This window comes from Amblyomma americanum, chromosome 2, assembly GCF_052857255.1.
Source record: "Amblyomma americanum isolate KBUSLIRL-KWMA chromosome 2, ASM5285725v1, whole genome shotgun sequence".
Lineage (NCBI taxonomy): Eukaryota > Metazoa > Arthropoda > Arachnida > Ixodida > Ixodidae > Amblyomma > Amblyomma americanum.
In genome coordinates, this window is record NC_135498.1 from 45,838,247 (window position 1) to 45,963,267 (window position 125,021).

At 46.8% G+C, this 125,021-nt stretch overlaps 5 protein-coding genes across 9 annotated transcripts; all 5 read left to right on the forward strand.

The window, feature by feature from the left end:
* The first annotated feature begins 7,193 nt into the window (after nucleotides 1–7,193).
* On the forward strand, nucleotides 7,194–13,473 carry LOC144118537 (nucleoside hydrolase-like). Its single transcript, XM_077651453.1, has 4 exons — nucleotides 7,194–7,722; nucleotides 8,815–9,112; nucleotides 11,242–11,378; nucleotides 13,072–13,473. The coding sequence occupies exons 1-4, from the start codon at nucleotides 7,378–7,380 to the stop codon at nucleotides 13,417–13,419; spliced, it is 1,128 nt and encodes a 375-aa protein (XP_077507579.1). The 5' UTR covers nucleotides 7,194–7,377; the 3' UTR covers nucleotides 13,420–13,473.
* A 16,742-nt stretch (nucleotides 13,474–30,215) lies between these two features.
* LOC144119674 (uncharacterized) lies at nucleotides 30,216–32,074 on the forward strand. The gene is made up of 3 exons (XM_077652241.1): nucleotides 30,216–30,234; nucleotides 30,994–31,127; nucleotides 31,820–32,074. Exons 1-3 carry the CDS (start codon nucleotides 30,216–30,218, stop codon nucleotides 32,072–32,074), a joined length of 408 nt encoding a protein of 135 aa, XP_077508367.1.
* Nucleotides 32,075–35,200: 3,126 nt separating this feature from the next.
* On the forward strand, nucleotides 35,201–49,470 carry LOC144118538 (uncharacterized). Of its 2 annotated transcripts, none has more exons than XM_077651455.1 (6): nucleotides 35,201–35,403; nucleotides 37,824–37,956; nucleotides 41,762–41,861; nucleotides 43,723–44,023; nucleotides 45,586–45,722; nucleotides 49,003–49,470. In XM_077651455.1, the coding sequence occupies exons 2-6, from the start codon at nucleotides 37,865–37,867 to the stop codon at nucleotides 49,333–49,335; spliced, it is 963 nt and encodes a 320-aa protein (XP_077507581.1). In that variant the 5' UTR covers nucleotides 35,201–35,403; nucleotides 37,824–37,864; the 3' UTR covers nucleotides 49,336–49,470. The 2 variants fall into 2 exon arrangements, with proteins under 2 accessions (XP_077507581.1, XP_077507580.1); XM_077651454.1 differs by lacking the exon at nucleotides 35,201–35,403 and adding an exon at nucleotides 35,639–35,738.
* Nucleotides 49,471–54,499: 5,029 nt separating this feature from the next.
* Polr2B (RNA polymerase II subunit RpII140) lies at nucleotides 54,500–77,141 on the forward strand. Its single transcript, XM_077654153.1, has 14 exons — nucleotides 54,500–54,620; nucleotides 56,248–56,471; nucleotides 58,114–58,226; nucleotides 58,854–59,073; nucleotides 59,526–59,684; nucleotides 59,961–60,322; nucleotides 60,752–62,074; nucleotides 64,612–64,706; nucleotides 64,798–64,919; nucleotides 65,460–65,678; nucleotides 67,080–67,301; nucleotides 69,825–69,985; nucleotides 72,268–72,463; nucleotides 77,016–77,141. Exons 1-14 carry the CDS (start codon nucleotides 54,602–54,604, stop codon nucleotides 77,103–77,105), a joined length of 3,525 nt encoding a protein of 1,174 aa, XP_077510279.1. The 5' UTR covers nucleotides 54,500–54,601; the 3' UTR covers nucleotides 77,106–77,141.
* Nucleotides 77,142–80,809: 3,668 nt separating this feature from the next.
* Nucleotides 80,810–114,256, forward strand: LOC144121157 (inosine-uridine preferring nucleoside hydrolase-like). Of its 4 annotated transcripts, none has more exons than XM_077654156.1 (8): nucleotides 80,812–81,025; nucleotides 87,764–87,818; nucleotides 88,092–88,298; nucleotides 91,209–91,506; nucleotides 93,116–93,252; nucleotides 96,366–96,604; nucleotides 108,176–108,298; nucleotides 112,109–112,929. In XM_077654156.1, the coding sequence occupies exons 3-7, from the start codon at nucleotides 88,113–88,115 to the stop codon at nucleotides 108,276–108,278; spliced, it is 963 nt and encodes a 320-aa protein (XP_077510282.1). In that variant the 5' UTR covers nucleotides 80,812–81,025; nucleotides 87,764–87,818; nucleotides 88,092–88,112; the 3' UTR covers nucleotides 108,279–108,298; nucleotides 112,109–112,929. The 4 variants fall into 4 exon arrangements, with proteins under 4 accessions (XP_077510283.1, XP_077510282.1, XP_077510281.1 ...); XM_077654155.1 differs by lacking the exons at nucleotides 80,812–81,025; nucleotides 112,109–112,929 and adding exons at nucleotides 87,543–87,619; nucleotides 114,046–114,256; XM_077654154.1 differs by lacking the exon at nucleotides 80,812–81,025 and adding an exon at nucleotides 87,544–87,619.
* The last annotated feature ends 10,765 nt before the right edge of the window (nucleotides 114,257–125,021 follow it).

Genomic DNA, 125,021 nt, shown 5'->3' on the forward strand with positions numbered 1-125,021 from the left:
GTCACGTGGTTGGTCACGTGACCAGTCGCGTGGTTGATCACGTGGTGCGGTGCGACCACGGTGGTAATGCGATCACGACGAAACTGCGAGTTCGTGGCCAATGTAGCGAAAGCTACATTGTAGCGAAAGCTACATTGGCCACGTAGTGACATTGGCCACGTAGCGACATTGGCCATGTAGCGAAAGCTACATTGGCGGTTTCGGAACGACATCTGGTGGCTTGTTGACTATTCTACGGATTGGACTTCTTGGTTGTTCAGTTTCGTTTCCATGGATGCTTTGTGGTTATCCAGCTACGCACGCAGTCCATTTCAGATCCGAAGCATCCGAAGGCTGCAATAACTGCAGAGTGCAGTAACTGCGCAGGTGCAGCAAATGTGCCTCTGTGTGGTAAAATTCACAGACGTACTCTGCTTTCGCTGTGAAGAGCGTCGATCATTTCACGTCAAATCGCGCATGAGTTTACCCGCCTAGCTGTGTTGTATTTCTCGCTGTACGATCGAGAAACGGAAGTAACATCTTTTGTTCTCCTTTGGTGCGCGCTTCCATGAGAGGGTAGTGACGGTGACCAAACATTGCATTGCTTACGTCGTAACTAATGACGGCTGATGGAAAAACTACTAGTCTCATTTTATTTATTTATTTATTTATTTATTTATTTATTTTTTTATTTCATAATACTGCAGGCCACTGCTTGGCCCAAGCAGGAGTGAACATATAATGTTCATAACCAAAAGAATAAAGTTATTCAATATTAGCAGCACACGGAAACCAAAAGAATAAAACCAAAAGAATAAACTTATACAATGTTAGCAGCGCACGGATACCAAAAGAATAAACCAAACGAATAAACTTATACAATATCAGCAGCACACGTATACAAAACATACATATAATCAATATTAGCAGGTAAATAGACGATTTAACGCATCAGAAAAATTTTGCGAGGAAAAAACAGATTCTGGTAACGAATTCCAATCTTGCACTGTTCTAGGGAAAAAACTGTATTTAAAACTGTTAGTTTTGGCGAAAAGGGGAGTAAGTGAATGTTCAAGAACGTTCCGAGTCCTTCTCACCAGAGGACGCTTAATGCACTCCGGAAGCTTCAGTTTATTTTTACCTGTTAAACTATTAAACAAGAATACCAATCTATTAATCTTTCGGCGGACTTCTAGTGTAGGAATGTTATTTCACATCATTAACTGCGATGGAGAGTCTTCCCTTTTGTATTTTTCGTATATAAACCTAACCGCTTTCCTATTTACTTTTTCAAGGACCATTATGTCCTTTTTCGTGTACGGGTCCCAAACGATTGAAGCATATTCAAGTAAAGACCGCACACAAGTTTCGTAAGACAATTTTTTCATGTGTGCTGGGGCAGTTTTTAGCTTTCTTCGTAAAACCCATAGCTTTCTCAATGCGGCTGTAGAAATATTAGTAATGTGTGACGACCATTTTAACTTACTGTCAAGTGTTACACCTAAATATTTATATTGCTCAACTTCCAAAATGCTATTACCGCGAATAAGGTAAGGCAGCAAACTTGGAGACTTTTTTCTAGTTATACGTAAGACAACAGTTTTTTCACTATTAAGTTCCATAGCACATTTAAGACACCATTCTTCAATGGCAAAAACTGCTTTTTGTACAGAGCTGTGGTCATATTCGGATGAAATTTGTTTAAACGCAACACAGTCGTCTGCGAATAACTTAACAGAAACATGTTCAGGTACGACCGCAACTAAATCATTAACATATATTAAAAACAACAATGGCCCAAGCACACTTCCTTGGGGGACTCCTGATTGAACATTAACAACACTTGAAGCGGTCTTATTAATTTCTACATATTGCCGTCTGTCTGTAAGGTATGCTTGAACCCACCGAATGATAAAAAAGGCACACCCATACATTCCATCTTATAGAGAAGTTTACCATGTGGCACCTTATCAAAGGCCTTGCTAAAATCAAAGAAAACCACGTCCGTTTGCTCGGACATATCAAGCACCCGCGCAAAGTCGTGCACAGCCAGAACAGTCTGAGTAACTGTAGATAAACCCTGCCTAAACCCGTGTTGACAATCAGACAGAAGATTATGATCGCTCAGGAACTTTCGCAGGTAGCCGGCTACCATGTGCTCCAACATCTTACAGCAACTGCATGTTATGGAAACAGGCCGATAATTTGAAACTGACAGTCGATCACCTTTTTTATACACAGGAACCACACGTGCTATTTTCCAATCTGAAGGAAGTTTTCCGCATGCTAATGATAGTTTAAAAATGTCTGTTAGGCAACCTGATATTTGTTCTGCGTATCGCCTCAAAAATACATTCGGAAGACCATCGGGTCCAGCGGATTTTTTAGTGTCCAGTTTCAAGAGCATCACCAGGACACCCTCACGAGTCACTTCAATGCCCTCCTCTGGTGCAGCCACTGTTTTTATTTCATATTCATCTAATTCTGAAAACACCTCGTAGAAATACTGGTTAAAATTCTCAGCTATTTCGGCAGCGTCCGTGATAATCTTGTCTCTAACTTTTATTTTGGTAAGTGCATCTTTGGGTCTTCTCAAGTGCCGCCAAAATTTCTGCGGATCAGACTTTAGAAACTCTGCTAAAGTGTGCGAAAAATACTTAGTCCTGGCGCTGTGTCCAATGAACACGGTCGTCACATACTTGTGGTAGAACAGATTTCCGCTTCCTATAACTATGTTTCCCTCCGCAAAATCCGTACCCACAGCGGCAGCGCCAGGACATAGTAAGAGGGGACACTTAGCTTATGCAACAAGTTACTCATTTAAGGGTGGGGGTTCGGGCAAATTTCACATGGCACGAGCCATAGCCTCTGCACAAACATGGGCCGCAAACCCGCAGTAGCAGATTACACCAATGAAACATTCCTATTTTTCACAATGCGAAAACGGAAGGTTCTAAGGTGTGCTATTTATAGCGCTAACAATTTTTGTGAGACTATTTGGTCTGCGAAATGTGTCTCTTAAGCGCGAAAAATTGTTTTAGATGGTTTGCTATATTTGGCGACATGAAGAGACAGCCCGCCCTCACCATGGGCAAACTTGGTAAACTCGATCAGTGCATCAGTGTATCTGTCCCTATCTTCTTTTCTGTTAATTTATTGCAATGTACAGTAAGTGTTTTTTATTTCAGGACATACTGAGTGTATAACAATGTTTGTTTGCAATATTTTTGTGAACATTTGTACTTTTGCAGTCGTACCTATGTTTTAGGGCTAATACTAACCAAGCCAAGTAAGGTACCTCGTCTTCCAGGCATTCCCAAGTGGATGAAGTGCCCTTTTAAGAAAATCCCATAAATGGTGGAACCAGCTTTCCCTCAGGGCAATATTTAGGAACTATATAGACGCTTTACAGCGCGACAGCATAAGCGCCGCAATGAATTCGTCACATGACCCTTCTTCCATCAGCGGCCTTCCGGCCTTCTGGTTTTAGCGCTGCCACGGGGCCGATCAGGAAGTTGAACTGTGAACCCAGTCGGATATTCCCTGTTCTTGTAGAGGGCAAAGAGAAGCAGCAATCCCTTACGAAAATTTATTTAGACAGTCTATAGACTATCCATAGACTTCTGCCTATAAAGTCTATAGACTCTTTATAGACAAACCCTAAAGAACAGTCTATAGGCAATACAAATCCTATAGACAGTCTGTAGACAATCTATAGATTTATGGCCATACACTTTTAGTAGACATTTCTCAACAGAAAATCTATAGACTATGAATAGACAAAAAGATATATCTATAGGAAGGCAATAGAGTCAATCAGAAGTCCATAGACTGTCTGTAGACCATTTTTATAGTGGATGGGATTACAAGCGTTTTCTTAGTAAACCCTGTCGCCCCGATCACCTCAGCCTTAGGATCCACGCCCACGTGGCCATCATTTTTAATAACAGGTGATAACGCCGCGTCTTTAAGTTACTGCATATTACAACGCCAAAGCCGTTAATGCCGGAGAACTCCCCCAATACTCCGTAGCTATAGCCACAGAATGTCAGCCGGTAGGTACCGTAAATATTTCCGCCAACGACGCACAGAGTACTGAGGTTCTGAGTAAGATTAAACTGCACGAGAAGGGTTATGGCGAGGTTCATCAGAAACCCCTACAGCATCAACGTGAAATATTATCACATACACTGAAGTCGAAAAGAAACAAATACAACACTGCAATATACAACAGAACGAAAATTCATGTAACGTCCAAAGTGTACATAAAACTGTCTAGTAACCGAATGAGGGATGTCTTGACAGTTGATAGCTTTTGCAGTGACCTTAGGCTCAGCAAAAAACGCTGAACCAGCAAGGATTGTAACGGGTATGCATAGCATTCAAGGACATTTTAAGTCAAGCACAATTTCACACACAAAAAAATAGAAACGCAAGGCAGTTTTACAAAGTCCTGGCTTACGAAGTGTTCTACAAAACCGGCACAAAGCCAGGCTTCCACTCATGCGACAGAAGCAGGTGTTCTTCTCCATTGTATGGCTGAGAGAAGAAAAAACATAAATATGAAAACGTAATAAATTAAGAGTCGGACGGCACGTTTGCTTATGTATACGTATATAGGCTGCGCGTGGGCGTCACAAATGCATTCTGAATTCGACCCGTGCCAAGGACGACACACATGTCGGCCGGAAGCCGCTTCCGCTTTAAAAATATGTATTAACAACTAAATCATTTTAAAAAATGCAGCATCTAGAATAGCCCACCCAGTATGATATTCCCCGTAGAAAGCTTGCAGCTTCGTGGAAAGTTGTAGAGCCGCAGCGTACACCAATCACGAGCCGGGATCATCGAGCTCTCCACAGTGCACGAATTGGACGGCACATTAATTGGCTTGCTTGTTGCTTTTTATCTCTTTTCCTCTCTTTCCCTCTAAATTTCCGCACATGGCAGTGGTTGTGAAAGCGATAGCTACTATAGCGTAGCTAGGCCCGTGAATATTTCTATTTTCCTTCGTACAGTCTTCGCTCTTCTTACTGTTACCACACGACTTTCAGTAGAACACGTTCTTGGGCAAGTTGGCTCATAGTTTGAGTAGACGAAGCGCACAAAAAAACAGCACACAGGAAAGGAAGACACGAGACAGGCGCTTCTTGCAACTGTTTATTACAGTCAAGAATGGCTTATTTATAGCCAAGAAGAAGCCGTGGAGGAAAGGGGACAAAAACAATATAACAAACAACAGGCAAATGACTAGTGCGAGGGGAAGGCTACTACAGAGGGGTGAACAAAAGTGATTCAAATCTTTCTAAACCCTTTTCTGGAATGTCCTGTGGGGGTAGTCTATAGCATCTCGCTGACTTGTGGAAAGGTGTACATCGGCCAGACAGGCCAATGTTTTATTGAATGCCTAACGGAGAATAAACGCTCGCTAAGAACCGGCACCGGATCACACTTGCCGCATCACTACAAGGACTGCGGCAAAGAGCAAAAAAAAAATTTGCGAAGCGAAGCTCCAAGAAACTCAGATATTATGTAGGAGTAAAGATAAGACTGCCCGTGAACTGCTAGAAGCCCACAGGATTAAAAAAAGCTGGAGTTCTTGTGTCAGCACCCATCGCTGGTCATTCATAAGAATGAAAGTATATTTTTAGATAAATTTAGAAAGATTTGAATCACTTTTGTTCCCCCCTCTGCAGTATCCTTCCCCTCGCACTAGTCATTTGCCTGTTGTTTGTTATATTGTTTTTGTCCCCTTTCCTCCACGCCTTCTTCTTGGCTATAAATAAGCCATTCTTGACTTAAATAAACAGTGGCAAGAAGCGCCGGTCTCGTGTCTTCCTTTCCTGTGAGCTGTGTTTTTGTGCGCTTCATCTACTCAAGCACACCACATGACTTGCTTGTTAGCTTGGCTGTTGTAATTATAAGCGTTCAATCTTCTGGCAGCCGTCATCGTCACTATCACCATCATTATCGTCAGATTAAATTAGTCTGCAGCAGATCAAGGGCACCTTCCAGTAAGCCGGGTTGACGAAATTTTAAAGAGGAATCCTTAATTGCAGTGATTCTGCTCAGCGCTGCAGTGCAATGAATTCTCGCCCTTCATACGCGCCGATTCTAAACCTGAGAGCTGAGCAGCTCACGTAGCCACACTTACGTGACACGTGCGTCGTCCAGTGAAGTGTCCCCGTAGCCTTGACTGTGCGCGCTCAGGCCGCATTGTTTCGTTTGGGCGTATATGGAGGGCCAGCATTCATTCCGCTACAGCTCTGAGCAGAATCACGTTTTTGAAATTATCACAATATTTTATGGACGTTACCAACGGCCTGCTACAAATCTCTAATTACAACCGGGAGCCTGGCTCTAGTATTAAAATTTCTATCTTAAGTACTATATCATTTGGTAATTTATGTCACAAAAAGCACATTTCAAAATATTTCAGGGGAGAACATCCCGAACCCATGCACTCAACTCCACTCGCCATCTTCATTATAATACCGGGTATACAACGTTGTCAAACAGGTGCTGCCCGACCGTGAACCATATATATATACTATGCGCGAGCTTGGCCAGCTCGACAGCAAGCTCTTAGGGTGCTGCATGAGTTTTGGTGCAGCCGTGTGCATGAATTAGCGGACTGCTTATCAGTCTATGCCATGTGCTGAGAGAGTAGTCGCTTTAGGTATTTGCCACTTTCATTCCGTACTGCTGCTATTTAAAGCACCTATCTATACTATTTACGCGTCCCGCGTTATACTCAGTACTACTACTTTTAGGAGGTTAGGTCGTTAGCTTCGCATAAACGGCAGCGAGTCTGCACCTGCCGCGCTTGCTCAGTGGAATCCATGGCGTTCGGCTGCTGATCCCGAGGTTACGCTGCATTGGCAGTATTTCGATGAAGGGGAAACACTAAAACGCCCGTATGATGTGCGATATCAGCGCACATTAAAGGAGGCCAGGTGCTTAAATGAACCCGGAGCTCTTCACAGAGCCGAAGAGCGTAATAACATATTTTTCATGAGCTCCCTCCGCATCGGCGCCGGATGTGAGCCTGGAAGCCGCAGTCAACATCATTCACACTGTAAGTGGGACAATAAGGGGAGGAAACACGCTTACAGGTGCAATGTGTATACGTGCGCACCACTTAAATATTGGAAAAAATAAAAACGGACGCGAAAAGCAGGTGAAAATAGACGCTCAGCGTTGCTCAGTGTCATACCAATCGAACCCAGGCGCAGACGACTGTTTTGCAACGATGCACGCCTCACCGCGCGCGCATATCTGCAGTGAGTGAAAAGGCATCTTCCGAAAATTTGTCGCATAGCGATACAGCTAACCCTGAGGGCTCCTTCCAGCAATTAACGCTCTTACGTTGACTGTCGTCTGCGAAACTGTGCCTGAATGGTCGCTCCAATGGGGAAGGCGAGTGTAAAGCGGGAGTCATCTGCAAAAATTGACTGTCGCCTCGTCATCATGCAGACTCTTCGGCGCAGTGTCACTCTGGCTCTTCTGCTTCTTAGTCTAGAGGCGGCGGCTGCTTCCTCAGCTGGGTGTGACGCGCAAAAACGGTGTTTGAGGATCGTGATGGACGTAGACACAGGTGTGGACGACGCCTTGGCTCTGGCGCTGGCGGTGAGCCTGCCGAAGGTGTCCCTGGACGCCATCACAGTGGCGGCGGGAAACACCGACTTGTCCAACGCCTACGACAACACCTTGAGGACCCTGAACGTCCTAAACCGGACGGACGTGAGTACGCGGCTTTGTGAAGTAGTATTTGAAAGCTTTCAGTTCGCGTAGCCTGCCTGGCCTGCCAGGGGCAGTCACCGATCCTCGTGATGTTGGAGCGAGTCTCTGGTTGTCCTGTCGGTCAGCCTAGACTATGTAGTGAGAGGAACAGTTCCTCGCTGTGTTCAAGAGGAGAAGTGGAATTAAGGACCTCCTGAGAGTGTAAAACTGTACAACTTTCACAAATATTCATAGTGAAAAAAAATGGTACGGTTTTAACGTAACAAAACAGAGTCGACGTGCGAAAGCATGTGTTCAGCCTGGTTGGCTCATGTTTTTGCTTTGCCGGGTCGTCGGCACATCTGGCGAAGAAATTAGGCTCAGGTTCAGTTCTGATCGAGATTAAGCTGATCTTATCTGTTCGCGCCGCAGATGGAAGTTGATGAAGACGACGATGTGCAACGCACAGCGCGAGAGTGTGTTTCAGTTTGACACGAGGCGTGATTGGCTGCGGCGATATCGCTTAGTGCTTTCGTGCAGTGGCTGCAGCGAAGCTGATCTGTTCGCGTCGCCGCGGGTTCGAAACCAAGTCGCGGCAATGTTTATTTTATTTCTACATGGGATGTTTCTATGCTAGGTTTCGCCAAGCTCACCTTCAGGGTCAAGCTTCAAACAAACCCGGTGAGCCAGTTGTAGCTCGTGAAATAGTGACTTCGTGATAAAACAAAAATGTGCTCTAATCCTGGACTCATGGCCTCGATCTAATTAATACAGTTTTATTTCCAAGTTAGGCGACCAGGATGTTTTCCAAAAGGCTCGGAGAGGCCAAATCGATGGTAACGGGGTTAATTCATTGCGCTTTGAAGAGTTCTTTGAAAGTGCAGGAAGTTTTATTGAAGCCTTAGGTTTGGTTACTTTGACTGGCAGTTGCATTAAGTCCTCCAAAGCACACTTCGCACTCTGTCAACTAAGTTGGTGATGTAACAGCTGCCGTTGCCATGGCAACAGAGCAGGATACCTTCTGTGCGGATGCAATCACGGTACGCTCCGCGCGAAGGGAAGCCGTGCGTACGAACGGCTACCGCTGTGAAAGCCTGCAAAATCTCTTCGCAGGTACCAGTCTACGTGGGCGCAGACAGACCCATCGACGGCAGCTTGGAGTACGAGGACACATACTTCGGGCCCGATAACTTCGGAGGCGCTAGTTCGTTGTACGCGACGGGTGAAAACTCGGCTGCCGATCCCGACACCCCCGCGTACCTCAAGATGATCGAGCTGGCCAAGAAGAAACCAGGCCGGCGGACGATGGTGCTCACCGCCCCGCTGACAAACGTGGCGATCGCGCTGCTCGTGAACCCCGACTTCTTGGAGGACGTGGAGCACATCTACATCTTGGGTGGAACGCTTTACGGTGAGAAACTGCACGCTGGTTTCCTCGCCGCCTGGCGGCGAGCACAGCCAAGCACAGTTAAGGGCCATGAGGAGAGAAAATGGATAGCGGTTTAGCATTGCTAAGCACGAAATATCGTTCGAAAGCACGGTTTTTAGTGCGAATGCACTTCTAGCCGTACTCTCCGGCTCCTTGCGTCAGTGGACTTTACAATCGCGCTTTGAGGTACGTCGCGGTCGTGTCCACCTGCAAAGAACCGTGCCTTCGTACGATATTCCTTACTTAGCGATCCTAAACCGCCAGCCATTTTTAAAAAGAAACCTTTGCTACTGCATGTTCCGCGAGTTTCGCCGACCACGCAGATTTGGCCTTCAGCGACCTTAAGCGCGAAACCGATGACGTTGCGACTGAAGGAAGAATGAAAAGGAAAGTGCACGGGCCTGCCCACTGGCTCAAGCTGAGCCAAAATCGCTGACACGTGCAGGCATTATAAAAGTTGAAGGAGATGTGAGAGTAAAGATTGAAAGACAAGACGCGCGTCGCAACAACCGCGTCATCTGAAGCAACGACGACGCTTCGGCAACAGATACACCCCTCCGAAACCGATGAAGAGCGGGAGCTTCGACAGCAAAGGAAAGCAGCACAACTGGACCCCAGGGAAAGTGGACACATTAGTCGCGCTTTAAGCTACGTGGCGGTATTATAGTGCCTAGCATGTCTTGCACTATAGCGATAGCGACAGACGTCCGCTGCAATCGTTGGCATTGACAACGTTGTGGAAGAAACGCTATTCCCTGCCACTTCCAGCATCTTGCTGTTCCCTTCCGAGACTGTTGAGCATTAATTTGGTTTTGCACGTGGTAATTTTTAGACCCATCGTTCTGCTTTATAAAAAAAGCGTTTCCTGTGCGTCCGATTACAAGTACAATAAAGAAATGGCAGTGGCTTAGCTTGGCTATGCCAGGATATACGCAGGGAGAGGTACGTTTCCCTGGCTGAGCTTGTTGTGGTCTCTGTATGTTTAGCAATGAGAGACATTGGGTATACACATCTTTTATTTATTTTGATCGACAGAGACGAAGACTGCCTAATGATCTGTGAAGTAGCATGCAGTGGTCTCAATTTTGTCGATACACTATTTCGATTTGGTAGAGCCTGTTTAGTATACAAGCTCTATAGTAGTTCCCCATTGTGTAGTCTTGACGTGAGGGTCCGAAGCTAAATTAAAGTCAAACTTTTCTTTCGTACACTGACTACGAGAGCCCTGTTTCCTGTTGAAATCACCCAAAGTCGCACACAAGTGTGAAACCGCGCCGTAGTCTGGTATACACGTGACAACCACATCAATCGTCAGCTTGACAGATGTTCCCAGTGCCACGTAGACTCCTTGGATGATAATGCTGCTTACCAGAAGCCGAACAGAGCAGGCTTCACCATTACTCACCGCGATCGAAGGGAGATGTCTGACAGCGGTGATACCTTGTCTCACGTACACACAGACTCCAGCATTCTTATTTGGTTCAAGCCAACTGCCAGAAGCCAACCTCAGGATGGGAAGAGTTAATCTTCTCTTGTCTATACCGCCGTTTAGCAGCGGCTGGACTCTCCTTCTCTGCATGCATGTCAAACGTAGTGATACAGACGCCCACTATTTACATCTCCGCCTTTTATACGCAATCCTGCGCATGCCACGCGCGGTTCGGGTGATAGGTGGCGTGCGGCGTGGCGGCGACGAAGAACGCGGCGCAGCTGTGGGGTCTCTCTGGTTACCACGGTATCGGCGCATGCGCACAACTGCTCATCCGCGTGACGTAACGCTCGGCTTTGACGGTGGAGCGGACGAGCGGACGCGGCGACGGCGAAGCGCACGCCGCACTTCGCTCCTCTTCGGTTGCCATGGTAACGGCGCATGCGCACAACTGGCCTCTCCCATGCACCGCGAAATGCTCGACTGGTAGCCCCAGTGTAGCTCTCGCTACAGAAACCGAAACTTCTGGAACTTATGCCAGACTTCTTCAAAAGCGCGCCGGATTTGCCGGGGAAGGTAGTGTACACCACTCTTTTTGCGTGACACACTCAGTGGCTTATAGTTCATCATGGTTAGGTAATATTCTTCCTCTTGCCTTCCTTTTTATTTTTTCTTTCAACAGGCAAAGGAAACGCTCTTCCTGCGGTCGACTTCAACTTTTTCTCGGACCCCGAGGCCGCTCTGGCTGTTATTCAAAGGGCAGCTTGCCCGGTTACCATCATTCCTTGGGAAGCTGTTCTTCATGCCACAGTGCCATGGGTTAGTATAGACCTTTTCACGACCCTCGCAGGAACCGACGTTTTGGACGGCGGGGAGCGCGTGGGGGAGCCCAATCCTCAGTTCTTTCCTTTTCTTCGAGCAGAGTAGAGTGTCCAATATGCCGGCACCCTTCGACCTGTTTATGAAAAGTTCTATAGGGCCGAGTAAATTCACAGAGGTCATTTACCAAAACACGTCGACGATCACGAGCGTGCATAACGGGTCCCCATATTTGAGTGTACCATATTTGAGTGTCCCCGTGTTTGAGTGTACCAGTAATGCATGTACCAAAGTATATGTTGGTACTAAAAATCCTGAAAGAAAAGATCCCCTGAGTGCCCACATTCACCACTTTCTTCCTAACTTGCTCGGTCGGAGATGCGTGCTCACATTCATACACGCTAATTACTGCGTGACGCTTGCTTGTTCTTGTTGCGGAATGCATAAAAACGGGTCTGCGAATAGCATTAGGAGAACATTCTGCCAAGAAACTGCAGACGATGCATGCACCGTCTCTTCTCCGCAAGCTGCGTTTCAATCTTCGCTGGCCAGACGTTCGCTACATCTACACTAACACCTCTACTGTCGCATTAACGACAAATCCCCTGTACACTCTAAACAGGAATACGCCTATGTGGGAGTAAAAAAGGGAGTAAGTTGTCCTATAACGCACTCCCTTTTATGAAAGGGGGTGCGCTATAGAGGACAGATTACTCGCTATTTACTCCTTTCTTTCTACAGTGTAGGGAACGCCGCGCTTTTCCTGAAGTAGAATATGTGCTCGCTATACAAATAACTTTTCCTTTTTCATACTTCCTTCGTAACCTTACCCGAGGAAGACATTTGCTTTAGACGGTGTCGCGGACATGGAGGCCTAGACTAAGGATGAGAGGGCTAGGAAACAGAGAACTTCAAGATAAAAAAAAATTTTTCGTCTTTTTTTATTTCACGAGGCATAAAATCTAAAAAAAGAAAAAAGCATGGTCTAGCGGCCCTTAACAAATATATAAAGAATTGTTCCGTTCAACTTTGAGAGTGTGATATGGACAGCCTGGCAAAAAAAAAAAGTCCGCTTCATATAGTATTATGCTTCAAATGTAAAATATTCTGAGTGTAGGCATGACATCGTACTTACTCGTCCGTTCATTGGAGAGCCGTGAACGAATGCGGCATCAAGTACTGGCGTGTGGTATTCTCGTACTGTGCTCTTTCTTTTCTGCTCTAACCGAGCTGCAGCCAAGACAATATCAGAAATATTGGGCCATCTGTTCTGCGTGAAAACGAGGCCACACGAGAATTAAACCTTTAAAGTGGATTTTTAAATTACTGTTTGGCCATAGAAGCCGCAATCAGTATCACAAAGAAAGCGTTTGTGTAAATAATGTTAAGCACGAAGTGGATTGCAATCAGGTAATCCTATTATACATTTACTTTTCTCGTAAACAAGGTGCAATTTAGATAAAATTACTTCCTTATCGCAGTGTTTTTGCACAAGTTAAACAGGATAAACAGCCGTCGGTGACCTCTGAAGCCATGTGTGTATAGCTGATTGGGGCTGGACTGCCTGCAGTTAGAATTCTGTGCCGTCCGATCGAAGAGGTGTCGCATCGCGGTATTTCCGAGTGGCGTGCCAAATTTCCATTAGCGTAACGCGGAAGTTGTGACGCGCATTCCATTCGTTCCCCGCTTGCAGAGCACCTACTACGGCATAGCGAACAAGACGGGCCCGCTTCAGACGTTTCTGCGAGACATCACCACTCACACCGTGCGGTGCTGTCTGAGCGGGGGCCAGAGCCCTGGGTTCAACGTGGGCGACTTCCTCGCCGTCCTGGCCGCCGCGGTTCCGGAGAGTGTCGCCAGCGTGTTGGTCCAGCGAGTGGACGTCGAGCTGGCCGGCGCCTACACCAGGGGGCAGCTCGTGCACGCCTGGCAGCCCGACATGCTGCCCCACGTGAAACGAAACGTGACCTTAGTGCGGAGATTCGACGTCGACTTCGTCGAAAAGTATTTCAAGCGCGCGTTCGACCCCTCGTCGGGCTAGAGATGTGAAGGTCGGAAAAAAAAACACGTAAATTTTTTTTTGGAAAAAAAAACGGCATTTTCGAAACGAAAGCTTCACTACGGGTCCTCGAGCTTCGATCGCCGTGTGCCTAGTTTTCACATTTAGCTGAGTTAGAGGTCAAACCATGAAGAAGAGAAATAGAAATTGAATCAATATTCATTACCGGAAGTCGAACCCGCGGCTGCGCGAACAATCTCCATTAAGTGCCGCTCAGCGAGACCAGTAGGCTATCGCAGCAGCTAACACGCCTCGTGTTAAACTGCACCGCACTCTCGCGCTGTGCTTTGGAGAGAGTCGTCTCCATCAACTTGTTGTTGTTGTTGCCTCTGAAGCGATGGCACATACGCACGGTGGGGGATTGGCCAGGGTGGGTAGAATATTCGTTGTTGTTGTTGTTGTTACCCTCATACAATGGCACATGCCCACAAAGGGAGATTGGCCAAGAATTGGGGGCACAGAGAGTTTTTCAGGTAAATATTTCCTGGACGAAAATGAATGCTGAGGAAGGAAGAAGTAAACAAAAAGGAACAGCGAAATGAAACGGGAAATTCATACGCACTAAGGAGATCGACACTGAAGCTTATAGACGAGGGGTTAAATGATAATGATAATTGTAAGAATAAAAATAACATTGGAAAAATAAAAGTACCAAGGTCGCTGATTTGATTTCATTAAAAATTTTGGACGGCGGTAAAAACAGACTTGTGGCTGTACCCAAGTATGGTGGCTCCAAACGACAATATGACTGGGCTGCTCAAACAAAGGCCAAGCTGTTGTACTGGCTTCTTTAAAACATTCTTCTCATCATGGTGTAGCGGCGACAAAACAGCAAAAAGTGGTCTATGGTTTCGTGCTCACCACAGAATACGCAGACGGGATTAAGCGCCAACCCAGTCCTGTGCAAATAAAAATTAAATGATTGGATCCGGCAGCGGAGCCTTGATAGAGATACCTCAAGCTGCCGTGAATGGCATGATTGCCTGCTCCACGAATACGTCAGGTGCAGGTAATCATCAGATCTCAAAAGAGATCCAGTTGTCATTTTTAACAAATTCTGTCTTCGAAACCTCGCTGCTGTGATGTACGCTGTAGCCGGAACGATATGTACACGGGTACATTGAGGGACGCCTTTTCCAGGCAGTCCGCAACTTCAGAGGCTGTCGCACCGCTATGACCTGGCATCCATATCATGTGAACAAGGCTTAAATGCGGAGGGAGTAATGAATGGAAGGTGTTTAGGATTGGTGAATCCACAGCCGAAGCAAGGTACGAACACAGAGAAAAAGTCTAACGACAGCCACTGAAGAGAAAGCTGACTCTAGTTTTCGAAGAGCAAGCACCATCTCTAGAAACTCCGCTTGGAAAATTGGGGTGTAGTCGGGAAGCCGCACAGAAAAAGACCAATCTAGAAGCGGGCAATATATTCCCGCCCCTGCCTTTTCATCACATTGGAAGGCGTCAGTAGCTATCGTTAAGCTAGTAGGTATGCTTTGTAAATGGTCTTCTAATAATCCATTTAAAATGCGGGGTGGTAAAAGCTTAACGTTTTTCGGGAAAATGTCATCATAGACAATTTGTATTTTGTCAGAAGGATGTTATACAAAAGAACATTTAAAGGATCAAGCAAATTTTGTATCATAACTACCTGCGGGGTATGAAATCGAGGCCAGTGTACTCCAAATAAGGAAGTCGGCTGGCAACAAAAAACAGACAAGGAGCGGTGTAAATCTTATTCATATATCCTCAGGTACGTCAGAACAGTTAGGAATTGAAATCTAGAAGATAAATGAGGAATACGGGCTTCAAGATAAAGCACGTTATTGGCCACAAATTTGGTGAGGCCAAGGCACAACCGAAGCGCTTCAAGCTCCAAAAGAACGAGCGAGCGAATTTTGTACGCAGCCGTGCCAGAAAACAGCACAGTTCAACATTCTAAAATTGGTCGGACATACAAAACATAAATCAGCAAAAGTGCATCTCTCCGCATTCCAGACCGGGGATTACTTAATCTACGCAACACGTCCACAGCACGAGCCCCTTTCGCTGCAACATGGTCAATGTGAGAGCGCCGTGTGAGGCTGTCATCATAAATGACACCAAGATATTTTAATGGCATAACTTGAGGAATATTTTGTCGCTGGTTAATGAGAGACAGATGAACAGGATCTTTCATTTGATAAACAAGTACAGCGCACTTGTTTACATTTAAGGTGAGAAGTAAGTCACACAACCAACTTTCAAGCAAATTCAGGTACGATTTCAGGCGCACATAGAAAGATTGAATGTCAGCTGCAGCAGTGAAAAATGCAATGTCGTCCGCATAGACGTACATGCGAATGTGTCGATGGCTGGGAATAGAGCTCATTAGAATATTAAAGAGCACAGGCGACAAGACTGCCCCTTGTGGAACACCTCTGGATTGCTTATATCTACCAGAATTCACACCATTTAGTATACAAAAAAACTGTCTGTTTTCAAGGAACGCAGATATCCACGCAATAAGTAATTCGGAAACTGCAGAGTATGTAATGTTTGCAATAATATGTAGTGTTCTACGCTGTCATAAGCTCTGGCTACATCTAATGTCACCAACGCAGCATGCATTTTTTGGTGCCGCGCAAGAATAATACGACTCTCTAGCTCGGTGTGAGCATTCCATATAGAACATTTTTGACGGAAACCAATTTGGTAGGGACTAAGGATATTATTGCGGTCCACAAACTCCGAAACACGTAGGAGTATGACCCATTCAATTACCTTAAGCACGTTTGATGTCAATGAAATGGGTCTAATACTATCCAGAGAATAGCCACCACCATTGTTTTTATGTAAAGCGATCACTTTGGCGATTTTCCACTCAGGAGGAATCCATGCATGTTTGATTGAAAAATTAACCAGCTGCAATAAGGAGGTACGGGACTCCTCAAAGAGGATCCTTAACATTTTTGATGCTACCCTATCAGGGCCAGGAGCAGCAGTTGGTAACCTCAACACTATCGGGGAAAGCTCTGGAAGGGTAATAGGGGGGACATGCTGAAACTGGTCCACTGACGCCACAAACGCGGAGCGCAAAGGAAGTACTGACGAGAAATGCTGCTCTAATCCTTTGGCAATTGTCTTAACTGTTTCTATTGCTTCTTGCGGGGTCAAAACACATGAGGGTGAATTTTTTGAAACCGGAATCTTTTTCCGCGATCTTGAGAACCCGAAAAATGCGCGACGATTTCCTGATTTTGTTAGGAAATCAAAATGCTCGGATTCATAATTTTATTTGGCTTGTGAGATTGTGCGTTTAAAATTAGCCGCAATGAACTTATATTCATGCCAATTTTTCGGGCACTGATTGTGTAGGAGCTTCTTCCATGCAGCCTTTCTGCGTCTGTAATCCCGTGAGCAATCTGCATTCCACCATCTAGCTGAAGTGTTCATTCTTGATGCGCGTACCAAAAATTCGGACTTCTTTCAGCATTCCTCAATAGCCAAGCATATGTCTTTTGTTGTATGCTCTTCAGCAGAATTAACCGCTGAAGCAAGAGTGGAGCACAAAGTGGACTGAAACTGGTCATGGTTTATATATGACCTCAACTGAGAGCACGCCAGAGTTAAGCGGCAATTAACATCATAAACGATAGGTATGTGATCGCTAGATGTTCCACAATCCACAGTCGACCAACTGAGTACAGGAACACAAGGACTGATGAAAGTTAAATCTAACACAGATCGAATTTGTGCGCGGAGAAATGTGGCCGCAGCCGAATTCATACAATAAAGGTTGTTATCAGTAACCCAATCCCAAAGGTGCGAACCACAGAAATATGTCTTAAAGCTCTACGACACATGATGAGAATTAAAGTCACCGGCCAAGAGAACTGACTTCTGACAATTAAGTAGCAGTAGATCTAGCAGCCTGGTATCCTGCACACCGCAAGGAAAATAAATATTTGCTAATGAAAAGGGATAACACCCTGGCATTTTAATGCCTAAAGCCAATAACTCACAGTCTATAGTAGAGAACTGAAAAGTAATCTTAGCCCTGGGACAAAATTTAGAAGAAACTAGTGTGAGTAAGCCTCCTCCTCTTGACGGTCGATCTTGTCGAAATGAAGAATAATTTTGCAAATGCAAGTGTTTTTCAGATGAAAGCCAAGTTTCTTGTAAAATAATTGTCTGGATTATGTTGAGATATAAGGTACAGTAAGTCTGTTGAAGCTGAAAGAAGTGACCGACAGTCCCACTGGAGAACTCTTAACACCCCTATGGTTGAGGAATCTGGGCAGCAGCAACTGCAGCCTACCCTAACATAGTTTCTTTTGGCTTAGAGCCAATCTGTTGCTTCTTTGATTTCGGATGAGGATGTGGAGAAGAAGGGTTAGACGTGGGGGATCCACTGCGTTTGAGGATTCGCGTATCCAAATTCAGCATCTCTGCATTATGAATAATTTGAGCATTATCTGAATTAGTGGACCGAGGAAGTGGAGCAACAGCAGTAACTTGTTTCTGGGGCTGAGACTGCTCAGGCAAGGAATTTTGGGTCATTACCGAAGGCAATGCTAACTTGGCAGAAGTCATTCCAATTTGCATGGCCTGGGTATTCTGCGTTGCCAGAGCATTAGATATGCACTCTGTGACAGTGGACACTACCCTGTCAACCATCTTAGCCACAGAGGATTCCACAGCAGTCACTATTGCCTGAGAAATAGACGAATCTAGTGTCACTCCTGAACGCGCTAACACACCTGCATAGCCGTGAGCTCTCTTTTTAATTTCTGATATTGCCCCCGCCGCGAACAGCGTTTGTGGTTGATTATGTCTAGAATTTGCAATTCATGATCCCGAGTAGGACAATCCATGGAATTTGCAGCGTGAGATCCCCCACGAAGGCAACTCTTCTCGTTTTGGTCAGAGCATAAATTTGATGGATGGGGGAGGGGGGGGGGGGGGGGTCATTGCTGCATTTGCAACAGCACAAGGTGGACTTGCAGCCACGAGCACTATGGCCATATATCGCCAGCAATTGTTGCACTGCAGTGGCTTAGACGGAAGGGGATCTACACGGAAGATTAGGGGCCATGCTTTTATTTCTGAGGGGAAGGCAGTATACCCGCAGAAGTGGCAATAACCGTTTACATTGGCGCCCGCACATTGTTCACCTCCCGGCTACAGCGATATACTGCAACAGCACCCGCTGCAGAGAGAAGGTCTAGGGTCTCAACTGGAGACCAGCAAGAGTCCACACCGCGAACCAAACCTTTTGTGCAGGCTAGATGAGACGGAATGAAGCTGTTTACCGGAAGAGACCAAAAAAAAAAGAGCAGTTTAAAAGGTCCTTTACGCACGACAGGTCTGGTGAACGGCACAGAATCCCTCCACGTTCAAACTGCCTTACCTCAGTGATTGAATCATAAAGGGAAGTGGCCGTCTGGAGAGCAGCTCGAACAGGCCCTGGATTGTTAATTTTGATAGCGTCACCATCCTTTGGCACCAGCGCCACAGGAATGCTGCGGACGCCGGAGCGTTGAAAAGCTTCCACAGACATCTCATGAGGCGGTAGGGAAGCCGACCAGGGGGAGCTGCCCTGGCCGGGGGACTGCGTAGACATTACCTCAGATTTACAAACTCAACGCGTGCGTTATCCATACAAGAAAAAAAAAGGTGTAATGGCACAGGGGGAAAAGGAAAACAGGACCAGCCGCCCGATACTTAGCCAATCAAAGCCATCTGCCATCCCGCCGTCTGCTCCGTCCCGCGGCACTGCCTGCTCACCGTCGTTTTCTACGTAGCACAAACCCGTGCTTTCGCTCGGATTCAAATGTGGTAAACATTCTCTGTAGTTTTTAGGTTTTTTTTCAGCGGTGAAAAACGCGAAAAAACTTCGAAAATACCCGAATGAGATTTCAGAGTTTCAAGAATTTGTGCTGTCAGTTTTGCTTCATTTATTTGTTGTTTTAGGAACAACTGCAGCGTACAACGATGAACGATTGGAGAGCAATCGTCATTCCCTGTGTCAGATAGCGTTTTTGAAACGTTCGAGCTTCGCTATTGTGGGTGGAAGGCGCCGTCACATGGATGCGCCGTACTGAACGTATACCAACAAATATTTCATATTCGAACTCTGGTCTGCAGCAGAACAAAATCGCTGGGCACGCCGCCGCGGGACGCACACAGCGCAAAGCGACAAAGGTTTCTGCACACGTTAGCGGTGTTTTCTCCGAACGGTTTCCTCTCGTCTTCTTAGCGAGCAAAGTCCCTCTATAATTTATAGGCTTCTTACGAGAAGGCAACCTAAACGCGTAGTGCCGCATCCAGTGAGTCACTCCGGAGTCCGACACGGAGTTGTTATAGGTCAGTTTTCATGTTCATTTTCTCCGGTGCAATAGAACGAGAAGTTCGTTCCCCAATTATGACATATCTCGTAACCTGCAATGGCCAGGCGGCGCAACTTGAACACAGCGCTCAGCGCCACCAACGCCGGCGCTGGCTAGCTTGGGTCAGCTCCATGTAGCACCGAAGCATTACGACAATGTTACATTTTTGTTTAGGTGAAATGTTATTTCGTTGTGCTTATTGTTCTTTTTTTCTGACTTTTTTGTAATGTTACATACAAATTTTTGAATAACCTTCCTCGGACATAAATTAAATATGCCAACAACATAAATGCAAGATACCCAAGTAGCACACAATGAGGAGGCCTCGTGGGTCTCACAAGGGTAATTGGGGCTGGGGAACCCTTATTATACCTACGTCGGCCCCATGTGGGGAATATGTGAGCCGGGCCAAATAGGGCTCGCCCCTGTCGATTCTACATGGGTGCCATATCAGTTTTGCTAGTACTACCCCATGCCGCATTCGTATACACCTAGCCAACATCGGTCCCTGGTTGGTTACATGAGGGCAGATGGAACGTCAGTGTGGGCTCTGGGCTCGAAAACCCTCTGCTAGCCCAAGTGGGGCTGCCCATGCGAAACCGCTGTAGGGTCAATGTCATAGTCCGTGGAGGGGCTGGAAAAAAGGCGTGCCCAAATGCTGCCCACATCGGTCCCTTGTAAGGTAATTGAGGGCAGAGGGAACGTCAATGTGCGCTTTATGCAGAAAAAGCTTTGCTAGCCCAAATGGGGCTGCCCACACGAAACTTTTGTAGGTGCTGTTACGTTCTTCTGGTGATAACACCCATTTTCGCACTGAACATATTGCTGATTTCTTGTTCATCATGACGCGTATGAAAAACGCTGATATCACGGGCTAGATAAGCGCCACGGCAGAGAGCTGCGTCGCTGCTTCCTGCCCGGCTACCGAGATGGAATAAAGGCATTCCTGACAACCTTCGGTGTCGCCGATTGCTCGTCGTTCGTCGAGTCGCCCAGAAACGTAACAGTACCACATTGGCCGTGGTGGGGCTAGAAAAAGGACGCGCCCACATACTCCCCACATTGGTCCCTTGTAGGGTACTTGAGGGCAGGTGGAACTTAAGTGTGGGCTCTGTGCGGGAAAAGCCTCGTTAATCCTCATTGGTACTGCACACGTTTAACCGCTTAGATCACGCATCGGCCATGCCGTGACTAGAAAGGGGGCGTGTCACAAGCTGCGCACATCGGTCCCCTGTAGGGGTCTTCTGGCTGATGAAGTACAAATGCGGGCGCTTTACGCAAAAAATGATGCAAGCCCAAAATGGGCAGCCGATATTGGCGCAGGCAGTCCTATATCGGCTACAGCGGGCTGACTCACCGTCGTGGCTCCATCTTATGCATGTATTTTAATTCACAAATTAATAAATTATACGCACCCATAACTTATTCTTACATGTAGTTTGTAATATAATTCTCAGCATCTTTACTCGATTACTCCAGATGATATGATTTGGGCTCTCGCACTCGACCAAATTGTGCAAAATAATCAGATTATGCGCAGGAAGGATTATGCAGGAATGCGCCCACTTATCAGGACTCACTGGGCTACCTGAGACTTGCCAAACGTCTTTGCTCTCCTATCCTTTAACTCCGGGCTCCTACTTTCAGCACGCGGCAGCGAGCGTGGCTCGGACTGAGCCAGTAGGCAGGCCCATGCACTTTCCTTTTCTTTCTTCCTATCAGCAACAGTAGCAGTAGTAGTAGTATACAGTCATTATAGTTCGGAACCCAAGCATGGGCGGTCCGCGCAGCGCCTAACAATAAGGTGCGCTATGTGCACAAGGTGTAACATGAGCTCATTGTGGGCAGCCCACATAGCCAATGGGCCCTCATGCGTACAGTGCAAATTTCGGTTAGCGGCTTAGGTCAGGCTGACATTGAGAAAAAAAATAATGCACGACATTGTGCCTTTAGGGTACAATGGGGACGTTTGGGGCCGGTCTGCCCCTAAAGCACCCACATCGCCCCACTGTGGGGACCATGTAGGCAGGCCCCAATTGGGCTTGCCCCTTTAGAACCCGCATCGGTCCTATGCTGAATTTTGAGCGGCTAACTGAGATGAAAACCTAACGTTCGTCCTCGGGGGCTACCCACATCTCACGAAAATAGAACCGATGGGGTAGCTGGGTGGGCTACCTACATCAGGCAATGCGGGCCGAATGCGGGCTGCCCCCATGAGCTACCTGCATCGATCACAAATGGGACCTACTGGGGCGTTTGTTGGCTGCCCACTGGGTTACCATTGGTTGCGCCTGTGAGTAGAGTGGCAGCCAGAAGTGAGAGATGGGAACTCAATCACAATACGAGCCGTTATGCAAGTGAATTATTAAACCGTTGTATATGAAAGGATAACAAGGCACAGACCATGAGGGTACGCAAAGAACGTTCGTTAGATGCGAGATTATAAGGGCATACACCGAGGGATGAGCGCAGTAACAATGAATGCCTACTAATTATTGTTACTGATTGATAATGCATTCAATCGAAGCTATCTTCTTCTCATTCGCTTACTAACTTCTTTCTCTTCATCTTCTTCTGAGCCTAATTTAATAACATTGGGTTTTATCATCTTGCAGTGTGCTCGGGCACAAAGCCGTTGACTTCAAGGACTGCCGCGCCTTTCTTCCCTTGTTACAGGAACTGCCACCGAAGCGCTCTTTATTCAAGCCCATTTTGATAACATGAATAACTTGTACTCCTGCGCGCAGCCTTGTATTTGGTAATTTCGATGGAGGTGAAATTCTAGAGACCCGTGTGCTGTGCGATATCAGTGCACGTTAAAGAACCCCAGGGGGTCGAAATTTCAAGAGCCCTTCACTATGGCGTCCCTCATAGCCTGTGTCGCTATGGGACGATAAGCTCTCGTAAGGCCATAAGCATGCAGTTTGCGCTTATAAATACACTCTTCACTCGATTCATTCCGATTTCTCTTTATTCGATGTCAGTCTGGATCCGTAAGTACCCCACTATACTGCTCAAAAGCGGACCCTGTGGCCTAAGGACTTTCGACCAATCCGGTGCCTGCGCATCATTCTTTGTGGCCCCATCACATGCACTCCTCCCCAAAGCTCCTCTCATCCCCTCCGTCACGGCATGGCTCTGGACTCCATCCAGAATTGAACACTTAACGTGTCTCCCCCGTTCATCGTAACCTAACATACCCTCCTGTTACTAGTACGGACATCTTTACCAAGGCAATACCGAACATCTACCAGGAAAATGCTTAGTTTTGCCCACGTAAGTGCTAAGCACTTGAAAAAAATTTACAGACGATTACGATAGCCGGTAATGCGAAATTTGTGCACATCTCTATCACGGCTTGCGCTTGGTGGCGCGTTACAATGCTAGCCACCCTCCGGCATCTTCCCGTTCGCAGCCACCTCCCAGGTGGCGCTTTCGCTCCGCTACTTGGACAACCGGTCCCGTCGACTACGCCGACGACTATACGACGCGAAAGCCAGTGACGGGCGCCCAAGAGCCGTGGTCTAAAACTGGCGGAAATAAGCCTAGCGCCACCTGTGCAACAGACGATTCGAGAACTCCTAAATGATTACCGCCCAGGTGAAACTGCTCGCTGGCAACACTTGTGCGTACATGTTGCTTTGCCGCTAATGAGGTGATCGGTGCTTGAATGTTGGTGTGGCCGCCCCTGGCAGCTGTAAACGTTCCACTCGAACGGATGTGAAAACGGCAGAGCAATAAAAGGAAGAAACAGCCGCGTTTTATGCGTCAGCAAAGCGAACCTTAATCGCCGAAAGTCTAGAAGATGCTTAATGTGCAACGTCCCGCTCATAGGGCGTTGAAATCAGCCAGCACCAAGCTCTACTTCTCTTCTTTGCGGACGCTTATGTCGCGCACTTCTACACGTACAGTCAGGCCGGGATGAAAGGCGAACAACGCCTGTGAACAAAGCAAAACATTTTACCTGTGTATTTTAGGCAGCAGTGTACAAGTAGCCCGATTCATGTTCCTGTAAAAGGTGTCTACCGAAGTACTTGTTCACAAAGCGGTCGTGAAGTCATATCTCGCTATGTTGCAAAGTACGACATGTATGTGTTCGCTCTTTATTCCGGTCTGACTGTACTTCGTAGCGGCTTGTAAATCCACATATCGCCTAAAGTATGCCTGGAAATTCTTCTTTGTGCTGGATGTTGACATGCAGCTCTCCTGAGTTTCCGGCAACACCGCTCATTTGCTGCGTCGTGAGTTGTCGAAAACACTCGTACATTTTGACAGATGAAGATTTAGTCGCCGGAAGCGTTTTGGAGTGACACGGAGGCTAGCGATGCTAGCAATGTTGAGAGCGTTGTCCGTACTGCTGGCTTCACTTTTTGAGTCAAGGTTGACCGCCGCCTGTCCAGCCTCTGATCGTAATGGGCAAGAAGACGGCTTGGGAGTGCTGATGGACGTAGACACAGGCGTGGACGACGCCATGGCGCTCGGGCTGGCCGCGAGCTTATGCAACGTGTGCTTAGAAGCCATTACCATGTGTGAGGATAGCACCGCCCTTCCTGATGCCTACAACAACACCAAGGACGTCCGCAGAATTTTTTGCAGGGGGGGGGGGGGGGGGTCGTTGGTTGTTGGCGCCGGAGGGGGGCGGGTGGGGGGGGCAGCGGTATGTTCGCAGCAAAAAGTCACTATTTGAGGAGCAAATTTATTTATTTATAAATAAATAAGAAAATACAAATCTTAAGAAAACTACAAACAGCAAATTAATGCGTGGCTTGGAGAAATACATGGGAGTTTATTAACGTACAAGCAATTAAAATTAATTAAAAATGCAAAAAGATGCTATCACTTCGTGGAGAAGAATGCTCAGTCTTGCTGCATGCGGGTTCTAGACTCTTCCGAATTGATGACCAGCACACAGCACAATATGTTCAAAAACACGCAACTACGTTCACTCAGTCAGTCTTCCTTGAACAGCAACTTTATTTATTTATTTATTTATTTATTTTATTTATTTATTTACTTATTTGTTTATTTATTATAGATACCTCAAGAGCCCTTGAGTGAGGGCTTTACATGAGACGCCTCGGATTTTTCTGGGCGAATTGCGTGATGACACGGGTGACAGTCATTTCTGTGCTTCATTACATGCCCTCGGTGCACACTCATCATACAAAGGCCGTCCAGCCTGTCGTTTGTCATCGTTGAGCGTAGCCAGGGTTTCACTCTCCTCATTGTACTGAAGGCCGTTCAGGTAGTAACTGGCAAAACCAGAGCCACCTCACTGGCTTTTGCAACACCGGGGAAGAATGTCTTGGCCTGATGTAGAAGCTCGCAGTAAGTTATTTCTGATGGTTCCCTAGTTTTGTTGCACCAGATCTCGTACCAAGAGATGGCCTCTTCCTTGAAGTTGTCGATGCCGTAAAAGCATTGGAGTTCTTCGGCGAGGGCAGCGAACTCAACTCGGCTCAAGTGCTTTAGTTTTGATGGATGCAGCTGGAGAAGTTTGAAGCTCCTCTCATCGCTTTCAGAAAAGCGGGGAGCTAAAGAAGCAGCGAGAGTGTCCAAGTACGGCACATATATTGCCACACGGTAGTATTCCTCCGGCGACTGAATCACGTAGCTGTCTCGGTGGGCCTGACGAGAGACTTGTCTTGGTAGAGATATCACCACATTTAAGTGATTGGCTGCCTCCCTTGCTGCATTCATGATGTCAGAGAACTCCTCTACAGCGTTTGTCCGGTGGCCGCGAAAAATGCATTGCAGCTCAGTGCTATGGTCATGCACAGAATGGAAGCCCATGGATACACCTTGCAGAACGTTCGTAACTGGTTCGAGCCGAGCGCTGTACTTCGGTACAATGTGCAAGCAGACGATGAAAGATGAGCTTGTTATTGCGCAATAGAGGATGTGAGCTCGGCCTTCGGGAACTGTTTCTGCATTACTTTGTTCACTCCAGCTTCTTTTCCAGCCATTGTAGAGCATCCATCGTACCCCTGTCCAATGAGGTTCGAAAGAATCGGCCCGGAATTCGTCAGAAGCTTCAAGATTGCAGCGGCGATGCAAGCGGAGTTTAATTGCTCCAGCTCTACAAATCCCAAAAACTTCTCTCGAACGCACACTTCGGCTCCCGCCTTGTCAATAAAGTCAATAAAGCGAACGCCTATAGACATCTGCTCTTTTCCTGAAATATATGCAGTTTCGTCAGCAAGAACGGAAAAAGCAAACGCTGCGTTAGCTTCGGCAGCTATCTGCTCTCTCAGTATGTCGCCACAGATTGTGATGATCTCGTTCTGGACGCGTACAGAAGTGTGCTTAGCATTGCCAGCAGAAGAAGCGAAGTGCTCTTGAAGTCGAGTATCTCCAGCTTCTACCCGAAAGTCAAGGAGATCATTGAAGACTCCACTATCGGAATGCTTGCCGTGAATTGACAAGTCATGCGTCGCGCAAAAGGCAAGGATGGAAACTATTGGAAATAGTTTCTCACGATTCTTTCAAATTGTTCGTGCAATGCTCTGCACAGCTGCTGAACAACGGGTAGCTGCTTGCCTTTCAGCACATCCATAAAGTTCTGTGAGGCCGTCATTGCTTCCTGGTGCCATTGGGATTTTACGTGATCCCGGCACGCCTCGTGTATTTTTCTGTAGTTACTGAAAGCGCGCACGATAAAACTTCCTTGAGTGCCCCGGTGAACACGCGGAGGAAAAGTGACGCAAAAACGACAAAGGGCGTCCTTCGCAGTTGCTGAGTACGCAAGCCAAGGGCAAGGCGTCTTTCCAGGTGTTGCTTCCTTCTAAAAGTCGTATGTTACATTTGGCGACCATGGCTTAGTAAGGAGACTTAACTTCAAAAAGTCCGGGATGCCAGTGAGTTTAGCTTTGCCTAGAAACTCTCCTAAATCATTTTCTTGAGGAAAGTTAGTCGTTTTCTTGCTGTTGTCTCCGGACTTCAATCCCAAGCAAGGAGAAAGGAAATCGTCTCGGCTTACTGCGTCACTGGAGCTCGCTGTTGGTGGAGTTCCTTCAATGTAGCCGACGACATCGGCTACTGTCCGGTGATGAAAGCTTGCATCACTCTGGTCAAATGCTACACCGTTGTCACATGCCACACCAGAATCTTCAGGGGCGCAGTAGTTGGATACGCTTCGTGAGACAACCGCTGACGCTTGAAGAAGCGTCGGATGTCCATCATTCGGGACCGCGCGAGACAAAGCTGGCTATGAAGTTCCTCGTGGTTGATAGTGTTAGAAAATATATACACATTGATTGGAAAAACAGTTGAACGCGTACGTTGAAAACAAAAATGGCTGTATATACAACGAAAACTTATTTACAGGATAAATGCACGCTCGCAGCTTCCTACACCTCGCTCGATCTTGCTCGCGCATCCGCACAGTCGAGCAACCGCGCAGACACTGCTCGCCGCTCGTTGCTCTCTCGTCCGCTGTCTTGGTTGTTCTCAGCTCCGGTGACAACCTGCCACTTAAAAACACCGAATAACAAACAAACACAGAGGCGCGCACACGTGCAAGGGCTTACTTGCCGCAATGTCCCCGAGTGCGCACTTTGGGGGTGAAAGGAACGCCGCACGACTTCCGAGGGGAAGGGACACTCCTCACCTCGGTCGTAAAATTTGTTTTGTGTGTTTTTACGGGGTTTAGAGTCCCAGAACGACTCGGGCTATGAGGGACGCAGTAGTTGAGAGCTCCGGATAATGTCGACCACCTGAATCTATTTACTGTGCACTGACATCGCACCGTACATGGGCGCCTTCTGCATTTTATCCTCCATCAAAACGCGGCCGCATCGGCCGGCAGCGAACTCGCGTACTCGGGCTCAGCAGTCGAGGGCACTGCCCGCTGAACCACCGCGCCGAGTCTTCTCCGGTCGCAAAATGTAGAGGCGGCGCTCACAGAAACAAACATATACGCACGGAAAGGACGCCATGTAAAGGACGCTCGATTACAATAGCGTTCATACGAGGTGGATGGGTAGCGGGTCACACCGAGCATTAAAATAATGGCAGTAACGTTAAATGCCGCATTGGAATGTTACATTAATGTTGAACATTATTAAATAACATTATGCGTTATAAAGAAGGCATTAGTTCAACACTGACAGTAAACATTATTTTGATATGGTGACTTTGTAATGTTAATATATTGTAAAAAATTACCATACAATCTTATATGTTGTGCAAAAACATTAGTTTAATGTCCCAAATGAACATTGTTTTAATATAGTCCTCTAAACTTTATTACAATGTTGGAATCATAAATATAAACAAAAGTGCAATATGGTTGTCCCCGACCTTTTATCACTGTTCCTACAGTGTATATAATATTCCATCCGGACGCCCATGAACACCACCTTGATGGTCCTTAACGCTTTCAACCGAACAGACATGAGTTCTACCGGTTTTATGCACCCTTATCTTACCTCACTGCATTATTTTATCGAATTGCAAAGCAAGGTCAATGACCTAGACAGTCAAAGCCCTGCGGCGGATAAGAAAAGGAAATTAATATGCAGAAAACTAAGTTCACGTTGAACAGTTTCGGAAAAGAACAGCAGTTTACAATAGATAGGATGGAAATAACTAGAAGAATAAAAATAATGTGGGGCGCATTTGGCAGGTTCTCTCAGATCATGAATCGCACTTTAGCCATATCGCTAAACCCCGCCGCGGTGGCTCAGTGGTTAGCGCGCTCGGCTACTGATCCGGAGTTCCCGGGTTCGAACCCGACCGCGGCGGCTGCGTTTTTATGGAGGAAAAACGCCAAGGCGCCCGTGTGCTGTGCGATGTCAGTGCAAGTTAAAGATCCCCAGGTGGTCGAAATTATTCCGGAGCCCTCCACTACGGCACCTCTTTCTTCCTTTCGTCTTTCACTCCCTCCTTATCCCTTCCCTTACGGCGCGGTTCACCTGTCCACCGATATATGAGACAGATATTGCGCCATTTCTTTTCCCCCAAAACCAATTATTATTATTATCAATATCGCTAAAAAAGAGGTATACAACATCTGTAGCTTACCGGTACTCACCTATTGGGCAGAAATATGGAGATTCAGCTTAAATTGAGGACAGCGCAGCGAGCTATGGAAAAGAAACTTTGATAGGTGAAGTCGAGATTTGTTGATAGGTGATAGGGGTAATGATAGGTGTAACATTGAGAGACAGGATGAGGTCAGAGTGGGTCAGGGAAGAAATACGAGGTAATGGCATCCTTGTCGAAATAGAGGAGAAGAATGGGCATGGACGGATCATGTAATCGATGTAACCGATGTTCGTTAAGGCTAGAGAACTGAATTCCCAGAGAAAGCAAGCGTAGCAGAGGGCGGGCGGCAGAAAGTTAATGGGGGGGATGAGATTATGAAGAATTGCGGGGATAACGTGGCCGCAGCTGGCACAAAACAGGGTTAATTGGAGAGATGCGGGAGAGGCCTTTGTCCTGCAGTGGGCGCAGTCAGGCTGATGATGATAATTTTACAGGAGCGGCTTCATGTGGAAGCTTCTCCAAGGTTTCAAGTGTGATTGTGTTTTGGTGGTATAAATGTCTGCGTGATAATTTTTGACTGCAAACTGCCGCCTTCGCCTGCTAGGCTTTGAGAATTTTGGATCTGGGCAACATGGGCCGCCAATGTCGGACAGGAAATGCTTCGCCTGTGTATGGAGTTCAGAGAGGCCTATAACATGTGAGCTTGGGAGAATGACTGGTTCTGTAGATTCCGCTGCTTCACCCACCTGTGAAGGGCGAACAGTCGGGCAGCTTTGGAGTTAAAATACACGCCGAGAGAAGAAGGAAAGTGAAAGATATGAAAGAGGGAGGGATTGAATAAGCGAGAGAGTGCATGATGGGAGGAAGGGAAGAGAGAGAGGGCAAACATTTACCATTACGTGAAAACTTTTTGGTGTACGCGGTACATTATACACCTAGGTAAGATACAGCACAAGTGAAAGGGAGGAGAATGCCTCAGAGTGCTTGCAGCCTGTGGCTCACCCCTCCCTTGTTCACTGTTTTTCACTTTGTGCTGTCAAGAAGCCCATATATATGCCTTCTATCTACCATGCACTCCAGATACGATACAGCACATTTTATTTTTTTCCTGACGCTGTTGTATATTGGCTAGGACCAGCAGCCTGCTTTAATTAACGGATTGCACGTCGCTCCAGGTACCCGTCTACAGGGGAGTGGATATACCACTCTAGTCACTTTTCGCGCAAATTATTCCGAAATTGGCCGCTAGGTACCCGGTGGGAGAAAATTCAGCCACCGATCCGCACACTTCCGGGTTCCTCAAGATGATCGAGCTCGTCAGAAACGGTCAGTTTCGACAACAGATTGTCGCAACTGACTAACCTGGCCACTGCGCTCCTCGTCGATGGATACTTTTTAAAGGGAGTGGAGCACCTCTACGTCATGGGTGGAAACCTTTATGGTAAGAGGAAACAACTTATATCGCTAGGCTCACTTGAGCAAGGACATTTTAGGGATGTAGTTGAACGAGGCATTTTCTCTGGATCGATAGGTTCCGGCATTGATGTAATATGCTGAAACAGGCGCTTTCCTGCCGGTGAAATAGAATGGAGCGTTCTAGCATAACGCTACCGTGTACTGATACTGTATACCGCTACCGTCAGTCACCGGCAACGCATGCGCAGATGGCCGCTATGGTTCAAGTGCGGATAAGGTTAGGACACAAGGTCTAGCGATATCGATACGCGATACCGCTTTGCTAGTACTCTCTAATGCTATCTTGATTGGTCTGAGAGAGCGAGGAGGAGATGCCGAGTACTTCAACAGAGGCCAATAACAACAGCTCATTCGTGTGCGCGAGTTTTTATACAGGCGTATATATTGCTATGCATAGCGGTCCTAAACCCATGCTGTCACCGAGTAAAGGTAGCCGAGGAGGCGCTAGGAACACACGTAAAAAGAATCAGCAGCTAACAAAAAATTCCTCTTCCATCATTCACCATATTTAAACTTTTTTTTATGCGCAACGTATTCGATCCGTCTCTTCGCTGCAGCTTCTTAATTGGAGAATTAATTACAACGTTCACCGTGTATATAATCGAAAAACCAGGGTGCTCCCTGTCTCCAATTCTTTCTATGTATCTGCCGAGATAAACAGGTTGTACAGAATAGTAAAAAGGGTAAATTCGATTTTCTTTTTCTTGCCTTTTTGTTCATGCAGGCGGGGGCAACACTGTGGCGGTTGCAGAATTCAACTTCTTCACAGACCTCGAAGCCGCGACGGTGGTTCTGCAAAAGGCCGTCTGTCCCATGACGATCATCCTGGAGGCAGTCCTTCAGGGGACAGTGTCATGTGTCAGTAGCGCGAAATTTTTTTTTTCGCGCTCAACTTTGCAGACAGCCTTCTAGGACCCATAAAGGAGCTTACAAATGTTTATTTTTCAGTGTATTTCAGTGTGGTTTTGCTTATCAGTGCACTTCTTTCCTTGTGTCTCTGTATCCATGCATCCTTAATCCAATATTTGGCTATTACGGGGCCTCAGGACAGACGAGTACGTGAAATATTAACAGGGAAGCCTCTTTCCATTATGTATTCGCAATGCGAAAGGATTATCAGCTATTAATGCGTTTACCAGAAGTAACGTCACTTCCTGTCTGGTGACATCACTCCCCTCCTGCCATTAGAAATGCTTTTGTTTGGCGACGTCACTTCCTCCAGCCAATGGGAATGTTCCGGTCTGCTGACGTCACTTCTCTTTACCCAATAGGAATGCTCCAGTCCGGTATCGTCACTTCCTTCCAGCCACTGGGTGAATTTTATGACCGACGACGCAATTTGGCCCCATGGGCTTCTATTGTTAACTTATTAATACCCCGGAGAAAGTCGCTTGGTAATAATAAGCATAACAATATCAATAATTAGTAGTGTCAGGCAATGAGAGTTATTTAATGTGCAGCTCGCGCCTGAATGAAACGTAACGGCAATGGTGCGCGGCTGCAACGGTGCTTAGAGAGACGTGTTTCGTGCATCTTCCTCTTATCTGCAGGAGGCCTACTGTAGCGTCGGTAGCAAAACTGGTCGTATCAGGAATTTTCTGCGCGACATCACCCCCCATGAGACACGAAGCTGCCCGAACGGAGTCGAAGGCCCTGGAGTCGTCGTGGGGGACTTCGTAGCAGTTCTCGCCGCAGCTGTTCCCGAGAGCATCGTGGAGGTGCACCGGGTGGAAGTCGCGCTGGCCGGCCAGTACACCCTGAGACAGCTGGTGCACACGTGGGAGCCCAAATGCTTCCCCACGTGAAGCGAAACGTGACTGTCGTGGTGAAGTTCGACGTCAGCATCGTCGACGGGTACTTCAAGAAGAAGTTTGATTCTCCAGCTGAGCCAGGAGATAAAAATGCACACTCGGTGGCCACTTAAAACGAGACTCCAGGAAAGATCCACTCGATTGTGACTGTACACGCCGCAGTGCTTATTAAGTTTGATCAGATATTTAGGGGTAGTAGTAGTAGAAAACATTTATTCCAAAAAGGTAGGATAGAGAGGCGAAAATACAGATTTTGGACGGAGTCCTTATTTCAGGACCCCAATGTCCACCGCAGTTGCTCTTGCTTGGGATATCAGCTTTCGCTGCGTCGCCAAGTCAGAGCTGAGCAGGGCAGACTCCCACTGTTCCTCGGAGTGATGTTTGTCTAGTTCGGGGGGGGATCAATAACTTCGATAACTCGAAGCTATTGATCAATTCGCTCTTGCTCTACCATAAGCTTGCTGTCCCGGTTAACTTTAACTCCGAAGTTTTTGAGAAAGCTGTATAACTTTCCTTTGTAGCCGTATGGCTGACCTTGGGTGGATGCCAACGAATAATTACTCCCTCACTGCTTATTAAGTTTCGTGTGAAGTACCCGCCCAACTTAGCACGGGTATACGTTTGTTAGGCATCTACTATTCCAGGTGCTTCAGGGGAGCCTGCCACTAATTTTAAAACGTTTTTTGATGCAAAGAAAAGCTTTTTGCGGCGTTATAACACCAGTGCAGGCGGATGTAAAAAAAAAAAAACAGGCGAATCATGTTAACTAGTTAAGCGGTTACTGAATTATAATAGTTAACTTCATACTATTACCGACAGGCGAGTGAGTGCAATTAGAGATTTGTAGCCGGCCGTTAGTAATAGCCATATTAATTTTTAGAATTTCGAAGACGAGATTACTCTCGCCGCTGTGGGTCATCAAATTTGGGCCATTTCTCGCGCTGTTCGAAAGCTGCGTGCCCACGTGGAGCGCACAGCGACGTTACAGTGCTATAGCGACGTCGATCAAATCGTGACATCCAATGGCGACTTGCCACGTGACAATCGCTGCCCCGCCCACATTGGAGCAGCAAAGTGGAGAGAAGCGCGGAGCACCATGGTGCGGGCGGGCAGCTATACGTCGTGAACGAGCTGTGAAGCCAGCTGGCTGTACTGGATGCATTTGGCGAATACGTTCCTGAGACATCGCTCATGAGCGAGATGCGGCCTCACACGTCTTTATGGCATCTACACTCCAGGCCGGGCAATGGTCCTGGATAGCGACCCTCCCCCATTCCAAGACCTGAGAGCGCAGCTAAACAGCCGACTTCTTTTTTTTTTATGCATGCCTCGCAGTTATGGAAACATGGAGGAAGGAAAGCTCAGGAGCATGGAGAAAGTAAAAACTAGGAGGGAGCATGACGTCACGCGCTCAGCCTCTGCAAGCCATCTTCCTCTGACGCCGCTGCCGAGGGCCCTTTTGCGCACCGACTCTTGGGAAATAGGCCCTCCACAGTTGCTAGACTGCCAACCAGCGCTTGGATTATGGTGCTTTTTAGTCTGAGGCAACACAGCGAGAGTGCGAAACCGAAACCGAAATCCGGCTAAGGGCTACCGCTGCTGTGTCACGTGAGGGCCTATTTCCCATGATGCTTTCCAATATATTTTTTATGACTAGGCTTCAAGATTATGACGTCACGCTCCCTCCTAGTTTTTTTTTCCTCCATGCTGAGGAGAGGCAATCGCTATCCGAACTTTACACGCCAAAAAGCGCGCCGGAAGTCACGCGCTTTCGCAAGGACCACTGGGTGTCTTTAGCCGAAGGCGCAACCAATGGTAACGCTAGGCGTAGCGACGTCGTCTGCTACATTGCCTGCCCGCTGCGTATGCGCAAGCGCGCCGAGACAGCGGCCAAGTGGGGGGGGGGGGGGGGGGGGGGGGAGCAGGGGGAGCGGCTTCAAAAAATGTGACGTGACCGCTTGTCCTGAGTTCTTTCCTACCTCCATGTGGAACCCGCAGCCACACTTCCGCCATTTGATGGTCGGTCGCTGCTGAATGAACACGACCCTTCGCCCGGGTCAGCTTAAATAAAGCTCACACCCAATAGAAAGTAGTGACGAGGCAGGCAATGAGCGCTCCGCCCGTTTCCTTATGCAGCATCGCGAAAGGGCGGAGTCAGAACGGCGACAAGCGTTGCGAATACGTGGCGGCAGCCAACCTGTCCTCCCGCGTGTGAGAGTGAAGATTTTCTGTGATGGAAAAAGAGCAGTCCCGATTGAACGTTCACTCAGAAAATTCTGCATCATTTATTTTCATAACTGAAAATTAAACCGTTCTGAAAGAATATAATCTATTCATGGTTAATGCACGCCTAGCTGCACTATAAACATCACCTCGTTTTGAGGACTTGCAGCTTCGACGAGCGAGAAATTTGCAGGTGAGCTCACATCTCCCTGATGCCAAGCACTAAGCACGTACTGGTGGGGGAGTTGGTTCAGCATTATTGCAAAAAAAAAAAAGGCGCCATTATATATACACGGCAGACAGAGCAGAGCACAGGGGACATGCACGTAGGCGCACTAACAACAGATTAAAATCAGTTGCTGGGCGAGTTGGTACTTCATGCTTACATTCACAGCGCAGAGACGAACACAGACACGAGAGGAGACACCACAAATCGTCGACTTCAACAACGTTTATTGCTCCTCGCAGCAATAAACGTTGCGCTGTAAATGTAAGCATGAAGTAACATCAGATTGTTTATTTCTTCTCGCACGGAATAAATGCATGCGGGCAAGTGATAAGCACCCAGAAACTGACTCATCATGCATAGCATGCAAAAAAACAAGATCGATGCACTGATGTCATAAAAAAAAGACAATAATAAGCTCGGTACGCTCACCGCCGTCACTTCTTCGCGCGGACATAGGCCAAGAGTTCTGCAGTTTTTTTTTTTATTGGTCTTTGATCATCATCATCGTACCGTGTTTCAACTCCTACTGCGTACCCCCTACTCGGGCGTTTTCGACAGGTGGAAAAATACTTCGCGAGACGTGTCTGGTAAGCCCCTGAAAGCGCTTGCGAAACTCCAGTAATCGGCCCATTCAAGCTCGGCGCAAGGCAAGAAAGCCACTGTCATCGACATCAATAGTGCGCCGAATTTCACACCGCGAGCAGTCTCGCAGCTGCTCTGGTGCCTGTGCATGGCTGGCCCGGGCAAGGCGACGGGGTCAACGTGCGCCGTGTCGACCACCACGGACACGTCTTGAAGGCAGCCCAGGAACAATGGCGCCAAGGACGAAACGACCGTGGGTCAGGGGGCACGCCCCCTGACCTGGATAGAGGTAATTAAGCCACGGCCCTGCTGAGGGCAACGACAGCATTGTTTCCCAGTATCTCGGCTGGCTGTTGCGTGATCGTTCGCATCCGCTTCACGCCTGGAGCGTATCACAGTATAGCGAGATGCCGTGAAACATTGCCAGATAGGAACTGTTACGTAATCACACTGGATACACTGCGATTACGTCGCATGTGCGTCACAAGCGCGTCCTGTATAGGCAGTGCCCGATAGCGGAGCCAGTTTGTCGTCGCTACACATAGTGTACGTACAGCCCCTTAGATTTTGTGCCCCAGATGGGATACCTACAACAAAGCCAAGACGAGAGCAATGGAGAGCACTGTGAGTTTCTTCGGCGCAAGCTTACGGGATGATTAACTCCCGTAATACGTTTGAGGTCGTCCGCGGTACCTTAGGTATTCATTTGATGCACAAGCCGAATAAGGGTGCCTCAAAAGTTCCCAGTCCATAAAGGCGGCTTTTTGACAGTATGTTTTGGCCTGCTGTTGATTTATTATTTATTTGAGGCACCTCAAGGGCCCTTTAGCTGAAGGTCTTTACGCTTGTAGGGGGCTTACAACATTGTGTCAATAGAAGAGCGACATCACAGGTTTTTCAAGCTAACTGCAGACGAGGCGCCGAATGGTCGAAAAAAAATATTTGCAGACGGTTTAGTATGGCTAAGCACGGAATATCGTGCAGTAGCGCTAGTTATGGTGGGCATTTAAGGTCCTTACGTGCTGTGAATGCGAAAGCATCCTTTGACCTGAAGGTCTTTACTCTAAAGGCCTTAACCATAAAGATCTTTGACCTAAGAGATTTGACTTAAAGGTGTTTGCCATAAACGCTTTTGGCATAAAGGTCTTCACCTAAAGGCATTTGACCTAAAGGTATTTGCCTTAAAGGCCTTCACCGAGCTACACCTTTCACCCAAGTGAAGGCCTGTCAGTTGTACACCTGCAGATTGCCTACAACTTGGTTGGCACGTGAGGCGCCTGCCACAAAACAGGCTTCAAGGGCGTACTATCTACGTACGTATGGCCGAAATCGGAAAATGCGCCGAGTATCGCTACCGCACTAAAATGGCGATGGCTCGCAAATGTATTGAAGCAACGGATACATCGATATTATTTAAGTGGCAACACTTCAAAAATGCGCGCCACATCATCGACTGCAGCAAAGCCTCCGACGAGTTAACGCACGCAGTCTTCCATGCAGCAGCGGTCGCCGTCATCGCCGCTCCACCGCTGCTACGAGTTTCGCGCTGCCCAGTTCTGTGCCCGTTTTACCTTATATCCGCTCCCTATTCCACTCCACTCCTTCTCAACAGCCCTCGCCGTTCATAACCGCACACTATTTTCACGGCGCGCACTGCTCGAGCTCAAGGTCATCCAAAAGTGCTTCTCCTAACTACTTGTGAGTCTAGTGGTTAAGGCCATTGTAGTTATATTGAGAAGCAGTGAGAAAAAATGTGTTGTGTTCATACCTTGGTTCCGAATGTAATGCGAGATGCATAGGCGTGCGCAGTGGAGGACAAAGGGAAGAAGTAGCCCCCCACCCCAATAGACATGAAGAAGGGAGGCGCAAATTTTCTACCATTGTTCCCTATTATCCAGAAGACATGCAAGGGCGCTACCATGAACTTCGGCCCCCCGTATGGAGAAACCTATGCACGCCTATGGCGAGATGCGGTCTGAAACCAACGAAGTCAGAAAAAAAAACTCGTTATATTTGTGTAAATACGGTATACAGCTGCTCCCCGTAGCATCGGGATATCAGCGCATACGTATCAGTGTCACATTCGTACTATTTGGTTCGCGCGCCCCTACACGCGTACGGACGGTGAGATTTAGGCAGGGAGTAGTTAAAAACACTTGTGTTAAATCGTGCAGCACAACTTCAGTACAATCTTAAAACGTGACGTGTAGCACAGCTTGTTTGCTGAGCTGACTGAAATCTTGGTTAACTTACGTGCGTGAAACGCGATGCACTGCTCGTAAAGAACCGTGGTTCCCGAATTCACTGACGACTCGCTGTTGGAGACATCGCGCACTGAAATGTTCTGAATTTTTTCCCGGCCGTGACACTTACAAATGCTGCTCGCGCTTACACCTCAAGCGTGGTTTCTCACTTAACTTTTTTTTTTCCAAAAAGAAGCACTGCATTGCCCGCGTATTCAAACAATAACTAGTAATAATAATAATAATAATAATAATAATAATAATAATAATAATAATAATAATAATAATAATAATAATAATAATAATAATAATAATAATAATGATGATAATAATAATAATGATGATGATGATGATGATGATGATGATGGACTTTAATAATGATAATAATTGTGAACACACGTCACTCATTAGCACTGAGCGAGCCTGCAGGCATTCCCCGTGACGTAATGACGCACGCATGTTTCAGGCTTCGGGCGCAGCTGCAGCGGTGGCGATGCAGAAGCGGACATGCCCTGCAGCGAGGAACAGCCAGTCTTGCTCATTGACACAGACGTTGGCGTGGACGATGCGCTCGCACTCATGCTGGCCCTCTCAACCCCGTGCGTATCCCAAGTATTCCCTCCCTCCCTTTCTTTATTTGCTTCTTTCTTTCCTTCCTTCCTTCTTTCTCTTTTTAAGTGCGTTAGCACTAGAGCTTCCACTCAGCCGCTAAGCCGTTGTCTTCGAGGTGATACTGCGTGCCCACCAGGCTGTGGGCAACCTGCCTTAAGTGGGCCACCTAGGTCACGTGATCTTGTGACGTCACAACCTGCCCACCGGACTGTGAGCAAGCTGTCCACGGTGGCAGGCAATGGTTCGATAAATGACTAGTCGCGAGAGGTTGTTCGGCAAGAGCAACCTGGGTGTCACAAGTCCCACCGGTGGCAGCACCTGCCATCGCAGGGCAGTGGCACATCGCTTAACCGCTGCGCCAGCAGTGGTATGAGAACTCCTGGGAACATATGAACGTAAAGTAGAAAATGCCCAATTCCGCATGTATAGGCATTAACACATAAACGCTGTCGCGTCATACCCTTAAGGCGGAGCTTAAGTGTCATTTCAAGTTTTTTTTAGATGAAATAGCGTCCTGAATATGCACCCTCAAAGAACCGTCATAAACATGTGCAAAGACACACTGAAAAATTGCCTAGCGCCTAAGATGGCAATCATTTACGTAACCTGTCTTGTGCATGTCATGTAGATATCTATTAGGACGTCATCTTCGCACACTATAGAAATTACATTTCGGGGACTTCATGTGTACACCAAACGGTAAAAAGTTTATTTCTATTGTCACCAAGACATCTAGTTTAAGATGCCCTGCGGGTCGTTTCAGTTAAATTCCTGTAGACTTCTTACGTACAGCAAGAACTCCCAGCGATCTATGAATGTGGAGTATAGAATCACCCAAATCCGCATATATGGGCGTTAACCCATTATCGGAGCGTAAGTCCGATTTCGCCGATCTTTGTGTGAAGCCTGCTTGACCTTGAAAACCGAGCCTCAAAATCGAGAACGAAGCGCTCGCGCACCAAATTCGCTTTTGGCCTAACCACGCTAAATATAGTCCGCATTATATTTTTACTTGCATATCCGTTGCGTTGTTCATGCCATGCATAGTATACACACAACCCCCCGTGGCATTAGAACTCGCTGGTTACGCCTGTTTAGACCGCTAAGCACAGGGCCGGATTTATGCAACTCTTTTAGGGCACGACTGACGGTGACAGTCACGATGTATTGCTTGACCTCAGTCGTAAAAATAGGGACATTGAAATTTTCCCACAAATTTCTCGCTTATTACAAATGAGAGAGTGGGGGGGGGGGGGGGGGGAAGGTGAGGCTCAGCACCTGGCTCTGCTCCTGGCTAGGCACATCAGAGGCCTGAATGTCCACACATGCCACGGAAAAACGGTAAGTATACGGTGCAATGAATGGTTGAGATCAGTCAAGTTTAATTTTTTTTTAAGTGGCCCTAATCCCACGTATCAAGACACTCCGGAGGGATAAATTCGTTTCGAAAAATGCGCAACATCCAGATTTCACCATTAAAGTAGAACGTTACTGAAAGGTGAAATCGCACAACGTTCACTCACCACACACACTCTCCCGCACTAAGGGTGATGGTGAGTTTACGGAGAGCATATATATTGAATGGCGGCGCCGGATATCTCGCTGTTTCCTGAGATGAATGAACATGCTTGTTTGGAAAACTCAGATCGTAACAAGACGCAGACGAAAAGCAAGAACACACGCACGAGCGCTTGTGTGTGTTGTATCGCCCATTTCAGCATCCTCGTGCAGTTCCATGAATGAACTTCCCAGTGACACTTGCTTTGCGTTCGATTAAATTGTCCCCGACGCAGCGCGCCGCTGGCTTCATCAACAGGCGCGTTTATTCTTTTATTAAGGTTGCCGAAGTGTCCAGCCTGCGGTAGGTTAAAAACTCTATCTGGAGAGACGCAATGTACTCCTTTGAAATACGGCATTCTAAACTTTCATTTGAATGAAACATATTTCGATGTCACATGTTTTGATTACTCAGCTCGACGGAGACAGTTTAAGCAGCTTAAGTTCGGGAAATGCATGTTCAATTCAATTCAATTCCATTTATTTCCCAGAAAATTCTGGCTGGCTGCCTGGACTAAAAGCTATGGGTATACAGCTTGACGAGTCCCAGGCAGCCGTCACAAGGAACAGGGGCAGACTCAGTTCAAAATCGTTACATGCACAGAAAAAAAGGAGCAGATTCAGTTGAAAATCTTTACATACACGAAATTTAAAAAAACGCGAGAGGCGCCGGGGACTATGAGACTATGCTCCCTGTAGATTCTGTTGGCTTCTTTCATACGTAAGTGATAACGAGTCCCTCGAATCCATACCCTTGTCTGCTCAAAAGCACAACGAGGTCTTCGGTTCTAGCTAGCTGTATTGATGGCAAGCCCGTTGTGCTCTACGCGGTGCGGGCTGGGCAATTTTATTTTCATCTCTTTTTCTGCCCGCACTGATTTATGTCTTGATGCAACAGGTGGCACAAGAGGGTTCTCGCACAGTTGCCTGCCTCGCCGGTAGATCGCGTTCCGCGTAGTATTTGCGGTATTACAGGACGTTCTCGCGTCTGCCGCTGAAGTCGAGGGTGGAATTGCTAAACACACTCAAGGTTAGGTTACGCGCAACACGAATACACACGTACTACCTCCATGGAAAGAAACGCGAACAACCCGGCGCCAACACGCTCCGCTGTTGGTATTTATTTTCATCGCGCTTTTACCTGGGTGGTTCGAAAAAGACGTTAGAGTCGTCTTATGCACCATGGACGAATCTATAGGGTCTTTTTGCTATCACCGAAGTAAATGCGCGGTGAAATGAAATTGAAACAGCGGGCCGTGTTGGCGCTGGGTTGTTCGCGTTTCTTTCCATCGAGGTAGTAAGTAGAATGTTGCATTATAGACCCCGTAGCTCAGTTGGTAAAGCACCGTACGAGACATGTGGCCGTGGTCGGTTGGGATTCAACCGGTGGAATGCGGTTGTCTTTTTTTTTTTCTCTTCCTAATCACTTAACTCCCAGGTAAAAAATGTTTATTACATTAATCAATTTTTCGCTGATTAGCACCCCAAATTAAACAAAGAAACATTTCCTCATTATTTCCTTGCACTCAATGACTGGCTTTCTGCATAGAGAGAGGTACGTTATTTCTTCAAGTATGCGTAAAGCATCTGAGATTACTGGAAACAACGAACTAAATTTCCTCAAAAACACATTTTGATTTTGTTGCAAGAAACGGGGCTTCTTATCATTCCTTGTAAAAGTAGATTGCAGAGCGCCATCCTGTAAATCGTTCAAAATTTTGTGCATTTGTTCCTGATGTCTACGATAGTCTTTTTCTTTTTCCCTGGCCGTGAGATCTTCGCTTCATTTATCAGAACATGACACCTCCATCCTGAAGAGCCTGCGATTTCCTAATAAATGATATGCTCTTAAGACGTTGGGCAACTTTCATTCGCATGTCAGCCGCAGCGGTGGCTCAGTGGCTATGGCGCTCTGCTGCTGACCCGAAAGATACGGGTTCGATCCCGGCCGCGGCGGTCGAATTTCTATGAAGGCGAAATTTTAGAGGCGGCCCGGGTGTTGAGCGATGTCAGTAGATGTTAAAGAACCCCAGGTGGTCGAAATTTCCGGAGCCCTCCACTACGACGTCCCTCATAGCCTGAGTCGCTTTGGGACGTTAAACCCTCATAAACCATAAACCATCATTGGCATGCAGCACAGACTCTGCCAACATGGGAACCCACTGATGTCATCATCCGAAGCTGCCACAGAAGCTCCCTTTCTTCTCATAGCCATTTATTCGCTCTCTCTTGAAGGTGTAAGATACTGGCCATCACCTGCGTGTCTGGAAACGTGGAACTGCCATACGTCTACTCCAATGTTCTCCGGTTACTCCACCTCTGCGGTAGACTCGAGGTAAGCATAAGTACCCTCTAGAGAAATGCACGAGCCGGCAGGGACTAATGTAAAGATTTTACTTTCTTTTATTTTTCGTTTTGTGCTTACTTCTTTCAAACGCAAGCAAAAGACGTGAGCTTGAGTGGACCTCGCCCCCCTAAAATACAGACAGCACTACACATCTTCCGTGTATATAAAAACGCAAATAAGCAGAAATGAAATACTACATCGTGCAACATTTATGCAAGACTGCAGACAACATTAAACAAAACGCAGCAACACAGTCATACTTGTTTGCTCATAGAAATGAAACAATAAATATGCATAAATAATTTAAACCTCATGCTACAAACATTGGAGTTTACAGATGTGATCACAAATTAACATCTTCGGCCCAACTTATACGAAGTTACCTTGCTGACCGTTTTCAAATAGTCAAGTTTGCCGACATTTTTTTCTCAGGCAGTGGTGATCAACCGAGGTCTGCTGCACAATTCTAAGTCCACTTCTTTTCTTGATATTCATTAATGATTTGCCTAGTTACTTTACCAAACCTAACTGCATTTTATAGCTGACGACACCACGCTAGCTACAGAAACATAAAATTCCTAATTACAACCTTGAATGTTGAACTCGACATTCTAGTTGCTTGGTGTCAAAATAAACAGATTGAAATGATTACTGAAAAGCATTTTATAGTTTTTCATTCCCATCATAGACAACTTATTCATTTTAGCTTTATTTGGATACCTGCATCAACCCTATTTCTAGACGTACTAAATCTATTAGCATTATACGAGTCGAACATCTGATATTTAACGTACACGCTATACAGGTCATTACTTTCAGCAACCTAATATTCGTGCACTGTTTTGAATTTATACACAGTCACGTTGCTTACTGCTTATCTTCGTGGGGAGATATGCGTATGCTACGTATACCACAAGCATCCCCCCATCTACGAAATCATTTCGAATGCTTACCGTTTCGCCATACAGTATTTCAGTTGCTGCCTTACAGCGAAATTTAATATTCTTCCTTTATTTAAAATTCGCTTCGTTCATCTTCATTGCACTTAATGAAGACATTGCTGCTTCCAAAAGTTAACAGTAATTACTGAAAATAAACCCTTTTGTTTTAGCTGACACAATTTGGAACTTACTACCTGCATGCATTAAAATTGTTCAGTCATTCGGGCTTTTCATTTTCAGCATCCAAATATTTTTGCAAGAAAAGTTGTAACATTGTTGTGCTGTACATTTTTTTTATCAATTTGAATGAGTTGTTATGATTGCTGTAACAAATGTTTGATTTTTTTCATGGATTACAACATAAATATAACGTTGCCTTTCTGCCAGTTTGTTGTATTTGTATTAAGCTTCGCTTTGGGACCTCCTGTAACAACTTGCCCAATCACTCAATTCTGCAACGCATTTTTGCAAATAAAAAACGTGAAATAAATGTTGTTTTACATAGGTTTTATTTTCCACGGGAGAACCACTCAGACCCATCTTCTTCCTGCGATTGAAGTTTTAAAAACCACAGGGCCATTGCCAATGTGTAATGCGAGATTCAGCGACACCTGTTTGCAATGGTGAATGTAATATCGTTTATTCATTATCACCTGTCTTCTTCACTGGCAGAACGCGCTTTATGGCACTGCTATCAATTGTGACGTCCCACTCAGCATGGTGTCTTGCCATCACGCATTAATATGACGTCACGCGTGGCGTCGCGACATGCTGACCAATCACTGCGACACAGCTACGCCAGAGCCAACGGCTTTCGCTGTAAAATGCATGTCGTAATATATAGATAATTAGGATGGCTAGTGTCGCCGTATGCATGTTGGCACGTCTGGCGCCACCGTGCACTGCAGGTTCCGGTGTACCAAGGCTGCCAGCGGCCTCTGGTGGCGGCGCCGATGAACGCGGCCATCATCCACGGCCAGGACGGCCTGGGCGGCGTGGCCGACCGCTTCCCGCTGCCCGACGACAAGGCGTTCGAGCGACGCAGCGAGCACGCTTCGCAGGCGCTCGTCACGCTAGCGCGCAAGCACGCCGGCGCCGTCACGCTCGTGGCGTTGGGTCCGCTCACCAACCTGGCCGTGGCCGCGCGCCTGGACCCCGACTTCTTCTCCAACTTCAAGCAAATCGTCATCATGGGTGGCACGTGCGACGGCAAGCGAGCACTTCATTTATCTCCCTCACCCGGCCGCCTCATGGTTTCGCCGTCTAAGAGCATGACAACTAGGTCATTGTGAGTTAAAGCAGCGCCGCAATATTATTCTAAATGTTTCGGCTGTCTGGACCATGACATCGCCCAATACGGCTGCCAGGCTCGGAATTCCTATTTCGTGTAGAAATTCATTAGCTTCATGTCTGCACCAGAGCTCTACGCAATCCTAGTGATACAAATTTAAATTTGATCTCGACCAAACTGTGGTCTCCGCCATCCTGAGCAGTGGCTCTGGCAAGGAGGTGCCCTGCTCCGGACGAAGCTTTATACAGCGTGTTTCCTCTTGAGATAAACAGCATATGGCTTTGAGGATCCGTCCTAATGCGTTTGCACTAGAATCCCCGTTAGTGGAATAAATGCCTGGCATTGGCGTCCGGCGTTTGAAGCCTCGGGGAGAGGAGGCAAAGTGGAGAGAAGAAGAGTCAGGGGGAAGAGACGGGCGGTGAGAGAGAAACCACGGTCGCCAAACAGAGTCGAGGGGTGGAGAGGGTGTGGCGCACTGGGAATCCTGGATTGGATAGTGGCGAAACGCAATAGGCGCCCGTGTGCTATGCGATGTCAGCGATCCCCAGGTGGTCAAAACTCTCTCTTTTTCTCTACCTCTTTCTTTTTCCACTCCCCACCTTTCTCCATTCCGTCAAGGTGCGGTTGAGGTGTCCACCGAGAAGTGAGACAGTTGCTGCGCCATTTTGTTTCCTAAAAAAGCATTTTACTTTTTTTTTAATTGGATCAGGTGTGTGGAGATGGGGTGCGGCGCGTCACATGGTGATTGACGCACTGGACCACGCCACCCGCCACCGTCAAGTGGGGAACGCATACTCTTCCGCACGAATGGCATTGATCATCTGTGACTTTTTTTCTCGTGAGATATCAGCTGTTAAAGTATTTGATTCCTTCACACTAACTTTCGTGGAGTGACAAACTCATAGTGAAAATAAAGTTGAAGTGCATTTCGCTTCACCGCAATGGGGTTTTGGAATCTGCTGAAACCTTTAAATGCCTTTCAAATAATGTAATACGGAAGGAAATTGCGACCGTCACCAAGCATTAACCACGAATTCCTAACGGGACCATGTTGCTGTATCTGGGATGATTTCATCAAACCAAAGTGCTAATATATCTCAGTATTCATGTCTTGCACCTTGGGGCGACGGGGCTTAAAATGTAGGGCTGGAACTGAGCCTTCACGACGAAGGGCATTATTTTATTGGAATTCTAATCCCGTTCGTTTCTTTTTCCTCTTCGCCATTAGTGAAGCTTCGCCTTTGACAAAGGCGCTGGCGAATGGATTGCTAGCTGGCTGTCAACCGAGACGTCGCATACGACAGGTTCCAATCATAAAGAAACAACTGATTGAACCTAGGTGTTACAGAGTATCGCCCGAAAAAGGACGTCCAACGCAAGGAAGTGCACTAAATCTGGGAAATGTTACGCAGTTATCGCTAGAGGCCGCTTCCACAGCTAGTGCTTGTGTTGTTGTTGTTGTTTTCGGCGTCACTCGCAGGCATCGGCAACGTGACCGCATCTGGCGAGTTCAACTTTGTGTGCGACCCCGAGGCCACCAGAGTGGTGCTGACCGAAGCCAGTGACAAGATCCAGCTCGTACCATACGAAACCTGCATCAGGCACTCTCTCGACTGGGTAACGAATCCGTCTCTTTTGGTACTTCAGGTCGTCGATATTTTTTCTTGTAATCCTTTTCTTGTTTGCCCAAAAGGCTGGGCTACATTGGAGCGAAAACATACAAAAAGACTGCCTATCTCATAGTCATCATCATCATTATGGTGAATAATTACGTCCAGTGCAGCGCAAAAGCGTTTCCCATTACAGCGACGAAAAACGCCAATCCTTTCTTTTCTTTTTTACCCGCCGCGGTGGCTCAGTGGTTAGGGCGCTCGACTACTGATCCGGAGTTCCCGGGTTCGAACACGACCGCGGCGGCTGCGTTTTTATGGAGGAAAAAACGCTATGGCGCCCGTGTGCTGTGCGATGTCAGTGCACGTTAAAGATCCCCAGGTGGTCGAAATTTTTCCGGAGCCCTCCACTACGGCACCTCTTTCTTCCTTTCTTCTTTCACTTCCTCCTTTATCCCTTGCCTTACGGCGCGGTTCAGGTGTCCAACGATATATGAGACAGATACTGCGCCATTTCCTTTCCACACAAAAACCAATTATTATTATTATTATTATTATTATTATTATTATTATTATTATTATTATTATTATTATTATTATTATTATTATTATTATTTCTTCTCTTTTTCTTCGACTGGCGCCCTATGTTTTTCATCGTTGTCATGGTTCCCCTCGCGAGACGGGTTTCCGTCAAACAATCGAGTATATATACGACCTCCCACTGGTTTCCGATTAGTCATGTACCGCCTTGGCTGCCTGTTCGCCAAATGCAACCGGTGCTCCTGTACTACATTATCGCCAACGTGTAGCGGAGTGATGAAAAGAATGCCAAGTTTTAGTGCCCGCGTATTGCATTGGAAACCATTGAGGTCGACATCTCGAATGGTCGAAACTGCTTTCTTTTACATAGGATTCTTCGCTTCAGGGCAGGGCTTAGGAAGCGTAGCGTTTTATTCTGTCCAACTTTCCACTCGTATTCTACTCATTGTCCGGACTCCAAAGTGGAATAATCCATGCCGCATTTCTTAGCCCTCGCACCTCAATAGTTTGCGACCGCTCTAGCAATTCCGCTGTCGAGGCAATATCAGAAAGAAAAAAAAACGAATTTCAACGGCCTCTTCACTTGGCCGATAAGGCGTAACCTCTCAGCCTCAGACACTTTGCCCTTTACGTGGCACAAGTTCAAGTTCATTTCAGCAGAGTTTCTCCAATGCTGAAAAATTAAGAAAGCGCTGGGACGCATTCGTGCTTAGAGCGTTTCCATCGTGCAATGACAGTGTCACTCTGAAAAACAAAATTGATTTCGAGGAGAAAAAAACGGGAAGGGAAACTAAAGCTCTGCCTTAAGGTCATGGCGTGATATCGTTATGCCCATATATGCGGACTTGATCTTTCTCTTTTTACAGTCCTCATACCACTGCTGGCGCAGTGGGGCAGAGGTTAAGCGATGCACCACTGCCATGCGATGGCAAGTGCTGCCATCAGTGGAGCTTGTGAGAACCAGGTTTCTCTTCTCGAGCAACCTTTCGCGACCAATCGTTAATTTAACTGCCATGTGCTACTGTGGGAAGTTTGCTCACAATCCGGTTGTGATGACGCCACAAGGCGATGTGACATGTAGGATGACGTGACAAGGTCACGTGACTGGCCGATTTTTCGACCGTGGCCTGTTGCGCGAAGTCGAGCAGAATCTTGTGCCCCTGGTTGGGTTCAGGGTGACCACCCTGGGCGGATAGGGTGGCCATCTGGGTCACCCTACCCCAACTAACTTTCGCCGCCGACGACGACGACGGATTTTCCGCAGGACGGGATACCTTGACGCTACCGCGTCAAGAGGAAAGCGCAGTAACTATCGCACTCTGGGTAAACACCTCAACCGCGATGTAAGGGAAGGGTCACAGGATGGAGCGAAAGATGAAAGAGGCGCCGTAGTATAGCCGGCTCCAAGCCTCCACTACGAAAGGGCCACCATTTATGATGAGTTGAATCGTTATGAGCGAATTAAAGGATCGCAGAGCACACGGGTGCCCTTTCACCAACATCGAAATGCCTCGGCCCCGGTGTGCCGCTACGCGCCGCGATAAATGAGTGGTTGGGGCGCTCGGCTGTTGAGCCGCAGTACCTGAGTTGCAACCTGGCCGCAGCGGCCGCATTTCGATGGAAGCGAAACGCAGAAGGCGCCCGTGTGCTGTGCGATGTCAGCGCACGCTAAAGATTACCAGGTGGTAGAAATTATTCCGGAGCCCTCCACTACGGCACCTCTTTTTCTCTTCCTCCTTTCCCTCACGGTGCAGTTGAGCTGTACACCGAAAAGTGAGTTACTGCGCCATTTTCTTTCTTCAAAAACCAATTCTACTGCGAAGGCGTTAGAGACCCCGTTCACGAGAAAAGCCGCCGTCCGTTCGTCCGTGTCTCCAAAAGCAGGTGACCCAGCTCCAACCATGGTCGGTGGCAATGAAACTAAATCAAATAAATTCAGTTGCAATTGCTACCTGCCCACCGTCACACGCGCGTCATCTCATTGATCTAGAAATAGACAGCCTCCCAAAAAAACATTTGTGGAAAAAATCTGTAGAAAATGTTTTTTTTAACTGCATACGAATCAGTGCGAAAGCACGGATTTGCGCTACGTATAGAAGGCGACGATGAGCAGGCAGTGCCGCTGGAAGGAGTGCTCGCGCTATGCCAGCGTCTCGGACATGCACTAGACGATTTTGAACCTCCGGATTTTAGTGCGTTTTCACTAAAATGAACCTTACGGGAGATCGGGAAGGGCATCGTTGGCCTCACAACCCAATGGGCATTTAAATTCCCTTAGACGTCCCGTGGACGTCCTAAATGTCCACAGGACATCCATGAGAGTTTCAGTGCTATTGAGAAGCCCACCGGTTCTCAATAGCACCAAACATACACTAGACGATTTTGAACCTCCGGATTTTAGTGCGTTTTCACTGAAATGAACCTTACGGGAGATCGGGAAGGGCATCGTTGGTCTCACAACCCAATGAGCATCTAAATTCCCTTAGACGTCCCGTGGACGTCCTAAATGTCCACAGGACGTTCATGAATTTTCAGTGCTATTGAGAACCCCACCGGTGGCTGTGTTTGAAAGAGCCACCTGGGCAGTGGCGCATCGCTTAACCGCTGCAGCTCTGCTCCAGTAGCGGTATGAGGACTCCCCGCCATCTCTGAATATATGAATAACGAGGAGCACTTGCGCGGGAGGGATCTCTAATGCTATCGCATTGTATTCTTAAAAGCGTTGCCGATTTTTCGATGTTCCGTAGACGTGGTACTCCAGTTGGCTGGCCATTGACACCCCCAAGAGCCGGATGGTGCGCGACATCTGTGGGGACGTGAGTCGGCGCATGCGCGATGTACTCAAGCTGCCCGGCTTCTACTCCTGCGACCTGCTGGCCATGGCCACCGTCCTGAACCCGGCCGTGGTGCTCAAGACCGAGATGTACCCGGCCTGGCTCGAGCTGCACGGCACGAGCACGCGAGGCACTCTGATCGTCGACAAGAGGCCCGGCCTGAAGGGAAACAAGCCCAGCATCCTGTTCGTACTGCAACTGGACACCGACGCGCTCAAGGAGATGTACACCAGGATGCTGCGCTGAGGGCTCCTGCGCCGGGGGCTATAGTTGCGAACGAGACTGCAGCCGCAAGCGTGAATAATCTGATCCCACTGCCAGTTTTTCCTGTTTCAATTTAGTCACATTTTCGAATAAAACAGAGCCATTTGTTATGAAATACCACTGCATCTTTGCGGTGCTGTGCCTCCAATTGTTCTAGTCCGAACTTCGATACTGGAGTTGGTGAATTACACTGCTGCCTATGAGCTCCGAAGTTTCAGGCGGTAGACGGCAATTACAGAGGGACAAATGAAGCAATCAGTAAAATATTAGTTACAGAGTAGGTGCTTTGGTCAGAATTTTAAGAGAAAGCTCCTTGGGAAAAAGTCTTTTGCGCGTATACGTCGGACGTATACGCCCGATGCCATGCATATCCGGCATTGGACTGTGGAAGGCACGTGCTCTGAGAGGGGCCGAAGCACGAAACGGTCATACGCACTTGCCGCATTACTGGATAGCCGTGCAAAGCTGTACACGCTTGAAAGTAATTCAGAAAAATGCATTGAAAACGCAGTGAAATTGCAGCCTATAGCTCTGCCTGTGTGCCGTCATTTATATATATTGTTTGTCTACAGCTAACTGATTCTCGCTGTTTCACCTGAAGTCACCAACAAACAACGCCCTTCAAAGTCCAAAGTTCTGAGCTGCATCGAAGATTGTCTGTAATGTGTAACGAAGCTTGAATCTATACCTGCTTAAGTGTACCAAGGTAACAATAAAGCTACATAGAACAATCAAGCTGCTTGCGTCATCTACGTAATAGCGCAAAATGTCAGAAAATAAACTTTAAACTCTTGAGTGAAGCCTCTTCCGAAGATTTGTACTATTCGGGTTCCACATTTGCCCTCTGTGCATAAGAACACGGTGCGCAACTATAGATTGCGAAGCAAGCGAGTAATTCTTGCAGTGAGAGACAGCGAAATATCCTAAAGCGGTTAGTGTGGGCCCTGCATGAACAGAAGACTACTTGATAAAGAAGATCGACGAGGGTCCTAAGGCCCTGAAGAAGTTGAAGTTGAAGCGGTGTGGCGGTGTGTAGCGGTGTGGGAGGTTAGGACTCTCGTTATCTCTGCCAGTGTTATTGTCGTTCGGTGCGAGCGCCAAAGGATTTTCATTGGGTTCAGTTTGTGGGATTCTCCATGATTACATAATTGCAACTGGTAAGTTCATTTGCTAATTCTTTTAAAATTTTTCGAGCTCTTCTTTTTTCACCAAGATGCTGTTTGTTATTTTACTTTAAATATTCTTCTGTCGTTTTTATTGATACATTTTCAAAATTCACGCTTGGTGCTAAAGTTTTGTCGTAATCTCCTATGGAAATTTCCTTGTTAATGCCACTACACCTTGGCCAATCCCCCCATGTGAGTATGTGCCATGTTTTAAGAGGAAGAAGAAGCGGTCGGCTTTTTCAGGCGGAGGCCGAGGGAAGAACAGTCCTCCGGTCACCTTTCCCGGGCGCTACTATGGTTGATTCATCCGGAGCCGAGGCAACTCACAGCTTCAGCAAGACCAGATCGCCCACTCCGTGGGCCTTCGCGTGGGGCGCGGCCGCGGTTCTGGGGACCACGATGGCCATAATCGTGCTGCTCTCCATATACGAGAAGTCTCCGCAGCATCGCGTCGAGACGGCGCACTTCTGCTGCCCGGACGTGCTGAACCACATCCTCAGCGGAGCCAATCTGAGCATCGACCCGTGCCGCAGCATCTTTGGTCGCACCTGTTACGCGTACGTCTCGACGCCAGATGTCTACATCGAGCCGTCCATTCCCAGCACGGACCCCGTCGACGGCGTACCAATCACCGAGGCCGGCAGGGCGATCGCTGCCTATTACCGCGCCTGCGTCATGTCTCCCAATGAAGCCGATGTGTCCCTCGGGAAAATATCGGCGAAAGCCCTTGTCAAGGTCATCGACCCTCCTGGGACTTCTACCCTCACTGCCCACAGCCTTGTCGCTGTGCTCGTCAATCTCTCGCTCGAATTCGGACTGCCCTCCGTGATCGAGTTCGGGATAAGCGGTGGCATGGGCTCGGCACCGTACTTAAGCGTATCGGTTCCGTCCCTGCATGACGATCCGGCCACAAGCCGCACGCAGAGTTCCCTCGAGACGTTGAAAGTCTCAGCTCTTGAAGCGGTGAATGAAGCCTTGTCGTCGAAGATCAGTATGCAGGAAGTGGACGCCTTGACGCGAGACGTAGGGAAAGCGAAGACAAACTGGGCCGAGAAGCACCCCTTCGAGTTTTTGGGCAACATCACTCTCGAAATCACAGCTGTACAGTGGAAAGAACTTATGGCGAAATATAATCCAAATGACGGTGCCGGCGTCTCTGAGGTTTCATTTCAATTGACGAAAGAAAATTTCGCAGACCTCTTGAAGCCTAAGAATCAGCAGCAGACCTTAGTGTCAGCCCTGGTGGTCGCGTCCGTGAAACTAGCTTTGGTGCTGGACATAGAAGCCAACAACAGCGAAGCGAGGGCGCAGACATGCCGCAGCCGGGCTAAGGAACTGCGTACACTCATAATCCTTGACCGCATCGGGAACTTGCATTCAGGCTACCACGACGACGCCATCCGAAATGCTTACGATATCATTGCCGACGCCGTGCTCCGCAAGGTGCTCAGCGGAATGGAGAAAGAAGACTTCAGCAAGCTCAAGGAGGCGCTCAAAGGAATGAGGGTGCTCCTGCCGTCCGAGATCGTTCCCGCGCTCCTGGCCATCCCCACTATGACGTCAGAGTACGCTCACGCGGAGTTGATGGCTCGTGCCTACGTGATCAAAGCCCAGAGACACCAGGCATTTGTTCTAAGCATTTCGAACGATTCCCTAGACGACTTTCAGAAGAACCACGTGACCATAGACGGGGGCAGGGTGACCGTGCCCACTCAGGTCTACACAATCGTCATGTTTGGCAGCGTGACAGAGCCTCTGCTGATGATGCCGACGGTAGGCGTTTACCTGGCGGACGCCCTGTGGCAGTTCATCTTCACAAGCAACTGGAGCACAGCCAGCAACGCTACCTTGGGAACCTACCGCGGATGCATAGAGAAGAACAGCCGCTCGCTGATCGAGTGGCCTTCTCAGCTGCTCTGGCTCAGCGTCCAGTCAAGCTTGGAAGCGACGAAGGACGCCCAGTGGGACGTCGCGGTAGACACGGCTGGCACGTGGAACACGACCCGCGGCCAACTCTTCTACATCACTTTCGTGCACTACCTGCTGTGTCACGCGCCGCACAGCAAGTACCCGACGTTTGGGACAGACGTGGATGTATTCATGTCTGCCTTCGAAGACTTCTACCGTTCTTTTAAGTGCAACGCTACGGTGTCCAAGATTACGGGGGCCGTGTGCTCGCTACACCTGTGACCAGCCTGTGGGCCCACGCTCTGCAAAGACGCAGCTCTATTTGATTTCTTTTCGAGGTCACGCAAACAAGATCTATGGTAATATGCAATAAACGTTGAAGAATCATCATCGTTTCGCAAATATCCAATGCGTCCTTGTCGGCATCGTCGCATATATCTTCATTTACAACACACATCGCCCATCAAACACATAAGCGATTAAAGTAGTTTTTTTATCAGCATGTATATACGACAGCATAAGGAACAGGTCACTCATCTCTAAACCGGCGGCCATAGAGATATGGTTGGAACTTGTTGATGGCCCAGATTACCACAAGGCATTCCTTTTTCTGTGGTAGTGTAGTTTTCCTCTGGTTTCTAAAGAGGTTAGCTAGCGTACGCTGTAACTTCCTCATTTCGTTGCCGTCTTGCAACTGAACGAAAACAGAGCCGAGACCAAGGCTTCTTGTGGTATTAATTTACGTTTCACATCTTTAATCACATTGGGCGAGTATCGGGACTGTCCGCCTGCGTAGCTCGTGGAAAGCGTCCTCTTGATCGTCTTTCCACGCAGAAGACACATCGTCTCTAGTAAGTAGCGTAAGGGGCTCGGTAACTGTTGGAAAGTTTTCAACAAAACGTCTGTACTATAGCACAGAGGCTACTTTTTGTCGCTCGGTCGCGGGAACTCTGCCACAGCAGCAGACTTCTGGGGTTCGGACGGACACCTTCAGCACTTCAGACTTGTCCCAGAAAACGGAGCTGCTGGTAACCGAAGTGGCATTGGCGAGTTTTCTCGTCAATTGTGCGGAGCAGGTGGCCCGTGCCATTTCCAGTCTATCGAGATGTCGCTCGAAACTAGCAGCAAAAATGACATCGTTCACGTACCTGCCATTTCAGTTCAAAGAGAACGATGTCTATCAGAAATGTTATCCAAAAGTTTACTTTCATCACCACGCTTGAAAGCTCGAGGCACATCGATGTTGTATGAAAGTTGAGCAACGCCATCGCTCTTTATTCATAGTCATTTCGCTTTGGAAGGACCAGGGCTTAAAGTCAGGGGGGTGGATCTCGGAACTGATAATTGCAGGGCCGCGGTGCAGTAGTGGAGCGGTTCGGGTGCATGCATTTCTTAAGCTTGCAGGACTGACAGCAAAAGATGCGCTCTACCCGCCTCTTCGAACTCTGACATGATCAACCCGCCAAGAGGGCAAGTTATACATCGGCGTAACTCAAGAAGCTTCGTACACAAGCAGCACAGCGAAGAGAGTTGGCAGCCTTCACGTATTTTTGCTGAAATATGGGTGCATTGACTGTCGTGTTAAATATGTACATCGAAAACGTACTTCGCAGATTGCGGATAAAGTTGCTTGGAAAGCTCATTTGTTGAGCCTAGCCGCCACCATGAATTGACGACTTATTCGAAAGGAAATTACGAAGTAGCAGCACCGACCATTGCCAAATGGGGCCAACGTCCAGACAGCTTTCAACGGTAATTTTACAAAGCTGGAATGAATCATGCGAGTCTTTTGATTCCTGCAGCATGGCTGCTACAGTGAGCAGCGAACTGTTTGCTTCAATGCAAGGACGTTTAAGCAGTTCAGCTAGTAATCAACAAAGAAATGGCGTAAATCTGTGACGTTGAATCTTGAGCCGCTTGGGCGACTGAACAAATTTAGCGCCTAAACCATGGAGCTCTAGGGAGCGCCACTGAAGGTTCGCTAATGAGCCTTGGCTGAACGCATGGATGGACGGCTCTTGGCAAAAGGTGGCGACCTCTAGCGACCTTTATTTAGAATGAGCAATCTATGCCAAAGTAGTGAACAAGCCTGTTGCCAGCACTTGCCGCGGCAGTGGCGTAATGGTGGAGTTGCGCTGTTGAGCTGCACGCATTAAAAGTGTTGCGGCGTCATAATGTATGAGGCAGAAGAAGGTGAGCTCTGTTTAATTAAATATATTGAAGTCCTTGCGACTCAGACGGGCTCGGGTGGCTATGGACTGTGAGGTTGTATGAGAACAACTTGTTCCTTCGGACGAAGTTTATGTGGAGTCTACGTAATCGGATTCTACTTGCTGTCACTTTTAAAAACTAATATGTTTGTATGACTGCTCAATATAACTGTAATTTAACACTGATGTCCTCTAAACATCACACGAGTTATCTGTTATGTTCACACACTGAGTAAATGCGGTGAGTTGTGTGAATACCGATGTGCAAAAACACCGCTTACATAGAAATATTCCTGTACCTCAGCACACATTTAGCTACTGGCAGTCAGTTTTTTTTTCCTACATTTAGGGATTGTACTGTATACAGACTCAAACCTGGCTTGACAGCCGCTTGATTCCCACTTCTGAGCGGCTCGATTCTTGTCCTGTGCTGCTTGCTCCGTCAGTGGCGGCTGATTGACCGAGTCGAGTCAGCCTGACTGGTGTCCAGAGAAAAAAAAAAAATGCTATGCGCGCTTGGCAAAGTGTTTTCAACGTGGACACAGGTCAGGTGCTCGGCAGTGGGCTCGCTTATGTTACGAATAACTTTTCGCTGGAAGACGCAGCGCGCGGAAAGTTGACAAGAACTGCTGGAATGCTTCTTTCTACATGGGTTACGGCATCATGTCATGAGGATGTGCGCATTTGTTGCTGAAGGCACCAAAGAGCTTCCGAAAATTACGGGGAAGAAGATCAAGTGTCCACGGAGAACTTCGAATCCTCTTTTTCATAGAGAATTCTTTGTGGATTGACCTCATTGTCATGTCACTGTGCGTATTCATAAAGGTCAGTAAAATTATCATTTTGCAGCAACTTTCCTTAATCTTCAATCCCTGCTTCACTATCCTTATTTGATGAAATAAAATGTTATTTCATGATGAGAGTTATTACTGAAGAACGTGGAGGTCCTGCGCGGCGGTTGGTGCGCAGCTGCAAAGTTGGTGTTAATACAAAATGGTGCTAGCACACCTCTACATCTTCAATGTAGCCGAGATTTCAGGTTTATTGAAAATTGGCTTTTATGTGCACATTAAGAATTCTTTCATCATTTGCGTATGCGCCCCCTCAGAGTCTCCTGTGTCAAATAGCTGTGCATGTTTTCCAGCATCATTACATGAAATAGCCTGATAACAAGTTTCTGCTAAGTCAACCAGACATTGCATATTACAAACCGTATGCCATACCAGCTTGCATCACCTCTCTGTCTTTCACTGAGCTTGCCTGTTGTGGTAGCCTTGTATGCCATACTTTAAGGCAGTGGCACATTTCCAGTCACAGGTGCTGGCGCGTATTTAGAAGAGGAAACTGGAGAATTTACCTCTTCATTTGTTTTATGGTTTGCATTGAAAAGGCACTGAATTACATTGATATTTGCCAAGTTATTTGCAGCAGCATTCCTTGTTGCTCTTGCGTAGCTCTGGCTGGAGGGCTGTCCTCTTGTCTCTGTCTTGTTTTTGCCGTCAGGCTTTCAATTTGGGAATAAGCTTTGTCCAAGCAAAGCTGCATACCCCCTTGGGGTATGTGACTGCTGAAATGGAGCCCTACGCCGTTCTTCCTTTCCCTTTTTCTAGATGGATTTGGCGAGGATGAGTCAGAGGAGATCACTCCGGACCTGTGGCAGGAGGCCTGCTGGATTGTCATCAGTGCCTACTTTGACGAGAAGGGCCTGGTGCGGCAACAGTTGGACTCATTTGACGAGTTCATCCAGATGTCAGTGCAGCGCATTGTGGAGGACACTCCCCAGATCGACCTGCAGGCTGAGGCCCAGCACACTTCGGGCGAGGTTGAGAATCCGGTACGCCACCACTTCTGCCTTGCTCTGTTGCGACCGTAATAGCTACTACCTGGAGAAACAGCACTTCTTTCTTGCCCTTTCACGCAGTTTTGTGTGTCTCACTAAGGCATTAATAAGTAAATTTGCTAAGCATCTTATTCTGTGCATGTGTGTGAACTGTCACGAATCTTTTTCCAGAAGGTGTTATAGCATAGAAGAGCTGTAGTTGTACCTGCGTGCATATGTTTCAGGAGCCAACGCTATTCAGAGGACCAGTATGAGAGTACTATGCTGTTATGCATGGGAAAATTGCCCAGCATGTTGCTTCAGGAATAAGTTTCTTCATTAAATAAATAAAAAAAAAATAATCATGAAAGCTCTTGGTATGTCATTTGGCATAGAGGACTAAGTACATAGTCTCTTTGTGTGCTTCTGTCATTGTGATTTGCTCTTTATAAATTGTTTTTTATTTATCATGATGCCAGCCATTGTGGCTTAGCGAATAGGGCGTTCAGCTGCTGCGCCAATGTATGTGACCCGGCTGCAGCAGCCGCATTTTGACCTAGCAAAATAAGAAAATGCCCATGTGTTGCGCGATGTCAGCATACTTTAAAGAACGTCAAGTGTTCAAAATAAATCTGCAGCCCTCCACTACAACATCTTTGGTAGTCCATGTACTGCACTGGGAATTTAAACCCAGATTTTTTTGCCAGATGTGACTTTTTTGTTGCTGATGCTGGCATTTAAATTGTGAATACTATCGTGTGCTTGCATATAAACTGACCGCAGACAGAGGGGAATTTGTAACAAGTGGAAGTGTTATAAAAAACTGCAAGACATGTCCACCGAAAACCAAAATCAAACTTAACCATACTAGTAATTCTGTCGAAATGTTTAGTTTTAGAGGTGGAAATCACATTCGATGGATTGGTGGAGTGTGATGTGGCTGGACTAGGACAGAGTGGAAGGACGAATTCCTCGACATCCTTCATATTGGTCCCATCAGTTATACTGAAGGGCATGGAACTGAAAACGCTGTAGTCTTGCTTTTCTCCTTTACATACTAGCCACTTGTTGGGAGCTGTTTTCTGTTGACTCTCATTGATACAGAGAGTTGAAGAATCCGGCATTGGGAGTGATATTAGCATGGTACTTTAGAACATGAAATATTATGAGCTCTAACTTCCAACTATTCTTTGTACCGATTTTATTCTAAACGTTATTTTTATATGCCTTTTTACGTTTAAAAAGTTGGCACTTGTGCCTTTTCTGTCTTCATTCTTCTCTCTTTGTGCTTGCTTGTTCTCAGATTTGCGCCACCTATTATTCAGACAGTTGGTCCTCTTGAAAAAAGTAAATTAATGATGCCACAAAGTGAGTTCATGGGAACATCAGCTTTAAGAGTAACATTTTTTTCTGATTCACCCACCATCAGATTGACAGATAAAGGGGGCCATTTTCTTTACTCATTCCTTTCATCTATAGGTGACATGGAAAGTTGCATTAATTATATATGGTTATCGTTTAGTGTATAAGCATTTTGTCAATATGAGGATAAGATAGCTCAGTGTTTCATTTCCGCAAACCCAAGTTTCTGAATAAGTTGTTTGGAGAACTCACTGAACTGACCATGCTGGTTTTTATTTTGTTTTGCTGATGGCAGCCTCGCTACCTCCTGAAGTTTGAGCAAATCTACTTGTCCAAGCCAACTCATTGGGAAAAGGATGGAGCACCCAGTCCTATGATGCCAAATGAGGCCCGGCTGAGAAACCTGACGTAAGCAATGCTGTTCTCGCTTTGACATCTTGATTTTTAACCACATATTTATCCAGTAGTGATAAACCGAACTGTTTACGTTGGTAGCATAGTTATAGATGTTATTTGAGCTCTGGAGGTTGCTCTCACTGTGAGCATTGCCTACATTTTACCACCTTCTGATTACAATTTAATGAGCTGATGTTTTGATTGTCACCATTTGATGCACACTCTTGCTTTGAGAGTTCTTGACCGGTTTAGCGTACCAGCACCATGCAATGTACTAGCTGAAACTATAATCGTAATTACTTTTTGCAAGTGAAACAAATTTTCTTCTTAAGTATGAAAGGTTTTACACTTCAAATGGCCTTGCATGTTTTGTTTTCATGTGAATGTCTAATTACCTGCACCATGCAATGTACTAGCTGAAACTATAATCGTAATTACTTTTTGCAAGTGCAACAAATTTTCTTCTTAAGTATGAAATACTTTACACTTCAAATGGCCTTGCATGTTTTGTTTTCATGTGAATGTCTATTTACCTGCAGAACCTAGTTCCACCTGCATGATTACGCAATTTCGAATCACTTTATTGTGCACCTTGTGCCTCTCTTATTTTTCTCACCACAAGGGATGTTTGCATTGCAGGTACTCTGCCCCACTTTACGTGGACATCACCAAGACAGTGCTAAAGGAAAACGAGGAAGCTGTAGAGACACAGCACCAAAAGACATTCATTGGCAAGATTCCCATCATGCTTCGCTCCACCTACTGCCTTCTCAACAACCTTACTGACCGTGACTTGAGTGAATTGAACGAGTGCCCCTTGGATCCCGGTGGATACTTCATCATCAACGGTTCAGAGAAGGTGAGCCTAAGAAGAGGACCTCTGCCAGGTTTCACTCTGGTGGCAGATGAACATTGTGATCCATATCTTTATTTCATATTTCTTACGAAGAAAAAGAAGTCATAAGTCGCCTTCAGTTCGTATGAATTTTTTCGTGTACAATTGGTGAAAAAACTGGATTTAAAAATATGAATGTAGGCATTGATCATGGGGTATCAGTCATGTACCTTTTTCCTAGCAGCTTCTATTATTTTATCTTGTTTAAGTTGTTTTCTAGTTTTTAATCAGGAAGTCAATGAATTTACTGTGTTATTTAGTTGTTCAAGATCTTGGCCTTTTGTTGTAGTTCCTGTTAATAATTTTTTGCATACATGAATAGGGTTCTGGACCCTTTTTTTCCTGTGGGTCCAAGGTTTCTTATGCCTGATGCTCAACAGTGGTATTCATATCCTTGTGGCCATTTGTATTTGCAGGTTCTCATTGCTCAGGAGAAGATGGCAACTAACACTGTGTATGTGTTCCAAATGAAGGACTCCAAATACGCCTATAAGGCTGAGTGCCGCTCATGCCTTGAACACTCGTCACGACCTACCAGTACACTTTGGGTCAACATGTTGGCTAGGGGAGGCCAGGTGAGAATGACCTTCAACTTGGAAGGCTCGTAATTTATTGTTCTGATACACATTGCCTTTTATAAATGACTGTATACAGCTGTTTCTGTCAGAAGATTAAAAAAAAAATGAGAATGCAGACTTGTAGTTGACTTCGCATGGCAAGCTCAATAGCAGGTGACAGGGCAACAATTTCTTGGAATAGTTGTACAATCAATAGTTGTACATTTATTAAGGGGCTTGCCATTAAAATGCTTTGATTGAATTGCTCAAACATGTGTTCTTGTCTTTGTGCAGGGTGTTCGCAAGAGTGCCATTGGCCAAAGAATCATCGCCATTTTGCCGTACATCAAGCAAGAGATCCCTATCATGATTGTGTTTCGAGCACTGGGCTTTGTGGCCGACCGCGACATTTTAGAGCACATTATTTATGACTTCGAAGACCCTGAGATGATGGAGATGGTCAAGCCTTCCTTGGATGAAGCCTTTGTAATTCAGGAGCAAAACGTAGCGCTGAACTTCATTGGCTCCCGTGGAGCACGACCAGGTGTCACGAAGGAGAAGCGTATCAAGTACTCCAAGGAAATCCTGCAGAAAGAAATGCTTCCACACGTTGGTGTGAGCGACTTTTGCGAGACGAAGAAAGCTTACTACCTTGGGTGAGTCAGATGTGGCTTTTGTGGAACTTCAAGTGTGTCCTGCCTTGTGTTCTCTTAGAGCTGAGTGGACTTCGAGTATGCTGCAGCTTTTAAAAGGGCCGGGATTTTTAAAGAGAGCAAGTGACGTGAAAATTTTAAGACATGCAGAAGCTTGAATGCCAAAAAGCATAATTGTTAACCAGAACAGTGTTTTTGGAGAAAGCATCTGCCTGCAGTGCATTTACCATAACCATCCCACACAATATGAACGCTGTTTTTCAGGAAGACAGCCTTGGTTTGAAATTCTTATTATCCAAACAACCTCTCTCGCTTCCTCGACTGCAAATATTAGCCAACATTGCTTACTGTAGTTCATCTTATGTCACTGAGACAGTAAAATGAGTGCTAGCAGTAGAGCATTAGTATTATGTATTCTATGAATGACTGCAGGTACATGGTCCATCGACTGCTGCTTGCTGCTCTGGGGCGGAGGGAGCTTGACGATCGTGATCACTACGGCAACAAGCGTCTGGACTTGGCTGGTCCGTTGATGGCGTTCCTGTTCCGTGGACTTTTCCGTAACCTCACCAAGGAAGTGCGCATGTACGCTCAGAAGTTCATTGACCGTGGCAAAGATTTCAACTTGGAACTGGCCATCAAGACCCGCATCATCACCGATGGCCTTCGCTACTCCCTGGCAACAGGAAACTGGGGTGACCAGAAGAAGGCCCACCAGGCACGTGCCGGAGTGTCTCAGGTGCTCAACCGGCTCACCTACGCCTCAACGCTGTCCCACCTTCGACGCGTCAACTCACCCATCGGTAGAGACGGCAAGCTGGCAAAGCCCCGCCAGCTCCACAACACGCTGTGGGGCATGATCTGTCCAGCCGAGACACCAGAGGGCCACGCTGTCGGCCTGGTGAAGAACTTGGCACTCATGTCTTACATTTCAGTCGGTTCACAACCTTCGCCCATTCTAGAGTTCTTGGAGGAATGGAGCATGGAGAATCTGGAAGAGATTGCTCCATCGGCCATCGCGGAGGCCACAAAGATCTTCGTCAATGGATGCTGGGTGGGCATCCACAGGGACCCGGACCAGTTGATGAACACTCTCCGCAAACTTCGCCGACAGATGGACATCATTGTGTCAGAAGTGTCCATGGTGCGAGACATCAGGGACCGTGAGATTCGAATCTACACAGATGCTGGGCGCATCTGTCGACCGTTGCTCATCGTGGAAGATCAGAAACTTCTGCTGAAACGACGGCACATCGACAACCTCAAGGACCGCGAGTACAACAACTTTAGCTGGCAGGACTTGGTGGCCAGTGGTGTGGTCGAATACATTGACACACTTGAGGAAGAGACGGTCATGCTGTCCATGACCCCCGATGATCTGCAGGACAAGGGACTTGCCTACTGTTCCACCTACACCCACTGCGAGATCCACCCATCCATGATCCTGGGTGTATGTGCCTCCATCATCCCTTTCCCTGACCACAACCAGTCGCCCCGTAACACCTACCAGTCTGCTATGGGTAAGCAGGCTATGGGCATCTACATCACCAACTTTCACGTACGCATGGACACTCTCGCCCATGTGCTGTACTATCCCCACAAACCACTGACCACAACACGTTCAATGGAGTACCTTCGTTTCCGTGAGCTGCCAGCTGGCATCAATTCCATTGTGGCCATCATGTCGTACACGGGCTACAACCAGGAGGACTCTATCATTGTGAATGCCTCAGCAGTGGACCGAGGATTCTTCAGGTAGGTGGATGATCCAATTGCTTCTTACAGCTTTATGAGCTTGGTGACGGTAGAAGTGTTTTATATTTAGAACAAATACAAGATGATTAAAAAGAATCAAAATTTCGACATCAAGGTGTCAAAACTTAGATGTCTTTTAATGAGCCCATGGGGTTCTTCCCGTGATCACAAAGGGCCATGCTCATGGTCTCTGCATTTATTTGTATGTGGAGACCCACGTAGTCCTGTTCTGCTTCTTAAGTGTGGTGCACCCGTGTTCTTTGCGTGGCAGTGCTCATCATATTTTTTTTTTTGTCTGTCTGTCTGTCTGTCTGATATTTTTGTAGTGCCGGAGCTGCTAAACCTCAAATTGGAGGGTTTCACCTTTCCTAAAGTACATCTTCTGAAACCAGTGAACTTATGCTGCAGAGAAACTGGCATTGATCTTGTCTGCTGAGTTTGACGGACAAGCTTAAGGAAAAGATGACTAGCTGCACCATGCCTATTTCTTGCTTTGCAATCTGAAGTCTCTTGCTAGTTCCATGCAGCAATGCACATACTGAGATCCACTAAAGCTGTACCCACTCTGTAGTGCTTTGAATTAGCACCTTCTATTTTGACTGCCTTTTGGCAATACAGTGAAACCTCGTTATAACGAACCGGTAGAGAATTGTAAAATAGTTCAATATAGCCGAAATTCGTAATATAAAACGTGGCCAAAATACTCGTGATGGAGAAGCTAAATTTATCCAGCCAAAAAATGGCAACTGGGAGAGACTTTTTCCGTAGCTTTAGCACCGTTTCGAATCCGCTCGTGGTGATTGTGGAGGCGGCAAAAAAACGAGCGGAAAATGCTACATTGACACTTCTTTTTGGGCTAGTTGGTGCATACTTGAATTGGAGAAAAAATAGCGCTGAACCATGTGCACCACAAGAAGGAATGAAGATGAGACACAAGCACTTGTGTTTTGTTTCTGTTCTTTCTTGTAGTGTGCATGGTTTGGCGCTTTTTTTTTTCTCCAATTCAAGCAGCAAATGCTATTTAAGTTGGCTTCGCCGCACAGCATCGCACCACGTGGCGGCAGATCAAATGCCAGCTATGGTGAATTCCTCGCATTACAGCAGTGTCGCGTTAAAAAATCGGACGCCAGGACAAAAGCTACGCCGTTTTCACGACTTCAGCTCTGTGATAGGCAGTATGAACTGAGAATGGCTGCTGGAAAGCTACAACAACCAGCCGTGTCGCTGGTACCGGGGCACTGTCATTGGGTGGGAGAGGCAAATTGGCGTTCACTACCTGGCTACTAGCTTTTCTCGCCGCTATATCTTCTGAGGCGCTGTTGGCAGTGCGAGGTTAAGCATGAACCATGGCGTGACTGCTTGCCGCTCCACCACTAGTCACATGTAGTGAGGCAAAGCCATCTGACTGGGCACAGACTGGTGCTCGGCAGTTCGATACATCTCTTTTATGGAAAATTGCGTTCAATATATGGAATAAGAAATGCATGTGTTTGTTAAAAATATTAAGGAACAGTTCGATATAGCCAATAATTCGTAATATCTATGTTTGTTGTAACGAGGTTTGACTGTGGTTTCAGTCAGTGCTAAATTGAATTAAATCACATGGAGCATAGCTATGAAGTCTTTAGAAGGCAGGAAATATGTGGGCAGCTAAAGGATTACATGCTTCTGCTGTTTAATGAGTGATACAACTATCGAGTCTGTTTTCTCAACTAGAGGTGCGGACTGCAGATCCAGCCTGCAGGGCACTGCATGAAATTAGTAGAACAGGATATGTATTGATGATCTTTGTTAGCAAGCTCAGTATTGCATTTCATGTTTGTACCCACACATCTACAATAAGGGTAGCAGGTTTTAAGGAGTAGCGTGAAAATGTCATATTACAAAGTATTGAGATATGGGAATCTCATTGAGGGTTGTAGGGGTCCTGGGACGTGTGCTGTCAAAGTTGTTAAATTTGTTGATTGTGAAGGGCCACCACTTGTGGAATCATCATCTGCTGGAAGTTTTTAAAGAAAATTTGTATTGTCAGATTGTAAATGATCAGAAATTGGTTGCCCCTCATCACCTCGGAGGCAGGAAATTTTCTTGAAAAGGTGCAATAAATGAAGACAAAAGATTTTCAGAGCAAGGTTCTAGGTCTTCTGCTGCGTGTTGAACAGCTGTGTTTGGCTGGGACATTTAGTAGCCTATGGTAACAATTGGGCAGGTTACTTATATTCAAAACATAATTTGGGCCTCTTTAACGATGAGAAATAACTTTTTCGACCACTTCGAAAACCATGCAGCTATAACAGGGCCGTTGACAGAGCTTACAGTTCTAGCTTAAGTGGGCAGTTTGGCCACCTAAGCAACTGTAGTGCGCTATCTGTGGATAAGGAGATACCTAACATTTGTCACGTGGTCTCTGTGTGAAGCAAAATCTAGGATAACTGGTAATGAAGTATAACTTGTATATATTGAGGGGCATTACTACATCACTCATACAGGCGTGGTATTGCAAAAATTTTGCAGCAGTACATGCTTTCTCTTTACAGGTCTGTGTTTTATCGATCATACAAGGATTCTGAATGTAAGAGGGTTGGTGACCAGGAAGAACAATTTGAGAAACCAACACGAGAGACCTGCCAAGGTCGGTCACTTCACAGCTGGGCTGAATTGCAGTGATGGCTTTGGTGACTGGTATCAGCATGTGGCATAACATATGGTGTAACTATTTTTAGGAATGCGAAATGCCATCTATGACAAGCTGGATGACGATGGCATCATAGCACCAGGTACCAGAGTGTCTGGAGATGATGTCATCATTGGGAAGACCATCACATTGCCAGAAAATGATGATGACGTAAGCAAGTTTATCTTTTTGATACAGTAAGGAATGTTCCAACATAATAAAAAACTGAAAATGAGGTTATATCAGCCCTTTTTACCAGTTTAACCATTGGGAATGTGTTTAGTGTTATAAGAATGTCATATTTTTGGTTTCACATTTGCAGAAAGTCCAGAATGATCAGTGGCTCTGTCAGTGTTAGTGCTACTCTTCAAAGTGCAATGAAAACAAAACACTTGGCCAGGAAAATGTTTTCTTCAGCTGTGGATGTTTGAGAAAGTTGTCTTTACTTTTTCTAACTGTATGGCTGCACACAAGTTGGTAATAATGAATGCTTACTCCCTTCTGGCAAGTAACATGTGGCGAGAAGACTGATGTGGTCACTTTAACTAGTCCTCAGTCCTGTGGATTGCTGGAAAAAGAGCAGAACTAGCAGTGCTTGCAGTTATTTATTTAAATGCAGGCAGTGTTTTTTACCACAGTACTATGCAGTAACTGGCATCTGATTTAGCAATTTGCCTAGCCGAACTCTTGTTTTTTTTTTTGCATTTTCAGCTGGAGAGCACCAACCGGCGGTTCACTAAGCGTGATGCCAGCACATTCTTGCGCAACAGTGAGACGGGCATTGTGGACCAGGTGATGCTAACTGTCAACGCAGAGGGTTACAAGTTCTGCAAGATCCGAGTGCGCTCAGTGCGAATCCCTCAGATTGGTGACAAGTTTGCCAGTCGGCACGGCCAGAAGGGCACCTGCGGGATCACCTATCGTCAAGAGGTGGGTCCCTGTTGCAAATTAGATCTGTGTCCACTCTTTCTCATTCTTTGCATAGCTGTAACTTAACTTACAGGAAGCTATCAAAACTAGCCAGAGCTCGACAGTGAGGTAGGGCTTACAGACACGGTTTGTAACTTGGCTTAATGATGGGGGATGCTATCAATGCGGAAAGCTGGGCTAGTAGGTATGTCATCATTAATTAAAAGACTAGCGCATAAAACTGGGACGCAGACAGAAAAGACAGGACGAGCGCTAATTAATGCTCGTCCTGTCTTCTTCTCTGTCTGCGTCCCAGTTTTATGCGCTAGTCTTTTAATTAATGATGGGGGATGCCTGTGGTGAGAAAAGTTTGTTGCCATGGCTGTGTTTATATCTCGTGAAGAAATTTGTTTTAGATCTTAGCTGCCTTACTATTTATGCAAGAGATAAAATGAATGATCAAGCGTGTATGTATTTCTGTATTGTCTGGCTTTAAAATATGCGCTGGAAGCAGTCACTGTGTTATGTTTTCATTTAAAGTTTGTATGATGGGCTTTTGTGCATGGATGCACTGCATTGTTTGCTGTTTATTAGAAGCGTTGTGATTGTGAAATCGATGCCCACAGGCCAGGTTTATTGCCATCATTATCATCACCAGCAATTGGGGTCCACTCCTGGCCAAAAGCCACTCCCAATGTTGAATAAACAGCGCGAACAAAGACGAGCACAAAAGACACGAAAGCGAACGACACGGCGCTGACTAACAACTGAAGGTTGTTAGTCAGAAAGAGAAAAAACAGTGCGTACCGCTATATCATGAAACCAAGGTCATTGCCAAAAATCGGGAAAATACTGCGAGGGAAATTATCGAGGCATACAACATATTCAAGCAGGGAAATGCATGTATAAATACCCCTTCGCTAACACTTCTGCATAAAGAGCTGTCACTCCTGGGGGTTGATAATCTCTGCTGATTTCTAGCGTGCTTATGTTACTGTTGTCACATTTATGTTTTGTTTTTGGTTTTTTTGCACTTTGTAAACCTTTCCCTCATTGCCGACATCTATGTATTTATACTTGTGTGATCAGCAATGAACCTTCAGTTGTTAGTCAGCGCCGTGTCGTTCGCTTTCGTGTCTTTTGTGCTCGTCTTTGTTCGCGCTGTTTATTCAAGATGCTTAACCAACTAGCCCGCCAAAACGTGTTAACACTCCCAATGGCTTCCACTTGTTCCTCTGTGCACCAGTCATGGCCTTTATGTCATAAAATGTAAAATTCATGATACCACTAAACACATTTGCTTCTGTCAAAGTTTGCATGCTGTCATGAGGCGGGGTTTAACTTGTTTGTTATCACCCTATTCAGCACGCTTTACATGAACCTTTATTTCAAGCATGTTCACTACTGGCTCTTTTGTTTCAGGACATGCCCTTTACAGCTGAGGGACTGACACCAGACATCATCATCAACCCCCATGCCATCCCATCCCGTATGACCATTGGCCATCTTATCGAGTGCCTGCAGGGCAAGGTGTCGGCCAACAAGGGCGAAATTGGCGATGCCACACCTTTCAATGATTCAGTCAACGTGCAGAAGATCTCCAACCTGCTCCAAGAGTACGGCTACCACCTCCGAGGAAATGAGGTGAAAAGGCATATATGCTTGTACAATGTTTTCCATTGCATGTACTTGTTTTGACGCCTTTTTTCTAACTTTTCAAAATCTGTGTGACTTAGTGAGCCAGCACAGCTGAGTTGTATGCAAAATAGCATCTAGCTGATATGAGCATGCTAAAGCTGCAAGTTTAACCTCTTGAGCACGAATGCTACATTGTTGTAGACAAAAATAAATCATCACTTTGCATTTACGCTAAAGAACATATGGTGATCTCATGACCTGCATTCACTTTATTTAAGTATAGTGGAAACGCATGTCTACATTTGTTATATTACTCTGCTTCCAAAAGGGATTCACTGACAGACTGCGTCTGCATGAGTGTGACGCTTGTCTTTGGTCTCTGGCTTTGACCTCACAGTGTAACAGACAAGCATTTTGCTTTGAAGCTGACTATTCTTTGCCAATGAGTTCAGGCAGGCGCTGTTGCATAATTATTGGAGGCAGCTGTAAAATCTGTAGGCGAGTTGCTGGTTCATTTATGTTTAGTTTTCATACAGTGGTGGCATTTGATGTGTGAAATTGTATAATGCTCTGTGTAGCAACATTATATATTAAAAGGCTTAGAAAGAACTAAGTGCAGGGTTTTTTAACTGAAGCGGCAACCTACAGTCTCTTCTGATGACGGACTTTGCCCCTGTCCGCAGTTAACTATCTTTTAAAAAGACCTACAACTGACTAAAATGTGCCACGAAGTTATGATGTAAAATTGAAGAGCTCTTGCTTTGCATTGTCACAACCAGGCATGGTATTATAGGTTAACAAAGGAGCTCTGTTGATTGGAAACAACATAGAAATCACTTAATTTGGTGTACTTGTGTCCTTAATTTGTATTTTCCGGGAGTAAACTTTCATTTTGAATTGGTGTTGTACAGTATTGTACTGTTGTATTCTGTTGTACTACATTATATTGCATGGAAATTTGTTATGCAAGTACCGTAAAAACCGGACTATAGATGTGACCGGAATATAGGCCGACCCCCCAACTAACCAATTCTAAAAATGAAAAAAATCTTTTTCAATGGAAAAAGTACCGAAAGACACCCTTACCTTGAAACAAATGCAACTCGACAGGTTGCACAATGGTGACAGTATTTAATTTCATTTAAATGCTGCTCGTATGTACACCCGGCCAATTTTTTAACAGTATCGCGCGCCCATCGACCTGCGTGTTTGTTTCTGGCACACAGAAGTACGGCACTGTAGAGCAAAACCCTTTCTCTTCATGAATCGCCGCACCAAGGACGGCGAGCCCTTGTATTGCGCCCTCGTGAGTCGAGAGGCACTTGCGATCTCTACCGCTTTCACGCGGATGCATTCGGCAGTCACAGGCAGCGATCTTGCACGCAGCGCGACCTTTCCTTCCAATTCTGGATACGCTACGGTCCGCATCTCTACCGCTTTCACGCGGATGCATTCGGCAGTCACAGGCAGCAGTCTTGCACGCAGTGCAACATTTCCTTTCAATTCTGGATACGGTGTGGCCCGCCCACGAAATTATATTTCCTTCTGGTTGCTGCAAGTTGTAATACGCAGCTTCTGCTTCCGCCAGTACTGAATGCTCTTTTCGGATACTCCAAATTCGCGCTTTGCCGCCAGGTTGCCATGAGCTTCCACGTACTCAATCGCGTTTTTCTTGAAGGCGGCAATGAATTGCCGTCGGCACCTGCTCATTTTGAAACAAAATGTGAAAAAGCAGCCTTTAACCGAAATAGCTTTGCAACTAGGAAACGCAAAATGGCGGCACTGCTGCTGATGGCGACGGTGATAGGCGCTGTTGAGTTCAGCCGCCCATTGTTGCAAGACTTGCATAGTTTTTCCGCCAATGACCGGTATATAAGAGGGGGGGTCGACTTTTCACCATGGTTTTCTGAAAAAAAGTTCGACCTATATTCCGGTTTTTACAGTATATGTTAAAGTGACTGTTCTACCTGTATAAGGGGCAAGAGTCATCATCAGGCATTTAGCCTTTTGGTCTTGCTTCCATTTCTCTATCAGAAAGAAAAAAATCAAATCAGATCAAATTCAAAGTTTATTTTGCTGCTCAGAATTACACTCGGCAAGATGAAGCAGCAGTAAAAATTTGGTGCTATTGTAGCTTCTGTTAGTGACAGTTATTTATTTTCAATGTCTGGTTGCTATTGCACCTCCTCACCATTCTTTCCAGCACCAAGGTACACAGTTGAGTGTTTTGACTGATCCGGTAAAATCCCTGATGTACTCTACAGAGTTTGTAACGTAATCTTTGTGGCGTGGAGTACTTTGTACTCCAAGTTTTTCATTGTCCAATACCACGCCCTTTGGCTCGCATTTTTAGCTTGGGAGCATTATTCTTATTTGTTCGTACTGTTGGCATTTGCTGTGTACACACTGCAGTGCATAGACATGAATGCTAGCACGCACGTTGTAAGCACAATCTACTAGTTGTTGCAGTGTACTAATTGCAGGACTGAACCAGTTTGCCATACATTTGCCCGGTTGTTTATTTCACAGGTGATGTTCAACGGGCACACTGGGCGAAAAGTCAACGCTCAGATCTTCTTGGGGCCCACCTACTACCAGCGATTGAAGCACATGGTGGATGACAAGATTCACTCCCGAGCTCGAGGTCCTGTCCAGATTCTTGTCCGGCAGCCTATGGAAGGCAGGGCCAGGTAAGCTGTGATAAAATTTAACTGCAGATTTTTTTTGGCTTGAATAACGTGCTACACACTAACAAAACGACACCGGAACGAAGGACACAGGACAAGTGCGATCCGGTGTCGTTTTGTTAGTGTGTAGTGCGTTATTCAAACCAAAATGTACAACCAACTAGCCCACATTGCTGCCTTGCTTAACTGCAGAGTTTTTCAAAAATAGTATAATTATTTCTTTCCCAGGAGCCAAATGCTAAGAGGTGCCATTCTGAAGGTTTGAAGACTGAATACAGTTCAACCTCAATATAATGAGCACAGACAGAATTATTGGCTATATCAAACTGTTCCTAGATATTTTTACCAAACATATGCTTTTCTGACTTGATATATTGAATGTGATTGGTCATGAAACGGATGTACTATCAAACTCTCCAGCGCCAAGCTGTGCCCGCTCGGGTGCTTTGCCTCGCTACACAAGTGACTGGTGATGCTGTGGCATGCGTTTGCGTCAGGGTTCATGCTTTATCTCACATTTGCCAGTAGCACCACATAAGCTATAGCGGTGTGAACAGTTGGTAGCCAGGCGGTCGGCACCTGTTTGCGTGCCCATTTGATAGTGCCCCGGGCTCGCGTCGACTGTTATGGAGGTGGCAAAAACAGTAATAGCTTTTGTTCTGGTGTCCCATTTTTTACGCAACACCACTGTAATGTGGGGAAACCACCCTGCTTGGTGTTTCACCTGTCGTTGATGACACCTTGCGGGAGGCCAGCATAACTGGAGTTTGGTGTTCGGTTTTTCATGGCCTCCGAAATCGCCATGACCAGCATGGAAGCAGCGCTGTTGCTTTGGAAAAAGTCTCTCCTGGTTGCTGAACTTTCACAGGCAAAATTGTGCTTCTTGTACACAAGTTTTTGGCGAAATTTTCTATTACGAATATTGGCTATATCGAACAACTTTACAATTTTTTACATGTTCACTATAACGAGGTTTGACTGTAATGTAATTGAGGCTAGTGAAGTGTCATGCTACAAAAAAAAATATTTTAAGTTGTGGCTTCAAAGTCGGCAGCCTACAGAGTAGATGCAGTATCAGTGCCCCATCTGTCGCGCTCGGAAAAAAGGAAATTGATTATTTGCAGGCAAATGGGACTAGGTTCAGGCAGGTAAAATAGGAAAAAAGAAAACAAAAAAGTCTGTGATTTGCTCTTGTACGCAGTTGGTTGATTTGTCTTTGTTTAGTTCAGATGCTTTCGTCATTTGTACACCGGCGTGTGTTGATAGCTGTGAACGGTTGGTGGCGATAGTGGTGCTTCTCTGCATATAAGAGTCCCGCAAGTGTACAATAAATTTCAGTTGATGTTCGGCGTTCTTGTTGTCTTTCTTCTCCCTTCGTCCTTGTTTCTTGCGCTGGTACCATGTTCCATAATAATGCAAACCAACTAGCCCAGCTGTCTACCCTTAGTGGCATTATGTGGGACTGCCCAATTCCAATTTTGCTGCAAAACCAGTGAAGCAACGGCTCTTTGAAGCCACGAGGCCGTGCCGGAGAGTGATGCTAGTGTTTGTTAGGTGAAAGCATCCCAGCCCCAGTACTCCATAGCATGCACCTGCAAAGGAGAAGCTTTGCTTCAGTGCAATGCAGCAGGGCATAACATTTTAAGTGTCACATGCTCTCGGCGCTTCATCAAGGCAGCGTCTAGCGGAAGCTGTGGCATCAAAGTACCCCCCAGCCCCTAATAGCATCAGTACATGACCATTCTTTCTCCATGCCCATGATGGGTTAACAGTGCGCCACGCTGTCCTGCTCAGTTTCTTATTATGTTGTGCTGTGGTTAGGGGGCTAGATTACCAGCACCTGATTACTTTCAGTAACCACAAAGGTCATCCTATAAAGGAAGGTTCCTGCAACGAAACTTTATGCTTGGGTTAAATTTCTTTGCTACGCTCGATTAAATTGAAGACCCTCTTATTTTTAATATCTTTCGTGGTCTAGGTGACTTTGAATTAAGGAGGTTGTACTGTACTTTTACTGGTATTCTGGTTTTCTGGGTTGCTGTGGTCCATACAGATGCCTTCTCGGGCTGAAGAGCATTGTGTGAAGTGTTTTAGTTGGCTCGCACTGAAGTTCATGTAATGCTATAAATGTTGAGCAGATTTTCTAACTTTGCCTGGCCGTACTCTATGCTACCCCCCTTTGTCGAAGTCATTATCTTGCTGCAGCTGCAGTGGCAGTCACATCTTTATTTCAAGTAGAGTTTGCCTTTGGCTTAGCATTGCAACCTGCATAACGCGGTGTGCAGGGACGGCGGCCTGCGTTTTGGCGAGATGGAACGAGACTGCCAGATCTCACACGGAGCAGCCCAGTTCCTGCGAGAGCGGCTGTTTGAGGTGTCTGATCCATACCGGGCGCACATCTGCAACCTGTGTGGCCTCTTGGCCATAGCCAACCTGCGCAACAACACCTTCGAGTGCAAGGGCTGCCGCAACAAGACACAAGTATGGATGACGACAGTTTGCATTTGTTCAGTTTTAAGTGATCCGATACGGTTCACTGGGGAAAATGGAGTCTTGCATTTGAGTGCTGAATCCACAGTCATAAATTGTAGGGCTTTGTACATTAACCTACGAATGGTTATTAACCTAACCTAACCTAGCCTAACCTAACCTAACCTAGCCTAGCCTAGCCTAGCCTAGCCTAGCCTAGCCTAACCTAACCTAACCTAACCTAACCTAACCTAACCTAAACTAACCTAACCTAACCTAACCTAACCTAACCTAACCTAACCTAACCTAACCTAACCTAACCTAACCTAACCTAACCTAACCTAACCTAACCTAACCTAACCTAACCTAACCTAACCTAACCTAACCTAACCTAACCTAACCTAACCTAACCTAACCTAACCTAACCTAACCTAACCTAACCTAACCTAACCTAACCTAGCCTAGCCTAGCCTAGCCTAGCCTAGCCTAGCCTAGCCTAACCTAACCTAACCTAACCTAACCTAACCTAACCTAACCTAACCTAACCTAACCTAACCTAACCTAACCTAACCTAACCTAACCTAACCTAACCTAACCTAACCTAACCTAACCTAACCTAACCTAACCTAACCTAACCTAACCTAACCTAACCTAACCTAACCTAACCTAACCTAACCTAACCTAACCTAACCTAACCTAACCTAACCTAACCTAACCTAACCTAACCTAACCTAACCTAACCTAACCTAACCTAACCTAACCTAACCTAACCTAACCTAACCTAACCTAACCTAACCTAACCTAACCTAACCTAACCTAACCTAACCTAACCTAACCTAACCTAACCTAACCTAACCTAACCTAACCTAACCTAACCTAACCTAACCTAACCTAACCTAACCTAACCTAACCTAACCTAACCTAACCTAACCTAACCTAACCTAACCTAACCTAACCTAACCTAACCTAACCTAACCTAACCTAACCTAACCTAACCTAACCTAACCTAACCTAACCTAACCTAACCTAGCCTAGCCTAGCCTAGCCTAGCCTAGCCTAGCCTAGCCTAGCCTAACCTAACCTAACCTAACCTAACCTAACCTAACCTAACCTAACCTAACCTAACCTAACCTAACCTAACCTAACCTAACCTAACCTAACCTAACCTAACCTAACCTAACCTAACCTAACCTAACCTAACCTAACCTAACCTAACCTAACCTAACCTAACCTAACCTAACCTAACCTAACCTAACCTAACCTAACCTAACCTAACCTAACCTAACCTAACCTAACCTAACCTAACCTAACCTAACCTAACCTAACCTAACCTAACCTAACCTAACCTAACCTAACCTAACCTAACCTAACCTAACCTAACCTAACCTAACCTAACCTAACCTAACCTAACCTAACCTAACCTAACCTAACCTAACCTAACCTAACCTAACCTAACCTAACCTAACCTAACCTAACCTAACCTAACCTAACCTAACCTAACCTAACCTAACCTAACCTAACCTAACCTAACCTAACCTAACCTAACCTAACCTAACCTAACCTAACCTAACCTAACCTAACCTAACCTCTAGCGCTGTAAAACCACGGGACAAAGTTGGGGTGTGCTTGAGGGTGGCTTTCAATCTGGCGTGCTTGGGTATTTTCAGCGCGCCGTCTGCTTTGCTTCTGAAGGCGACGCAGAAATCAAATGCACCCTAATTGAGATATTATTGCACTTATAGTCTACCAGCAACAAAATCAGATCTCTTATGATCAGCTGTGGCTTCTTCCAAAGCATCGTCCACTGTGACCTTGATACGAAGTGAGCTAAGCCAGTATGCCGGCAGACAGCATATACCGTATTTACTCGAATGTAACACGACCACGATTGTAACATGAGGGTCGACTTTTCGGGTGTGAAAAGGGGAAAAAAGAAACTACGATTGTAACGTGAGGGTAGACTTCGGGCGTGCGACAGAAAAACTGAAAGAACCCGAATGTGACGCGAGGAACTGACATCACATAGTTCTGAGGGTCAAAGACAACTTTATTGAAATACAAGCCAAACAGGCATTCCTATGCACCCTCATCCTCATTTTGAAAAAGGCCACCATGGTGTGAAACCGTATCGGAAGTTTGCAGTGCGCATAAGTTTGGGAACAAACGTAAAAAAGGCCACAGAAAGCAAGCGGAAGACACAAGTTCGTCGGCAGTGATGTCAACCAGCAGCAGTGGAGTGCCTGAGCGCCTGAGCGTGGACCGGCGGATGTCGCGACCTTGGTAGCCGGCGTTCGTTCCGAATGCGGTGCATATCGCGGCTGCACCGGATGACAGAGAGCTGGGGGATAGTTTTACTTCACAAGCCTTGATCGGAAGAGGGAATGACGAGGCACAGGGGTGCAATTCGGTGGTCGTGATAAGCGCTTCTTTACCAGCTTCGGCATCCCCCTTCAACACGGAGCAAATCGCGGGCTTGGGCGAGATTGGCAGCAGTGGGACAGAGTAGACACATTTCTGTCCAGCGCTGGTCACGAGGATTGCGAAGCACGCCGATGATAAAATCGCCAGTTTGGCAGCAATTTCTGCAACCTAGCGCAAGGTGTGGACGCTAGCGAACGAGCATGTAGGCGCCAACCCACCATTGCCTACGGAGCTACCGATGTGGTCATAAATTTTGTGGCAATCGACTGCTTCACAATACAGTGTGCACCCTCGAAATAATTTTTGCAGCTTGCTAAGCGGCGGCAACGGCAAAAATGTGATTCAGTCTATTCACTACGCGCCTTCTAAGCTGTATGTTTTGGAAGATTAAGCACTGTAATGTGCTTACACAGCTTCAAAATGTTTGATTTCGTTTTTTGCGTTTTTCTCAGTTTCATTTTCTGCACCACCCTACACACTGCTGACAAGCTTTTCCCAGCTTTGGTCCGCGCGATTTTCACCATTCTTGTTCTACTTGACAGCTGAATGATTGGAGCTTGCAATAAAGCCATTAACAGCACTCTTAATAAAATGTGAAAATATTAAACAGCATAAAGAAATACCACCTTTTTCGTCACCGCTTTTATGTGAACTTCAAAACATTGTAACTTTGGTTGCAGAAGGGCTAGAACAGCAAATGTATCCTTATTTCAAGCATTAATAATAGTAGAATCCACTGGGATAAAAATTATTTGAATCTGAGTAACCAATTTTTTTCAAAAAGTTGTCAGAATAACTTTACCGAAATTCTTGAATTAATAATCAACGACATAATATACACGAAAACAGACACCATATTTGAAATCAGCACACTAAAATACATAACAACTGAAGTTTTCATTATGCTAAGTCCAATATTAAAAAATTTTTCTCTAAGGCCCTCTTCCCCCCTTAACTCAGTGCTTCAGTAACTCAAACAACCACAATTCTGCAGGGACGTACAGTAAAACAACTCTTTAGTTCACATGCAGGCTGGTTCCACTGCTGGTAATGCAAATAGTTTACCGCTGATAATTAGAAATTCACCACCAAAAGTATTTTACCAACTCATGCTGGCAGTTACCTTCCCATGAGCCAGGGTGAGTGAACTTCCTGATAAAGTTACTTCTGGAGTATACTTCTTTGCTTGCTCACCTGACTTCCCAGTCAGGCTGGCAGAGCAAGCAAGTTCAAAAAGCACAGCATTTGTTAGCATCACTTCTGTCCATCTGCCACTGGCAACTGGCTGTGAAGTTGTCTTTTCTGCATGGAGCAGTCCTGTCCTTGCATATGCACCGTGGCGTGAAACCATATCACGTGGCGTGAAACCGTATGCACAGCATGTGCATGTGCACTATCATCCCACTGGGAGTACTGCACCAGAGTGCTCAAAAAGCAGTTGGCAATTGACTTAGGGAAGACAGGCAAGCCTGAGATCACTATGACATTCTGTGATGCATGCTGTCAGCATGCTCCAGTCACAGAAAGAGACAGAAAAATCTAGTCGCTAAGACAAAAAAAAAATAAATACTAGCTGCCAAAGCAGATGGAGATAACCATGGTTGTTATGCGGATAAAAGATGAGAACAGCCAGGATATTCCATTGTGTGACATCCATTATTGGGGCTAAGGCAATGAAGCTTTGTACAGCATCGTTGCACAAGTATTAACGGAGGTGTCCAGCATTACAGTGATGGCTTTGACATGCAGTCATGATCATTGCAGGTTGTACATGATGCAGGTTTTGAATATTGCACATCAATTGATCAGTTTTGATGAGGACAGATTCCTTCTAACATGCTGCACTGCTTGAAGATAGATGGTCGCAACCACACTTAAGGAAAGAAAATGAATGATCACAGATTTTTTTTTTTTTTGCAAATGAGTAGTTTTCCCAAATGCTCACTGTCATCCTGCAACCAAATGCTGCTCCATTTTCTTCAGCCTTTTTTGTTACTTTGAATTTCATTCAGTTTGGACTGGGCGTCCTTGGGGCATTTGAATTACTTATTAGCTTTTTCTATACATTGTTGTGTGATTAAGCAGATATTCTGTGCTTCCTGCTTATTTTATTTTTACTAACTTGTTACTGCTTGTCTTTCAGATATCTCAGATCCGGCTGCCGTATGCCTGTAAACTGCTGTTCCAGGAGCTGATGTCCATGTCCATAGCACCTCGTATGATGGTTCTGTAAATTCTGACTGATTAAAAGGGCTTTTAAATGTGTAAAGCTTGTCTCAAATATTACTGCTTTAGTGTTCTTAGTGCTATGTGTGTTCAGTGAGTTGAGGTGCACCTAGTTTATATGAGCTGTTGCACTTGACACCACAGTCCAACAAATGCTAGACAGCATGCAACAGCACTACTAATTCATACACCAGGCACAGTGGTTCCTATGGGCATAGAGAATGCTCAGCTCCAGATGCTAGTCACTCTAATATGCATCAAAGAATCAGTTACAGAACTCACTTTGAGACAACCTTCAGTGAACACATCAACCGCACATTGCAGCAAGCACACATGTTCACTATATGCAACATGTATGGCTCAAACAGAACAGGAAAATATGCAGCACACGAAACGCATGGACGGCAGAAAAAAAGACAAACACAGCGCTGTCTTTCTTTTGTCTATGCGTATTGTGTGCTGCATATTTTCCTTTTCTGTCATGAACCAACAGGCCCAAATTACCACCCTTCATCAGTACGACTCAACAATGCACTCTTGGCAAAACATCCAGCGTAACAGTAACCGTAAAGCTGCTACTGCCTCGGTCTCTAGAAACTCTTAGCAGATTTATTTATTTATTTATTTATTAGAGATACTATCAGTCCGGTCAGGACCAAATTAGGAGCGATACAGGGTACAGATTACAAAGGCGGAACACGACAAACAAAACACCAGCACCATCCAGTCCGAATAATCGAACAGTCCGAAAAATCTGTGAAGTACAAAAAAACCACTTTAGTGAGGTGAAATCGGCTTAAAAATGCCACTGATTTTACCTCGCGACAAATTTTTCTTGCTGGCGACGATTTGCTTCTGTATTTGCACCAAAGTTGTGCTTTCACTGTACACGCTAGACAGCAAGGTCACAGCATTTAAATGGAATACTTCCCACGCTTCTTTGACGGACCCGGCGGGGCCATGTTGTCCACAACCCGAGTGTGCACCACACTGCTCGTCAAACACATGCAGAGATAAGGCACTTTTCGTTCAAAGAGGCGGAACCGCCGGACGCAATCACAATACGGCGAACGGGTGTAACTTTTCGTCAAGACTGAGCGCCACTCGGTCGACGCGATCAGGGGAACCCAAGTTACAAAACGACGAATGGCAAATGTATGAGACCCGCTGCGGTGGCTCAGTGGTTAGGGCGCTCGGCTACTGATCCGGAGTACCCGGCTTGGATCCCGACCACGGTGACCACGTTTCGATGGAGGCGAAACGCTAAGGCGCCCGTGTGCTGTGCGATGTTAAAGATCCCCAGGTGGTCGAAATTATTGCGGAGCCCTCCATTACGGCACCTCTTTCTTCGTTCCTTCTCTCAGTCCCTCCTTTATTCCTTCTGGCCGAGATGCGAGATAGCTCCTGCACAATTTCCTTCCCCCAACAACCAATTTTCAACGTATGGGTCAAGCAATAACTGCCGGCGACAAAAACAAGTTGACGGCGATGACAATCCAGCTGCCACCTCGAAGGATGGATGGATGGATGAATACGGCTGAACCCTTTAAATCGGGCGGTGGCTCAAGCCACCTAGCCATGACTTGTGAAATTTTACTCCTGTCTTGCTTTTAGCCACCAGTCAGATAACCTTCGCTTGAAATCTTAAAATCTACTTTCCCTTCACTATCCTTAAACCCCAATGCCTTGGGTAAATCAGCCCCGCTGCTTTCCACTGTAGGGTGAAGCCCTTTACAGAAAATTATCAAGTGTTCAGCCGTTTCCTCCTCCTCTCCGCATGCAATGCACAACGTGTCTAACTCATGGTACCTGACTCTATACGTCTTAGCCCGCAGAACTCCACTCCTGGCCTCAAATAACAAAGAGCTTCCCCTACAATTATCGTAGATATTTTCTTTGGCAATTTCCTGTTTAAAGGTCCGGTATGTTCCCAGTGCCGATTTCGTCGGCATCCCTGTTTTCCACAGAGCTCTCTGTTTCTTTAGCCTTTTTCTTAACCGATAATTGCTGATTTGCCCCTCTACTGCTGTCCAGATATTTGCTTGTCAACTTTCTAGTTTGCTTTCTCCATTTCGTGTCAACATTCTTTATATACAGGTATCTGAAAACTTTCCTAGTTCACTGCTTTTCCTCCATTTTTCTCAATCGCTCTTCAAATGCTGTCTTACTGCTAGCCTCTCTGCTCTCGAAAGACGTCCATCCCACATCACCCTGTATGCCCTGATTTGGTGTATTGCCATGTGCTCCCAATGCTAACCTCCCTACTCCCCGTTGCCTAATTTCCAGCCTTGCTTGAACATCTGGCCTCATGCACAGGACCGCATTACCAAAGGTAAGGTTAGGGACCATCACCCCTTTCCAGATCCCTCTTACCACTTCATACCTATTGTAATTCCACAGTGCCCTATATTTCATGACACCTGCATTCCTACTAGCTTTATTCATTACGTATTTTTCATGCTCTGTCAGATACTCAGCACTGTTATTCATCCACACCCCAAGATACTTGTACTCATCCACTACTTCTAGCATGAACTCCTGTATTCTATGCTCGCCGCCCTCTTCATTAAATATCATGACTGCAGATATTTCCTTACTATACTTGAAGCCTAATCTATCTCCCTCTGTACTGCATATGTCTAACAACTTCTGCAGGTCTTCCTTGTTGTCAGCCATTATCACTATATCGTCCGCGTATATTAGTCCCAGTAATGTCTGTTTAATCCATTCCCCTTGCTTGAAAAAAGATCAAGATAGGTTGAAGCCTAGCCCGCTCCCCTCTAGCTTGGTCTCCAACCCTTGCAGGCACAACATGAACAACAAAGGGGACAGAGGACATCCTTGCCTAAGCCCCCGCTGTATCTCTACAGGCCCTGATACTCCTTGCCTCCCATGTTTTGAGCCCTTCACACTTCTCGGTACTGTTGCATAAAACTAAATCATGCCTGTCACACATGTCCTGCAGCATGCTTCCTGTCAAATCTGTGTTCCCATCCAGGTCTTCTATATGTGCATTTATGTCGCCTAATATAATTATTTCGTCCTGTCTTCCTAGCTCATCAATGTCACTTGCAATACATTCTAATATTTTCTTGTTTTCCTCTTTGGCATTAGCTCCTGTCCATAGGCATACAAAGCCAAGGAGTGTTTGCTTGCCTGCCACTGTTCCTTTTAGCCATAAATGTTCCTTGCATCCCAGTTTAACCCTTTGAAAATTCATACTTTTATGAATGAATGCCCCAATTCCACCCCCCTTTCTGCTGCCCTCTGTTCTATTGCAATATTCCCATGCGTAGTCTGGGTTACAGGGTGGTTGCTCCATGTCTCTAAGATGCGTTTCCACTAAACCATATACCATGAATTCCTCCTGCCTTAACTGTTCTTCTATTTCCTCCCATTTCAGTCTATTCCTGCCACCTTGCATGTTAATGAAACCTATATCTGAATTAACTTGGCCCTGGCGCTTGCGTCTATTTCTTCTCCTATGGTTCCAACGTTCCTTTGATCTTGGTTCTTCCTTCTCTACACTGGTTCCCTCAGAGCTCTGCCCCCCCCCCCCCCCCCCCCCCCCCAAAAAAAAAAGTGTCAGAGATCGCAGAAACCTCTACTGGCAACAATGAGGTACCGAAAGTATGTCAAGCCAATCCAACTGCAGCGTACATCCACCTCAATCCAAGATGGCACCTTTTGCGGCGGCGAAAAGCCGATTTTGGCCCGCAGGCGACTGAAATTAGTCCGAAAAATCGAACTTTCCGACTTTTGATGTCCGAAATATCCGTCGCGAATATGTATGTGCTTCTATGGGGTGACTTACGGTGCCTCATCGAGGTCCGAAATATCCTACAAGACCGAATTATTGGAGTCCGAATTACCCGTCGGCTACTGTATGTTGGACTAACCTAGTAGCTGCTACTGCAAAAGGCACTGGTAAGAGACGTGGCTAGGATCAACATTGCATAAATCCACGCTACGGTTCCCTTGGCTCCCAGTGCCACACTAAGCACAAACAACTGATGTGCTTAAAAGAGGCACACGCACCCGCTTGTACAGGACCTTGTGTGTACGTATTTGTGCGCTTTGTTGCTAGCACCTACAGCTGAAGTGCATTTGATGGAAAGGTGTGAGCTAGACTCGAGAGCTTTCCTGGGCTGAGTATGGTCTTGGAGCTTTTAATTGCTGGCCCAAAGAATATAATTCTTGCGAGAAATGAGGCACCTGAGCAGTGAATGAAAAGCTCTAAAATATGCCGCTCACTGTTGACTAGTTGTCTTATCCTGCAACAGCCATTGGTTGCAATCAAAGCGTGCCCTTCCGGCTGTAAGGTCTGGGCTTTCCCTAACAAATTTTGACTACATACGACGTGACTTTGGGACGCTGGTGTCCCAAATGACGAAGTGTGGTTTCTTCGGTTTTTCCATGCTAGTTTCAAACCGGTGCACTGCGTGCTGAAAATGCTACTCCTTTGATCTCGTGCCTTATAGACGAAGCTAATGCACTTAGCAACAAACCGTGCAAATTTGATTCTTTAGCCCGTAAGTGAACCGTCTCAAAAGTCTTGTTGCTCTTTAGCCCTGTGTGATGGCAATTATTAGAGTAAATGCGTGACGTCATTTGAAATGGCACTGAGGCCGTAAGTAGGGCGATGTCCGGCAAGTCAAGGCTGGTTCACATGCAAGCGAATGAGCGATTGAGCGGTGCGTCGCAGCGAAAATTTCCAACTTGTTGCCACCTCGTCTCTCATCGCCGCGACGACTCAAAAACAATTTTTCCGCGCCGGCAGGAATCGCTAGCATTTTCGCAGTGAAACAGGCTTTAGAGCTTTGAACAAGCTTGAACGATTTGAATTTCTCGAAACGCATAGAGCCCAAAGCATTCACATCTTGCTTCCATTGAGCTACTGGATTGTGAGCTCACTGTCGGCTAGTTGTATTGTTATCCTGCAACAGCCATTGGCTGCAATCAAAGCGTGCCCTTCCGGCGCAAAGGTCGGGGCTTTCCCTAGAAAATTTTGATTACATATGACGTGACTTCGGGACGCTGGTGCCCCAAATGATGAAGCGTGGTTTCTTCTGTTTTCCCATGCTAGTTTCAAACCGGGGCACTGCGTGCTGAAAATGCTACTCCTTAGATCTCGTGCCTTATAGACGAAGCTAATGCACTTAGCAACAAACCGTGCAAATTTGATTCTTTAGCCCGTAAGTGAACCGTCTCAAAAGTCTTGTTGCTCTTTAGCCCTGTATGATGGCAATTATTAGAGTAAATGCGTGACGTCATTTGAAATGGCACTGAGGCCGTAAGTAGGGCGATGTCCGGCAATTCAAGGTTGGTTCACATGCAAGCGAATGAGCGATTGAGCGGTGCGTCGCAGCGAAAATTTCCAACTTGTTGCCACCTCGTCTCATCGCCGCGACGACTCAAAAACAATTTTTCCGCGCCGGCAGGAATCGCTAGCATTTTCGCAGTGAAACAGGCTTTAGAGCTTTGAACAAGCTTGAACGATTTGAATTTCTCGAAACGCATAGAGCCCAAAGCATTCACATCTTGCTTCCATTGAGCTACTGGATTGTGAGCTCACTGTCGGCTAGTTGTATTGTTATCCTGCAACAGCCATTGGCTGCAATCAAAGCGTGCCCTTCCGGCGCAAAGGTCGGAGCTTTCCCTAGAAAATTTTGATTACATATGACGTGACTTCGGGACGCTGGTGCCCCAAATGATGAAGCGTGGTTTCTTCGGTTTTCCCATGCTAGTTTCAAACCGGGGCACTGCGTGCTGAAAATGCTACTCCTTAGATCTCGTGCCTTATAGACGAAGCTAATGCACTTAGCAACAAACCGTGCAAATTTGATTCTTTAGCCCGTAAATGAACCGTCTCAAAAGTCTTGTTGCTCTTTACCCCTGTACGATGGCAATTATTAGAGTAAATGCGTTACCTCATTTGAAATGGCACTGACGCCGTAAGTAGGGCGATGTCCGGCAAGTCAAGGCTGGTTCACATGCAGGCGAATGAGCGATTGAGCGGTGCGTCGCAGCGAAAATTTCCAACTTGTTGGCACCTCGTCTCTCATCGCCGCGATGACTCAAAAACAAATTTTCCGCGGCGGCGGGTTTCGCTAGTGTTTTCGCAGTGAAACAGGCTTTAGAGCTTTGAACCAGCTTGAACATGTGTGTCGCCAGCGAGCTAGGGGGGTTAGATCGCTACTGACACGCACGAAAATACGCCATACCAACGTGACGACATTAAAACGCATAAAATCAGCTTAAACAATTAATACCTTGAATTATAACTTCAATATTTACGTAAAAAATAGAATTAAATGTTTTGTTTCTTTATTTAGCTGAATTTTTTATGAAACGCATGGGCATAGGAGGTTATGCGTTTAAGGATATTTGAGGCCAGGCGGCCGCGAATGGAAGCGGTCTTCTCGCAGTGAATTTCTCGCAGCGGCACAAATGAAGTTCGTCCAGACCGTCGGCTCAAAGGTAGAAGGGCAGTATGAGATTATGCGTCTGAACCTGAGGCTCAACTCCAAGAAGATGGTGGTGTTTTGGTGTCTGGGAGTGGAGGTGCGCGCTGTAAATTCATGTACAGTACTCGCAGCGGCACAAACGAATTTCGTCCGGACCGTCGGTTTGTGCTGCTGTTTTTTCGATGTCGAGCAAGCGTACGATACATACTCCACGTCTGGCCCATGCTTTTACTTCCCTGTCATACCTGAGGCTTCCGGAGCTACTGCTGGCCAATATTGGACGCCTGTGTAAGGAAAACACGGTCGTCGTGCACTTCGGGTCCTCGATCGTCTTAAGGCCCCATCGCAGTGAAGAAAGGTCTGCGCCAAGGATGCCCGTCGTCGCCACTCGCAGCTCCGAGCGAGGGCTGCTGAGGCCTTACATTAGACAGCTGGTATGGATGTATAACTTAACAAGGTGATGGTTCGGGCTAGTGGGTATGCGTTATGATCCATAGCGCAGCAACAAAACAGGGGACAAACACATGGTATGGATGACAACTGCCGACTGCCAGGTTCAGCCTTCGCGGACGATCTAGTACTTGTGAAATCCTCCTAGGATTTGCAGTGTTTGCAAAAGATCTGCCAGAACGATATTACGCGTCTGAAACTCGAGGCTCAATTCTAAGAACACGGTGGTTGTCCGAGTTCAGAGTTTTAGTGGCTGGGAGTGGAGGTATGCGCTGAAAATCCGTGTGCAGCCTTCACGAGATCAGCCTCCAGAAATAGACGTCCCAGCTTGCAGTGCTCTACGATGAGTGTTGCAGCAGCCTCCCGTTTGAGGCAAGAGTGTGGGGGGGGGGGCTCTGCAGACCCTACAGTACTGGCACTGATTTCATCAGACAGTGGACAGAGTATGCTATGCTGAAAGTGTGGGGGGAAAAGACGAAACCATGGAATGCTTGGCACTGCTGCCAAGGCAACTCTAGTCCATCATGAATGTCACATTCTAGAGTCACATGAGTCTTCTTCATTGACCACCCAGCCAGGGGAATTGGACCGAAGTCACAGCAGCCAAGTCATAGCCATCAAGAATTGCCTTGCTGAGCAGTGGGGTGCTGTGCGTGGATGATTCTAGGAGCAACAGAAAACACTGGTTCGGGGTGTAATGTGGCAGCAGCCATTGGAGTGGTCGCTGAGCTCGTGATGTACTGCTGTCATTTCTATTCCAGTTGTACATATTTAGTGTGTATGTGTTCATGTGCGTATATGCATTCTGCGCAGGGAGTGATTAGTCGTGTGTGTTGTATGCATGTGTTTTTGCGTACTGTGGCTGGGCACCATACCTACGACACCCACCCCATTCCAAGGGCAAGGCCGTAATCATCATCGTCATCCTTTTCTTGATACGCACGGGTAGTGGAACTAGTGGACTATCTCAGCTGGGTCAGCTCTTCATTGTACCACAGGGGAAAAAAAAATTCTTTTCACAGCATCTTGGAAGATTCGGACGCACGGAGAAACCTCCTGGAGTGCGATTTGTAACGGCGCACAGGGCTTCGATGGCACTAGGTGACACCTCAAGCTCGTAAAAACGATGAAAAGTTCCTTGTACGTGCCTCACGCATCGTTTTTCTGGCATGTTATGAAGATTATGTGATGCCTACAAACACGAAATACCTGAAGTGTTATGAAGCCGGGCCGTTTATCCGGCTTTCATTGGTTACCATAACATAAAGCAAGGTGCATATCTGCGCATGTTTTTGAATATAAGTTCTCCAGCAGTGCAGCCCGCAATAAATGCCACAGGCTCTCATCTGTCTCCAACTTGTTTCTCAAACAAAGGCAGGCTCCGACTAATCCTTTGCGCATCCTCGATTATGAACTGTTTTTGTCTACTTGTTTCTTATCTGACAAAGTGACAACCACAGTTGGGAATGATGCGTTGAGCCAAATGCATGTCTTGGTTGCACATAGAAGGATGTATGCACTGATGTGAAATGGTTGGACTGGGTGAATGTAGCTTTTGGTTCTGCTTTTCGAAATGATCAAGCAGGTTTTCTAGGATATTAACGAGAAAAGGCTATGTACCACATTTTCTTATCTGTGTCTTCGCAAGTTTTTCTCTTCTTTGAATCCTTTTCTCATCATTTTATTTTTATGTTGCTATTCTATCCACTTTTCTAATTGGAACTACCGCGTTACGCTGGCAGCCTTGCCGTTCTGCTCCCGGCCATGGTAGCAGGACTTCAGTGGAGGATAAATTCAGAACTGCCCATTTGCTGTGCATTGCACGTGCACGCTAAAGAACCCCAGGTGGTCAATATTAATCAGATGTCCTCCACTACGGCATCCCTCATACCTCATGTGTCTCTGAGGGACGTTAAAAGTAAGAGGGCATCATAGATCACTGCTTTCAGGCCATCACTTATGTCAGTGTGTTGTAAATTTTTACGTCAAAATGTAAATTTTCAACCACCGCTAAGGCGCCCGTGTGCTGTACGTGCGATGTCAGTGCAGGTTAAAGATCCCCAGGTGGTCGAAATTATTCCAGAGCCCTCCACTACGGCAGCTCTTTCTTCCTTTCTTCTTTCACTCCCTCCTTTATCCCTTCCCTTACGGTGCAGTTCAGGTTTCCAATGATATAATGAGACAGATACTGCGCCATTTCCTTTCCCCAAAAAACAATTATTATAACCAATTATTTTTGCGGCAAGCATTTCATCCAGACAATCATTAGTGCACCCTTGAAATCAAAGTATTCTATTTAGCATGAAAATTCTGTCAGTCAGCCCTTGATTAATTGGTCGCTGAGATAAAAGCGCCGAGAACGAGCGTCAATTTGTGTCAGCTTTGGTAGCTGAGCGTGTAGCCCCTGTTGTTTCTTTGTATAGTTGTTCGTGTAGATTTTTTTCAAGTGTTATAAAAGTCAGTTTCTTCGTTCGTCTGTCTGTCATCGCTTGTCCATAGTCTGGCTGTCGGCTACACGTTCAATATGCCAAATAAGCGAGCACCTCGAAGGAAGTGAGGTGTGAAGAAGAAAGAACCTTGTAACATCTTTACTACGAATTTAGTTCAACAGAGTGTCATTCATTCAGATTGGTTTTTGGAAAAATGTTTAATGAAAACGTAATAGAAAACACGTAAAAGGAAATTGGGTTTACCCATGCATTAGTCATGGCATTGACTAAGGGCATCGGGGTGAATTTCTGGCTCGCGACGTGCAGAGTTGGAGGCTGCGGCATGTGAATGGCACGGAAACTGTTCTTTACAAGTATATATGCATGACTTGATGCATAATGGAAAAATACTGTTGCACGATTTTGAGCTGTGCGATCTTTGTTTATTGATTGCACCCACACTGCAGTATATACAAGGTTGTATATATAGAAGATGCGCGGTCATATCTACCAAGTACAAATGTATGGCGATGCTTATCAAGCATTTCGTCGGTGGTTAGGTTGTAAGCGTACGTAGCAGTGGGCTATTGCTCCAACCTCGTAAATATGTCCAATGGAACAACAAATAAGAGGGACATCTCACCAGCTAGAAGAAAAGTTAAATATAAGCAAAAAAATCACAGGAAGCAGTTCTACATAAATATATTTATTTTTATATCATCGTAACGAAGGCACTCGATGGCATGATTAAGAATGTAACAAGATGACGCAAGAAGAAGAACGTTAATTGTGGCTCATGATAGCATGGCACGTTCTACACGCCGAGCTGTGTACAAGCAGAGTACAAGTTAACCAATTTTAAAGATAACTGTCGGAGTTGTGAGAGCTTGCCAGAGTTAAATAAAATGACTACCACATTAAATTGAGACGCAAAAGCGGGACAGTTCAGTTCAAAAGGTACCTGGGACAGTTCGAAAATATTATAGATAGTGCTATCAATATTACTATCGATATTACTATCGGTACTACTATCGATACCACTATCGATAGTCTTTTTTTTTTTACCATCGATAGTTCGATAGTGACCCATTTTTCCGCCGCGTACCCATCGGCATCGTCACAACCATTTCATGAACAAATATGGCGCTTGAGGAAGCGAGCCGAAATTTGTGTTGGTAAGATACTGGGATCAAGAGAATAATATCCTGCTGTCGCAGAGCGCAGTGCCACCTAACGCCGTAGCTTCCTAATCAGTGGCTGCGAGCGCGTGTCTCAACTCTAGTTGCCCACTAAACCACTTGTTGCCCCCCTTTATTCAGCTTCGACACTTTGCGGTCCAAGTGTTACGAGGTCGAAGACCCCGGAACTGTTGCAGTAAGTATATATAACCTACCCCTTTGCCTTGCGGCAGGATATTTGTTAGCTACTTTCTTTTGAGCCGCCTTTGCAAGGAAGTTGATGCCGCTAGTTAACCGCATCCAAAGAGCGATTTCTTAGTTTGTGTATTGAGAAGTGCGCAGTTCGTTGCTCGGTGCGGTGTAAACAAACGACTTATAACTGATTTAAGAGCTTACATTGGAGCATTGCTCTTTTGAGTAATCCCATGGATGTAATTGAATACGCACGTGACATGCTCTTCTCTTGCAGGCGGCCGAGGAAAGGGTCGAGATGGTGGAACAGACGTTAATAATCGATACGGACGTGGGCGTCGACGATGCGCTGGCCATCATGTTGGCCCTTGCCAACCCGGCCAAGTGCAGGGTGCTCGCCATCACATGTGTAGCGGGCAACGTGGAACTGTCCAAGGTGTACACGAACGTCCTTCGGATTCTCAATCATTGCAACCAGCTGCAGGTTGGTAAATAGTTGAATTTTGAAATTTGCGAGGGCTCATTGTTAGTTGTTGGGTAGGGAACTACTGAGAACTGTGCAGATATAGCTGCTGTGCACCAGCGCACTAGTACGTGAAATGCTTGCTTGTTGACTGGATGCTCGCGTTGCCTGTGCTCTCACTGACCCTGGTGCTCTACAATGGTCTACATTATCCTGTGCAGCAATCGCACACTGTTTATGCATGATTATACTATTTATGCATGAGCCACCAAGCAAATGAATTAAGAAGCGGCCTGTTCACGCAAAGTGCTACATATGAACCCTCGGTTAGCATGAAAGTTAAATGGGGTCGATGTGTTCTTCTGGCACAGTTGACCTCCTTTTGCTCGTTAGCTTGCTTGAAGGTACAAAAACTGGAATGTGAATAAGATGCTGGAGAAACTGCAACCTCATTTCACAAATTTTCAGTGGTGTGACAGCAAAACAATAAAAGAACATTTTATCCTTGGCTGGGAGTGGTTCCGAGGAGCCTAGTGTCGACTAGTTGCAAAAATCAACACAAAGTAGGAAGTGCATAGGGTAATCTCATGCGGTCCATAACACACAGGGGTGGGAAAGCTGGTTTTGAGAAGAAAAATTGAATCTCCCTTCTGCTCTCTTCCTCAAGGTTTTTCACCTTCCCCCTCAGTATAGGCGACTTGGCCTGCATACAGTTAAGTTCATGTAAATATACTGGACATTTGATATCTCTATTTCATATCACCCATGAGTTTTATTAAATTTGGAAGCTCGTCCTTTGTCAAAAAGTGCAGTTAACTCTGTTCTGTGTGCTATAACTGCGAGGAAAGCTGGAGTTGCTGTTAGCAGCTTTCCTTGTGTTAAAAACGAAGTACAAAATGCCAATGAGGGAAAAAGAGTTTTGCAGATGTTATGGTGTGTTGAGCGTACTTGAAAAGGCTGCTCAGACATTCAGGCACCTGTTGTGGCCCCATATTGTTTAACACTTGATACATGTGTGCTCTGCTCCAGTTGACAGCATTGACTTGGCATTCTTGCTACCAGCTGCTACACATGCTTCGATATGGAGATACACGTCAGCTACAGCTCTTGGCATTTGTAGTGCTTGTGCTGCAGACGCATTCATGATCCTGCTTTATAAATTTTTTTACGAGCATATTAAATGAGCATTTTATTGCTACCTTCAGACTCGGTAGTCTCGCGGCTTTGTCTCGCAGAACGGTGGCCTGGCCGGTGTTGTTGTATTCGTGTGGTTGAGACTGGCATTGTTAGTTGAAATCAACTGCTACGATATCTGTATGGCTCCTTTGTGATTTGCATTTGTGGTAGCACAAAATTTGGGTGCACTTTTCTTTCCAGTGCATTTCCTCACCCAAAAACTGATCTTTGTCATCTCAACCAGTTCAGCATTGTTTTGTTGTTGTTTTTATGAGTCATGCAATTTTTTGTTTAGTTTTTATTTTCAATGCAGGGATGCATTTAACCGCTACATTTTCATCTCTTTCGCCGCAAATTTTGCCCGCCCACTTTCTGTCCATCCATCCAGGCCCATCCTCTAGGGCCTGCATAAGTACACAAGGTGCTGCTTGAAGTATTAGTTAATAGTAGTGTCAATTTGAGCTTTGCCAACTGCACAGCATTGTAAATTATTGCCTGCAATAACGAAATTGCAAAGTTAAATATGCACGGCGCCACAAAAGGGTTTGTTGTACTGAAAACACTAGGCAGTGGCAGCCATATACCTTCAAAGTTCGTCATGAGGGTGCCAGATGGCTCCACGTGCCCGCGAGCTGAGCGCACATCTGCCGCATCAAAACCAATCAGAATCATAGTGAGGGTGCCATATGGCTCCAGTGCCATCAGGCTGGGTGCAGCATGCCTGATGCGTCTTGACCAATCAACGCATGACCACCGACGGCATGCGATGCAGTAGCGATATGCGCTATTCTAAAAGTCTCTATTATGCTTGTGCCAAAGCTAGCATCCTCGTTTCTTTCACGCCTATTTTGCCCTTTGTTTCATGGCACTGCTCCATGGCCAGCCCCCCTTGTGCGCATTCCATGACACTCTCGGCACGTTCTCTGCACCAGCCCAGTGGACTGTCCGCACGGGATACGCTATTTGCAAACATGCGCTTGTTGCGTACGTTTTCGATACGATATGAATCTACTATTTCGAATTGCCTGTGAAAATATCATGCGCAGACTGTGTTATGTCATGACCCAAGGGGCTGCTTGCGAGTGGCCTTGTGTGAGCCAGTGTTGTTTCAGTCAAAGAATTTTTCCTTTATGAATTAAAATTTGACAAAAAGGAAACATTTACAGTTTCGGGAGTTTATGGCAATCATCTCATTTGGTTCAAATTGAAGAAATTTTCAGGCTGCTTTTGGGAAAGGGGGCCTGAAATCGGGAATGGCCAGGAACATCACTTGTGCGAGCATCTTATTGGGCAATCCTTGCCATTTGAAAAAAAAATGGAGAATGGGTTGGAAGTTTCATTGGGCACAGGCAGGGTCTTTTAATTTCTGATGGTCAAGTATGGCACATTCTTGTGCAGTGTTATGCAGAAGTGTCATGACCAATAGATGAGTATCAAAGGATCTGTGTGCAGGCTCACTTCTTGCAGTTGTGAGAATATTCTTCACTTTTCACGATGGACATTCAAGCTGTATTCATCATTATGGCGAGATCTGTGGGCTTGAGAGGCATGCAAAGACTGCATCACAGGTTCCTGTGAACAGTATAGAGAGCAAACAGGTCTTTCAGTATCACATATGGGCAGAAGGCACTGTAACAGATCTATGCCCATCATAGCAGAGTTTAGAGTAATTGGCTGACATGTAGACAATGACGTGGCGTAACGTAATGAAAAATAACTGTTGAACAGAGAGGCAACTAATCACCTTTCTTCTAGATACCGGTTTACCAGGGCTGCAGTCGGCCACTGGTTCAGAAGGCCATTCACTGCACCGTGTTCCACGGACACGACGGACTTGGTGGTGCGTCGGACAAGGTGCCACTCCCCACCGACGACCTGGAGCCTCCTAAGGAGCACGCCTCCGTTGCCATGGTCGACCTTGTACAGAAACACCCTGGCACTCTGACGCTTGTGGCCCTGGGCCCCCTGACCAATGTAGCGCTTGCCCAGCGGCTCGACCCGACCTTCCTGAGCAACCTCAAGGAGCTGGTCATTATGGGCGGGACATTCGAAGGTGGGCATTTACGAGACTACTGGCAGCCACAAAAAACTAGGTCTGCTTTGTTTATATTGTAGCGCTGTCTTGATTGCACACTCATTTGAGTCCATGGAGAAAGAGAGAGAGGACAAACTCTACTTTTAATCATGACCCTCACTATGCATTGCAATATTGTCTTGGAAACTGAGAGGAAACTTGCAGCTTTTTCCATCAGTGGGTGATCGGGCATGCTTGTGTTATTTTGTGATGCTCATCGGTGGGAAAGCTGAATGGGAGGGAGGCAGGCACTCAGTTCTTTGTTGTAGAATCCACTGTGTCCTGTGCATGCACTTGAGCTAAGGGCAAGATTCGGATTTGTTTCAGGATTGCTGTGCAGAAAGTTAATTTCCTCACTTTCTTTCATCTCCTTATGCATTGCTGCTTTTGCATGGCACCCAGGCCTTTGTTGTTGGGTTGGCTGCTAGTGTTGTGTGTGTTGAAAAATTAACTTTTAATTGAACTGAAGAAGTAGGGATACTTGGTGCCCTTTATTTTGGGACTTGATAATCCTCAGAACGTTAGGGCTAAAGGTTAGGTGGCTATTTCTTCATTAAGAAATAAAGTTGTAATCATGTTTTTGGAAAATTCATGTTTATTGGTAGTTTCTGTCAATTAAAGAAGATTTTTGACAGGCACTTCTTGCCATGTGTACCATCCTTTAGTTTTTAAAGCCTCTGGATGTTGAGCTGAGGAGCAAGAAGTGATTGAGCAACGGCCACTAAGGATTCTTCTTGGTCATTAACCCCATCCTTTACCCCAAACTGGCACAGTCCATCTTTTTCTTAAACTCATTTATTCATTTACTCAAACAAGGGCTGCATAATAGCATTGATAGCGATCCTGTCACTTGGTATTGTAATAGTAGTGGCCCTTGTGCAGTTTTATAGGGGCTCATATTTGGTGATGAATTTCACTGGAGCTCTCTCAAGTTTACTTCCATTTAGAAACTAACGTTTGTTCTCGTTATCCCAACATCTGTGTGTGACACGTAGGCTTTCATTGGTTTGTATAGGTTTGAGGAGTGTTTCTATGCAGCTGCAATACAGCAAAGCGCATTTTGCTTGCCTTCCAGTTTCTGTGTCAGTCTTCTCTTTTGACATAAAATTAGCAATATGTCGAAGAAACATAGCTGCCAAACTTCTCAACAGTTTTTTTCCCCTCACACATTACCATGTGTTTTCACAGTAGTATTTTCACATCTCTGACCTGCTGGGTTGTGCATGATAAAGTGATAGCATTAAGGTACTAGGTCAGTAGCTCTTCTCAGGAGGCTCGTTCTTAGTGGCAAAAGTACCAGTGCACTCTGAATTCAAGTCACATTTTGGGTGCTATGGGGTGGTAGCCAAAAATTAACAGCAGAAGTTATTGAAACTGGTGTTGATTTTTCTAATTTTCATCCAGCTGTTTGCACCAGCAAACAGTCTGTTGACTACGCTGTCAACGTGGCTTTTCAAGCAGAAATCGAGTTAACCCAATTTCTAGAGAAGCTGCTCTAGCTGCATATCTAGCAATGTTGGGGTTCTACCTGTGTATGCTGTCCATGCAGTATGCATACGTGTTATACTATTTCTTTTTGTTTTTGCAGGGAGGGGCAATGAAACGCCCACAGGAGAGTTCAACTTCACCTGTGACCCTGAGGCTGCAAGTGTAGTGCTTACTGAAGCAGAATGCAAGACGAGGATTGTCACCTACGAACCTTGCCAGGACCATGTTCTGGACTGGGTGAGCAGAGCATAGCACAAATGCATTATTCAAACTCTGATAATTCACTCATTTGGTTAGTTCAAACAAATTTCAATATTTTTATTGGCCTGCTATATTTTCAGTGCATTTTCAGTGCAGGTTGGATACATCAGGTGTTCGCCGCTGCATGAGCTGAAAATTCGGCTCCTCCAACTGGTTAACTCAGGTGCGGTCCAAAGGGAGGCCGTGTTGAAGCCCGATTGGCACTCTAAGCGATTGGGGTGTGCCCCTTCACCGCGTAGTTTCATTTTCTGAGCTTCACTAGCAGCCCGCATCGATGGCAGCTATCAGCCGTGCAGTAGCGAACAGAACACAACTGCGCACTACTTCGGACACTGATTGGCGCTTTGTTGGTCATTCTTCTTTCTACAAGGCATCTCACCATTTTTTGTATTTGGAAAAAACAGCGCACCTTTAGACATGGACAGAGGCAGATATAACGACACAGCGCTGACTTCAACTAGTTCTTTATTGCAGAGTGACACAGTATATATACGAAAAGTGGGCGGGAATACATGGGAAGCAGCTGCTATGTTTGCACGCGACAGAAAGATAACTGAGGTGAAAAGGCAGAGGTGATAAAGTGCAACTGGGAGTGTATAAAGAGGATGGCACCGTAAGGCAGTAACAGAATGACAAATGACAATGCGATAACAACATGAAAAATAAGAAAAAAATATAGTAAAAGCCAAAAGGGCATTACAAGCAGAATGAAGATAAAATGCATTAAAAGGTCCAAACCAGGCCGTTAAAAACAAAGACAATTAAAATTGACTAAAAGAGCCAAAAAAGCATAAAACAGGAGGAAAATTCAATGCCAAAAGGGCCAATAAGATCAAAAGGTTGAATTCAGAACCCATCCAATAAAATCGTCGAGGATAGGATTCAGAACCCACCCAAAAAGACATCGAGGTTAAGAAAAGACTGCCTAATTACTCCAAAGAAACCTGGTTCAGATAATCTAATTCCCGTTTGGTTAGAGCTATCGATGGGGTGCTCACACAGTCTTCTCCTAGCTTCTCCATTACAACCAAATGTGCATTCCCCTCGCTCCCATCGGCATGGTCTTGTGTGCAAAAAAAAAAAAAAAAACTCATTGTGTGGTGCTTGTTGTTTGTGTCGGGGGCTGTTTTGTAAGGAGGCTTCACCGTTACTAGTATGTATAGAGCATTATACCACTACCTCATCGCACCTGTGAAGGAGTTCGTGAAAGGCTTTACTATTGTAGAGCAGTTGTGCTTTGGTATTCCAGGCAGTGGGCTTGCAGTACAGCTAAACAGTATTGCGAAAAATTGCCCCTGCTGCGTAGTTTTCACTCAAAAGCAGATTGCCATTGCCTAATATTTTGTCAATTAAATTTGCTACTGTGCAGAACGTTTTTTTTGTTTTTTGTAGCCATTTGATGAATTGACCTTTTGATAATTTGGACATTTTTTTCAGTCCCTTGAGCTCCCAGCCTTTTTCCCCATCACACAGCCGGTTGTAGACTGCTAAGTGAAGAAACATACCAGTTCCTTTTGCTCATATTTATGTTGTGCTAGTGCATTTAGCTGTGTTTATAGAAAAATAGCTGCAATATACTATTTTTAGGCACAGACATCTTTAAAGCAAATCACATATTGAAATGCACTTCTGATAATTCAAGCAAAAATCTCTGGTTTGTTTGAGTCAATGAGAGTCTGCTCTATATGCTTCGCAAGTCTTGACTTGGTAATAAGCCTTTGACTAGTTGTCTTACGTTCTTTTTTCTTGTGGAAGTGGTGACATTCATTCCTTGTTTTGTTTTGTTGGAATAATGTGTTAAGCGGGGAGAGCATGATTAGGCTCTTTAGTAGGTTGGAATTGGCAATAAGTAGAAAAGCTGTTCGTTAAACTGTGAAGCATCGGTTTGGTTATTCGATTCTGCTTGGTTATTTTACATTAAAAAAAAACAATACAAATACTCTTGCAATAACGTGTGTATTCATTCTGACCCCACTTATCAATTTGTATCTCTTTACCACTGGTTTGTTTTCATTCAGATTTCACTCTGCGATCACATTCATGCACTAGAAATAGACAGCTGCTGTTGTTCGTGAGCCGAATCCCTAAAAAAAAAATAAAGCTGCGGAAACCATACTGCCTACTGTTGCGATCTGCAGGAAAGAAATCGAGGTAATAGCTTGAGGGACAGCGACATAGTGGCTCTACAAGCCCAGCAGACGTAAGAACTATTTCGTTTGTTGATTACAACAAGAGCCACGAGGTACTTTTTGGTCGGTTCGTTCTTCGAAGAGACGCTTGGCAATGCGTATTACGATGCAGGATGGCACATTTCTGCCGCATGGTCAGCCAACGAGCTGCTTCTGTGCCTGCTTTGGCTTACAGCATCATCATGATAGCATTGAATGGCACGTCTCCACCAGTGAGCAGATGAGCCATGGGCTTGTTTAGAAGTTGCACGTGAGCCGTGGGCATGCTTTGAAGTTGGAGATGTGTTTACTGCTTTCAGAGAAGCCTGCCTGATTTTGAAAGTTGTACGTGCAGCTGGCAATACCATTAGACTGTGTATTGCACATTTTCACCAAGACAAAAGCATGGTCGCGAAATCTAATTCCATTGAAGCTCAACGCTGCCACTGCTAAGTGGGTCCCGCAGTTGTGGTGCTCTGATGTTGACGATTTGGTTTTAGGTTTTAATGGCAAAAGGGCAAATTGGCCAAAGAGTACCTTGGGTAACACATTTGGCCTGTGCAAGGTGGAGCCAAAGGCCCAATTTCTCAAGCATTTTGCTCCAGAAAAGGGCAAGCACCAGGGGAGGGGAAGGCTTGTATTCATCTGAAAACCTGTGGGCACCTGGAAGCACTGGTGCTCAAACCCTGCATGTCCCACATAGGTATGAGGCGGATTCTCAGACCACTAGGTCACCATTGTGGTTAGTTATGGTGCCCACTACAATCACTCATTGTCTCTCCTTCTAGTTGGAGGCTAGTTCGAAACAAGATATGGCTATATATTCTCCTCCACATATGAAAGCGGGCAGTAGTGGATGAAGTGTCCGTTGCTAAATATTTTTCTTGCATTGCGGCTGTGACCTTGTTTCACGCCCTGCAGGACTGGTTTGAAAACTGGGTGGGCAACCCATCACCAACGGCGCAGCTGGTGCGGGCCATGACCGAGGACCCTGCCCAGCGACAGAGAGAGGTGTTGCAGAGGCAGGGATTCATGTCGTGCGACCTAATCACCATGGCATCGGTGCTCGAACCCGCACTGGTCACCCGCTGCGAGCGCCACCCAGCGTGGGTGGAGCTTCACGGAGCCACCACACGCGGGATGCTTGTTGTCGACCGAAGGTAAGAATCCTGCGGGCACCTTGTGCACGTTGTATGTGTGCGGTTGCATCGTGAGAAAGAGCTGTGGGGTCTTCTTTGTATGGCTGCATCGAAACCACGGAGTAGGAATATATAGGAAGAAAAGGGCACATAAAGCTAGTGAACCCAAGCAGCTGCCCTGATAGTGTCACAAGTTTTGATGTATTGGTTTTATAAAATAAAATGATGATGATGATGATGATGATGGAGATGCATTGGGTTGATGATTTAGGGGTCACTCTGGGAAATTTGGGAACATTTTCAATTGACTATGGCATTATATTTCTTGGACCTCCATGCCTTAGGTGCAAATAATAGTTCCTCAAAATAATGAAGAAAACAATTATGAAATAGCAGAAACCGGGAAACTGAAACTAAGTTTTGTACAAAGTGCAACGTCATGGGTACTGTCACAAAGCCGCTTGTGCGTGCATTGCTTTGCTAAACTGGCCACTGTAAGTGACAATTGTAATTGTTATTTGTCTCAGATTACCAAAAACAAGCGCGAAATTTTCTCCTCCAGCAAATTCGGAGAGAATATGGATGGCTGTAGAACGTGCGTTGTCACGCATGTAAGGTTGCCCATAAAAATCGCCCAGACTGAGGCTACGAAATGAGAAAATTTTAAATTAAGTTTTGCTGTAAAGAAAAGAACGCTGCCACACTGCTAAATTTGGCACAGAAACTCTGAAGACTCCGGAGGACCAACTTGAAGTTTCAGTAATATGCTTTGAGGTCAGATGAACTGTGTGGAGTTTCCCTTTTTCTCTAATGAAAATGTTTTAAGTACAGTAAAAGGTCGCTAATTCGAACTCCGCAGAGACACTGACGCATTTCAAATTAACCGAAGTTCTAATCAGTGAAAGTGAACAGAGTGTACGGTACACTGCATTTGGGAAGCAGTTAGGTAGTGAGGTTACCCTTTTTTAATTTTCTAAAGTATTCCGTCATAATCTGCTTTCTTTCCTGGAAGGAAACGGCCAACAATTTCTGTTGTAAAGCTCAAACTTATCGAAGGCCTCTTCTTTGCCTTCAAAACTGAAGAGGCAAATGGCGTTCAGTAGGCTGGTGCAAATACAGTCGAGCCCACATATAACGGCCCCACTTAAGACGAACTTTCGCTTATAACGAACGAGACCTGTGCGACCGTCAAAATATATGTTGTTTCAACAGCACAAAATCACACGTATAACGAACGTCATTAAGCCCTGCTGATCGGTTACAGCGAACACACGGCGTAAACCCAGCGCCGCGATGCGAGATAACCTGGAGGTTGGTGCGCCCAGTGTGCGGCATGTTTTCCCGAGACTCATCGCAGGCCAACTGTCCGATTCACGCCGCTCTCGAGCAAGCTACCCTTCCCCGCCGACGCGCCTTCCAACATCGCCCTCCCGCCTCTCTTCGCTACTCCGCTCCCATCTCCTCACTCTCTTGCAAATCTGCTCGTGGCCTCCACGATCAACTGCGCCGATGCCAGTGCCGATCGCGGAGGCCACGCTACGTGAAGCAGGCCTTCCGTGGGAGCAAAGAGGTGGCTGCGCTGACGCTCACGGACGCCCCTCATTGGTCTCTCTGCTGGCGCTGTGCGTCTGTATCTTTAGCTTGATTGGCTTGATTGCCGCCTGTGCACGTTGCACGTCTTCCGCATTACGCGCTTTTGTCATTCTTGTTGCGGTGCGGACATTTTGTTGGCTTCGTTCAAATCTCGGGCCCTGGTTGTAATTCGGGATGGCGGACGGGAACACCGTGCCCATTTCCATTGTATTCAGCGGTAGAGATGATGAAACCAGCCTGGGCGGAGGTGACGGCCACTGGCGAGCGTAACTGCTTCCGCACGGCCGGCTTCGTCGACACAGTGTTTGATGCTTCGGAAGATGACCAGCCCGGTGGCGATTTGTGGCAGCGCGTCGTCGACTCCAACATGGGGGGTCATGACATTGGTTGGAATGATTTTATTTCTGTTGATGACGACGCCGACACTGCGGAACCATGCACGGACGACGGCATCGTTTTTGAGGTGCGGGACGAGAGTGATGCGGAGGAATCAGATGAGGATGAAACTTCGGAGCCAGCACCCATAAGTGCGCCTGTAGCGATGAGCTACATAGAGAGCCTCAGACAGCTTGTCTATGCCAAGGGCCTCGGCGATAGCACGCTTCTGCTTTAAATAAACTGGAAACCTTCCTCATCGGTTCTGCGCTGCAGAAACAGACGTCCATCACGGACTTTTTTGCAAAGAAAAAGTTTTGTGTTTTGACAAGCAACTGTCTTTAAAGCTGTGGCCCGCTTACTACGAACTTCGGGATATAACGAACGGATGCCGCGTGCTGCTCATGTTCGTTATAAGCGGGCTCGACTGTAGTGCTTTCTTGGTTCGAAGCGAATAGTAATTCTTCTCGAATAATTTCGAAGCGAATACTTCGAATAGTAGCAAGTAAAGAAAAAAAAAACGGCAGAGGTCTAAACTCTGGGATTTATTCAAGCAATGTAAAAAACTTTATTATTCATGAAAATCTACAAATTTTCGTGCAAAAGCACTAGCTGTTCCACATGCTGGGGTTTGGGGTGCTCTCTACAGCTCACAGTGGCTCCTGCAGTAGAAAAAAGCTTTTCACTTCTTGTCTGGGTGGCTGGTGTCGAAAGATACCTACGGGCAGCTGCAACCAGGGTTGGGTAAAGGTGGCTGCCCTTGCTTTTCCACCGCACAAGGGGGTCTTCGGACCGGGAAAGAAGGATGTCCGTCAACTACCCAGCAACCTCATCCGAGATTGTACGGCTTGACTGATGATGTGCACGCGAACTGAAGTATGTAAAAGCACTCCACACAGAGTCCCTTGATGGGTCTGCAGAGCAGGTACTGTTCTCACTTGTTGTTGTACCATGTTGATCAACTGGCACAGTCTCTTCTGCTGCCGTTGTGAGTAGAGTGAATTGCTTTGCGGGTCGTTCAGCATAACAGACATCTTTGTGTCTAGGATCGACCAACATTGCCAATGCAGGAAGGCGAGACATCTTGATATCAGTGAACCTCATCTTGATGCTACGCAAAAGGCTTGAGGCAAGCAATGCTGCCTCACCACCTTCGGAAACTCGTTCAGCTAGAACCACCTAGGTACACTGCAACAGCGGAATTACTTGTGACAGCGTAGGATGTCCCCAGACAGTTCAGTTGTGGCATGGTCAAGTGGCTTCAAGACTTGCACTGCTGCATCCATGAGCTTCCACTCACTTGCGTTCAAGTTTGGAACTGCGTAAGATTCTGAAAGTTCTACAGTGATGACCGTACGGAGCTTCACGAGCCTGGCCATCATGGCATGCTCACTGTCCCATCGTGTCGGGACGTCTTGTGTAACCTCGAGAGGGTCCAGCAGCATGTTTCTCTGAATTTCCTGAAGCGATCCTTGGGCCTTGGCACTTCGTTTGTATCTAGCCACAATCGCTCTGGCCTTAGCACAGAGCTGCAAAAACCTTTAGCACAGAGCTGCAAAAACCCTGACACTTCTCTTTTGGCATCACTGACACACAACTGAAGGGTGTGTCCGAAACACTGCACACCACTCCAGGACGGCCATGCTACTGCAGAAGTTCCTTCCAATATCTGTAACGACGAAGTTCGGCACAGTATCGTGGGCTGGAAGTTCCCACTTCTCGATGACACCTGTGATAAATAGCTCCAGGTTTCCTGCAGTGTGAGAGTTTGTCATCTCCGTGCAAGCCAATGCATGCTAATGTTGCACGAAGTCCCTGTGTCACGGATCTCCCCAGAGACCACTCGGACCGAAAGAAGACTAGGCGACAGGTGTACCCACACAGACGCACATTTAATACACTCTACGTGACACACACACTAGCACACAAAACTAACAAAACTAGCACAAAACACAAAGACTATAAATACACATGACCCCGGAACACTGCTACCAGCGTCTACTACTAGCGTTCTACCGTTAGTGGTCGGCATTCGTGCTCACGGTTGGTTCGGTGCAGCTGCGGCGTTGTATGGATCCAGTAGCCGGCGTCGAGGCGGCGTTCGAGGCTCTTGGGCTGGCATCACTGGCGGCGTCGCTGGCTGCGTCATATAAGATCCCAGTCCAAGCTCCCGCGGAGGTGATGCCGGTGTTGTTGGCGTTGGGGGTACCACCCGGATGGGTGGCAACAGCGCTAGAGACACCCATGGCCGTAGCAGGTGGTAGCGTCCTCCGTTGACTCCCCGGAACGGACTCAGGCACGGCAGGAAGTCCACGATGCGAAGCCGTAGAATGCGAGCTCACCGGAGCAGTAGCCGGCATCGCTCTCTTCCAGCCAAAGCGTCCATGACCCGCGGGAGCCTCCGCGTCTCTCTTCTTTCCCCCCGTGCCTCGCTCTCCCTCGTCCTTTTATAGCCTTGGCGTTAGTCCACGTAAGCCTTGTCGTCGTCTTCTCCTTCTTCTCTTCTCCACCAATCATCTCTCTCCACCTCACTGAACGCTTCTTCTTCATCTTCTTTAGTCTTTAACCCACGTCGTCTTCTTCACACCTCTTTCCTTCATAATTTAATTTAGGCTCCTTATTATATGTGACAAGGGCACCCTCTCTCAAGAGTTTTTCCATGAAAAACTGCTCACATCATCCTCATCTTCAAGCCATCCACCGACTATCTTCTGTGGCGATTCTGGACCCAGCACACAACACACTGCAGATGTCCAGCACACACCAAAAGCACACCACTAACACAGCACACCAAACTATATTTTTGTAACATTATCATACCACTGCCGTTGTCCGTACAGAGTCCTTAATAAACATGTTGATGTCCACAACACACTCCCTTGTATAATCACATAACACCAACACCAACAACAGCAACAACAACAACAAGGTAAATCCCAGAGGTACATTAACACAGCAACAACAACAAGAGTACATCCCAGAGATACCTAGAGCTGTTCAGTTGGCTCTACTCATGAAGTCCGCTCCTACGTTATCTCTGCCTTTAATATATTCCACCCGATATGAGTATTCTTGCAAGGCCAGACTCCATCTCATGACTTTACTATTGTTCATTTTGGCCTTGGTTAAGTATTCAAGCGGCTGATGATCTGTTTGAATCCTGAAATGTCTCCCATAAAGATACATGTGGAATTTCTTTACCGCCCTCACCACCGCCAAACATTCCTTTTCAACAGTGGAGTGGTTGCGTTCACTAGCCGATAATCTCTTGCTTGCAAAAAATACTGGATGTAGCACGCGATTCTCTTCTTGCAAGAGTACGGCTCCTAAAGCTCGGTCTGATGCATCAGTGCGAAGCACAAACTCTCTATCCTGATTCGGAGCAAGCAGAACGGGCGGTTTTGCCATATGCCTTTTTAACATCACGAATGCATTTTCATGTTCAGCAGTCCAATTCAGCTTATTGCTTGCCCCCTTCTTAGTGAGTTCGACGAGCGGGTCGGCTATGTGAGTATAATCGGGAATAAAGTCTCTGTAGTATCCCGTTAACCCCAGGAACGACTGTACCTCCTTCTTGCTCATCGTTGTCTGGGCCTGCTGTATTTTGTCCAAGATGTCGTCTTTCGTAGCGATGCGGCCCATCCCCAGCTTGTGTCCGAGAAAAGAAGTGGCTTCAAAGCCCACCTCACATTTTGCCGGTTTTATGGTAAACCTGGCTTGCTGAATTCTATCAAATAGTTTTTCCAGCGTAATTACATGCTCTTCCCACGTATCTGTTGCCTCAAGGATGTCATCAATATAGTGTTCTACATTTTGGAGCCCATCCAAAACCTTCCTCATCAGCTTCGTGAATATTGCAGATGCTGTCTTCAAACCAAAAGGCATGAATTTAAACTGGAATAATCCCGCCGAGCACGAAAAGGCAGTCTTCTCTTTAGACGAATCTTCCATTGGTATTTGCCAATACCCTTTAGCTAAGTCAAATTTAGAAAAAAAACCTTTTGTGAGCCACCTTAGCGAACACCACGTCCGCTCTTGGTATGGGTTCTGCATCGGGTACTATGATGTCATTTAGCCCACGAAAATCTACTCATAGTCGGTTAGTACCATCGGGTTTTTTGACAACCACGAGAGGCGCATTGTATGCTGACCACGACCTCTCAATCACACCAAGCTCCAACATATCCTGCACATCAATTTCAATTGATTCTTGAACTGCTAAAGGTAGTGGGTATTGCTTCACGCTGATTGGTCTATCTGTAGAGAGATCTAGTCTGCAACATATGCCATCCGTTTTGCCCGGCACATCCGAAAACACATCCCCTTTGCTTTGGAGTAGGGCCTTTATCTGTGATCTTCGGTCTTCATTCAAATTGGGGTTTATTAGCACCTTATTCCATCCTACAGTTTTCTTCCCACTGCACGTGGGCACCTCGACAACATCATATGTCTCCTCGGCTACTACCGAGCATGCTGCCTTGGGGGCGCACCGTACGGGAACTCTTTCTTCGTGCTTTTTCAATATGTTTGCATGGAAAACCTTCTTGGTGTTATTTATCAATAACTCATAATCCATGTCATTTTTCTTCTGCGCCACAAGGTAAGGGCCCTTCCACTGCATCAGTTATTTATTATGGACCGTGGGTAAAAGGATGAGAACCTTGTCCCCCGGATTCAAATTCCTGTGAGTGGCTCTCTTGTCATAGTAGCCCTTATAGCGTTCGCGCGCCCTTTCCAGGCCTTGATGTGCAAGCCTGTATGTTTCTTCCAACTTGTCCCGCAACTCAAGAACGTATGTGTATGTTGTCTTGAGATCTGATGCAATCTTCTTATTATCCCACAGCTCCTTGAGTATTGTAAGTGGACCTCTAACGGTTCTCCCATACAGCATCTAGAAGGGCGAGAACCCAAGACTCGTTTGCGGTACTTCGCGGTAAGCGAACAAAAGAGCTGGGAGGTATCTATCCCTATCAGTATCTCTCCTGGCACATTTTCTTGATCATATTTTTTAGGGTGCCGTTGAACTGCTCTACAAGCCCATTACACATGAGATGGTAAGGCGTCGTCAGCACCTGCCTTACTGACAAAAGGCGATTAACCTCCTTCATTAGTTCAGAAGTGAAGTGCGAGCCCCGGCCACTCAAAACTTCCCTTGGGAACCCATAACGCGAAAACATTTCCACAAGACCCTCCGCCACTTGGATACTGTCAATAGTTCTCAGTGGAATAGCGTCGGGATAACGATTGGCCACGTCAACCAGAGTAAGCACATATCTATTGCCTTTGGCGGATACTGGAGAGATTGGCCCCACAATGTCAATAGCCACTCGCTGAAACGGTAGGTCAATGGCTGGCATCTTGCCCAGAGGTACGGGATCAACTCTTCCCTTCGGAACTGTGCGCTGGCACACATCACATGAGCGAACAAAGCGCTTAACGTCACTCTGGACACCTGGCCAGAAGAACTCGGTGCCCGGCCATAATGGCGTCGTGTCCTAAGCATAGCACGGTCTCTCGCATATCTCTCGGTAACACCAGTTGTTGGACCTGCCTCCCTGAACTAACTATGCATTCCCTGTGCAGAAGACCATTTAACAATTGATATTTGAATGATGTGCGACTCTTCTTTCTTTTCACTTTTCCCCCGACTCTTTCGAAGCAGGCCTTCAATCTCGGGTCTTCTTTTTGCCTAATTGCAATTTCGCCCGGTGTTACGCTCAGGCACATCGTAACAGGAGTAGAGAGCGGACGCTGCGTTGCTCGGGCTGTCGCTTGAGCTCTTGTCTCCACTGCCGACGAGAAACTGACTGCACCCGCCTGAGCTGTTGCTGGCCTTTCCTCCTTTGGATGTTCTTCAACGTCGAGCCTCCTCCACTCGGTATCGGGGTCTTCGACACTTCTTGCACCTCTTAAATGTTTCCCAAGGTGAGATCGTAGATGGGTTGGTGTACGCATTTTGCCACTACCTGCCCCTGCATAATATGGCGTGGACACTAGAATCCTGGCTTCTGGAAGGTACCTTACTGTGCTATCTACAAGAGTGACGGCCGACGCTTCCCCTGTAAGATGCTCGTCCTTCACCAGACTTCTCCGAACCAAAACTGTTTTGGCTCCGCTGTCTCTAAGCACCAATATAGGACGCTTCCCTATTTGCCCAACCACCACCGGCATTGCTGCTTTTGACTTGGGTGTTCCACTCACTGCCTCATTTTCCAGCGGCGTTTGCTCTCCTTTCAGCTGTGGAACTTCAGGTGGCATGACAAGTTCTACCCTAGAGTCGACAACGCATGCAGCTCGGTCCTGCGTTCTGTATCAGCACTCATCCAGAGTATGACCCCTCGTCTTACAACCTTGACACACAACCTGTGTGTTTTGGGCAGTGTCACGGGAGCCTCCACGTCTCTCTTCTTTCCCCCCGTGCCTCGCTCTCCCTCGCCCTTTTATAGCCTTAACGTTAGTCCACGTAAGCCTTGTTGTTGTCTCCTCCTTCTTCTCTTCTCCACCAATCATCTCTCTCCACCAGACCGAACGCTTCTTCATCTTTTTTAGTCTTTAACCCACGTCGTCTTCTTCACACCTCTTCCCTTCATAATTTAATTTAGGCTCCTTATTATATTGGATACCCTGTCCATGACGTGACAGGTTACACAAACGTAGCTGTCATTTGCCCGCGATGTCCAACCATCAGTTGTGAATGAAAGTGACTCCACTCCGCTTGCAAAAATTTCCCCAAGCTTCTTTTGCACATGCATGGAGCTCTGGAATAATGGCTCTTAGAGAACATTGTCTGAGACGGCGCGGCATAATCTTGCATAGCGAACTTCATCATGTCGAGGAAACCCGGTTCATCGACAATGTTGTAGGGTGCATACCACGAGCTATGAAGCGAGCTATCATTTTTGTAATCTGTTGGGCTTTTGGGGCAGACGCCTTCATTATCAGCTTGAAACTGTCTGCTATGGATGGCTGTTGACCACTTGCCTTACTTGCCCCCTTGAGCTTGGATGGCCTTTCGCGTGTGTCCCGCTTCTCTTGGTAGTCCTTGTGCAAGTCCGGGTGTCTCTTTAAATGCGTTGCTAGGGTTTTTGTCGTGCCTGTCGGGGTCTTCAGGACTGCCTTGCATTTAAGACATCGAGATTCAGTTCCCGGTGGAATCTTTACAAAAAAGTTCCAAATTGGATTGCTGGCTGCATACATGTCCCCCATGGTGCTCTCTGGAGTGGTCCAAGGCGGCTGGGATTGATCAAATGCCGCCACGGCAGAGACAGAGTCTCCCACTAAACGCAATCGACCACGCCAATGAGATGCGTTTTTGTACGTCTTTGTTCTGAGCTTTCCGGGCTTGGTTTGGGGTGTATCGGATTGGGAAAAGTATTACTGAATCCAAAACCGAAACTTCAGAAAACGCCTTCTCCCTGCCACGTGTAGCTATTCGTTCCAGCCGAATACTTCGACGAAATTTCCGAAGAACAAAATTCAAAGCGAAGCAAATATCGAATATTCGCACAAGCCTAGCGTTCAGCGTATCTGAACTTTCATACTGAAGGGCTGCACCGGATGCTCAAAGGGCGTGCAACCGCCTGTGAACATGGTCGCAATTGAGTGAAAAATTGAGCCGCATGCAACCATCCCGCAACTGCCTATTTTTTGACCAGAACGATAGCGTGATGTCCCCGGCTTGTAAATTCACACTTGCGAGTCAAGTTGCGTGACTACCGTTGAGGTTGAAAACCGGAAGTCATTAGGATGACTGCAAGTACATTGCCCGATTTTCCAGCCCTCCAAGCTCGCGTCACAAACTACCAAACCAATGAGTGTGCTTTTTGGTGAGATCCTCTTTGGATAATGCACCGGCGTCGACTTCACGCAAGGTTTGTCTTTTCTAAAGTGTTTTGGCGCAGTAATTATCGCAGATGGATGGCATCTCTAAATTACACCGTGGCACACTACGTAGGTTGACCGCTATGGCTGCAGCTAGTCTCACACAAAGGGCACTGGAAAACATAGACAAAGACACGTAACAAGCATAAGCCGAGGTTGAAATTCGCTCGTTTTGCGCACGTCGCGGTTTCATCTGCACCGCATGGTTTATGATTCGGAGCGTAGAAGATGCTGCAACAAGTCTGATTCGCTGTATCTCATCGCTAGTTTTGTCATCCATCACTCAGCAGCAAAAGCTAATGCAGCAAGCTACTGAAGTGTTCGAGATTAACCACTCACAAGCAAGCCCAGTACAAATCTCGGATGTCATGTAGTTAGTTGCCGCCGCTAACACGGAGAGAGAGCCTTCTACCCTGTTTACTCGACCTCGCACCTCGCCCGTACGCCAATTTTCCCCTCTGCACATCTCCTCCAAAGAGGCGGCGCAGCCCCGTGGGAGTGTTCATCGTGTGCCCAGGCCGTCCAGGCGTGTAGTTTAAATTATCGGTGGCACAGCCCATCATGTTCGAATAAGTAGGCTGCTTTTCATGTTTTCCACAGACTGCATTGGAGCCTGGACAGACCAAGTCGTGCAGTTCGAATTATCCAGAAATTTGAATTAATGGGGTTTGAATTAACCAGCTTTCACATAGAAATATACAGTGGCCACCCTAGGTGGCCACAATGAGCATTGAGCTATAATGCACTTGTTCAGTGTGCAAAACTGCTGCGCGTGGTTAGTGATCAACCAATGGCAGTGATTTGAGCAGTTTGGATACGAGTGCCTTGCTGGCCCAACCATTCAGCTCTCCACCTTCCGTGCTGCTACCAAGTTCAGGCAGTATGCAGACAGCTCACAGTATGTTCTGCACACATGTGCTGTGCTAGAATAGGCAGCATCTTTTTTAGGCAATGGAGAGAAGGCTGTAAGGGCTAGAGCGTCTACTGATTCGCATAGCCAGTCGTTCAGCTGAAGGACAGCCCACCTGAAGGTTTGCTTCACTCCATCACATGTGTAGCTCGTGTCGTCTATGTGCGCTTTTTACGTGTCCCAACAATTCATTGTAATCAAAGAAATTGTTTTTGCCGTGACTCTCTAACATTGAAAGTGTGCAGTTATGCTAGAAATCCGTCTTAATGAGTATCACTGGTGTTATGTGTTTCAAGACGAACATAGAATGATTGTTCTTTTCCCCCAAACCATGCCCTGCTTTTTTAATGCTAGTTGTAAGCGCCAGGTGGAACTGCTGTGCTCCCATTCTTTGGTGCACAGATTGAGAACTGTCCCAGCACGTTTGTCTAATGTTCCAGAATTGAGTACTGAGAATATTTCCCATTCTCTACACTTTGTGCAGGGCTGCTGTCCACATCTCACTGGCTTTATGCTTTGGGCAGCCATTGTGAGTAGCTTCAGATGGTAAAAGGCACGGTGCGGAGAAGGTATAGTGACTTCTGTGGAGTCTGATGAAAACTAGTGAATGCTAGGGCCGATGTAGTGGGTTTATCTTAGATTTTAATTCGCTTCACCATTCATAATGCCCAGTGGGTGTTCAGTGAAATCATGTGGGTGCTTCAGCCGGTGATGGAGGGCAAATAAGAACAGAATAGTACCTGTATCACCATTGCTGTGCCCAGACCTCGTATCAGCTCATCATGGTGTGTCAAAAACCGGCCTATCTTGAGGTGCCTGGTTGTTTTTTGCAGGCCAAGCATTAAGTGGCACCACGGCAAGCCCCCTCATGTGGAGTTTCTGCTTCGTTTCAACATGGAAGGCCTCAAGAACCTGTACGCACAGATGCTGAACTGAAGGAAAAGAAGACACTACCTGTGAGTTGACCGCATTTTCTCTTGCGGAAGTCTCTTACTGAAGGGTTAGAGGTAAAACTGACACACTGCATTTGACATCTGTAAATTGCCATTTGACGGTGCATTTTGTAACAGCCATTCTCGCTCACATGCTTAGAAGGTTTAGCAAGCAGAAAATTAATTTTAAACAAGGTGTCACACAAGTCAGAAACTAAAGTTGATTTAGCAAAACTTGGTGCTGGGCTAGTTGGTTAAGCATTTCGTTTGAAACAGGTCAGCGCTAAAAAAGACAAACACGGCGAGAGTCGTTCTCTGTGTCGTCGTTCTCTAAAAGCGCTCATCCCTTGTGTCGTCGTTCTCTAAAAGCGCTCATCCCTTGTGTCGTCGTTCTCTTGCCGTGTTTGTCTTTTTTAGCGCTGACCTGTTTCAAACGAAAAAGTAAAGTTGATTTGCTTTTGGTTGAAACTGTGAATGCATCATCTGGACAACGGCCCGACAAGAATTTTCCATGGGCATGATTACAATTTGTTACTGATGTAGCTTCAGCTTCAGGTTTTTTTTTACTAGAAAAGCTTGTTGTTGACGAAAGTAAGGTGCTATGTTCCATTGCAATTTTTCAGAGCATCTCTCACACTGCAAAAAAAACAAAAAAACTCATTGGCTTACCTTGACCATCGGCATTCAAGCTGTGTCCTTTCCCTAATAAGCTTCCTCTTTAGCATGTGCTACCGTATTTACTCGCATAATTTGTCTTTTTTTCTTTAAAAGGCACCAAAAAGAGGGTGCGCGAATTACGCTGAGTTTTTGCAAACACATTCCAAAAAAAAAGTCTACAAATGTCGTAACACGTAATATACACAGTGTGTTGCCACCTGTACGTCGACCCTTCCAACTCGCACCCTTTGCTGGGCAGAAAAAGTTGACTCAAAATATAGGACGCATACCCCCTTCATATGGCATGACGGTGCGTACACAGCTCAAAGAAATGAACGCAACGATACACTCTCAAAGCCAGTAGTCAGAGGCAAATGGAAATGAAAGGCGATAAACCGGCGCTTTTGCATGCTGCCCGGCTGACATGTGCAAACCAAACAGCAAATGTTTTTGGTAGTTTCGGATTCTAGCACGCGCCGGCAGTTACCGGAAGGTTGATCTAACAATGTTCGTCCAGGAAAGTGACCGCCAGCGTGAGCGAGCTGCGCAAACAGCTTCCCAAGCCCGCCTTGCATGCACCTACCGTATTTACACGATTGTAAGTCGACCTATTTTTTTAAATTTGAAAATCCGAAGTGGGGGGGTTGAGATGCTACAGCGTGATTGCATTTTTGCTGTGCGGCTCCGTTGCATCGCTCTTGGTGCTGGCCTTGAGCAGCTGCTATGTCAACGCACAGAACTGACATCCCCTCCCCGCGGGCGCGGGCGGCGGCCGATGGCGGCTATCGATAAGCAGCAAACTGGCACCCCACACGTGACTGCTGACTGTGGTTTCTGATAAGCAGCGGCGGCAGCCCGATAACACACTTGCGTTCTATGGGAAGCTCAAGCGTGCAACAAGTTTTCTTTTTACTTTCAAATGCGCGCTCGGCGCTCAAGGGAGCGTTGATAGTTGATGGAAGGGCCGCTGTTCCAATCAAGGCGGCACCCCCACTCGGAACAGCACCCCCCCGGCGCGGGGGTGTCGGCAGCCGACGAAAGAGCCGACGCCATTCGTGCGTAGTTTCTCTCTGGCTCTGACGCATTTGGCTACTGCCGGCCGCGTTGCACAAGTTTTTAATGTAGTGCTTCGTCAGTCATCATTTGTGCTCCCGGTCCGGCAAGTGGCTAGCACATGTTCACGGCTATGTTCAAGATGGCTGCCATTTTTTATGCCGAAAAAACGAACAGCTGCGCGCCGGGCTGCGAGTTCGACGTTCGCAAGGGTTGATACAGGTGTGGCAGCGAGGAAAATTTTCAACTGTTCCACGCGATGTCGTAATGTGGCTGTTGCGAAGTGCGGGATTTTGCTGGTCGACAACATTAGAATGACGTGCTGTGGGACCGCAGCAGCGATCACGACGGCAGGACGAGAGAGGACGAGTAGTCCAGTGACTAATACATTTTTGTTTTGGAATGTGCCCACGGGCACGGTCGCGTGCGGCTGGCGATAAACGGCAGCCGCTGGTTAATGCTATCGTGTTCAAATATTCAAGGCCAAGCTTAAACAACCTCGGAAGTTTTTTCTTTTTTTTTTGGAAATGTGATTTGGTGGGGTCGACTTAAATTCGAGTAGACTTACAGTCATGTAAATATGGTACATGCACCCAGGTGGTCTGACGCAGCAAGGACTGCCAAATATGCGAGTAGAAGTTTTTTTTTAATCCGGGTAATAAATTTGGTGCACAGTTAAACCTGGATATAACGAAGTTAAATAGGCTGGGATTCATCGTTTTACATCCGGGTTTTGATTACATGCAATTTTTGCGTGAATACCCAAAAGGACAATGCAGAACGGAAAACAAAATAAGAAGTAAATGTAGGTGTAATCACCTCGAAAATGTTTACAGAAAACCCCATTACTCGAACACATAAACACGAAGAAATGTTCCGCGCTGATAGCGCAACTGCTGCAGCAGCCACCACCTCTTCCGCTGCAGCGGCCACGGCTCGCACAACGCGGCTACGAGCAGGGTGGGGAGAGTAAGAGAGGCGGGGCACTCGTCAAGCTAGAGGAGATCTCGCACGGTCGCTCTGCCACCATAGACCTGCCGCGGAGGCACATGCTTTTTCCCTCTCTCGCAGGTTCCCGCCATCCCCGCTGCCGACGCGCGAGAGCTATCGGCGCCAGACTCACGCGAGCAATGTACTGTGCGGCGACGATGGCCGTGCACTGCCCATGCCATTTTATTTTTGCTATGCCCTATCATTCTTCGCTGGTTTTGAGCATGAACTGTTGTAGTGCCACATGGTATGGTGCTTCAAAAGCGAAAGCAATGGAGATGCGCCGGCGGCGCTGGAGCACGACGCATTGAGTCATCTGCGGTCGCTCGTTGCTATCATTGGTCTTCCTCTCATGTCGGTTCGTGCTTTATCGTCGTGAAACTTTTCTCCCAAATTTCGTAATTCAGCACAAGCTAACAGATGGTCGGCTTAGTGATTTCGATATCAAGGTCTACTGCTGCTGCACTTTCGTTACACGGAGGTCTCAAATACTCGTGCTTTAATGGGGGCGGCATTGGGGAATTAAAAAGCTTTGTTACATCGAGGAATTCACTGTATGGAAGATCGTTACATGCAGGTTTAAATGTACACAAATTACGCGAGTAAATACAGTTTATTACAGTAGACTCATAGAATATCGATGATTGGAACAGGATTGATGGAAATTTTTGGAGGATGCGAATCAGTAAAATTCCCCGGTTGGAGTACATTGTGTGCATTATGCAGAATTTCAGGTGTTCCAAAGCACTCTTCCATTCCAGTACGGATGATACTAACGCATCAGGCTTGACCACACCCTTGAGCACTAAGCGCAGCCCAAAAACGCCAACACCGCTATAGCCTAGCATGCCACACGGTTGGCACCGTCAGCAATGAGCTATGGTTTGGTGCCAGTGCATCTCTGAAGTCGTAATCAGCAGCTGCGTGCTAGGCACCACGATTAGTGAGCGGCAGCGCGCTGCCATAAATAAATCCTGTCACTTGTAAGCAGATCTGCGTGAATGCATTTTCCTTGCTCTATTTGCAGATTTTGTTCGTTTTGGATGATACGATTTTTCGTTTTTCTTTTTGCACCCTGTTGAGTTCGTATCCTTGAGATCCTACTCTAGTTGATTCTTCCTCTTACCTTTCCAGCACGACCACTGCACGGCCATGTCTTCTGCGGCGAACTGGGCTTTACAAAGTTGCTCACGCTTAAGTAGCACTCTACAAATGTTTCAGTCATAACCGCCGCCTGCAGCATGCTGCCGTTTAAGTTCTTAAAACACTTTGTTAAGACTTTGCTGACACAAGACAGCTCAGGCAGCCAGGAATGATGATGGTTTTCTTTGTACCTGTCCGAATGTCACATGTCACTCCCCAGTACATTTTGTTGTTGTTTGCCATCCTGTTAAGATGTCATTTTATACTTTCCTTACTCCTGTCTATCAATCACAACGGTTCAAGAGGGTATGTGTGGTATATTGAAGTGGTGTAATGCTAGCAGGGTCTCTTGTTGCAGTTTCTGAAACAGCAGTAGAAGGTTTAGACCAGTTGGGGCAACGTGAAATGACTTCGTCGGTTGTTTCTCTTCGCTGCAAAGCTTGGCATTAGTTCTGTGTTCATTTTGTCTGAGTGCCATATTGATGTAATAATGACAAAAGCTGCCTATTTTCTACCATTATAATGCAATATCGCTTTGACGGAATCTTGAGCTTTCAGCTACTCAAATGACTTATATAAAAATAAGCTCTTATATAGTATTCTCTTCTATCAGCCTGCAAAAGTATAGTTAGTATTTTTACACTTTCGACAAAGAACTGACACATTTTGCTGCTGCTGTAATGAATTGCCAGGACAGCTTTTTTTGGTATTTTTTTTAAATCAAGATCTTTAACAACACCTGTTTACAATGTGGTGAAAGCTTTTATACTATATTCATGTACCTGATTAAAATTGTTTGTCAATTAAAATCACATGTGCTAAGTGTATCTTTATCTGCTGATCAAGGCCAATGGCCATGTAGGCATTGTTTCTAGGGTATTTTTTATGTACTTCAGAGTTATTGTTTATGATGTTTTATGCACAGGAAGGAGTGCTGTTGGTTATATCGTCAAAATTTGGTGCTGTATAGGTTTTTGAGAACATATTCATGAAGTAAAGGCCGGCAGAAAGAGAGCCAAGAAATGCGTGCTTATTAACATCCAGCTTGAGTGCAAAACAGAGAAGTTGCACGGACTCTGTCATTGTAAAGAATAGCCATAATGTTGAAGAAATGTTGAGTGTAGTGGTAGTTGGTTTGGCATCTTTTGAATAACATTAAAGTGTTGAAATGGCACAACAGAAATTTGCTAAGCCAATCTTTAGCAGGACCACGAGCGCACATTGGCAGTCCTTCCTGGAACAGGTTTGTGGGTGAACGTTGAAGGGCAGAGCCAGAAAATAGTTCTTAATGTATTTTCACATTTAAATGTAATATAGGCCAACTACATCCCAACTGTTTTGCATAGCTCACCATATTTCACTCCGTAGGCAGCTGTACTGTTTTACAAATCGAATGTGCTATGATTTGCTGGATTACTGTCAAGCTTGCCATTGATTTCAGCATGCCAAAACCTAGTGAAAGGCTGGACTAAACACCTGGCAGTGATAATGTGAAAACTGTGCGGCTACTATGTATTTGTGTTTTCCAAAGCGAAGAGCCTTAGGCTGTTGCTTTTTCTGTGAGAAATAACAGTCACCAGAATGACAGAGATTGTTGGCTTAATTGGAACCTAAGAAAAGATCAGGTTGAGCCAACACAGCTTAATATCGACATAGTGGACTTGCACTTTGAGTGAGTTTGTATCCATTTTCCAAGAACTCCTCTCCGCTGGCATCTTGCGATCAGCGCCTAATAGTTTTCACAGAAATTTCATTGACATCTGCTCACGACTGATGTTCAGACTTCCACACCCGTCCTGTCTTGTGTGTTCCCTCTTGTCTACATTTTTTCGCACTGTGGTTTCTGTCAATGAGTAATGTCACGTGTGTTCTGAGAGCTTATACAAGCTATATGTCATGACACAATTTTTTTTGTCCTTTGCTTTCAGGAAGGGAAGTTAAATGTCTCGACTGCATTCACTGCATGTTGTGTGTCGTACTGCATGCAGTGAATGCACGATCATATCGCCAGCCATAATACATCCTCTGAGGACAACGGCTTCCCGTGTTGAGCAAGCATTAGTGTGCACTGAATGCACATTAGAGCGGTGCAAATGTCAAATCATTGGCTACCAAGTGAACATGAGTGATAAAAAATTACTGCAAGAAGAATATTGTCAAATATTAATGTAAAAATTTTCCGAAAAAACAATCTTGAAAACAGCTGTGCTTCACAATGGGCCATACATCTATGATGCGTCGAGAGACCTGAACAAGAGAGTGAGGGCTGTGGAATGCTGCATGCTCCGTATGTACTGTCAGATGCAAAGTCAATTTGATGTATACCACTCGAGCTTCAGTTGGAGTTCAATGCCCTACCATTTTCCGGCAGGAACCGCTGCTGAGGCAGGTGATAAGGTGATTCACCTAAGGGCATGTCAGTTTCATTGTTTCAATTGGTGGGACTCCCACTGGGCAAAAATGTGCAAAGCCATCACAATAATAGTGAGCGACGCAACACCGCATGATACTTAATAATTTTTCTCCCAACAGTACAGGTTGCCACAAAAGTTTTCGTAACACGAAAATTGCAGCAAAGCTTATGTGCTGGGCAGCCTGAGCATGCAGCCACAAACTGAAGGGTGTGTTTTGAAATTCTGTGCATGGCCTGCACAAGGCACCACGCATAGCTAAGTTTTTTTGTGATTTCAGCTTTGTGATAACTTTTGTGGACATGTGTACATACGTCGAACCCCGGTACAATGAAATTCACGGGGTGCGCGAAAAATTTATTTCAAGCAGAAATTTCGGTCTGGCGAAATCAGCCAAAAAAACCCCCCAAGAAAGCATGCTTCTACTGATGGATACCGCAGCGGTGGCAAAGTGGTTGAGCATCCGCCTCACATGTGGGAGGTGCGGGGTTCGATCTCCAGTGCCGCCAGGTACCCACCGGTGATAAAATGGGTACAAGCTTTCCCCTGGTCTGGTGCTCGGCTTATTTAGGGTGAAATGCTTGGGAAATGGGTTTTCGACCCCACCTTGAGAATTTGCAAATACCTTGTGCCATGGCGCTCTTTGGCCATAGATGCCCTTGTGCCATAAAAAAAAAAAATCACCATCACGCTTCTACTGATGGGTATTTTTCTTCGCACGCATGTCGAGGAACCACGTGAACAATGCTTTTTCAAGATCCTCGTGTGCCGCTTGCGCCAACTACTTGTGTTTGCCGGACGTCCCCAAAGAAAAAGTTGCGGTGATGGAGACTTTCGCCTTCAAAATGGTTGAAAGCGTGCTATTAGAGATGCTGAAATCCGCAGCGATGTCAGCTTTCTTTCTCCCGCTTGAGGCCCCTCGGATTATGCGTGCTTTATCCTCCAAAGAAAGGAACTTGCGCTTTCTGCACAGCATTGCCATGCTGGCGTCGAGTCTAGCACACTAACACAAATTAAGCACCGGACAATCGCACTGCATCAGGCCGGCTCCGCTTTTCTGTCGATATTACGGACGATATCGCACGATATGACGGACGATATGATGGACGATATCGAATGGCGCCACCCATTCGCACTCGACGCACTATGGGGCACACATCGATTCTAGCAATAGTTTTGGGTTAAATTAAATGCTATGAACATACAGACAGGCAATGTTATGCTTGTTTTGTCGTAAAATAACTGTTAAGCCCATCTCCACTGAAAAAAAATTTCATTGAAGCGGAAACGCACCTGAAAAGATAATTTGTTGTAGCGAGAACTAGCATGCATTGTTTTCTACGGCTAGCTGACGGGGGAATCTGAAATATTTCGTTGAAGCGGCGTTCGTTGTAGCAGGGTTAGACAGTACGTGCTGTGGTGGCTATAGCACTTTTCTGCTGAGTACGAGGTTGCAGGATCGAACCCAGGCTGCATTTCATTGGAGACCAAATGAAAAACGCAACTGTCTGTTGCGCGATATCAGTGTACGTTGAAGAACCCATGGGTGTGGTTGGAATTTAGACATTTAGCAGCCCATAACTATGGCAGCTCTTTTCCTCTCCCTCGTTCATCCTTCACAGTGCAGTTCAGGTCCAACATATGAGACAGGTGCAGCACCTTTCCTTTTCTCATACCAGCATATTTGTAAAAGCTGCTGTCTGTACTTGCTACTAGGCTTGTGCTGCAGCACAAATTGAGGTGGAAAATAATCACTTTTGCTTATATACCTTCTTCCCGTCAAAAGCGGCACAGTATGCATACAATGCTTGAAGACCTTGTTAGAGGCAGAAAAAAATTGCAAAGAAACCTCATTAATTCAGAAATCCGGATAATACGGACTGCCGGCACAGTCCTGGCCATCACCAATGTAGGTCTGTGGTGTCGGTCACTCGCTAGTTCGGACAGGCTCCTGAAGATAGGCCATGTAGAGGTATGTATGCCGTGCCGTCCATGTAGAGGCCAAACAGCACGCCTCGCATTGCAACATGAATCATCCAAACAACACGCCTCGAAGCTTAATTGCATATGGTGCTGTGTAGCCTGCTCATCTCCGGCATGTGCGCAACGGCATGTGTTACGACAGTCGGAGGACCCAGCCTCCAAAAATATTATAGCCGATGACTTTGCCGTTACGGGTTCAGACCTTACGAGTGGGTGGCGTGAATCCAGCAATCATAGTTCGACACACAGTTCCCCATCACTTTCTCTGTCGCACTCTTTGGCTTCCCTCTCCCCTGAAAGTGGAGAAAGGGGATTTCTCTCTCCACTCTGTTCTCTGTTGCCTCTTACCTCCTCCTTCTCTTCACTTTCCTTTCTGATAGTGGAGATTTCCCTCTCCAAACACTGCCAGCCGAGGCTTCAGACGGATAGACGAGATTTTTCTAACATGGAGGTTGGATTTTTCCAATGCATGCGGCAGAGTATGCATTAGCATTAGTGTCCCCCTCCCGTCATCGGAGCAGCCATTGCAGGGTTTGAGACCTTGCGAGCAGGTGGCGGCCAACGCATTAAAAACAGTCTAACTGCATAGTTTCAAATTCATTTTCTGAGCTTCACGGCAACCCACGGTGATGGCGGCTATCGACTGTTTATCAGCCAGCCATTCCAGCCCAGCTGCAGTCGTTCTGGACTCCGACTCGCCGCTAGATTTTTTTTTTTTTTTTTTCGCGGCACTCTGACAGTAATGCTGTGTCCTGTCCACGTGTTTCTTCCAACGCAGCTGCTTGTGCAGGGGCTCAACAATGATTACGTAGCACCGTAAACGATACCGCAAAGACACTTGCCATTTTAGCGTTACCTCATTTATTAGCTCGTTTCTCAGTTTCGCGCTGTCTGCACCTGCCTCGGTTGGCAGGTGGCGGAAAAGTGTAGGAGGTGACAGGTGACAAAGTTGAGAGCGAAATCCCCTCTCTCCACGTTTAGGGGAAGTCTGGAAGAGGTTGTAATGCGATGGGTGGCCAAGTGGTTTAGGCGCTGTCCTGGGCTGCGTGAGGTGGTTGGTTCGAAACCCCTTGCCAGACAAGCATGGATACAAGCGTGGCGCGCCCTGATTCGGTGCCACGCTTTCTTAGGGAGAGAGTCAGCAAACACCACTACGCCCTTTCAGGAGCAAGCCTAGTTTCAAACACCTTAGCCTGTAAAGGTGGTTTGTGTCCACACGAAGGTTCAATTTTATGCACGCTAACCAGCCTGTCTAAACAGACATACGGGTTGACTGTCATTGCTGTAAGTGATCTTTCGAAAGAAGTTCACTTCAGAGTATCACTGCAATCCTGGGCAAATCCGGATTCACTTCCACCAGTCCGATTTTGCAAGAGAAAAAACAGAAAACGTCTTGCAAAGCACAGCGTCGCGGACAACGAGTGGTACAGTCCAGGCACAGACCAGAGGCAGCAGTCAGTCCAGAGCACGCACGAGGGACGGAGCGTTCGGCGCTTCTCGTCGTCTTCTTCGTTAAGCGCCAGCCTCTGAAGATCCCAAAGCCGACGGCCAGTCTTGCAATTCCCCCCGGGCGAAAGGGCGCCATCCTGGCGGTCTAGGGCGATGTGACGACGGCGGGGTCGTAGTATGGTTTTAGGCGGGTCATGTGGACAATGGCGCGGCCTCGGCGACGATGGTCAGGAAATGGCGTAAGGGGTTCCATGAGGTAATTAACGGGGGATGTCTGCTGAAGAATACGGTAGGGTCCCTGGTACTTTAGCAACACTTGCTGTTGGGCTAGTTGGTTATCCATGAAGTCCGAAGGACCAGCGCACAAAAACAACGGACAGAGTATAAGGAGGACGACGTAGACAGAAGCGCTGACAGACTTGCTAACAAGTTTGGAGGAAAGGCCGGGACCTGAAGAGGGTACCAAGAGCGAGACCAAAGAGTCAGGAAGGTAAGCGGGAGGAAGTGCAGGGGGATCATGGGTGCTTTTCTGCTGCTGCTGGATGTGAGAAGTGAAGGACCAGGCAAGCTGTTGGCATTCTTCGGCATAAGTTGCGGCTTGAGAAAGAGTTGTAAATTCGGAAGCGTCAGGGCGGTAAGGTAGAATGGTGTCCATTGCGCAAGAAGGCTCACGGCCGTACAGGAGAAAGTACGGAGAGAATCCAGTGGTGGCTTGAGCAGCGGCGTTATAAAAAAGCGTATGTGACAAAAGGAAGAACGCGATCCCAGTTACAATGGTCGGAAGCAACATACATGGCCAGCATGTCGCCGAGGGTGCGGTTAAAACGCTCAACCATGCCATTTGTCTGGGGGCGGTAGGCGGAGATGGCGCGGTGAACGATGTTGCATTCTGAAGGAGAGCTTCTACAACTTCAAAGAGGAAGGCCGGACCTCTGTTACTGAGCAGCTCTTTGGGCGCACCATAGCGAAGAATGATGCCATGGAGAATGAAGGATGCAGTGTCGTGGGCTGTAGCGGATGGTAAAGACGACGTTTCAGCGTAGTGTGTAAGGTGGTCGATGGCAACGATCCAGCGGTTTCCGGTTGATGTGCTAGGAAGAGGGCCGTAGAGGTCGATGCCAACACGCTCGAAGGGCTGCGCTGGGCAAGGCAGCGGCTGCATAGGAGCGGCGGGTCGGCGAGGTGGGTGTTTTTGTCGCTGGCATGCGGTGCAGGACTGAACGAACTGGCGGACATAACGGGCCATCCCACACCAGTAGTACCGCTGTCGTAGACGCGGTACTACTGGTGGGCACACTGGGGATCATCGTTGTAGGAAGAGCAAATGAAGGAGTGCAGATGTGCCGGAATGACGAGAAGCCACTTGCGACCATCCGGGAGGTAGTTGCGGCGGTAAGGAAGCTCGTCTCGGATGGCGAAATGGTGGGACTGACAACGGAGAGCACGGGAAGGAGGTCGAGACGATTGGCCAGATAAGAGATCTAAGAGGCAAGTGATCCATGGGTCTTTGCGTTGCTCGAAAGCCATATCAGCGGACTCAAACGTCAAAGAAGGCAGGGCGGATATACAAGGCACTGCCTCAGATGGTACAAGGGAACGTGAGAGGGCATCAGCATCGGCATGTTTGCAGCCGGAACGATAGATAACGCGAATGTCGTACTCTTGGAGTCGCAGAGCCCAGTGCGCCGGTCGACCAGAGGGATCCTCAGAGGACAACCAGCAGAGGGCTTGGTGATCGGTGACAATGTCAAAAGGGCGCCCGTACAGGTAGGGGCGAAATTTGACGATCGCCCAAAGGATGGCTAAACACTCCTTCTCGGTGACAGAATAGTTGGCTTCAGGTTTTGTGAGTGTCCGGCTAGTGTAAGCGACAACGTATTCGTCAAAGCCTTGCTTGCGCTGAGCGAGTACTGCACCGAGGCCGACGCCGCTGGCATCGGTGTGGAATTCCGTCGGAGAATGAGGGCCGAAGTGACGCAGCATTGGTGGAGTGGTCAGGAGGCGACGGAGTGTCGTAAACGCTTCATCACAGGCTGGCGACCAGGCCGAAAGGTCATGGCTGGAAAGGAGCTTGTTCAGGGGGTCGATGATAGTGGCGAAAATGGGGACAAAGCGGCGGAAGTAGGAGCAGAGGCCGACGAAGCTGCGGAGGTCTTTTACAGAAGTTGGCTTCGGAAATTCGGCCACAGCTCGCAACTTGGCCGGGTCTGCGAGAACGCCATCCTTCGACACCACATGTCCGAGAATAGTGAGCCGCGAAGCGGCACTTTTTCAAATTGAGTTCGAGGCCAGCGTCGGCCAGGCAGTGAAGAACAGTCTCAAGGCGCTGGAGGGGAGACGAAAAGTTTGGGGAAAAGATCGCGTCGTCGTCTAGGTAACAAAGGCATGTGTGCCATTTGAGCCCTCGGAGTATGTTGTACATCATGCGCTCGAATGTGCCGGGTGCATTGCAGAGGCCGAAGGGCTTGACATTAAATTCATAGAGCCCATCGGGTGTGACGAATGCAGTTTTTGGGCGATCAGCCTCCGCCATCGGCACCTGCCAGTAACCAGAGCGCAAGTCCAATGAAGAAAAGAACTCTGCGCCCTGCAGGCAGTCTAGGGCATCGTCGATACGGGGGAGAGGGTAAACGTCCTTGCATGTAATCTTGTTCAGACGACGGTAGTCCACGCAAAACCGGATGGAACCGTCTTTTTTCTTGACCAGGACCACGGGCTGTGCGACGGCTGTATCACGTGGCGCTTGAGCATGTCGGTCACCTGCTCGTCAATGAGGCGGCGCTCAGCGGCTGACACGTGGTACGGACGTTGGCGCAAAGGGGCATGGGTTCCAGTGTCAATACGGTGGGTAACGGTGGTGGTGGCCCAAGGAAGGTCGCTGGTAGTCAAACGAAGCTTGAAAACGGTACAGAACGGCGACAAGCTGGTCTTGTTGGGTAGACATCAGGGCGGTGTCGATGGAACGGTGAAAAGTATCGACAGAAGACTGATTGGTGGTGGGAACAGGCGTAATTGCGCTGACGTGAAGGCCAGCCGTGCTATCGACGGGGGAGTATGCTGAGGCGGGATCGAGAAAGGCAACACTACCAAGCGATTGGCCACGGAGTAAACTGGTAGGGCAGGAGAACAGGGTTGGCCACATAAATAGTGCTGGAGCTACGAACAATTGTCAGCACGGCATGAGGCAGCAAAACAGACTTCTGGTCAGCACATCGTAAAGAGGGGGTATAAGTGACAGTTGCATCTGAGAGAGCAGCACAAGAAAGAGGCACCAGAACTGAAGAGAAAGGCAGAACATCTGTGTCCTCTGAGACGACCACAGTAGCAGCAGCAGCACCGGGTACGTCCAAGGGAGCGTCACTGTAGGGCGACAAGTCAAGCTGAGCACGGGCACAGTCAATAACTGCGTGATGTGAGGAGAGGAAGTCCCAACCAAGGATAACGTCGTGAGAGGAGCGGGCGAGGACGATGAACTCGATTGTGTAGGGAACGTTCTCGATGAGCAGGCGGGCGGTGCAGGCGGCTAATGGTCGAATGTCCTGAGAGCTGGCAGTGCGGAGAGAAACTGCAGGAAGGGGCGTCGTCACTTTTTTAAGTCTGCGACAGAGGGTGTGACTGAGCACGGAAACGGCTGCGCCAGTGTCAACAAGTGCTTCGACGACGACTCCCTCAACAAACACTGTAATAATATTGGCAGGCACAGAAACAGGTCTTGGGTGAGTCGCTGGTGACGCAGTTCTTGCCTCCGGAACTGCGGCCGTTAGTTTTTCGCGTGGACGGCGGGTTGGCGGCGGTGCATCGGAGAACAGGAACAGCGGCCAGGAAACGGCGGGCGGTGAGAGCGGGGATGGTAACTAGGAGAAGAAGAATCCGGAGGCGGCTCGTGTGACACAGGCGAGGACGACAGCGGAAGGTCGTACGTCGGCTCACGCCTATAATCGTAGGGACGGTGGTCACGACTGCGACACAAACGAGCCAGGTGACCAGCGACGCCACAGGCGTAGCAGATAGGGCGGTTGTCTTGTTTGCGCCAGGGGTTGAGTGGCTGAGGCTGTGATCGGGGCGGGCAACTGGATGGTAAGGTGGGGTTGCAGGTCGCTGGAGTTCTAACTGCCGGGTAGGTGGCCTGTAGACAGGGGCAGCAGGTGAGGACCGCGACCGCATCACGGCATCGGCATAAGTCAGAGGAGCCGCGTTCAGGGGGTGGCTGAGGAGGAGGTGGCAGGACTTCAGCGATTTGCTCCTCGATAACACGCAGTAAGTTGGGAGTGAGCGACGGCGCAGGCGGGCAAGTAGACAAAGATAGCTGGCGAGCGACTTCCTCACGTACAAACTGCTGGATGCGCTGGAGAAGCGATTGTTGGTCCACAGCACCGTCCCCTGGGAGAGCCAAGCTGGAAAGTGTGGCCTCCTGAATGCTTGCATGCCGGGTAGAAAGGCGCTGTTTGCGCAGCTCATCGAAGCTTTGGCTGTAGCCGACGACACCGGAGACAGTCTGGGGATCTTTGGCGACAAGCATCTGGAAGGCATCATCCTCAATGCCTTTCATAATATGTCTGATCTTGTCGGCCTCGCTCATAGAAGGGTTGACAAGCTGGCAGAGGTCGACGACATCTTCTATATAGCTGGTGAAAATTTCACTGGTTTGCTGGGCCCGACTTCGCAAGTGTTGCTCGGCGCGAAGCTTTTGCACTGCGGGACGGCCAAAAACTTCTGTCAGACTGGTTTTTAGAGCTGCCCAGCTTGAGATGTCAGCCTCGTTGTTTCGAAACCAGAGGTTGGCTACGTTGCTCAAATAAAAGATAACATTGGTGAGCTTGACGCTATCGTCCCACTTATTGTATGCGCTTATGCGTTCATAGGAGGCCAACCAATCCTCCACATCCGTGTCATCTGTGCCGCTGAAGATGGCCGGATCACGCTGCTGTGCAGCGCCGGAACAGAAGACAGCCGACGGAAGCGGTGAAGAGGTTTGGGTGACGGTCTCAGGCATTGCAGAGGCGGTAGGCAATGCGCGGGTGCAAAGTTCCAGGGCGAGGGGATCGTTGGCACCTCCACCACTTGTAATAAGGAAAGTCTTGCAAAGCACAGCGTCGCGAACAACCAGCGCTACAGTCCAGGCACAGACGAGAGGCAGCGGTCAGTCCAGAGCACGCACGAGGGACGTAGCGTTCGGCGCTTCTCATCGTCTTCGTTAAGCGCCAGCCTCTGAAGGTTCCAAAGCCGAAGGCCAGTCTTACACTTAAAATGTTTTTTTCCGGTCCCTTAAGTCCGAATTTATGAACATAAATAGGTCCAAAATGTCTTCAGAAAAAGTTTAGCTAAAACAAAACAGCATCGCTTCAAGTTTTCGCAAACAGAAATAAGCTGTGTAAGACCACTATTTCTAAAATGTATGTGCCTTGATACATTCCAGCTCTAGATGGGAGTAGGCAGAGTTCCTTAAAGGGATAGAGAACAAATATCTGCCGCCGAGATTTTCGGCCCAAATGGCGGCGAGTGTGACAAGAACAACTGTTTTGAAAAAAATGAGCGGAAAGTATATTTCAATATTTCTCAAACCGCTGCACCTAGTGGCTGCCTGTGAAAGCTCGCACAGTACGGGACACAATGTCGCTTTTACTTGTCGCAGCCCATTGCCAGTATGGACCGCATGAAAGTGAATGCGTTTGATGTACCTTGCTTCGTTGCACAGTCCATCATTTCATTTGACTCCCCATGTCCACACTTCAAGATTCCCTGCCTGCATCTCGTGGTTGTATACTTTGGGCGACTACTTGCCGAATTCGGTCAGAATTGGAAATCCCCATCACATGCAGCGACTGCAAACCAAAAAAGCAACATATCGCACAGATGGTACCAGTGGCACCATCTCGCATGCGCCAGAGGAACTGGTGGGTGGGGATTCCTGAACTGTTCACTGCCATGACTGTTTGCCTACGGTGCTACTGCTGAGGGTAGGCTCTACATCATCATGCCCACCAGCTCGTAGGCAGGTGTGCGCTGAGTGCGACTCGGTGGCCGCTCACAAAACGTTAAAAATAAATCAATCAATCAATCATTTTATTTTCTTAGAAAAGGAGGAGTACGGGACTGAAAGCTCGGACAGCTTGACGAGGTCCCGGCCCCTTGCAAGTTGCCATGACAGCAAGGTGGCGGCCAGCCATACACAAGAAATGAAAAAAGCATCACAAAGAAACGGGTAATACAGAGTGAAACAAGACTGCAAGCAAAAAAAAGGTAATACAATTAACACACATAAACAACAGTGGTGAACAAAATAAGAGAATAAAAAGGCATGGTCTAGTCTTGCAAATAACTTGACAAAAACGTTTAATACAAGAGTTTCAGTTTCTGGAGCGATCAAAATTTTGTCTGTCTAATAAGTTTAACAGCGAAAGTAATGTACAGTCGCCGACCGATTTTTCACTCGAAGGGACCCGAAAAATGGTCCGAATAATTGAACAGTCCGAAAAATCCATGAAGTACAAAAAAATCACTTTATTGAGATGAAATCGGCTTAAAAAAGTCACTGATTTTACCTTGCTGCAGTTTTCTCTTGCTGGCGACGATTCACGCCTGTATTTGCGCCAAAGTTGTGCTTTCACTATACACGCTAGAGAGCAAGGTCACGGCGTTCAGCTTAGTAATACTTCCCACGCTTCTATGATGGACCCAGCGGCACCGGTGGGGCCATGTTGTCCACAACCCAAGTGTGCACCACACCGCTCGTCAAACACACACAAGACACTTTTCATTCAAAGCAGCGGAACCGCCGGACGCAATGACGAAACGGCGAACGGATGCAACTTCGTGAAGAAGGAGTGCCACTTGGTTGACGAAACCCAAGTGACGAGACAGTGAATGGCGAACATTACCCGCCGCGGTGGCTCAGTGGTTAGGGCACTTGGCTACTGATCGGGAATACCCAGGTTCGAACCCGACCGCGGTGGCCGCGTTTCGATGGAGGCGAAACGCAAAGGCGCCCGTGTGCTGTGCGGCACCTTTCTTCTTTCACTCCCTCCTTTATCCCTTCCCTTATCGCCCCAGATGTGAGACAG

Bases quoted from the DNA above. Each gene is read 5' to 3' on its own strand.
- LOC144118537 (XM_077651453.1), top strand. From the start codon at position 7,378: ATGGTCGCTCCAATGGGGAAGGCGAGTGTAAAGCGGGAGTCATCTGCA. The intron at 7,723-8,814 runs GTGAGTACGCGG...ATCTCTTCGCAG, and splicing joins ACGTCCTAAACCGGACGGAC to GTACCAGTCTACGTGGGCGC. The intron at 11,379-13,071 runs GTTAGTATAGAC...CCCCGCTTGCAG, and splicing joins TTCATGCCACAGTGCCATGG to AGCACCTACTACGGCATAGC.
- LOC144119674 (XM_077652241.1), top strand. The intron at 31,128-31,819 runs GTCAGTAGCGCG...TCTTATCTGCAG, and splicing joins TTCAGGGGACAGTGTCATGT to GAGGCCTACTGTAGCGTCGG.
- LOC144118538 (XM_077651454.1), top strand. From the start codon at position 35,693: ATGGGATACCTACAACAAAGCCAAGACGAGAGCAATGGAGAGCACT. The intron at 37,957-41,761 runs GTGCGTATCCCA...TCTCTCTTGAAG, and splicing joins ATGCTGGCCCTCTCAACCCC to GTGTAAGATACTGGCCATCA. The intron at 41,862-43,722 runs GTAAGCATAAGT...CGTGCACTGCAG, and splicing joins ACCTCTGCGGTAGACTCGAG to GTTCCGGTGTACCAAGGCTG.
- Polr2B (XM_077654153.1), top strand. The intron at 59,685-59,960 runs GTGAGAATGACC...GTCTTTGTGCAG, and splicing joins TGTTGGCTAGGGGAGGCCAG to GGTGTTCGCAAGAGTGCCAT. The intron at 67,302-69,824 runs GTGAAAAGGCAT...TTTATTTCACAG, and splicing joins ACCACCTCCGAGGAAATGAG to GTGATGTTCAACGGGCACAC.
- LOC144121157 (XM_077654155.1), top strand. From the start codon at position 87,585: ATGGCGCTTGAGGAAGCGAGCCGAAATTTGTGTTG. The intron at 87,620-87,763 runs GTAAGATACTGG...CCCTTTATTCAG, and splicing joins GCGAGCCGAAATTTGTGTTG to CTTCGACACTTTGCGGTCCA. The intron at 91,507-93,115 runs GTGGGCATTTAC...TTGTTTTTGCAG, and splicing joins TATGGGCGGGACATTCGAAG to GGAGGGGCAATGAAACGCCC.